The 113,721-nt window shown below is 40.3% G+C and overlaps 5 protein-coding genes across 13 annotated transcripts; 3 read left to right on the top strand and 2 right to left on the bottom strand.

The window, feature by feature from the left end:
- Positions 1–1,852: 1,852 nt before the first annotated feature.
- ZP2 (zona pellucida glycoprotein 2) lies at positions 1,853–7,598 on the top strand. The gene is made up of 18 exons (XM_058849970.1): positions 1,853–1,893; positions 1,969–2,042; positions 2,193–2,276; positions 2,352–2,446; positions 3,249–3,407; positions 3,671–3,715; positions 3,976–4,140; positions 4,599–4,695; positions 4,778–4,959; positions 5,354–5,483; positions 5,634–5,815; positions 5,895–5,986; positions 6,073–6,197; positions 6,454–6,643; positions 6,895–7,030; positions 7,105–7,201; positions 7,284–7,370; positions 7,456–7,598. Exons 1-18 carry the CDS (start codon positions 1,853–1,855, stop codon positions 7,596–7,598), a joined length of 2,124 nt encoding a protein of 707 aa, XP_058705953.1.
- Positions 7,599–11,253: 3,655 nt separating this feature from the next.
- On the bottom strand, positions 11,254–16,734 carry LDAF1 (lipid droplet assembly factor 1). 2 transcript variants are annotated; one of them, XM_058850050.1, is made up of 5 exons: positions 16,450–16,734; positions 14,842–14,976; positions 13,784–13,952; positions 13,252–13,390; positions 11,254–12,099 (listed from the first exon to the last, which is right to left on the bottom strand). In XM_058850050.1, exons 2-5 carry the CDS (start codon positions 14,911–14,913, stop codon positions 12,009–12,011), a joined length of 471 nt encoding a protein of 156 aa, XP_058706033.1. In that variant the 5' UTR covers positions 14,914–14,976; positions 16,450–16,734; the 3' UTR covers positions 11,254–12,008. The 2 variants fall into 2 exon arrangements, with proteins under 2 accessions (XP_058706033.1, XP_058706032.1); XM_058850049.1 differs by lacking the exon at positions 16,450–16,734 and adding an exon at positions 16,178–16,329.
- Positions 16,735–20,999: 4,265 nt separating this feature from the next.
- Positions 21,000–70,839, top strand: DNAH3 (dynein axonemal heavy chain 3). The gene is made up of 59 exons (XM_058849969.1): positions 21,000–21,101; positions 21,890–22,083; positions 22,971–23,151; positions 23,664–23,853; positions 24,336–24,531; positions 25,429–25,554; positions 26,258–26,453; positions 27,729–27,908; positions 28,290–28,426; positions 28,582–28,687; positions 29,223–29,401; positions 29,682–29,866; positions 31,181–31,304; positions 31,912–32,068; positions 33,830–33,974; positions 34,255–34,466; positions 34,724–34,815; positions 35,240–35,354; positions 35,855–35,971; positions 36,145–36,324; positions 37,412–37,548; positions 38,205–38,406; positions 38,991–39,083; positions 39,389–39,499; positions 40,177–40,291; positions 40,681–40,879; positions 41,867–41,975; positions 42,309–42,422; positions 43,505–43,681; positions 44,720–44,811; positions 45,223–45,442; positions 46,257–46,391; positions 46,735–46,846; positions 47,387–47,628; positions 48,220–48,320; positions 48,399–48,504; positions 49,559–49,688; positions 49,892–50,128; positions 50,516–50,619; positions 51,604–51,898; positions 52,348–52,527; positions 53,553–53,676; positions 53,768–53,924; positions 54,370–54,513; positions 55,037–55,703; positions 55,814–55,979; positions 56,313–56,529; positions 57,477–57,659; positions 58,582–58,780; positions 59,680–61,821; positions 62,758–62,983; positions 63,351–63,595; positions 64,924–65,040; positions 65,821–65,975; positions 66,633–66,800; positions 67,150–67,292; positions 67,850–68,054; positions 69,321–69,458; positions 69,642–70,839. The coding sequence occupies exons 1-59, from the start codon at positions 21,000–21,002 to the stop codon at positions 69,993–69,995; spliced, it is 12,075 nt and encodes a 4,024-aa protein (XP_058705952.1). The 3' UTR covers positions 69,996–70,839.
- Positions 70,840–76,118: 5,279 nt separating this feature from the next.
- Positions 76,119–87,463, bottom strand: LYRM1 (LYR motif containing 1). The gene is made up of 4 exons (XM_058849526.1): positions 87,340–87,463; positions 79,869–80,027; positions 78,782–78,874; positions 76,119–77,193 (listed from the first exon to the last, which is right to left on the bottom strand). Exons 2-4 carry the CDS (start codon positions 80,025–80,027, stop codon positions 77,077–77,079), a joined length of 369 nt encoding a protein of 122 aa, XP_058705509.1. The 5' UTR covers positions 87,340–87,463; the 3' UTR covers positions 76,119–77,076.
- Positions 87,446–112,752, top strand: DCUN1D3 (defective in cullin neddylation 1 domain containing 3). 8 transcript variants are annotated; one of them, XM_058849523.1, is made up of 6 exons: positions 87,446–87,577; positions 90,875–90,986; positions 97,202–97,261; positions 98,062–98,137; positions 102,848–103,379; positions 105,280–112,752. In XM_058849523.1, exons 5-6 carry the CDS (start codon positions 102,949–102,951, stop codon positions 105,761–105,763), a joined length of 915 nt encoding a protein of 304 aa, XP_058705506.1. In that variant the 5' UTR covers positions 87,446–87,577; positions 90,875–90,986; positions 97,202–97,261; positions 98,062–98,137; positions 102,848–102,948; the 3' UTR covers positions 105,764–112,752. The 8 variants fall into 8 exon arrangements, with proteins under 8 accessions (XP_058705506.1, XP_058705503.1, XP_058705502.1 ...); XM_058849520.1 differs by having other exon boundaries at positions 90,875–91,020; XM_058849519.1 differs by having other exon boundaries at positions 90,875–91,024.
- Positions 112,753–113,721: the final 969 nt, after the last annotated feature.

Raw genomic sequence — 113,721 nt, 5'->3', positions numbered from 1 at the left:
GTATGAGAGAGGAAACATGATACACTCATGAAAAGTGATTTGGTAGAAGAATAGTCCTTTTAATTTTCAAGATCCTTGGTTTTTAGTACATAATTACCTTAATTTGCTTTTCTCTTAATTAATCCAGAACACAAAGTGTTGATCTCAGAATGATTTTTATTATTATCATCTGAAAAATATTGATTTTTAACTTACCCTGTATAATGCTAAATGGGAAATTATTGTTCCAAGTTTTAATTAGAGGTAAAGAAAAACCCATGTCAGTTGGGGAGAAGCTTCAGGATTTTGCAAGCTTTATTATTATTTCCGTCATAAAAGTGGGCATCACAAAAAAGAAAGAAGAAAGAAAAGACCAAACAAAATCTTCATCTGTTTCTAAACTCCTGGTACTTGTTCATCTTTGTCCCATCCAAAAACCAACTTGAAATGCAATAAATGATTCAACATCAAATGAGCTGAATTTCTCAGCCTGAATGGAGATTATTCTTTTGAGACTAAGCTCAAAATTGTGATCTTTTTAAACTCCTTGGATAGTTAGAATGAAACTTTTCTTCTTGTGTTTGAAAAGAACTTCAGAACCATTCTACTTCCAATTGAAATGTCTTACCAGGCTCAAGAGAAACTCTGTTGTGATGGTACATGGTGTTATAAACTACTGAATTATTTAAACAGCAGCTTTGATTTGTTATTGGATTTTACTGTGTATATGGATTTTACTCTTAATTTGAGAACGGTCTCAAATAAAATTTTGCCAGTTAAACAAACTATTTAGATTGAAAGGCTGCAGTATCACCAGTTAGGTTGTTGAAGGTAACTTGGAGCATAAATCTGCACAGTGATGTTGTTGTGCCATCTGTTTTGTATGAGGTATTATCCAGCAAAACATTTCCTCACTGCAACTTTTATAAGCACCAAATGTGGTATGGTAAAGGCCATGCAAGGAGAGGCAAGGAAGTCTTTGCTTGCCTAATGAGATCTTTGGAACTAATGGGCTTAGAGAAGAATGAAATTAGTCACACTGGGTAATCCTGGCTACACAATTCGGAGATGATGACAACATTTAAAACAACAATAAGAGCTTATTTCTTCACTTCTTAGGGAGGCAAAACTTCTGTGCCCCAGGACACACTGCTGCTGGATGTCCTCTTGAGCAGCCAGTTCCCGCAGCCAGGCTGAGCCTGACCCACATCAGGCTGAGGATCACCTATGCCAGGCTCTGTGTGACCCACACCAGTGCTGCCTGACACCCACCTGGTGTGATTGTTGCTCTGCTGTGGGTCCAAGGACATCCCTTGCAGAGCCTGCACACAATAGGGCTGGGAGCAGAGACGTTATCTGTTGTATCACAGGGCCTTTGGCAATTTTTGCTGTGAGTACTCAAGTCAAATAGGAGTCTTGACCTGGCATTCAGCCTCTTAGTTAAAACATTTTCCTTGGTTTTGGGGATCTTTTCCCCCATGATATCTTCACCAGAGCTTCAAATAGTCCCAAGGAAAGCAATACTGAGCTCATTGGTGTCTCAAATGCTGTCATGCTGGCACAGAAAACTCCATTAAAAAAAATAACTGCCAAAACAGACATGCGTTTTTCTATAAAATATCTAGCATGGGAATAAAGGGAATACATTATCAGAGTAAGAAAAGAATGCCTTCAAAATGGAAGGCAACAACAACCCCTGCTAAACACTTATTATTACCTTAAAGTCTCCTGTGAGCTGCCCCACTCAAGGAGCAGCAGGTGCAAGTGCTCTGTTCCCTGGGCAGCAGAGAGGTGGCACCTGTGTGAGCCAGACCCAGGGTGTATATAATCCTCCCTGGGCAGCCAAAGACCAAGCTTGTGGTCTCCTGAAGAGATGGGGTTTGAGCAGCAGTGCTGGAGCATCTCAAGGATGTGGTGAGTGTGGTTTGGGATGCAAGGGTGGGGTTTCTTTCCTTACTGCTCTCTCATTTGATTATCTTCTCTTTACAGGTTGCTGCTCCTGTTTGGGTTTTTGCTGTGCTTAGCCCCTTGTGCTGATGGCCTGGGGGATCAGGATGTCTTGGGTAATGTGTCCTGGGCTGGCTGTGGTGGGGCTTTGGGTTTGCTTGGAGCTGCTTCCCCTCTGCCTTGGCACAGAAGGGGCTCTGAAGGGTGGTGGCTGGGGGGCTTGCAGGGTGTGTGTGCTGGAGCTCATGGTGGTCTTCCCTCTGCAGAGAATGTGACCTGTCATAGGGATAGGATGGAAGCTGAGTTTTCCAGAGAGCTTAGCAACTACACCTGGCACCTGCATGTTATTGGTATGTATTGCTGCTGCCCTGACCCCTCCTGCTGAAACCTGTCTGCTGCAGAGCTAATCTTCCCCATCCTCCTAGATGTGAGTGGTGAGGAGATCGTGTCCTGTGACTACACTGTGGATTATGAGAGGCTGATACTCAGTGTCCCATTTGTGAACTGCACCAGCCTGCAGGTAAAAAAGGGATCTGCATCCTGGGAAGCTGCTGTAATGGAGTGTGGAGATTTTTAATTTTTTTCCCCTGGACAGGACTGGGCTTAATAGGGTTTCTATTACTAACTATCTTCAAGACTGGATATTTATACTTCTGGTAATCTAAAACTCTTGTAGAAGAACACTTCATGCCAAAAGTCGAAAAAGAAAAGCAAACCCAAAGATACTGAAATTCATATTCTTTCAACTATGCATTAAATCCCTCAGAGTCTGCTGTAAAGGTTGTGTTCTCCTTGAGAACTTGAACGACTTGATGGGTTTTTTTGTAGGGAGATGGACCAGGTTGAAGAGTTTCAGAGCAGTAATCTATTTAAATGTGTTTTGACAGACAATTAACAGCATATGCTGATCATAGCTTGATTGAGGTAGAGTAGTAAGTGGGAGACCAAAACTAGATGTTTTACTAGTATCTGCTGCTTTTAGGTATTTGAACTACCACAAGACTCTGTTCTGTTGTTTATTAATTTAGGTTTTTTTTGACTGTTGACTCTGGAACTAAAACCCGCTACTTCTTGGGGTTTTCTTTACTTCTGCAGTTATCTTTGGATCTTCTGCTCTTCAACCTAACCCTGTGCCCCCCTGCCTTCCTAAAGAGCTCGCCCTTTTCCTTTGGGCTTTTAAAACAAAAAGTCATCTTGTCCTTCCACTGGTACAAACACCTAAATGAACTCTGAAGTTAGAGTTCAGTCCCACTGCCTTTTAGCTGCCCCCATTCAGTAGTGAGTACTGCTGCCTCTTTCTAATGTGTGTCTCTTGTCTGTAGCATGGTCAGCACCAGCTCTGGTTGAGGCTGATGGTGAATGAAACAATGGGAGAGGAGACTAATATCACCTACAGCACTCACTGTGATAGTATTCATGTGGATGAAGTCATTACTCCTGTGTTTGCTGGTGTAACAAACTGCACAAAAGACTTCATGGCAGTAAGTATAGGAGTGGGAGTGCGATAGATCCTGGTGAGGCTTGCAAGGCAGGGTGGCTGTCTCCTGGAATTGTGTGTCTGGAATCTGCAGAAAGCTGAGGGAAGCTCCAGTGAGCTGCAAGGAGGTCTCTTGGCTGCATGTTCATTTTGGCTTGGCTGCTGGCTCTTTGGAGAGCTGGTTTGCAAATGGTCATTAATGATGCATCCAGTCTGGCTCCAGTCCTATTCCAGTTCCTGCAGTCTAATTCTCATGCTGTGTTTCAGGTTACCTTCCCAGGACTCATGTCAAGTCTCAGTGATGAGCATATGGTATGTTTCTTCCACCTTGTGAAGGGAGCTGGAGGGGAAGTGCCTGGGGTTCTGGCATAAACTGAGTCTGACATCTCCAAGTTCAGGCAGGGACTTCTCTGATGAACTTATATCTTGTTGGGAAGCCTAGTTCTGCCCTGTCAATATAGGGAGCTTGAATGTAAAGCCTGGGAGATGGCAACCCTGCAGGGTGAAAATCTAATGCCTTGATGCTTCTGTGCCTTCTGTGCCCCCTTAAGCAGGGGTTTTTTGCTTTGCAGGTTCCAGCAGCTCCAGTGTCCTGGAATCTGTCAGTTGATGATGGAACCAGAATACATCAGCTGAGCCTTGGGCAAGCAACACAGCAAGGCTATAACTTTCTAGTTGATGGCCACAACCTGATCTTTCAGGCGGCCTTTGCTGCCGCTGGAGTTGTGTCCTACAAGGTATGTGAGTGGAGAACCAGCACTGAGAATTTACCCAGCCCCTGTTGGGCCAGCACTGTCTGTAGACCTGGGGAATCCGTTTTCAGGCCAGGGCCAGAGCTGATGTCAAGATGATGCACGGCTGGGCTGGTGTGTGCAAAGCTGTTTGGCTTTGCACAGCTGTCACTTAACTGCCCAGCACAAGGACATGGGGAGGCACAGTGTGTACCTCAGACAGCAGCACAGTGAGTGGGACTCTCCAGAAGCAGAATTCTAGCTGCAGCCAGTCCTGGGAGCATCTGACTGGTAGTCTCATGATTACCAGATGTTTTTAGAAAGGGTAAGGTGGGAAGGAACTGTTTTTGCAAATATGAGTATCAGCAAAACTGAACCTGATGCAGTACATGACCCTCTGGGGCTGGTCTTATGATGGATCAGGAGCTGAGCACTGTCTAACAGAGCTCCATCTTCTTTGTCAGCACAATGATAAGGTGCTCTACACTGTGGCACTCAAGCTCATGTATGGCCCTCCTGAGCGCAGACTGACTGTGGAGTCAAGAATGCTTTGTGCTCCAGGTAATGCATGGAAAGAGCCAGAACCCGCCCTGCTCTTGCCCCAGGGAAATTGATGTTACATTTATCTAAGATGTTTTTGCAGGTCCAGCAATCTGTAATGCAACACACATGACTGTTGCCATCCCAGCATTTCCAGGGATCCTTATGGATGTGGATGTAGAGAATAAGACCATCCCCATGGATCAACTTCATGAAAATGGAATCACCCTGGACACACAGAGAGGGGTCAGGCTGTATATTAGCAGGGGAGTCCTGAAGTCCAGGGTGAGTTCTGATCCTTGAGTCACAAGTGTTGGTGTGATCGCATCTCCTTGGTGTTTAGAGACCTAGAGCACAGTAGCTTTGACCTTGATTAAGCATCTGTCAAGTCAGTCATGCCCTGACTGAGGGCAGATGTGATTAAGATGAATACAAACTGACGTTGTAATAGGCATCATCATGCAAGGTAACTTGGGTTTTCTGGAGTCTTTTGGTAAAAACAGATGGAGGTGAAAATATTCTTCTTAAAGGGAGTAGGAATTTGGCATGCCTGGGGCAGTGCAAATGAGCTTCCCTGTGCTCCTCAGGCTTGGCTTATTTGTTAATCAGCTTTAACAGGTTCATGTGTTAAAATGAGCTCTTACAGTCACACTTCAAGAGAGTAACTCTTGTCCTTTAGCTACCTGGGGAGAGCTGCTCAGGACTTCAGTACTACATGTCTTCTTTGAAACTGGCCTTTCACTTCCACGGGGAGACTGTGGCAATGGTGATGCACCCCGAGTGCCCCTGTGAGCGGCACACACCAATAGGTGAGTGACTGACTCCTGCAGCTCGCCAGCTCCTGTGCTGCTCAGATGGGATCCCTCTGCACAGCTCATGTTAGTTCATATCACCAACAGCTCCTGGCAGACAGAGCTGTCACTGACTCACATGACAACTTCTGTGAACCTCTGTTACAGCTGCTGTATGCACCCAGGATGGGTACATGGATTTTGAAATCCTTGCTGAGAGCACCACACCACTGCTGGATTTGGATACACTCAGGCTTAGGGATCCTGTGTGCCGGCCAGCCTACAAGTCCCCCCTGAATGACAGGGTTGGGTTTCATGTCCCACTCAATGGGTGTGGGACCAGGCATTGGGTGAGTGTGTGGCTGGGGTTGGTGGGGATGGCACTCAGGCTTTGGGAATGCCCTCACTAATGCTGTTATTTATCCACAGTTTGATGGGGAGCGGATTCATTATGAGAATGAGGTGAGGGCATTATGGACAGACCTTCCCCTGGGCAGGATCTCAAGGGACAGTGAACTCAGGTGGGTCTGGAAACCTTCTTTAGGCCATCCAGTACTGTATTACCCACACATCAATATGTGACTTACCTGCTCCTTCCTGGTTGTAGGTTAACAGTCAAGTGCTCCTTCAGCAATGGTGATGCCTCTCTCACTGTAAAAGTAGATAACCTTTCTCCTCCGCCTTCTTCAGTGAATCATGGTTCCCTCTCCTTGGTTCTTCTAAGCTACCCAGGTAAAGCTGGCTCTGGGCTCAGTTGGCTGGGAAGTATCTGAAGCTTGTGGAGGGGAGGGTGGATGAGTGAACTGCTCTGGTACATGGACTTCTCCTGGAGTGCTTCCTTCCTGCTCATCCACACTGCTTGAAGCAGATGCCTCAAATCTGTGGCCCTTGGACAGACAGCAGTTCTGTCCAAGCAGCTGCTGTTGAAGAGCTTGAGACTCCCTTTGCACCCTGAGTTATTTAACATCAATGGCTTTGGCCCTTGCAGAGGACTCGTACAGGCAGCCGTACCGTGAGGATCAGTATCCAATAGTGAGGTACCTGCGGCAGCCCATCTTCCTGGAAGTTCAGGTCCTGAACCGCAATGATCCCAACCTCCACTTGGTGCTGGATGACTGCTGGGCAACAGCCTCACAAGATCCAAGATCACTACCCCAGTGGAATATTGTTGTAGATGGGTGAGTGCCCTGCTGTACAAATGAAAGCCCCTTTTACAGTGGGTGGGAGGAGTCCCTAATTTTCCCCTGCTCCCTCTTTACTAAGAGAGTCTTAAGTGTCAGTGCCTTCCAAATTCTGCCCTGGGATGCTGGAATTTGCAGGAAGAAGGCAGCACCTCAACCTTGAACTTTAATCTGTTTAAAGGAGTCAACACCAACAACCCAAACCTTCTCTACCCTGATGTTCTGACTTGGTTTTTATTTATTGGCAGCTGTGAGTATGACCTAGACAGCTACAGGACTGTGTTTCACCCTGTGGGACGTGGTGTCAGCCATGCTAACTATCGCCAAAGGCTGGAAGTGAAGACTTTTGCCTTTGTCTCTGGTGACAAAGCCCTTCCTGGTCTGGTAGGTGACACTGGACTTGGAGATGTAATTGTTTTAAAATGAATGGATGTCTCATTCTTCTCATTCTGTGGCAGGTGTACTTCCACTGCAGTGTTCTCATCTGCCACCGTTTTCACCCGGACTCCCCACTGTGCATACCAAGATGCCCAAGGCCATCTAGAAGCAAGCGAGGTAGTGTCTGAGTGGATTTTAGGTTGCACTGGTCCAAAATAACCCACTGCCCTGGGGTTCAGCTGTGCTGTTTCTGTTGTAGAAAGTGGGATGGCAGCTGTGAACTCTGCTGTGGTGAGCCTGGGGGGCCCTGTCCTCTTTGTACCAGAAGAATGGTCTGCAGCCCAAGGTACCGGGGAGCCAGTGTGGTGCTGGGGGGTGTTGGGCTTAGTGTCTGTCTCCTCAAACAAACTGCCCTTCCCCTTGCTTTGCAGGGAGCACTCTCCTGAACAAGGAGGCATGGGCTGGCATTGCAATGACTGCTGTTGGTGTTCTCTCCCTGGCCACAATGCTACTATTTTTGGCTTTTCCTAAATTCCTAAAGAGAAGAGCATACATGGTAAATGTGGTATGTTAGTGTGTACTTCCAAATAAACTTGGAGTAGTCACTTGGTGAATTATGTTTGTCATGTATTCTCTCTCCTGCATCTAGTTATGCAAACCAACACTGCTCATCCTCTGAGTGTCTCTTTATTGTAGATTAGTCATTAACAATGACTATAATACTTAATTTCCTGAGCATCTTTATTTTGAAACTGACTACTGCTATGTTAAATGCCTGTTGGACTTTGCAGCCAATTTCCTTTCTCGAATTGCTTATCATTGTTCACAATTGTGATTCCATTTAACTGAGTTTTTAAAAATCCCTGTTGTGCCAGTACCTGCAGTATGAGTAGCTCTTTCAGCTGCTCTTGTAAACATGAACCCTACACCCTACCTGGAAATGGAAACTTGGCTTTATTGAAATTGTTTAGCAACACCCCATACTTGTGTTAAAACTTGACAGTAAAGTCCTTATGAGAAGCAGATCATTACAAAAGGCCTCTGAAGGAAACACAGTGATGCCTCCCTTTTCTGTGTATAGCAGGCTAGGACACTAGAAAAACCAAAGTGGAATAGACTTCCTGGTGCCAGAGCTGATCTTCTGATGGCTGGAGGTTCCACTGGATACTTTAATAGAGGGGCATCAGGAGTTTGCAACTTGGGTTCTCAAACTGGAGCAGGAAAAAAGGTGTGAGTACAGCTCAAGCTGTCTTGTCTGCAATACTGACAGCACTGTCTGTAGGTGTAACACTGCCCACCTGGGCTGAGGCAGTCTTTCATGCAGTTCTTATTCTGTACACCTTGCCTTGCATAGTCAAGGAAATGAGACATAAAATATAACTGCCTGTGACAGTGAAAGTGCTTTGTTGTAGTAGGAGTGTAACAGCCTTAGGTTAAATGCTGTCTAGCAACCCTGTGTGAGCAGGGAGAGTGATCATCACAGTCCAGCTCTGTGGTCTCTGAGTAGGGTTTCAGATCAAGTCAGTGGCCAGACCCTGATGCTTGTCAAACAGGCTGTGCATAAACAATACAGGCTCTGGGCTTGTCTGCCACAGCCCCTGCTTTACTTAGGCATTATTAATGAGCTATTATTAATGCAATTTCAGGCTGCATTTTCTAAGTATTAATATGTATTTCATGCAAAGAGAGCATGGAGCAGAGACCATGATTAACATGATCATTAGACCTTATACTATTATTTAATCAAAATTATAACAATATAAACACAGTGAAACTGAATCTCACACAGGAGCCACTTAATTACAAGTCAGTTACTGTCATTAGCCTGAGAGACCTTAGGGTTGGAAGGATTACTTAAGCTACTGTCCAGCAAATGACCTGCTGTACTTAAGTCTTGTTGACTTAGCACTTGGCTGGAATATGAAGTATTTCTGAAAAAGCCTGGTAAGTGGTCCTTGATGAAGAGGGTTTATGTATTTGGCAGCGTGTTGTACTTAACTGTATGGGCTGTTTGGCTCTTCTGACCCAAATAAAGCTAATCTTAATATTCCTTCTCTCCATCCTTTTTGTTCTGAAGTGTGGGGAAAAGATCTTCGTGCATGTTCAGGTACAGAAGTTCCTTGTTTCTCATTGATGGAGTTTTAACCTTTGCTCTAGGATGGTTGGAGTTTGCTAAACAATGTTTAAGTGACATGTAAACATGCTAGTTAACACTCCAATAAGCTAAAACATTTCTCGTGTATCTTGCATACATGGATCTGCAGACTTGCACTGGTGAAGGTATTTTAAACTTGGGTACTTTCAGTATGGGAAGCAGTGAGAGCTTTACTTTTGCTCTTTGACTTCTGTATTTTGTACTATTTTTACTGCCTGAGGAGGTGAGACAAAGAGCTTGCACATCCATCTAGGTCAAGGAAAAGGTTGTTCTTCCCTAGTTTCTGCTCTGGCTGATAATGTCTGCCTAGGGAAAGACTTCAGATGTGGCATGTCAGAGGAAATCTGTCCCTGGTTTCTGGGAGGGTTAACTACATATGTATAACTACATAATGCAGGGGTGATTTGAATGAAGACTCATGTAATTAATTTAAATCAAAGAAAACAGGATTGTGTTTCTTATTTTGTATATCATTTGCTCTAGAGCCCAGCCACATCTATTCCTTTTCTCTTTCTCTGTGTGCTGCTGCCCCTCTGTCCCTGTGTTAAAGTGTGTTATCTGGAAAGTTTAAGATCATTTTACAAGTAAAAAAGATTCCTTTCCTGCATTCACCCAGAGGTCCCTCTCTTCTGACAGAAGGTGAGGTGGGGATAATGGTGCTGCAAGAAAAGGCAGAGGAATTAGTCAGGGAACCTGCTGCAGGTGGAGGCAGCATTGGTCCTGCAGCTTGAGCTCAAGCAGCTGCTTCAGGAACTATACTACAGCTGGTTGCTCCAAATCTCCTTCAACATGGGATGTCTGGGGTCCCCTAGGATGTAGGGCCATGAGTGTGGCTGCCTATTAAGGTATGTTTATCCCTAAAGTGAGGGGCAGTGAACCAGATCTGTGAGAGCTGAGTAGGCTGAGGAGCTGGTTGGGAATGGTGCCATGGAGTGGGCATCTCCTGCCAGTTTCTTGTGGGGTTGGTGCTGTTCTGCAGAAAGCTGAGAGAGCAGCTGAGAAAAAGGGGACTTGGCAGCATCTCCCCAGCCTGTCTTGTTAAGGACTTTTTAGCTCTACTGCAGTCTTTAATAATTCAAGGACAAAAACAACCTCTGCCCTCCTTTTAAGGGATGCCTTACTGTCTCCAGTAGAACACCTACTCTATGCTGACCTAGTTTTTTTCAGCATCTTTGAACTGAAAACCTTCCTCTAGTGATGGCACTGCACAAAAAGCAGCTTTTGGTGAAAGGACGCAGTGAGAAGCCTCGCAATGACAGGCTGATAACCATGCAAAGGTCAGGGCAGCAGGAATGAAACTGTTCCAAGTTTACCTGCAAGTAACTGAGAACTCACAGTTTTAGCTCCTGCTACGTGCTGATGACAGAATGAATTATATAATGAAAAATCAATTTAAAATGCAGAAGGCAAGGGTTCATGTTGGGTCAGACTCTGAGTGGGACTGGATTAACTTATTTTAGTGTCTGCTGATTTTATTAAGCAATGCCTCTTCAGCAGATGAAGGCATAAGGGAAACTGAGGGAAAAGATTCAGCCATGTGTTCATAGATGAGCTGTGCTATAAAGATATTAAGTGTTGTAACTTTAGGCAGGTCTAAGGGCTTTATTGCCCTGTCTTTGGAGGTGCCTCCTGGAAAGCTCTCGCAGGCACCCTTGCCTGAGGGCAGGCTGGTTATGTGGCTTTATAATGTTTGCTGAATTAATGTACCATTAAAATGAAGGGCTCCTAAATCTTCTGGAGATTATTTTACAGCTGAAGTGTGGGGCCATCTTAGCCTAAGGGCTGAAACTATTACCACCATTACTGTGTGAAGCACATGACAGCTCAGGTAGGCTCTGTGTCCATGTTTTAGGTAAGCAGCAGGTAGGTTCATACAAAACTAAATAAAACTAATTTAGATATCTGCATTTCCTTTACAGGCATGAGAAAGGGAGTAATCTGCAGTCTGTGGCTCAGCAGTGTTGGCCATAAAAAATACTTCATTCTAGGAGAAACTCAGCTCTAAATGTAGCCTTCCTAAAATGAGATGTGAAAAAAAAATTTTACTACAGAATAGAACAGACGAAGAAGACAATCTAGTTAAACAAACAGCACTTTATTTAACTAATATACTTAGGTACTTTCTTAATGCTTAAAAATATAATAGCATTTGCAAAAATAAGAAGTTTAAATAACATACACGAAGATACAACTGAGAAGTAAACCAGGAAATTTAAATACCTAAATAAGACCTAAGCATAGGCCTGATATGATGAGGCAATGACAAGAAGGAAAATATCACTTTGGAATAACACAATATCTAAAGGGAGATAAAAGCTTAGACAATGCCATATGAAAAAACTACTTTTCCCTGTATAATGAACATAACGCACTCATATAGTGTACTCATACTATTTTAACAAAGGTTGTTAAGGCTAACAAGTATTTTTCCACACTCAAAACATGTTTCTACTGTTCTGAACTTTGATACTTCCATACGAAAATGACCACTGCTGTGTACTGGAGAGAATACATTCAGAACTCCACTGTCTGAGAAGTCAAATAGCTCCCTCCCCTTTCAGTCCACCTACTTGCTATTGACTTAACAGTACAAACTATTATTACATCCCTTTGCCAAAATCTGTGGAACATTCCATCATGCACATACACTTAATACTGTACTGCTGCTTCTCGGTTATTCTTAAGGTCCCTTTTACAGTGCCAGTGTAAGATGTATATTGATTTTTGTTTCCAGGAGTATACAATGGTTGAATGCTTGATGAGTAGACAATTACACAGCGAAGGCTGGTCTTGTACAGCTAAGTGCCTATGAAGTGGTGAGAAACCTACTTATTCACTCTTTCCAGTATTGGCAGAAAGATCCAAGACAGGCTGCTTCTGTGGTAAACTTCCATTAACATCTTGCTTCTTTATCTGACCCCTGTGTATATGAGAAAAGAATGGTTTTATTGTCTGTTCTTCCCTAAGACTGTCTTAACCTTTTGCTCAGAAAAGCTGAGCAAAGTGAGATGTCCCAGACAGGTTTACATCTGCTGCTGGTCTACCTAAGCTTCTCTCAAAAGACAGTGGAACATAAAAATATGTTTTTATCTGTTTTAACATCAAAGCTGTAGCTCAACAGGGCTGGTGGCTAGGTTGGACTGTGCATTTGCATATGCTATGGAAAATGGAAGTCTTCTAGAACTGGTGGGTGGTGTTGTGGGCCTGGCAGCATGCCCTGGAGCTGGGCTTTGCACCATGCTTTTGTCACTCTGCTGCCATCTCAGGCAGCTTTGTGTGTCCTCAAGAGCTGTGCAAACACAGCTGTGCTGAAGGAGCAAACTGAGGGAGCCTAGAAGAGAGCAGCTGTGATTTTTCTTGCTCTTCCCTATGCCTCAGTGCTTACTGTGGTTCTTTCCCTGGCAGGTATTTCAGGGGGCCACAGGTGGCACTCCAGCACAGCCTGCTGCTGCCGCCTCCTGCTCTCAGCTGCCTGGTTGAGGCAATGCTGACTGAAATAGGCTTCCAGCCCAGAGTCCTGAGAGGCACAACTGCCAGCTTGCATGGTGCAGCATCCTCCAAAACCTGTTATTTCTATTTTGACCACACTGTCCTTTTAAAGTGGTCCTCTGACTATCCCAAATCTACAACTACTTTTGCTCCCCTACTGTACCAATGCAGGTAAGCAGAGACAGCTGGGTCATTATGCAGGAAAAACTGAAAAGGGTTCATCTTCTACACAAAATTCTACTTGGCAGTGGATTTTAATGACATTTAAAGTGACACAGTGGAGTGAGACAATATTTTACTGCCTGATATCTTGTTAGCACATTCACATTTAAAGACCATTTGTATTTCCTCTGTCCCAAATAGGAAAAAGGGCATGACTTAACAGTCATTAGAATACATACTGATGACCAGATCTGTATTCTGTTTTAAGCCATGAGGGTAGCCCAAGATTCAAAGCATTCAAGAAATATTGTTAAATTAAGTAACAGTAGCTTCTTTAGGGAAAAAAAAAATGGGACAATGAATGCAATATCACAGTTGCAGAGTTTGAAATCCAAGCATGGATCAAGACATCCACACTTACCTTGATGCACACCAGTAGTTGAGCAGAGTTGAAAGTGCAACATAAGAAACACTCAGCACTCCAGAAACTCCCACGGACAGGGCTCCCAGGCCACACAGCACACACAGAAGAGCTATGCCACCTATGGCTATGACAACACCTAATAAAACATCACTTTGTTATTTAAACAAGTCTATGTGCAAATAGAAGAGCTGACATTCTACCATAACCCCAATTTCAAACAATTTGGGAAAACCACCTTTCTCACTCATCTGGCTAACATCCATAAAAGCTATGCATGCTCAAGATAACTGGTTTAGGCATATCCTGCTGTCTGAGATTAGAAAGGAAAATAGGATTTCCCCTGTATAGACTGCACTTAATTAGATTACTATTCTTGTATTAAGAGTTTTACTACTGCTAAGACCTGAGCACTACACACACAAATCTTCAATTGCTAGGACACAGACTTTCAGAAGGAAGAATTAAAAAGGAAAAAGATAACATGCCTTAAAAGGGAATAGGTAAGTATACCCATGAATTCATACAGTACCTTCCATGACTATCACACCAATACAGGCCATTACAGCTGTTGTAACAACAAAAACCAGGAAAAATCCAACAGGAACAGCTGACACTGCAATAAACATCAGCAGTGATAAGGCAACAAAAGGATGGTCATCTAAATATTGGCCAACACGAGAATTCATAAAGGCAACGACCTGCAGATGAAAGAAAAATGTTTTAGATTTTTTTTAAATCTCATCACAGATACCTTTCACAGATCACTGCTACTGTAGTGAACTTACAGGTATGATAGATCTTTTGTTAGTTTGCAGCTGGAATAGGGAGTACCTCTTGGCTTGTTGTTTCAAAAGCATGGGGACTTGCTGCAAATTTAGGTAATTTCAGAGCAAATGTAATTCTACCACCAACAGACATGTTTTTCTTGGACTTCCCAGTTCTATTCTTGCACAAATTATAAAATATAACAAGCCCACAAAAAAAGCAACCAATCTGCAAGCAAGTAAAAAAAATAAATCAGTCTAGCTGCAGCTTACACTGGGGTCTCAGCAACCATTTTTTTTGAACTAGACACCTCTTTTGGTTGATTTAAAAAATCTGGAACATTTCAAAATGCTCAACTTTTCTCTTATCCACGGCTTAGTAATATCTGGAACCCGCTAATTTATTTGACCTAAGTACAGTGCAGGTATGTATATATCAAAATGTTCTTAAGAATTTAATAATATTACTAGTTAAAAAATATTTTTAAAGAGGAAGTCATAGCTATACACTAGAATTTTATTGCAGTAGTTTCCCTTCTCTTAAGGGAAATGTATTGTAGTTTTACAACACATTACATTTTTACAATACAACCATTTCACTAAAATGTCACTCTATCTCAAAGGGTTATGCCATTAAAACACAAAAATGCAGAACAGGCATCGCTCTTTCTTGACTGAAGGTGTGGGAGGACAGGCCTTCCCATAGGCCTCACAGTATTCACTTAAAAAATAGGAAGTGCATTTAAATAAATCAGGGTGTGATATCCTGATAGTTACAAAAGGAGTAGCTTTATAGATACATAGAATTACAATCCAGACCCACATTTGCGTTGCTGTGGATGGTCTGCATCATGGAGTGCCAATGCTTCTGTAGCTCCTGCATTTCTTTAGACATGTTATCAATCCTCAGCCACAACGTCTTCTGAACAGCCAGTTCTCACTCAGCCATCCAATTTCCCTTAAAATGAAGGTACAATTAGTAACAGGCTCATACAGATGCTTTTTGAAAAAATATTTCCTTTGTATAAAGAGAGAATGCAGGGTTCAGATAAAGTGCTACACAGTCTAAAACATAACTTTCACAGAAGTACATCTAACGTAGAGGGCTTGTCTCTGCAAGCTCTTCTGAAACTCCCAGAGCCAAGCAGCAAGATACAGGTAACTCTCACCTTCTTCCTTTATAACATTAGTCCAGTGCTTACCCATCAGGGTATTCACTCACCAGTAAAAACATCACTTCTAACCACCTGCATGGTCAATTTGTTGCTATGGGTGCTGGAAACCGGTAATACACGGATGAGACTTATTTCTGCGTGTCCTTTTGCTCAGCATCGAGAGCATACCCCACACAGTTTCAAAACTCGACTAAGGCAAAATGCTTCCAGATGCTCTGAACATATTTAACTGTGCCAGTTTCAAGGAAACCTCAGCTCAGCAGTCTCCCAGAAAATTTCCAGCTGTTGTTGCAAGGGTCCCTTACAAGGGGCAGGTTAGAGGATACATTTTCCTGTTTGTAACCCCGAGGAACCAGGGCGCCAGTGTCCCTGCTGAGCCCCCTGCCCACACTGCGGGCCCTGCTGGGCCCTCGGCATGGTCACACACAGCGGCCGTGGTCACACACAGCGGGCATGGTCACACACAGCGGCCATGGACACACACAGCGGCCATGGTCACACACAGCGGCCATGGTCACACACAGCGGCCATGGTCACACACAGCGGCCATGGACACACACAGCGGCCATGGTCACACACAGCGGCCATGGACACACACAGCGGCCATGGTCACACACAGCGGCCATGGACACACACAGCGGCCATGGTCACACACAGCGGGCGAGCCCTCGCTGCCGGCAGCGCTGGGCAGGAGCCGCCCGCGGGGCGCGCCCGAGGCCGGGCGTTACCTCCGCCACCGCCCGCGGCCTGCACCGGGCACCCAGAACCGCGGCCAGGGCACAGAAATCACCCCCTAATCCCCGCTCCAGCCACCCCCACGAATCAGCGCCGCGGGCGGACAGCGAGTCCCAGGCGTGTGTCCCCCGGAGGTAAGGGGGGGACACGGCCCCGCTCCGCTGGGCTGCCGGGCCGCGGCCCTCCCGCCGAGCCGAGCGGTGCCGGAGCCCGGGCTGGCGGAGCCGGCCCCGGGAATGTCCCGCTCACCTGCGGCTGCCGCCCGCCGGGCCGTGGCCCCGCTCGGCCGCTCGCCCCCGGCTGCCGGGCCTGCCGGGGCTGGGGGAGCGCCGCCGGCCTCCCGCCGCCGCCTCCTCCCCGTGGGGGCCGGGCGGGGGCCGGGCAGGGCCCGCCTGTGGCGGCGCAGCGCGGCCGTGGGCGTGCAGCGCCCGGGCCGGGCTTCAGAGGCCGCCGGGGCTTGGCGGCCGTCGCTGATGCTCCTCGGGTCCCCCTCGCTGTCCTGCCCTTCACCCCGGCCCTACCTCAGCCGCTCGGTCCGGGCACCCTCATGAGTGTCCTAGAGGTTTGTGTTGTTTGAGGACATGCAGCCTGGAGCTTTTTGGAATGGAGGACGGGAAATGAGGGTATCTGCGCTCCGTGCCGCTGTGGAGGCGTGCGGAGGCTCGTTCGGCACCGCTGCGGTGCCAGCAGTCGCTCCGTGGGTGTGTGTAATGCCACGGTCCGCAGGCTGGCTGGGAGTGTTCAGTCACGCCGAGAGGAGCGGTGGAACAGCCGCTGTGGAACACCTCACCTGGCTCAACCACCTTCCCCCGGCCGGGATTTTGTTCCCACACGTTCCCACCTTGTCCTGCTGCCTCCAGGTGTTTTGATGCCCACGTGGCAAACCTGTTCGGGGAGACGTGCCCTGTGCGGAGGGATTGCTTTAAGAGTTTAGCTGGGTTTTCAGCAAAAGCAATGCTCCTACAGTGTCTCAGCATGTGGCTGGGACTGTTCTCAGCAGTGATGCTCGCTGAGGTGTGTCGCACCATGGTTTGGCCTGGCTGCTCTCCACAGCCATCACGATGGTGTAAACATGCAAGCGTGAGGCTTCAGTAAATTCCCAGCTTCTGCTACACGGAATTTTTCATGCTGTAAGTTGCAATAAAAAATGAATTAAATATTAATATTTCTCGTGACTGCTTTAATTGGTGCCACCTATGAGAATATTACAAAACTGAATGTTAATGGTTTCATGATTATTTTTTAAAAGGCAACAAAATAAATATCATGTTTAATTTGGAAATGCAAAAAGAGGTTTTATGAAGTATGTGGGGTTAGGCTTATCAGACTGTTGGAGCTCTGTGTCCTTGAGGTACTGATTTCAATGATCTCTGCAGATACCAGGATTTGTGTAGACAGAGTAAGATTTGCATATTAACACATATTTGGACTGGGGTCTAAAAGTGTAGCACGAGAAACCTGCAAGAAGAGGATGGTCAGGGCAAATATATTTTTCTTGAACTCTTAATGTGTTAATTTCAAATTATATAAGTGCATAGTGGATTGATATTCCTGGTACACTAGAGTATATCATAATAAATTTGTTAGTTTGTGAACTTTTTTAAAAAAGTGAGCACAGGGAAAACTAACTGGCAAAATTATAGTCTGACATAACTCAGTGATAATGGCACTATAAGTAAAGTTTAATGGAGCTGAGTTTAAAGCATACTGGAGATTTTAAATTTCTTACTGTTTTCAAGCTTGCTATAGCTGCAGTTTTGAAGATAGTCTTATACTTCTTGGTAAATTATTTTCTTGCTATGCATAATTATCTCTTCTGCTAAAAATTCATATATAATCTTCCTCTATACAAAACAACTGGTTTTAATGTTTTTCAAGCAGCAGAGATAAGTTATTCAACTTTGAAGGGCATGCATATATAAGCATCCAAGTTGATGTGCACAGAGGAACAGTAGTTACTCTTAACTACTGCTTAATTGAGCTTGTCTTCATGCCAGTGTCAGCTCCAATTAGCAGGAAAATACTCATGTTGCAAACCAGCACTGAAATATTTGGAGGGTTATGGCACACATTAGCCAAGCACCAGCAGTGCTGGTTCTGTACCCTGCATTGCTGGCCTGTGTTTAAAGAACAATGGCCAACAACAATGTTCCACTTGTAGGTGGTGTAAGAGCAAGACCTAAGGAAAACTGCTGTTAACTGAGGGGTATCAGCCATTCCCACAGCTCACAGAAAACTGGATGAAAAATAGCAAAGGTGATGGGAAAGGGTTTAAAATTGAACTCGTGCTGGCAAAACATGTACAAGGCCCTCTTGAGGGTAGCTATTAAGAGACTGTGCTAGATTTCATGTGGGATGGTTGTAATTCCCATTTGTGGAGGAATGTGATGGAAGACTCAGAATGTAGTGATGACTGAGTGGGAGGCAAATGCATACAGGCTTAGATGAATTGAGACTATCCCACCTGCTGTGTTCAGATCTCCAGGGAGTTTGACTCTGGTGGAAAAGCGTTAGAGGTGTTTGGATTCAAAATTTTGAATCTTGAATTTATTTCTTTTTTCAATTCTTCTTAAGAAAATTTGGGTTTATAGAGCCTTTACTGCTCTGTGAGCTCTGTGCAGTGCTTTCATGCAAAAGTTAGAATATCTCAGGTATCTCAGGACTACATTTTTCATAACTTTCAGAGGTAAAAGGAGCCTGTACAGTTCCTTATTGGTTCCACAACTGAATCTCCCTGACCACAGTTTGGCACAACAATGAAAGGGGCTGCTTCCTCTCTGCTGGGGGAGGAGAGGGAGGAGGGAATTCTGTCTCCAAGCACCAGCTATGCTGTAACTGGGGCAACCAAGCTGAGGACTGAAAGGCAGAGTGTCAGAGAAGTTCACCAAGCTGTGACAGGCAGAGGGACTGGTAACAAGGCACCTGCAGGTAGTACCTGCCCTTACCCTGCTCACCTGTTCATCCTGTGGACATGTGAGGCAAGCAGGGTGTCTTTCTCTTTTCCCATTCTTTTTGACATGGGCTTACTCTTTTTGGAAATTAATGTGTGGTTCTTCTGTAAACCACAGCTGGGGGGGCCCAGAGTTCCTGGGACATAAATCGGAAGAAAAGAGGCAGTGGGGAGGAAATGGGTGTTGGAGAAATTGGAAAGGGCAGGGTTTAAGAAAGTCTTGCTTGAAGGATATCTGGGGGGAGTTAGAAAGATTAAGGTGAAAAGTGAGATTGAGAAGAATGGTGAAAAAAACAGCATGGAGGTTTGGAGGAAGAGAGAGCTTACTGTTGTAAACAAGGAATGTGAGAGCTGATTTTTCTTCTTACTGTCAGCTGGGATAGAAGCTGATTGACACCTTGTGTAGTACCTGAAACAAATCTCTCATTCTTTTTCAGTGCATGTAACAATAAGGATGTTCACACTGAGGGGGAAGACCAAAAAATTCTAAGCAAACAAAAAAGCCCAAGCAAAATAAAGCCGACACAGAGCCCGAGTCTCCTGAGGGTAAGTTCCTTCTGTGAAAGTGACTGTGAAAGTGACTGTGAAAGATCGATAACTGTCAAAACTTCAGATGAAATTGGCCTTTACTGGTGGTTAGTGATTTCATATTGGAAGAACACTTATTAAAGGACACATGTTCTTGTTAAATATTCTTTGGACTTAATCCTTTATAATGTACCTTTTATTAAAGATTTCTTTGTTCAAATATAAGGTGTTTGAAAGGTTAGTTGGCATGTAAGTCAGGAGTTGTTTTAGGATGAATGATGGCTTTTTTAATGACTCTTGTACCTTTAAGAATGAATGAATGGATGTCCTAATAAACTGTATCATTTATTAATTTTTAAAGTACCCTAAGGCCCAATCCTTTAGTCATTAATCAAGAGGAATTCATGCTCTCTTTAATGAGTTATGTCTGGCAGTGAAAATGTCTTTATTTCTGTGTGTGGGCAGGCATGCTGGGGAATACAAAGGAGGTAAATCAAATCAGCCTTTCTCAAATTTTATTTTTAAATGGGCTCTACTTTGATAAGTGAGGAGGGCACAATTTTGTCTGCTAGAAAACTGGGTTCCAGCAGCCTTGATTTTCAGTGATACATCAGAAAGCAAAACCCATGTGCTAAAAGTGTGTTAAATTATGTAAAAAAAAAAGAGTGTATCTTATTCAAACATAATTGTACTGGGAATAACTTCCTCTTTCACAGTGATTTAAATCACTGGTGTTCAGATACAGCACACTTCAATCTCCTTTTTCTCATAGTGTCACTATATATTCAGGAAATTGTTCCTTGTGAATGTCCTAAACAAGTTTGATTTAGGAAGCTCAGAACAGACTATGGGTGAGGTTTTGGCCTATACTAAGGAAGGCTGCTGTTCAAAAGCATTTTAAAACACTGTGAGGCTTAGTAATTCTGAAAAAATATCTCGAGAGAGCTTTGTATGGAGTCCTGGAAGGCCATCTCGAAGTATTGTCACCTTGAGGACGTGAAACATAATCCTAAAACATATCAGATATCTTGACAATTGTAGTACAACACTTTGCAGTGTACTTGTGAATAATTTGTTCTTCCTGCAGCATCCTGGTAATAGCTTCTTCTATAATTAGCTCCTTCTAGACATGAAAAAAAATCTAGAGAATTTTTTTCCCCTCCCCAGTAATACAGGTTAAGTTCACACAACTTGGACTGTTTCACTGTCAATTTTGCAGTATGGTAGGATTTAATATTGTAATATCCAGAGTTTATACCATTACAAACTCCACGTGGAATTTTTAGTGTAACTTAAAATATTTAACTAATTTTAAGTGGTCTTTGGGAATATAAAAATAATTATTTTTTTAACTGGCATTTACTGATGTTTAGAAGTTTTATAAAATGACTGCAAAAAACATGTTTTGCTGAGGAACCCACTACAAAGAATTGCTCTTTCCTTAAAATTTGAAAAGTTTCAATTTTAATTTTCGATTAAAACTGAAGGACTCTGTTCCTTCTTCATGAATCTTTTTTGAAACAGAGTATTTCATAAATATCTTTGAAGTTGCTTTTCATTTCTGTCTAGTCATAAAACAATTCCATGTGCAATATGAGTCGTCCAAAACAGTCACTGAAACGTAAATTCCTACGTACACCTGCACGTGCACCTGCTTCTGCTTCTGCTTCAGATGCACCTTCAGACTTGTATGAGGTATGTGCTGTCTCCCTGCTGTCAGGGTGTGCACACATTCCATGTGCTGGCAAATTCCCATCCTTTGCAATGGGGTTTAGTGGGGTGGGACTGGGTCAAAGGTTGAATTTGATGGCCTTGGAGGTCTTTTCCAGCCTTAATGATCCAATGATTCCAAGAATAACCATGATTATATCTCATGTACTTGTATCTCTGAGGGTGTTTTTGAGACATGCATCTCATGTGCCTGTGAGCTACCTCAGTAAAGTTTAGACATCAGGACTGATGAAAAGTCCATCAATAGATACCAAGTCACCTGAGAAAACATGGAATGAACAGACAGAAGAAATATATTACAAATGCTTACTGATGTGAGAGAAAAGAGCTGAATTGGTTAACCTGTACTATTCTTCAACTATTACAAAGACTGAGTGTTAAAAGTAGGCAGGTCATTAATGAAGGCCCTAGGAAAAGGAATTTTCTAAATCTAAGCAAATATAAGGAGAAGAAAAGAAGTAAGATAGAGATGTGGGGGAGTAGAAAGAACTAGATAATGTACTGTCTTATTTATAAAAATAATTTCTTGATTATACAAAAAAAATGCCTGAGTACAACTGAAGTGTTCTGTAAAATTATCCTTATGCATGTGGAGAGCATAGTGATCTAAAAATAGATCAGTGATCAAATGTATGTCTGACCTATGCATTTGCTTTTCATACTAATTGATGTTTAACCCTCTTCTAGCTCTAAGAAAGCTTTTTAAATTACTGTGCTCTATAAAACGTTTTCTTTTGTTTTTCCAACTGCAGCTTCTCCTTCAGAAAACCCGTTATCCTCCTTTGATGCAGGAATCATCATGGACTTTGGCAGCTCCATTCAAAGAACAGCATCACTACCGAAACCCCAGTGACTCCATAGCTAATAACTACACTCTTACTGCACGGGATTTAAAACTGAAAAATATTAAAAAATTGAAGTCCTTTTCAATGATAGAGATATCACAGTCTTCACTGTGTATCCATATTTGAATGTGTATATAAGTTTAGGTTTGCTTGTTCTATGCACTGTTATCTTTAATTATTTATCTGCTAAAGCATTATCCGTGGCAAACATCACGTATCCCTAAAAAACAGAGGCTTATCACTTCAGAGTCAGTGTAGACAAATTTGCCAGTGCTTGCATAACTTCAATAAATGAAAGGCCAGTTTCAAATTTACTAGTTAGGTTCATCCCCCCAAATAATCACATGCAGTGCTTCTCTGTGTCATTGTATTTTTTTCTTATTTCATTATGTGATTAATTATCTTAGCTCTGTTTTTCACCAATATGAAATAATATCTTATTTGAAAAACACCTGTATGTGATTTTTCTTAACTGACATTTAAAGCTGCAAGGAAAAAGCGGCGATGGAGTTCTGACAGGTAATGTACTACAATGTTTTATTATTACAGTAAGTCTGGTTTGAGTTGTGATTTAAATTTTTTTTTTTTTTTAACTGAATGCTGTGTTAAGCATCCAAGCATGAAATGCTAAGACCTTACAAATATGTGCATCAAGACTGGCTTTTGTGTCATAAGATTTTAGTAAGATAATCACATGAAAATACATGGAGATCTTGGGCAACTTAAATAACTGTCCTAGTAGGTCTGACTCTGATAGAGCTGCTCATAAAATACTGTCTGAGTGACCCCAGGCAGTTGTAAGGTTTGCATGATTGCATCCTTTATGTTAAAAGTAGTATATTGTATTTTGCAATTTTAATGAGAGTTTCCATAGATCATACTTGTCCTCAGTGTAGCACAAGTGGTTTATATAATCCTTGTCATCTGTCCTCAAACATTACTGCTTCTTGATTTGCTAAACTTGTATTCTTTTTTTTTTTTACAAAAGTAATTTGTTAAAGAGTTTGAATCGCATTTCACTGAGTGTACCTGCTCATACACCAGAACTGCATGTCATAAATTATACAGACAACCAGCCACTGACCCCAGAAGAACAATTTGCTCTCATGGATTTACACGAGAAGGAGATAAGTAAGCGAGAAAAACCACCTTCAAGTGATGATCTAGAGGTATTTATATAATTTCTTTTTAAGGTGAAAGTAGCAGCATTAATCATCTGCAAGATATCTGGAAACTGTTTGCTAAAAGGTATCTGAGAAAAGCAGGCAGTACATGAGGATTAGGAGATGTAAATACTCAATATAGCAAACTGCTGTCTAATAATTGTCAGCTCCTTTTTCATTTGTTTGTAGCTACTCTGATTTTTGTTGTAAAGGATTTGCAAGTTAAGTGTCTTCCCAAATTCTTAACATCTCATGTTGTTCTCTAATACTTTTCTGATCTGTAATTTAATATGCTGAACTGAGTTCTAGTGGTCTATGTGCTTGCAACAGCACAGGTTGAAGTCTTGTAAAGACGTCAGTGCTTCAGAAGGAGCATGGATACCCAAAATCCATTATATTCAAACACCTTTCAATTACAGAAAAGGCTCAAGTGATAGAAAAGCTAAAAATACTTGGTAGTAATAAATCATCTGTCACAAAATTCATACAGTAAGTGTAATTTTTTAAACATTTTTTAGCGCTACTATCACTACATATATAATGGAGTGCGAGAAGACATGCTGACACCTCAGGATAAAGAAGTGGTGAATAAAATTTTAAAACATATTCCAACTGACATTCTTCCTAGCCTAGAGCTGGAGAAATTCCTGGCATGTTTAAGAGAGGAGATTAAGACAGACTATTGTGTCGGCCTCATGAAATCCATTGGTAAGACTCAAAATCTCTGAGCAGTTCCAACTATGTAGACATTTACTGCAGTTTGGAAGCAAATCTCCTATTCTTAGCATCTGTGGAGAATTCCTTTGGGGTCAGTAGAGCTACAGTAGATCTCTGAGAGAAAATAACCTGTGATCATGCTATATAGCATTGAAATATTTCAACAAATATCTAGTTATGAAAGCTTACATCCCATCAGGTGGAGAGATGGAATGAAAAATTGTTTCTTCTGCCTCCCATTTCTAGAGTCAGGACCAATTTTATCTCTTTTATTTTCCCCTTAAATGATTTTAGAATCAAATTTGTAATTTTGTTATTGTGTTGTATTTTAAGCTAAAAACATACAACTAACTATATGACTATACTAGTTTTAAATGTGCAGAATTCTACTGTTTCCTGAACTATGAAGTAGTTTTGAATGTAGGTTTCGGCTATCCATGCAGTCTAACCATGATATATATGATTTATTGTAGTTGATTATGTCCTGTTGGATCCAGCTGAGAGGAAGAGACTGTCTATTGGAAGCACCCCACGCCCCTTTCCCCGGAGAGTTGTCTGTGCACCAGTCCCATGGCACAGCTCTTATAAAGAAACAAAAAGTTGGAATGAAAACAATCTGTTCATAGTGAATTCATTGATGCCCACTTTGCAAGAGCTCTGGCTTTCTCAGTAAGATGGCTTGGTCATAGGATCTTAATAAAATTTAGCATACTTTTATTTAATTATTTGGTTGGAGAGTGCATTTGCTGACTTCTCTACATATGCTACAGAGATCCTGGGGGAGCTACTAGAAAGTGGCAAAACATGTTCTGTTTTCTAAATAATTATTTTTTCTGAGCCTCTAAGAATTTCAGCATAAAATGATTGTTTCCTGCAATCACTGAATGAACATGTGTTACATGCTGTGAAAAGATCATCCCCTTTGTTAAAAGGTGCTATGCCTAAATTAAGATTCAGTGCTCAAGTATATGGTGATTTGGAATTCTCATCCTGGTTGCTGAAATGAACAAAATTAACACTTAAAACTGAATAACTTTCAAATGTTTGTAGTTGAAATTTTCCCTGGGGACATTTGAAAATTGAGATGTGTAATCTTAGGAGGTTAAATATGGTAATTAGTAATTCTAAGAGCTGTTTTTGCATTTAAGAAGCGTTTGCAGGAATTTAGGTTAAGTTGTATGTGATATATGCTATGCTGCTGAAATTTCTTTTTTTCCCCCCACAGAGTAGTCAGGATAGCTACTTATTAATATGGAATAGAAGCAGTAGGTGTCATTCTATATTCACTAATGAATCTAGGAAAAGGACAAGACAATTTTAGCAAAGAATTAAGAGTTTTAAATACAGCAAGTACAACTAAACGTTGTGAAACCCTTGATCTTTGTAGACAGAAAAACCCAATCAGAAATGCACTTGCTGGACAGCTTAGTGATGGAGTGATATTTATAAATGAAATTACATGTTTGGTGTTTAGAATACACTTGAGGCCTTCTTGACTATATTTCATGGATGGTTTTTTTTAAGCTGTATTCCATAAAGGATCTCCTCTGTCTTTCCCTTCCCTAGGTTCAGCCATCTCCGGTTTGTTCGCACTGCAGAGGTGCTTGGTGGGGATCTGCCACTGCTGCCTGCAGAGTTTGAGGACATCATTCAAAGGCACTGTTTGGAAGCTCGAGATATCCTTCAGAACAAGTCAGTGCCAGCTGTGGTAGCTGTAGATAAATAGAGTATCTCAGGGTCTGACTTACAAAGACCTGTTTTTAGATCTTAGACTGAGATGACACCAGTCCCAGCCACAGGCTGCCAAAAAAAGAGGTGAATAGCCCTCAAAGGAATAAACATCAGGATACTGTCAGAGCCTATGGAAGTGCAAGAGTGCTTGTACAAGAATAAATGGTAATAAACTATGAATAAATGGAGGTGAATTCAGAAGGTTTCTAACCATGAGAGGAGTGGAGTCTATATCTGTAAAAATGCTGATGGAATTTTTTATTTTATTACAGAAATCAGTCAATTTAGGAAAGAATATATGAGGCACATGATAGAAACTGTTTGCAGTCTGCTGCCTGAGATTCTTCCAAACTTGTCTCTCATTTAATACTAATAATTGAATATTGTTCCATAACCAATAAAACAATATAATTTACTACTGCTTTGTCTATTACTATTAATTTAAACTAATCATAGTGGTCCATTTTAACAAGCATTCTTAGCTTTAAAACAAATGTTTCCTCTAAGTTCTGGAAGGTATATGTATCAATTCTCTTCTAGCCCTTTGTATTTTACTCTTTCTTTGGGTAATTTCTGAGTTGAGACTTCATTGCAAGGAGCAAAGTAAGACGAACAAGCCTTTAAAAACTTATTATTTCTTTGTCTCCATATTATTTCTTTGTAGATGGATCCCAGCTTGTGCATCTGTTTTCATTGATCAGAGAAATATGTGGCTTCATTTTGCTCCTGAAAGGGACTCTGATTCCTCTGAGAAAGTTGAAAGCTATTTTAATTCTGTGGCAGCTCTAATGTCATTACAATTACGTGAGATGGTTATTAACTCCTTAGAAGATTTTCTTGCATTTTTTATGATCCACAAGGTATGTGCTGTCAGGTATATGTACAGTTTTCTGTCTTACATGGAGATGATTCATACAGCCATAAAATTGAATGCTCTTTGAAGGCTAAAATGTCCCAAATGACTCTTGCCTCCATAAAAAATGGCTATATCCTTCAAAGATTTATGTATACTCAGTGGATTTTTTGCATGGTCAAGAACCTCTGACTTGAATGATCACTTGGCAGGTCTGGGGTAACAAGTAACAGTTTATAGCAGATTTCAGCTGAGTCTTGAGTGAGTGTTCATTTATTGTAGTTTAGTTTAGTTTATTTTTAGTTCAATTTTTCTTGGTCTTAACCAGTTACTGTATTTCTCTGAAAGCACAGAAATAATCTCCTTTGAAGACAAAAGTGTGCACAGTCACATGTAATCTTTTGCAGAGGTGGTTTATGTATGTGGTGTCCCTGTCTATACCCAATGAGTGCCCTGTATTATTTCAAGTAATGCACAGATTTATAACAATAACCATTTTACTGTGGGAGATTTTACCACTCTTTTAACTACCATAAAGTTGCTTCTCTGATTAATTAATTTTTTGAATTTAGGATCCCAGGACCTACCATCATAAGACAAAATGAATAAATGTGGTGGGTTAAATAATGCATTGCAGAGGATCAATTGAATCAATTACTTGATGCAGTTTCCTATCAGACCTTGCACTAAGCCTTGCCACTAAGCTTCGCATCTGGATGATGATTTTATGGCTGATGGTTGGGTTTTAAATTTTTTTTTTTTTTTCAGTATTGTCTTGTAGATTGGTTGTGTGGGCTTTTTATTTGTTTTGGTTTGTTGCTTGTTTTGTTCTTTTTTAACTTATTATAGCATTAACATTACAAATCTAGCCATGGATTAGGACTGCATTATTGTAAAGGCAATTTGGGGGTAGTGCAGTTCTTACTGACCACACAGTTAAAGGCAATTAAAACTAGATTCTGGAATTTATTTCTGATAGATATTATAGATTACTTTTCTTTTAGAAATTTTGTTTCTATGATAATTAGTGCTTTATTTCTGTTACTTAAGAGAAAAAGCAATTAGGCTTAAACCCAGTTTCTTAATTCTAGCTTTTATAGATTCATTAAGTAGTCAGCACCATAAGATCTCGTTTGAAACATCAGGTTCTGTATAAATATCAGGGAAGATGATTGCATTGGTGTTGTATAGTAAGGATATTTGGGGAGTCTGAGCAGTTTAAAAATTCTTATTCCTGTAGCTCATTTCCCTGTTCTGTAATTTTTTCCTTCTTTCCCATAAGAATGGAAATGATTTTAAAGAACCGTATCAAGGAACTCAGTTCTTCCTATCTCAGATACTCATAGTCAAACTCCGTGTGAAAGAGCCTGATATTATCTTTGAGCCACCTTTGGGAGCATGTTGGGATTTAATCAGTCATTGCTTCCAGAAGATCCTGCAGAGTGCCGAGGAGCTCCCAAAGGTACTGGATAAGTTATAGCCACATACAAAATACAATATTAATGAAAGCTCTCTATAAGGTAAAAAGTTACGAATGAGGCTCAAGACTGACAAATAGAAGATAAAGATGAGGATTGGGAACCGTGAACTGTGCAAAATTTTTGATTATAGAAGATATTTTTTAGATTCAAGTTATATTGAAGCACTTGCTTGATTTTCATATAGTTTTCACAAGCAAACTATGTGAATAACCAGGTGTTAATTATGGATCAGAGCCTTTATGCACTGCAATGTTTTTACCAAATAATAATTTTTTTTAAACATGGTATGTGAATGGGTAATAGAATACCTTTTTTTTTCCACTATTCTGTGTTGTTACAGTATTTGTAATGGTTTCCTTTAGGTAGAGAAACTTCTATTTCCGGAATTACGAAGAGGTGATCTCACTCTTAATACAGTCAAACCACATGAGTCATTGTTTTTAGAGTATATAAACAAACTTGAAAAGATCTTTGAAAGCAACATACTTGGCCCAAAGAAGTAAGTTTTGGCTGGTAACTCCATTGCCCTTCCAAACCCTCAGTTTCATAACACTCCATTTGACTAAATAGACAATTTGAGTGTATTTGTTTCTTTCTATAGAGAAAATTTGCATGAGAAACTTATGTTTGTTTTTGTGATCTTCTGTGTTTAAGGTATTTAAATGTGTATGTGAAATACAGCAATCTTTTGAACAATAGTTCACGGCAAGATGTGGCAAAATTTTTGGATAAAGGTCCTTCTTTAGATGCTTTAACTGAGGTAATGTGTTCCTGACAACTGCTAAAACATCACACATGACTTCCTAATTTATGCCTAAAAACAAATCACTTCTTTTTACATTTGGGAATACTAGGGAATACTCAATTTACATATCCCCTTACTGTAGGGCTACTGTGCAAATGTAGGAGGAGGTTTCTTTATGACCTTCTTCTATGAGTTGTTCTTTCTTAGCATAAAGGCTGCATAGAGTATTTGGTCAATCTGCAGCTTGCTTGTCTTTTGACTGTCTTGTCCTCAGTCAGCCCTGTCTACTGTTCTCTTTGCATCCTGGGTCAGCATATGGCTAAATGCTTCCTTAGACAGCTTGGAGTCTTCCCTACTATGGCAAATTGCTGTGCAAAGCTTTCAGCCCTGGAATCTGTGGATAAGAGCAGGTCTCAGGAAAGATAAAAATTAATTTTCTTTCTTCTGTTTGGAATAAATGATCAAGTTTGTTGGATGGAAACAGTTCTGTCAGATTTTTCAGCTATAGACTTTTAGGGAAAATAACAGATGTATTATATGCTGTTTTTAGAAGATTGACAGCTTCACAGACCTGAAAAGAGAGATTGCTTCTATGGATGTCACCATTCCTCTGGCCATGTTCTGTCTGGATGCTTTACAACTGCATGAGGAACTCTGCAGTCGGACCCAAAATCTCAAAGACACATTGATTGAATTTGAAGTGATGGAAAACAGACGGTTAAATCAAAGGTATCTGTTGTTTGCATGGATGATTCTTGCTGACTGCTTGGATTGATGCTGTATATATGTGGATGAGATACCTTTATTCATCTGCTGGGTATTTTAGTGCTGACCAGACAAATGCAAGATGGGCAGCCTGGCTGAACAGGGAGCTTTGGCTAGAACTCACACAGAAAAAAAAATCCATTTATGAAGAAATTTAATGTTTTTGTTTCAAGGACAAAATCATTTTACCAGATCTCTCTTTATTTACAATCCCAGTGACATGTCTATTATATTTTTGTTGAAGAATTTGTGAGGAGTTTAACTTTATTGCAAAGAGAATGAGTGAGGTGCCTCAGAACACTGTACAGTTAGTGGAATATGATGCATTCTTGAAGAAATCCAGTGAAGTTACTATTGTTAAACTGCAGAAGGACCTTGTCAAAGCAGCCAATAGACTACAAATCCTCATGGACTATGCTGATCTCTCTGGTATGTCTAACTACAGAATATAAAATTTCCATATGAGAATATTTAAATATAGATAATGGACTCTTCATGCCTAAATGTTGCATCTTCTAGGGTGCTAATGGAAAGTTCCAAAAGAGACAGAAAGGAAATAAAAATAATTCAATAGAGGCCAAAATGTACCAGTGCAGCAAGGAATGGCAGAGGAATGGCACACAGCACAGACAGGGCTTTTTAACATGTTTTAGGTATTATCAGGTCAATGTTATGTAATCTGACCAAAGGATGTTATACCTCTATGTTATTAAATACAAATTCTCCACATAAAAGCTATCCAAAAAACTACGTGCCAAAGGCTCTATGACAGCATGCAGAAAGTGTGAGAACTTGCATCTCTGCAGCTGAGGATTATATCAGAACAGGCCTTTAGTTGTTCTGCTGTCATGGTTTGCTGTCCTCAGTTAATATAAAGGCTTTTCTCTAAGACTGAAGATACATCTGTAGAAGTTACTTTTAGTTTCCATTTTTATTCAAAGCAAAAATGTAATTCACAGATGCAGTCTGTTATTTGCTGCACCTAAAAAGGAGGGGAAGTTAAAGGAATGCAAACCTATTTTAGTATGAGAATGATACTGTTTGCTTAAGCAGAATGCACGCTTGGATCAGACAGTGATAGAAATAACAAGGCTATGTCATGTTTATTAGACTTAATTTACGATAAAAATTAGTATGCCTATGGAAGCCAGGACAATTTTCTGTTACTTTTTGGACTGGAGTGTTTGCAATTGCAGTATTTCATAATTACATTTTCTCTATAGCTGACTTTATAAGCATGTGTCCTACATTAGTTATAATGACCTAAGTGCACTGAACAAACAGACACATATGGAGATGTATCCTCATCTTGTAGTTGTGATGCTCTAGCTTTTGTGAATAATTCAGCACTTACATATTGAGGACTGGAAATGTTTTAAACATTTATCCATCTTTCTTTAGGTATGATGCTCATTTAGTTAGGAGTGGTCTCTCTGTGTGTAGTTGAAAGGAACTGATATTCTGGAATAACTGTTCTTACTAACTGTCTCTGCATAGCTAACATCTTATTTAGAGAATTTCACATTCTTAACTTGATTTTACAGTTTTGCTGTTAATCAGACTTGTTTTAGGGAAGAGTTTTTTTGCAGTAAAGATAATCCAGCCACCAGTTTCTTTGCTTATTCCCAAACATAGTTCAACTATTTTGCTTGTCAGTAGCAATTGCATTATATAATAACCATTCTATTAAATCATTGACTAAAAGGTATTTTTTTAAAGGTGACTATATTTTTTTTATTTTAGATGATGACATAAACCTGAACAGCACAGTTTTCCATTGGCCTGATGAGATTAAGAAAATATTTAATAGCAGTAAAGATGTGTTGACTAACATGAGGATTCAGGTGGAGAGGGAATTGATGGAAAGGTATGGTGTCAAATAATTTTTTTTCACTGGGTATTTTTAAAGAAAAGAAACATCTCAGTATGTGTAGAAGGGAGATAATATCAAAGAAGGAAAACTTAGAAGGAACCTGAGAAAGTAAGGAATAAATCTAGCTTGTAGCATTATGGAGATTTAAAAAAATACTATTGATGAGGATGGATTTGAGTATTGGTATACTTAAATAGATCTGAAAGGAGCAATGGAGGATTGGTCCACAATATTCATAATTTTATTTTGTTATATTCTTTAGTACAGCAGTACACATAGTTTTGTTGCATTGTTTTCACTCTTCCTTTATTTTCTCCAAGTAGTAGAGGTAGCAAATGTAAGTAAAGTAAGTCAATTGTGAGGTTTGAAAATAAGCCTTGAATTCTAATCCTGTGAATTCTAATCCTGCACAGTATTGATATAAGTATTGATATAATACCATTGATATAGTATTGATTAGCGAGCTTTCACTGGCATCTGTGTTTACACTAATCCTGAGATCAGATTTAATGTGACAGTGCCTGTTGTAATTAATAAAATAATTGGAACCTGAAAAGGAATTAAACACAACATCATATTACCTTAGCTATCTTTACTTCAGGTGTTCTAAGTTTAAGGAAACTCTTGAAGGTTATCATAAAGAAGTAGAAAGCTACAAAAAGCGGGGGGATATCGTGACCGCAGAAGAATTGAAGAAGAATGTTGAAAATTTTCAAGTGTTGAATAAGAATATAGATAATGCACTAATAGAATTTGAGGTTAGTATATATTAATCGAATATGAAATGGGTTGGAATGTACTGGATGAGAAAAAGTTTGGTTCCTGCTCCGATTTTTTTTTCAGGGTTCTGGCCATATATTGTTAAGATGGCTTTAAAATTTCCAAATTCACAAAGATGTGGCAAATATCTTCTTGACCCTGTATGTTGATTTGTCCCAACTACTGAGTTGAAGAGCAAATTTTGTGAAGAAAAAAAAAATTCAGGGAGTTTTAAAACCTGAAATAATGATGGTTCCAAGGAGTCAGAAGTATCAAGATGCTATCCACAGAAAACAATTCTTCTGGCAGAGTTGGCAGAGGCAGAATATTAGGGAGCTGGCATTTTCCCTGAATCATGGTTTGTGCACTGGAGCTGTGTTTTCAGTCCCTCTGCTTATTCTCTAATTAAACCCAAATGTTTTTCAACTGTTTGTATAATTTCCATTTAACACTGATTGGCATTAAATATACATTTTAACACATAACACGAATTTCAAATACTAAGAAACTGAAGTCCAAGATTTCTAGATTGTATTCAGGGCTCCCAATCCAATTTACTGTATCATCCTAAATTGAACAGTTTGTCTTAGCTGTGACTCTGCTGGGTAATGAGATCTCAGAGGCATTGTGAGACTTAATTAATCTTCTAAATCACGGTGAGACAATGAGATTTCTCCATATATGGAGACATAAAGGTCAAGATTTTAATTAAGTCCCACTCAAAAGAAAATATGGAACCAATTAATTGAGTCTAGAATTTAAATGAATTGGTAGTCCTACACATCAACACTATCAATCTGATTTAAAGGCATCTAGTATATTTAATTAGTGTAAATTAACAGCACTGATATGCTGCTATAGGTAGATCAGAACAACTGATTAAGTCTAAGTTTCTTAATACATGATCACCATGAGAGGTGTATCCACGCAATTTAAAAGGCATGACAATTAGCTCAGTGAATACATGAATTTAAATATTTAAATATTTACCTTGGAATATGGATCTTTATATTTTTTCTGCTGGCAGCTCATATTGAATGATTACAAGTTTTATGAAAGGCCAGCTTGCATTATAAAACCACAGACTCAGGACTCAATCTGAATTGAGTGTATGCATTTCAGAAAGCATTTCTCTATGCTTCACCTCCCTACCTGTAAAATGAAGAAGACAATACTTTTTAAAAATCTAAACCTTTGCACATTGATTTTTAGTGTAAAATCTTTTTGACAGAGACAATGTCTTACCATGAATAAACACAGCAATTAACACCTGTTTTGATGGGTGCTCCCAGATAATTCTCTAAAAGAAAAAAACCCAACAAACTAATCACAAATTAAAAAAAAATCCTACAAGCCTCTCTAACTGGGGAGCTTACATTCAGATTTCACAGTCTGTGAGGCTTCTTTTTCACTTAATTCCATGGTACACTTAATTATTCACTTAATTCTTATTCTAAAATGGATTTGTATTTTTAAATTTATTTGAGTAGTAAAAAATACCCACAAATGCTGGGTTCATCATTGAACTTGATCTTGGAATGGTTTTTGCTGGAAAACACCTCTATGATTCCATGAAAGAACCAGGGGAATTTTCAAGAACAGCATTACATTGTGCACCTAAAATCCACAAGCCTATATCAACAGATCTGTCTGGCTCTAAGACATGTAAAATAATTGTGTTGAATATTGTCTGTTTAAAAGTTTAAACAACAATAGGAATTTTTGATGGGAATAATATACTTTTCTTTTTCCCCTTAAAGGGCATTAATTATGAAGAAGATTTGCTTGGGCAGGAGAAGACTCAGTTTCCTCTCTTGCAATCTATAATTGCAACCAAAGAACCCTTTGAGCAGCTTTGGGTAACAGCATATACTTTCCATACCAAATCTGAGGAATGGATGAATGGTAAGGCTTTGATGTTCATTTGATGAAACATGTTATTTGCAGTTAGTTAAGAAGAAGCTGAGAGGGTTGATTAGTTGTGAGAAAATAATTTTAAGGAATAAGTGCTGTTAAGCAGTATGAAATAGAATTACTGACTTGGATTTTGTGTTAAGATAATTTTTTGTAACACAATTGATTTCCAGTTAGAGGACAGTGATTAAAAATAGCTGTAATTAAACCACCCTTGGAATCGCCTTGTGCTGATGTGCCTGCTGTGGTTTTTTTATGCTGTTGTATTCAGGACCTCTTCAGCAGTTGAATTCTGATGAAATTAGTGAAGAGGTTGGAAATATGTGGAGGACCATGTACAAGCTCAGTAAGAGCTTCCCAGATGTGCCGGTGCCCAGGCGCATGGCAGAATCCATGAAATTCAAGCTTGATAAATTTAAACAGCATCTTCCTGTCCTGTCAATTGCCTGCAATCGTGGAATGAAGGAGAGACACTGGGAGCAGGTACTTTAAACTTTGCTTTAACTGTGCAAATACTCTGCCACAGAAACTGGCAGTCCAAGATCTTTTTTCCTGTGACATGATAGATCCAGTTTTGAAATGAACACTTCAGGCAGTGGCATTTTAAAATTAATAATTAATGGAAGAAGAGCAAATTAGGGTGTTGTGCTAATACTTCATTAGAGTTTGTTGCTTGCTATTTGAAAGTATTTTACAAAAATGGGTCTTGATAATAGATTTATTTCTTACTTTATTTTCAGATTAGTAAAATTGTAGGGTGTGAGATCAAACCGGATAAAAGCACTAACCTTAAATACATATTGGACTGTGGACTCTCCAAATTTATTGAACAGTAAGAAATTTAATCTAGTCTCATTTTTTGGACATTGTATTTCATAGCTCAGATACCAAATTTTAGTTCTTTTGGGGTTTTGTGTGCTGTTAGAACATGCTGTAAAATCAGCTATATTTGTCAAGGTGTGAACTCTGAGTTGTTCTTGTAACACAGAGGTATAAAAATCCACTTATATTCCTAAATCACTTAATTTGCTCATTCAGAATTTTCTGTTTGTATTTGTCTTCCAATTAATATCAATATCTCTAACTTGGTGAGGCTGAAAGTGGAGAAATATTTCTTGAAGAATAGTCTGTGATATTATTAACAAATTATTATGCAAGGTAGTCTGATATGCAACTCTACCTACAACTGCTTTTTTTTTTTTGCTCTTCAGTTATGTTACAAGATCATTTCAAAGATATGTTTCATTTCAATTTAGAATAGAACCTGTTGGAGCAGCTGCAAGTAAGGAGTATTCCTTAGAGAAATCAATAGAGAAAATGAAATTGGAGTGGGTCAATGTGCACTTTGGTTTGGCGAAATACAGGGATACTGTAAGTAAACACCAAATCAATATATATATATCTGAAAATAATTACTTTGGTTCTGATTACCAATTGAGAAATATTAGAGGGATATTGCTGCTGATCCATTGTGGTGCAATTGAAAGTTGTATCTTAGCCCACAGCTGGGCAAATGTCTCCATTATTATAACTCTTTTTATGTGGATTTTAATATCTGGACAGCTTGTGATCTCACATACTCATCCTAACAAATCTGTAAACTTGAGGACTTCCCCAGGATTGTATAGAAAGCTGGGCAGTAGCGAAATTTTAACTTGCCCAGAAGAGACAAAAGTCACAGTGTGGAAGATTGAATCAGAAGGCACCAGCTCCCCGTCACAAAACAGTCGGTCTCTGGACCTGAAACGGGGTTTACAGAGGAGATTCCATTTGGTATCTTCACATCACAGAGAAGGGGGATACAGGAAGCTGAATGAGTGGTGAAATAAAGTGACTGCCATTTGACTTACCAAAGTGTCATGTGTTTATAGGACACCAGCATCCTGTCAGCAGTGGATGACATCCAGCTATTGCTGGATGATCACATTGTAAAGACTCAGACAGTGTGTGGCTCTCCCTTCATCAAACCAATAGAAGCTGAATGTGTGGTAAGGAAAAGCCAGATCATTGCATGTCACAGAATATGCTTTCCCCAAGTGCTTCAAGGTGTTTTGACATGATAAGATACTAGAGAATGGTTAACTAAGAACACATATTCATATTTTTTTATTTTTTTGCTTAACTGCTTATTTTGGTTAACTACCAAATGTTTTTATTGCAGGCTTGGAGAGATAAGCTGTGTTTAATGCAAGATATTATAGATAGCTGGTTAAAATGTCAGGCAACATGGTTGTATTTGGAACCAATTTTTAGTTCGGAAGATATTATAGCTCAAATGCCTGAAGAGGGCAGAAAGTTTAAGATTGTGGATTCATACTGGAAAAACATTATGACAGAAGTGGTAAGTACTAACATTTCATAAATTGTGCAATTTTATGCACATCTGGTAACATGAATATTAATATCATGCACATACACGGTTCTTTTCTGCAGTTGGGTGTTTGTATCGATGAAGTGGAAAATCCTTTACTAAAGTCCAACAAATTCTAGTCTTGCAGTAAAATTGTAGATTACATCATTATTGTATTGAGATTTCTGTAAAGGCTGGGTGTTGAAAAGTGAATTATAGCTTAAGGAACATGAATTCTAAATGTTCTAGCTTTCTTATAGCTAAATGGTCAGAATTAGGTAGAAATATAAATGATTTGTGCTTTCAGGATCTGCTTACAACTCCACTGACAAGGTACAAAGCCTTGTCTGGATACAGTGAGAGTTAGAGGGTGTACACACTTTTGGAGCAACTGAGTGGATTTTTTATTCATGTGATTGTTCTCTAATATGTGTTGGCATGGCTATTCAAAAATCTAGTGAATATGGACTGTCACGTGGTAGTGTGTCATGTTAAGATAATGGGGATAGGAAGTGCAATTTGGTAACCTGTTCAATTCCCTGTAAGTAGGAAGCTGAGTAAGAGGCCAGACAGTGGTGGTGTGAACTGAGATGTTTGTCAAAAATGCTGTGAGTGTGTGGTTGTGTGATAAAGATGTTGAAATAATCAATGTAACTAAATAGGAGTTGAGACCTGTCCAACTGTCTGTGAATGATGAGGCCTGTACTGAAATAGAACCCTCTGAAGAAGAATATTATTAGAAAGAAATAACAGGGAATAATTGTTATGTGCTGTGTTTCTGACAGAAGTTACTTGTGAGTGGAAAACAATGTAGCATAGTCAAGAAATAGGAGCAAGTGCCAAAGATCTTGTTGATATTTCCTTCATTAATGTCTATAAAGTTCAAGTTGGTAAAATTGACAGTCTGAAGAGCAAAGCTATCAAATAATGCAAACATATTTAATACCATAAAAGCACACTACAGAAAAGAATTACAGCTTTTTAGTCTCCTGCAATATATGTGATTGATGCTAACAACTTTAATGTAAAACTTATTGCAATTTTTAGCAGTTTCTGCTATGTGTTTGTTTTTACAAAGGTGAAAGACACAAAGGTACTTGTAGCAACTGAACAACCCAAGATGTTAGACAGACTTCAGGAAGCAAATACTCTCTTAGAGGACATTCAAAAGGGGCTGAATACTTACTTGGAGTCAAAAAGGTTATTTTTCCCAAGGTAAATTAATTAAACAGGCCTAAGTTAGAAACAAGAAGCCATAAGCTCTTTCAGACCATTTCTACTGAACTTAAAAATCTCATTTTATAAACATATGTGGGACATAGTCACATGCAGCAAAAAGTGAAAAGCTGTTCTCATCTCCAGACATAACTTGTTTTCCTCAGTTGTGAAATGCCAGAACAGGTGGGGATGGGGAGGCACAATCTGTCTGTCACAATGTAAACTTTGATTGGGAAAGGCATTATTACTTGCAGGGTATTTTTGAAGGAGCTTTCTACCTTCCCACGGCTGATATGCAATTATGTTGCTGCCCCACCCTCTTCAGAGGTGTGTGATCTGTGGAAGTTTTACATCATCATGAGGAGCAGGATTCAGGGTTTTTGTATTTAATGGCTGGCTGGAGCCATCTGGTCTTTCCTGCCTGAGTCTGAGAACCCTTATTCTTCCTTTTTATAAAAAGGTGGTCACATTGAAATTCTGAAAAAACAGATGTGATGGGTTTTATAATGTTAAAAATTGCTTAAGGAAAGGGATTTGAGATGATAATTTCCTCTCTGATACACTAGTATCTTAAGCAACAATAAAACCAATTGTATGAGTAGATTATTAATGGCAATTTTCATGATTGGAAAGTAATTGTATTTTTCTGGCAGATTCTTTTTCCTGTCTAATGACGAGCTGCTTGAAATACTGTCTGAAACAAAGGATCCACTTCGAGTACAACCACATTTAAAGAAGTGTTTTGAAGGAATTGCTAAACTGGAGTTCACGGAAGATCTGGAGATCATAGGCATGATCAGTTCAGAGAAAGAAATAGTTCCTTTCATAGATAAAATCTATCCAATGAAAGCAAATGTAATTTTTTAATATTTTACTATATTAAAGTAGATTAATATATAATACATTGCATAAAGTGCATGTTTTTGAAGGAATTAGGTTTAAACCATTTAGGATCACATCATGAAAGGAGTTTAGGAAATGAGAGTGCAGACTGGTGTTCTAGAATAAAAAGGATTTCCTACAAAAAGGAGTAAGACATACCAATTTTGCAGTAAATTCCTCTGAAAGGTGGGGCATGTTGTGAGTTAGATATTCTTTTCCCTTAATTCTGCAGAAACAAAGCATGCCCTGGGTTAAAATGAGCAGGCTTAGCTGACCATGCAATCTGTGTTTTTTGTTTATACTTATATGAAACATATCCAGCTGTTTCTTGAGCTGGGCTGTCCTTAGAGTGAGTTTAATATACCTGCCTTCAGACACCATAAAATACAGTATTACCAGTCAGATTTTGAGTAATTTCTACTGTTATTCCTTTTATATACAACACCTAGATCCAAAGAAAGCATATTTAAGTCTAACACATTTCAAATAATTTGTCATTGAAGAAGAATACAATCAAGAAATGTGTATTGACTCTTAACTGTTTTCCTTTCTTGAAGGGCATGGTAGAAAAATGGCTTCTGCAAGTAGAAGAAATGATGTTGGCCAGTGTAAAACAAGTTCTTCAAGGCGGCATAAAAGGATATAGCCAGGTAATTATTCCTGAACTATGGTATATGTTAGATTTCACAAACAAATATACATTAATATGTTGCTCAAATTCTTAACAAGGAAAACATGTTTGAAGCTAAGTGGAATCCAGCTTTTCTTGTTCAATAGTACTAATCTACAGTTTTAATTCTGAAGTTTCATGAAGAAGGAGTATTAAAGCTTTAGATGGTGATTCTCATTTATTTGCAGCATGAGACAAAAGACACTTGAGGAAAGTAATTGTTATCAGCACCACAATCTAGTGTGTTTATATGACTTGTGTTTGAAATTGATCTTTTTGTTTAAGGTTCCTCGAAAAGAGTGGGTACTTCAATGGCCTGGACAGGCAGTTATTTGTGTTTCATCCATTTACTGGACAGAAGAAGTGTCTGAGGCTATAAGGAAAAAAGCTTTACAAGTAAGATTTTCTTCTAACTTTCTATTTCTAGGCACTGACCTCTGATTAATTAATAAAAAGCTCCTTCACAAAGAAGATCCTCAATCAACAACATATTGCAATTTACTCATGCAGTGCTTTAGTTTGTTTTTCCTTTTGCATTGGGTCTCAGCAGAGGTTTGTTTCCATTTACTTTGGTGTGTATCAGGAGAAATCCTACTGAAGGAAATTTTATTGCTTCATTTATGAGTGTAAAGCACCAAACTAAAAGTGGCAGACCACTGCTAAACACTATGTATTTTTTATTTCTAATTCCTGTCTCTACATGGAAAGCCTCAGAGAAAAGTGCAGGCATAAATCTTTCTGTACAGTGCAGTGACCACAGAATCACTGAGGTTGGAAAAGACCTCTGAGCCTATCGAGTCCAACTGAAGACCCAACACCACGTTGTCAACCAGACCCTGGCACTGAGTGCCATATCCAGTCTCCTTAAACACCTCCAGGGACAGTGACTCCACCACCTCCCTGGGAAGCCCCTTCCAATGTCTAATCACTCTTTCTATGCAGAAATTCTTCCTAATATTCAATGTAAACTTCCCTGGTGCAGCTTAAGACCATGTGCCCTTGTACTGTCACTTGTTACCTGGGAACTGCTGGCTACAGCATCACATTAATGCTTGTGTTTGTTTCTGTGACAGGATTTCTTGGAGAAGAGCAACCTACAGATCAAGGACATAGTTGAGTTAGTGAGAGGAAAGCTGTCCAGTGGAGCCCGGCTGACCCTTGGAGCTCTCATTGTCATCGATGTGCACGGTGCTGTGCAGCTCCTGCTACCCCTGTGCCATCTGGGGCAGTGCTGCTGTCATTAGCTGCATGGACTATGGGAGAGAGGCACCTAAAATGTTTTCTCTAACTTGAATCAACCTTTACAGAGTTATTGCTCAGTTCTTTGGGCAAATGAGGATTGCTCAGTTCTGCACAAGGGTCTCCCATCTATTTAGAACAGAAACTGTAATCTAGTTACAATTCAGCTGATTCCCTATGCAAAACAATTGCAAATTCCTCTCTAACATGAAAACCAGCCTCTAAACGTTGAATTGCTTTTACATAGCTCTAAGTAAATGTTACTTTAAAGTGCTTTTAAGTAAACTACCACAGTAGAAGAGTAGATTTTTTTAAACAATCTGTGTCTTACTCTGCAGCTCGTGATGTGGTCTCAAAATTGGTTGAAGACAAAGTCACGGATCTGAATGACTTCCAGTGGATTTCTCAGCTGAGATACTACTGGGCAGAGAATGATGTGATAGTGAGAATGATCACAACAGAAATGAAATATGGTTATGAGTATCTGGGCAATTCACAACGTCTGGTTATAACCCCACTGACAGATCGATGTTACAGGTAAAGACATATTGTCTGTGAATAATGTTTTCTTTTTTTGGATTGATCTGTACTTACTTGCAGTTGTTCTAGTTAATAATAGGAGGAACCTCAGCAGCTAACATTTTCCTGTAGATTTTTTGCAAATATGGTAAAAATATTTACAATATATAGGCTTCTACACCAGGAGGGTAATAGATTCTACTGTATTCAAGAAGGTGCTTCTGAAAGGAGGTGGCAGCAAATGGTATTGGTACTGCAAAGAATTCTACAGTAGCACTGGTCAATTAATTTATCTGAAGTATGACACACAGTTTGGGTATGCCTGCCTGTAAGATAAATGAGGTAATTATAGAGCCCTTCACAGATACAGTTAGCTTCCTTCTTGCTTGCAAGAGGTTGTAATAGAAACACTTCAATCCTCAAGGTTGAAATATTCAAAGGCATTTGGTATTTCAATTCTGGCGAGCCCTCAAGACAGGAGTGAAAGCCTTTCAATGAGGATTTTGTAAAATAATCAGATCACTCCAGTGTTAACAGGGATCTCATTTTAGTAAGATGTTCACTTGAAAAGCAATGTGATTCCCAGGTTTTTGTAACAACCTTTATGCTTTCTCATCAATTTCTAAAGATTGGCTGAATTTATAAAGCCAGCTTCAAGCTCTTGCCAGTTCAAGTGCCACTTGAGGGAAATGTGTGCTTTTGCAGACTCTACCATCTTGCTCATGACACTGTTCATTTTCTTGTGTGATTGAGGGTATACAAGGTGGATGCATGTAATAAAAGCCTTGATATTCCTTTTAGGCCAAGTGACCAAATGTGACCTTCCACAATTAGGAATCACTTATGAGACAATACTGGGTTTTTAGGGCAAGCTGCAAAATCAGTAGATTGTAGTAGTAAATTGTTTTCAGGAGAGCCTGTATAGGAAAATGCTTATCAATCCGTTCAGAAACAATCTGATGTTAAAGATTGCTATTTCTAATGCCTGTGTTCTTGGTAATGTAGGACATTAATGGGTGCCTTGAAATTAAATCTTGGTGGTGCTCCAGAAGGGCCTGCTGGAACTGGCAAAACAGAAACAACTAAAGATCTAGCAAAAGCAATAGCTAAACAGGTACCAAACCACCCCCCCCCCTTTTTTTTTTTTACTTTCCACTGTTTATGTTTGGATATGTAGATATTTCTTAAAATGCAATTCTTAAGCAAGTGCTGCTTGTTTTGTAGCTATTCATTTACAGTTGCTCAAAGGTCTTTCCTAGCCTAATGATTCTGTTCTTTATTCATGGGAATAGTTGGTAACAAACTCACATTTGGGACTGTGTCTATATGACATCCTGGTTTTCTAATCCAAAATAACAACAGTAATCCCTTCCCATTTTAGACGCTAAGAATTTTATAGTGGACTTTATGGTAATACTGAGACAAGTTCTCTGTGTTTTTGTTGTAGTGTGTTGTCTTTAACTGCTCCGATGGCCTCGATTACAAGGCAATGGGCAAGTTCTTTAAGGGGCTGGCACAAGCTGGGGCGTGGGCCTGCTTTGACGAGTTCAATAGAATTGAGGTAATGTTTTAACTCAGACAAATAAAATGAGAAAGCTTTAATTTAAGACACAAGAAGTTTTAGATTTAGACATGACAGCATTATTGCCAATTTTCTGCTTTTACCTGTGGTGAGGCCTCTTTGTTTTGATAGTGACACAGACATAGGCACTCAGCTGCCTTCTCTAGAAGTACGAGCCTACCTGTGCTGTGTTGAGGAAGTGTTGTGTTCTGGGTCAATTGAGCTGAAAAAAAAATGTTCCTTTACAATTTTTTCTTGTGTCACTCATTTGTTGGGAAAGAAAAGTTCTTGTATTCTTCTTGAGAAATCGAGCTACAGCTGTGGAGTTGCATGTGTCTGTGTTCAGCACAGGACAGACAAATGCCAGTGGAAGGATTTGTGTAATGACTAGAGCTGAGTGTCACTAACTGAGTGACCTGATTATCAAGCTGTGTAAACAGACACATCTAATTCTCCCCTTGATCTTACTCTGGTCTTTTTGCTTTTGTTTAATTTGGTCACTAATGACTTTGGATAAGTTTTATTGTTACTTTGATAAAATTTTATTTCAGTACATACTAGTAAATGTGGAAATTTAATGAAATTCTATTTTGTATTAGTATCTTTAACTCCTTAATTTTTCCATTTTTCTGCTGTAGCTTGTTTTCTTGTGAATTCAAACATTATCATTTCTTTTCCAATATTCTGTTTATACTTTAAAACAATTAGCAGCCGTACCTATTGTTTACCCTCAATTTTGGCCATTGAGTGAATCAGTTTTTCTGTAGAGCCTAAACTCTTTCTGTGTCTGAGTTGAAGGGAAAGTGCTTTTAGAGGCCTCCAGAGGGAGTTCCTGTCCAACTAACTTAGATGTCTGCATTCAGACACACGGTATTTCCCTGAGGAGGCTTTTAGAAGCCTCTGTTGATCAGTCTCTGTTGGCTGAGTAGAGAATAGTGGCACTGACTTTCAGGGGATCCCTTCAATAGGCAGCTAATGCATAGGCTAAGGGTGATTTTTCCCTGGAGGAACACAAATACAGCCATCAAAACATGTAAACAAAACCATGTCTTATGTTTTCCAATCTGTTCTGTCTGTATTAGGTTGAGGTATTATCTGTAGTTGCCCAGCAAATACTCAGCATCCAGCAAGCTATAATTCGTAAACTCAAAACATTCATCTTTGAAGGGACGGAGATCTCTCTTAATCCCACATGTGCTGTATTTATTACGATGAATCCTGGCTATGCTGGAAGGGCAGAGTTGCCTGATAATCTGAAGGTAAGTCTGAAATCCTGCTTTCTTGGAAAAATTAACCTGAATTTGCAGGTTCTAGTCTACAGTAATAAAAAAGTCATCAGTGAAATAATAAACTGATGTGTAATGGTTGCTTAAGGGAGAAAAACACAATCACTCTGAACATTCCCTCTCTTGCTGCTTCTGCTGAGCATGACCCCATGTGCTCTGGAATATCCCTGGGTCAGCTGTCCTGGCTGTGTCCCCTCCCAGCTCCTTGTGTACCCATTCTCCTGGCCGGTGTGTGGGGTGAGGAGCAGAAAAGTCCTTGACTCTGTGTGAGCCCGGCTCAGCAATAACTAAAACATCCCTGAATTATCAACACTTCCAGCACAAATCCAAAACACAGCTCAGGCCAGCTCCTGTGAAACAATTTAAGTCTACCCCAGCCAAAACCAGCACAACTGATAATCTATTCAAGTGTATCCCGCTGTGCTTTTCGTGAAGCTTTAGTAAATAGTTAAGGTTGTACAAAATGCACAGAAGAAAGGTCTCAGTCTAATCATATTGATAGCAGTTTACAGCATTAACTGTGTTCTCTCTAATTGGAAATTCTCTGGGTTTACAATGGCTTGGTGATCCAAATCCCAATTTAAATTTATTATAACTTTGAGACACTTCTGTAACTTCTGCTGAGACACTACGAAGACTGATATGGTCCTGGTTCTTTTTCTAACATTGCCACAATTCTTTGCATGATCTTTTACAAGGCATTAGCCATGCCATGTGCTTGTTTGTCTGTTATGAAAGTGAGGTGAATGTCACTTCCCTTTTTCTCTATTCATAGTTCTTTAGAACTGACTCTTTCTAAGCATTTGTTACTGCAGTGCTTAGCACAGACCTCTTGAACCTCTTGATAAGATCAGAATAGAATAGAATTATAAAGAAGTCTCATAGATTTCAGATGATTCATGAATTCTTTGCATTCGTGAATTTATGGAGAGGTGCTACTCTTACAAAATAGGCACAATTTATTACAATATTCCATAGGCAAAAGCTGGCATCTTACTTTTTTTCTTACAGGCACTGTTCAGAACAGTTGCCATGATGGTCCCAGATTATGCCTTGATTGGGGAAATTTCACTTTATTCAATGGGATTTCTGGACTCTAAGAGGTAAGACATGCTGAATTTTTTACCTCTGTCGAGTGTGATATACCTCATTCCTCTATAAGGTATATATGTGTGTGTGAGGCATATATGGACAGCTGTCTGTGTTTTGTTTCTCTAGAAAGTACTTTTTCCTGCTTTCTTGTCAATCCTCACTTACCACCCCATGTTGCCAGATGTGCACTTCTGCACAGAATCATTTAGAAAATGTACCAAAATATCAAACAGATTTCCTAGATGATGCACACGTTCTCTAGTATGGCATAATCTACAGTCTTGCTTCCCAGGTGTCTTGGGCCATCTTGTCAGCTGCTGTGTCTTAGAATCACTGCAGATACTTTGTATACACAGGAAAGTAAATTATTTTCCTTGCATGCTGAGATATTTTCACTCTACATAATATTTTACTATCCACAGTCTTGCCCAGAAAATTGTTGCCACTTACCGTTTGTGCTCAGAGCAGTTGTCATCTCAGCACCACTATGATTACGGAATGCGTGCAGTGAAATCTGTCCTGACAGCAGCAGGGAACCTAAAACTGAAGTACCCAACTGAAAATGAAAGCGTGTTGTTGCTTCGGGCTTTGCTGGATGTTAATTTGGCCAAGTTCTTGTCCCAGGATGTGCCACTGTTTCAGGTAAGATATCAGACCAGTGTGTTTCAGGTTTTCTGATGATGAGCTCCATTGTAAGAACTCAGAGAAACAGGTCATTATCTTAATTTAGAACAGTTTGATCTAGATGATGCCATAGTGTACAGTTATTTCAGTCCATGGATCTGGAGGAACTCTTTGGCTCCGTTAGGATTATTTTGCAAAGCAAACTTTCAGTGGTGCTTTAAAGTTATTCTACAAAACGTTTTAGATGGTATCTTGTTAAAAATCGTCTTGTGCTGTTTCATTAGTGGAAATCATTCTTTGAAGTTTGTATTCTGGCTTTGTGCTCCAAAAGAGATGTGGATAATTAAGTTAAGGTCACTTAGAAACTTGAGTTCAGAATAAAAATGGCAAAGTTTCTGTTTGCATGCTGCTTTAATAGAAAATAAAGACCATGTTAAGCTACAAAACAATCAATATTGAAGACTAAAAGCTAGGATACAAGCACAGCCAGAGTCCCTGTTCTGAAATTTTGGAACACATACCCTTCTATTTAATCACTGAAATTCTTTCAACTGCTTTCACATCATTTTGTGTAATCCTGATGGGGGCAAATTTGTAAACATTAAGCTTCTTTTTACAATAGCAGTGTGTTTATGAGAACTGCAGGCACAGATTTCTATTTCATGTATATAGAATACTTCCGTGGCTACGATTTGCCTAAAAGTTAGTTTTGTCCAGCTGAGAACATTTGGTTTTAAGCTCCTGTTATCTATGTGAATATTGTTTTACTTGGGAATTTTCTCTTTTTGTAGCCTGTGTTTAAATAGTGTTCTATTTTTTCTTTCCTTAACAGGGTATCATATCTGACCTGTTTCCTGGAGTGGTTCTTCCTACACCAGACTATGACCTATTTATCAAGGCACTAACTGAAAATATTGAAAAATTGAATCTTCAACCAGTGCCATGGTTCATTGGAAAAATTATTCAGGTTTATTTTCACATACTTCTGGGGAAGAAAAGCACAAGAGCAGAAATACTCTTCATTCACTGTCTGTGTCATGATGAATAGCTAGTAGTTTCCTTACCAATTAATGGACTATTACAAATGTCATGATTTTAATGAGTAAAAATCATGGAATAAAAGCCTGCTTTGGTCATAGTGATTTTGTAATTCAGGCAGCCTGTGAAGGAGCTAATGTGTGCAGCCAGCAGAGTGCAGAGATTTGGTTGTGTCACATCTGAATGCAGGAGAGTGACTGCTATTTTCATTCACATAACATGTAACACTTGCTTTTGTGCCATGTTAAGGAGTGGTTCTCCTTCACTGGCAGGTGTACGAAATGATGCTGGTGCGCCATGGTTTCATGATTGTGGGAGATCCTATGAGTGGGAAGACCAGTTCATACAAAGTGCTGGCTGGAGCCCTGGCTGATTTGTGTGCAGGTAACATTGTTCAGCCACAAGCTTCTCATTAAATGAAATCAATTCTATGACTGTTATTTTTCCTTTGCTGAGATATGCCCAGGCTGTTAATTGTCTTTATATTCTTCTTTCTTGACTGTAGAATTTCTATTAATTGAGTTATTTTTGTCTGGAATGTTTGTCTGATAGTATTTTTGTCTACATCTACAGGAACAGGAAGCCATACTAATGGCTATGTTTATACTTTTCTGAATTTTGTTAGGCATTTTATTTGTGCATAATACTCTTGAAACAATATTGTAAGTAGCTCCCATAAATACATGAAATCTATGCTGCTCTGCTTTTTCTTTTTTTCACTGTTTTTTTACAGCAGACTTCTTGCTTGCCTTGTACAAGTAAGGGAATTTCTTATTTACTGCTACCTAGATGCCAATTATTTGGGGTTTTTTGCTTTGAGCTAGAGTAGCTCAAGATCAGGATCCTCAGATATCATCTTGTTCAGCTGTTGAATAAAACTAACCTATAAAATTCTCAAACTCATGTATTTGCCTTTTTACTCAGCGAATGCCATGGATGAATTTGCTGTTGAATACAAAGTTATTAATCCCAAAGCCATTACTATGGGGCAGTTGTATGGCAGTTTTGATCCTGTAAGTCATGAGTGGTCAGATGGAATTCTTGCAAAGGCCTTCAGGGAACAAGCATCTTCTACCACAGATGATCGCAAGTGGATTATTTTTGATGGCCCTGTGGATGCAGTTTGGATAGAGAACATGAACACTGTGCTGGATGATAATAAAAAGGTAGCCTAATATTTGCCTGTAGCCTTGTCCTTGAATAAACTTACTTAATTTTAGTTGTAGCAATATTGTTACTACATTAGTCAAAGGAGGTGTGAAATTCAGAAAAGGCTGATGTGCCTAAAAGCACTGTTTTATTTCCCCAGTTGTATGAGTGGGTTTAGATGGTATTAGATAATATTAACCCATTACTTCTCCCTAGAAGCCTTGTGTTGTTCCTTCTTTATTGAAATGATGTTGATCATTGAGACTTTTTTATTGACCTTTTTAGGAAGATGGAGTGCATGGACTCAGTTCTGTGACTGAAAACTGAACTTGCTTAAGTTACGTCGAGAATAAATAAATTTTTAAAAAGCTGAAGGTCATAACTCTTTTTTCTTGCAGAGTTATTTAAAGTTCTGTGTCTCTGCAAGCTTTACAGTAAGACAGGGAAAAGTTGAGACAAGGTCATAACGTATCATGTATTGGAAGGATACAAATGAATTAGGAGTGACACTAAGTGAAATGTTCAGTGATTTTATGACAGACATTGCTTTGACTGTATGATCAGCACTGACATGACTAGACCATGTTTATGTGATGCTCTTCTTCCAGTTATGCTTAATGAGTGGTGAAATAATTCAGATGAGCTCAAAAATGAGTTTAATCTTTGAGCCGGCGGACTTAGAGCAGGCATCTCCAGCAACTGTCAGCAGGTAATGTGAGCGCATTCAAGTTTGAACTGCCCCACCTTGCACATGTATTCCTCTACCATAGGTGTTTGATCTTCCCAGGTGTGGTATGATCTATATGGACCCACAACAGTTAGGCTGGAAGCCACTGAAGGATTCCTACATAAAAACTCTGCCTCCAAACCTGCAGGAAGAACACCTAGAGCTGGTACGAGACTTCATTTTTGCACAGGTCTAATTTAAGATTAATTTAAGTTAATCTAAGATTAACTATAAGGTGACATTCACAGTTTGCCCACTGGAAGGCAGGCATGCAGAATCAAAACTTTTTTATTATTACCATTACAGTTTAGTCTTCAAAGTCTTTTTCACCTCATTGCTTGTATCAAGGAGAGTTCTTTGTGCTGTGTGTTGTACTATGTTTTCTGTAGATGCAAATAAAAATAGGTGTTGATGAGAATCAGCTTTTAATGAAAATTTAAAATTGCTATTATTGGGCATTAAAATCTAGAACATAATTGGAATGATATTAAGATTGCAGCTATAGAAAATTTACATGATTTGAGAAGACTCCCTTTGAGTTTTTGCAGGAAATTAGAATCAAATTCCAAAGAAGTACCAGGACTAGAAGATCTCTTTCTTTATAGTTTTCTTAGTTCATCAGAGTAAAGCAATTATTCCTTAACCAACAGATAGCCTGACCTTTTAGTGCATCTCCTTGAGTACTAGTCCCTGGGAAGAGGGTAGGTCATGATACTGTCCTGTTTTCCAGTTTGAGATGCCACCAGCCATGGTGAGTATTTACCCACATGCTGTGGCACTCCTGCAGGCACCAGTCAGCCCCAGCATGCTGGAATTCCTGCTGGGGCACAGGATCTGGGCTGGGCCCTCTGTAGGGGGCCTCTTTTTAAGGGAGGATGAAACCCTTACCTTTGTTTCTGTTGGAATAATTTTGTTGTTGCCTAAGCAAGACAGGAGTCTCTCTAGGCTGAGCTTCTGCTCTGCTGTCTGGATTAGCAACTGGGTAACAGAATTCCCACTGAAAACTTCTCTGTGCTAAAAGCAACTCGTTTTCACCATCAGAGAGTGATGGTGTGACTTCGTAAACGTTTCAGTACTGCCTCACACGGGCCCTTTCCTGATCCCTCTGCCAAGCTGGACAGTTTCTGATGCCTTATGTTTGATTGAGAGTGAATTAAGGAACAGTGGGGAATGTGGAGAGTCCTGCATTGTCACACAGCTGTTTCCTTTTCTCCTGGTAGGTCAATAACTTATTTATGTGGCTAGTTGAGCCCTGTTTGGATTTTATTGACCATCATTGCAAAGTCATTGTAAAAACATCCTCTATTCACCTGAGTTACAGCTTGATGAAACTCTATTCTTCTCTCCTTGGTAAGTACCCTAAGCTGCCTGGTTTTTATTTCAGTTTTTCTTTTTTTTTCCTGCCATGTTCCAGGACAAAATGTAGGTTATAAGATGCAAGGAAAAACCAAAGGAATTCCTTAATGTTGAGAATACTTTTGAAAAAACACATTTTGAATTGGGATTTATGGCTATTACTGGCATTTAACTAAAATTCAAAATATGTGTTTTAGATGAAATAAAGGAATCCGATGAAGAGGACAGTGAAACTATGTCTCCTCATCAAATCACCTCGTGGCTGCAGGCCCTTTTCCTTTTTGCTTTGGTGTGGACAATTGGAGGGATCATCGATGCAGACAGCAGAAGAAAATTTGATTCATTTTATCGCAACTTGCTCAATGGAATGAATGAGGAAAACCCACGCCCTAAAAATGTGAAGCTTAACAAAAACAATATCTTCCCAGAAAAAGGTGCTTCTTCATAACTGTGCCTGCTTGGCTCTTTATAAAGCAGTAAGAAAGCTTGGCACTTAGTGTGCCTGGCAGATGTTGAGTCTGCAGCAGAGCCACCATCTGCCAAGCCTTGGGCTGCACAGTTGGGTGCCCTTTCCTGGCTCTTTTAACCAGGAGTAGCATATGCCTCCTGTTGTACTCAAACACTGTGGCTGAATCTGACCTAAAATAATATGGTGATGATAATGGCAGTGGGGGATGTGACTGGGGGGGGTGGGGGTGTATTTTGTGTACTAGAAAGCTTCCATTATTTCACAGTTTTGGAAATCTCACACTAAAATTGCTGAAGTTTATTTTTATCATTTAATCAATGGGTTTTCCTATGTTGTGTTTTTCAATTAACAGGGAGTGTTTATGACTTCTATTATAACAAGCATGGCCACGGGCAGTGGAACATGTGGACAGACTACATCACAAAAGAAGAGCAAGTTATCGCCCCAGGGGCTAAGGTGCACATTGGTATCTTTACTATGGAAAATAATTATTTGACTAAATAATTAGGAGGTATAAGTAACTCTATTAGGCTGTTTGATGATTGCTTTGCAACATTTCATTAGTCCCTGTGAGCTCCCTTTCATGCTTTGGACTCAATTCTAGTACCACTAGCTCTGAAGCTCAGCACTGCAGGTGCACATGGAGCCCTGAGGTTGCCTGGTGGTTAAAATTTGGGTTCTGCTTTGTTCTCTAACAGCATTTGATATTGGGGAAACCATGGTGGGAAAAAGCCAAAGCCTGAATTTCCATGCCTTCATTTCTGTTTTCAGGGGTTGATCTCTTGATATTGGAGTATGAGTTAGAGAAAGCAAGCAAAAAGACTTACTTGGGGATGTGGGGAGCATTACTGAGAGTGCTGGATCCCTTCCATTTCCAAATAAGGGCACTCAGATTTTGATGGCAGCTGTGAACTGAAGAGAAGCACAAGAGAGATCTGCAGATGAAATTTCAAGATAACTTAAGCTTTTTCAACTTTTTATTCCACCGTAGTTGCAATTGTCTTGTCTGTTAAGTACACGAGAGATGTAAGACTACATTTCATTCTGCTGCTGAAAATCTTTTCTCGATATCAAATCCACAGCTGCTAACTATAAGTAAAAAATGAGGAAGAGAAAAAAATTTCCTTACCAGTGTCCCTTTCTCTTTGCCCAGTAACAGAGCTCGGCCATCCTGATCTCTGTAGTCCTCCAGGCTTTATATAATGTCTGTGAACCATAATATAGGTAATACTGGTTGTGCTATTGACTGTATAAGCCCTGAACAAGAAGTGGGGCCATAGTATTTACTAGAACCTGGTTATAGCTTAGGTTTTCAGACAATAGAAATCTTTTTAAATGCATTTGTGCTACAGGATTCCTGTAGTTGCTTGCAAATATTCATGTTGATTAAGGTATTAAATGTTTGATTTTCATGCTTTGTTTTACTTTCCTATATAACAGGTATCTGAGCTTATCATTCCAACAATGGAAACTGCCAGACAAATGTTTTTTCTTAAAACATATGTGGAGCATAATGTCCCTTTGCTTTTTGTGGGTCCCACTGGCACAGGAAAAACAGCTATAACAAACAACTTCCTACTAAAACTTCCAAAGGAAAAATACATCCCAAGTTTCATCAACTTCTCTGCAAGAACCTCTGCTAACCAGACTCAGGATATTATTATGTCTAAGCTGGACAGAAGAAGAAAAGGATTATTTGGACCTCCAGCAGGGAAAGAAGCTATAATTTTTGTGGGTAAGACATATTTTTTTCATTTTTAAAAAATAATTTCTGTTTTGGCTTTAGGCAAAGAGACTAGTAAATTTGGATTGCCTTAGTGCTTTTTTCAGGCATTCAGAGAATTCTAGAACCTCCTGAGTTGGAAGGAACCCACAGGGATCACCAAAGGATTAGCATTGCTCTTGCTGAGAGATCTAAGTGGTGGTTGTCTTCAGAATAGTTCTTAGAGTTGCAGTGGGACATGGCATGAAATGAAACAAAATCACCAGCCACACTAAGTTAATCCATCACCCCTAATTATGCCTGTGAGGTGTAATGGTATTTGATTTTGTTTAGTTCAATGGGAAGCAGGAATAACAACACATAGTCTTTTTCTACCTCTAGTTCAGTTATTTTTCCTTCTTAGAAGAAAACTGAATTCCTAAACACTGAGGATTTTTATTCAATGTTTGTGTTCTCCACAGATGACCTAAATATGCCTGAAAAGGAAGTGTATGGAGCCCAGCCAGCTATTGAGCTTCTCAGGCAATGGATTGATCATGGGCACTGGTATGACAGGAAAGATGCATCCCACATCAGTATCATAGATGTCCTGCTTGTCACAGCTATGGGTCCCCCTGGGGGAGGCAGGAATGACATTACAGGTAGGAAATACATTACTGTGGCAGGTGGTTATCTAGCTGACTGAAGTTAAGGGGTGGGTTCAGGTTTGCTGATGGCAAATTCTACATTTATCTGTGACTGGTATATCTACAGGTGCATTCACTGAGTGGGTCATTCCAAGTACAGGTCTGTTATGTTCAAGTTCAAATCTATACCTTTACCAGAAGGAGTTTAATCAACATTAGAAAATGTGTTTAGTGTTGATTAAATTGTGATTGTCAAAATTTATTCTAAAATTAGCAATGGAGGATATTTCAGTTTTCTGTTCTTGGAAAAGGGAGGGAATACATCTGCTTGCCACGTCTCTGGCAAGTCATTTCTGAAGTTGTATCTCCTGCTGCTAAGGTAGGCTGCCTGCATTTATTTACAAGAATGTTGCCTGCAAGTCCATGATTCCTGTCACAGCACCATAAAGGAGGTTATATTTTCTAATGAAAAAATTATGTAAATAAAAGCCCTAATGTAGCTGCAGCTACATTATTATAGACTATATACAGCTGCATTGTTATAAGGCACTTCACTCTGCTTTGCTTCTTATAAACACCGTGATACAGAAATGACTGTATGTGTTCTAAAGAGGCTTTATGAAAATAACCCTTCTGATATAGCTAAATTTCTAAAATATACTCATGTATAGACTGATTCTTTTTTAGTGAAAGCCAATAACAAGATACTTGACTTTGTAAAGTTTTTACTGTGTCATATAATCAAGAAGGCTGAGGTGAGCTGAAATTATAAATTGGGTAGTAGTGGCCTTTTAATGGAGATTCATGTTTTACATATTCAAAACAGTTGTTTTAAGTTAAATACTGATAGAAAATGTAAACCGGTTTATATTTCTTTTGCTTCACTGCTTGGGAAAAAATCTGCCAGAAACAAAATAATGAAGCTGGTGCCAGATTCAAATGTTCTTTTAGTGACAGGCAAACCTAGAAGATGCTAGCTGAAAGGTGGAAAAAATATTTGAAGATTCAAATCTCTCTGCATCCTTCTGTGTGTCTTATAGGACGCTTCACACGGCACTTGAATATTGTCTCTATCTGTTCTTTCAATGATGACATTTTAAGCAAGATTTTTACTGCAGTTACTGACTGGCACTTTGGCAAAGGCTTTGATGCTTCATTTTTGAGGTAATGGGATCTATTTCCTGTAGCACCTTTGTTGTCTTTTCCCTGTGATTTAACTGCAGAAGTTATAATTGTATTTCTTTTCCTTCTTAAGGCTGGGTAAGATGATGGTCCAAGCGACATCGGTGCTTTATAAATTGGCAGTGGATAATTTTCTTCCAACTCCCTCAAAATCCCACTATGTCTTTAATCTGCGGGATTTTTCCAGGGTTATTAAAGGAGTTCTGCTCTGTCCACACACTCATTTGCAAGTAAGTTGTAGTTTAATTACGCTGATGTAGGAGAGAGCAGTGAAAAAATTAAATTATTTTTTTAATACATAAACTGTGATTTCAATAGATTTACAGGGTTTAAGATCAGAAAAGTCCCTGAATTCCTTGTTATGTGTTTTCTGTCTGTCTCTGAGGGAGAGAGCTGTCATTTTGTTAATACGATTTGATTTGATGTAGTAGAGAAAAATACTTTGACGCGAGAGTCCCAGTTTGTGTTGGCAGGAAGGACAAGATGGTAACTAGGTGAGGAATCCAGTTAAGTTAGCAGATGCTGGGCCATGTGCTGAATGGCTTGGGATCGAAAGATTCCCACTGAGTTTAGTACAAGGTATAGCAGGGTCCAGATGGACATTTCTAACCTTTTCTTTTTGAATAAATCCTGCCTGAGCTATATTTACCTATTTTTTTGTATTTACATTTTCAGGATGGAGATAAACTGATCAGACTTTGGGTTCATGAGGTTTACAGAGTTTTCTATGATCGCTTGGTTGATGAGGATGACAAGAATGTTTTCTTTCAGATGGTACAAGAGACAACATTAAATAGCTTCAAACAGAACTTTAATAAGGTATTTTTGGGTAATGTGCTGGGACCAAGGTGATGCATTTTCAGAAATACTTAAACATTGAGATTAAGTCATTATTGGAGACATTTGGCAATATTTTGACCAGTGAATTTAAAAAATATGGATAATCTTCTGTTCAGCATCAAGTATTCATATCAGAATATTCAGAACTTCTGAGGGATTCTGCGTTGATACAAAGGACCAACAGGAATGGAATAAATATCTTGCACAGCATTTATCTGTGCTTTTACCCAAGATAATTATTTGGATGATCCAATGAGTGTGGTGGGTACCTTTCTGAGAAGCCTTTTTAGAACTAGTCCTATATTTGACAGCAGTATCTCTCTGTGAGGTGTGTATATGTAGAAACCTGCAGTATTATTTTCCAGACCAAGGCTGAAACTAGAACAGTGAAAAACAGTGCTTTCTGCAGTACTAATGCTGTGTAGATAAGGATTATTGCGATGTTAAGGAAAATAATCCTCTAATAGCTAGAATAATCTGTTGATTCTTGTCTTTTTCCTAGGTACTGAGTCATCTTTCACCTACTGGAATAGTCACTGATGATAATATTCGTGGCCTGTTCTTTGGAGACTATTTAAAGCCAAGCAGTTCTGTCAAAATTTATGACGAAATCACAGACTTAAAGCAGCTGACAAGTGTGATGGAATTCTACCTTGAGGAATACAATAATATCAGCAAGGCCCCCATGTCCCTGGTCATGTTCCAGTTTGCTATTGAGCACATCTCGAGGATATGCAGGGTACTGAAACAGGATAATGGACACCTGTTGTTGGTGGGCGTTGGTGGGAGTGGCCGGCAAAGCGCGACCAAGCTTGCCACCTTCATGAATTCCTTTGAGCTCTTCCAGATAGAAATTACCAAGTCCTATGGCATCAGTGAATGGAAAGATGATATTAAACAAGTCATGCTGAAAACAGGTGTTGGTAACAACAATATGTCCTTTTTGTTCTGCGATAATCAAATAAAGGATGAATCATTTGTAGAAGATATCAACATGCTTTTAAATACTGGGGATGTGCCTAATATCTTTGCAGCAGATGAGAAAGCTGAAATTGTTGAGAAAATGCAAAGTGCAGCAAGGATGGAGAACAGGAAGATTGAAGCCACGCCCCTTGCTATGTACAGTTATTTTATTGAAAGGGTGAAGAAAAATTTGCATATTGTCTTAGGTCTGTATACAAAGCATTATTTCTTATAATGTTTTTATTTAGATTTATTTGTTTTTCTGCTTCCTAACTGCCAAGAAACTTGGCTAACGATCATGTTTTTATTTTTGTAGCCATGAGTCCTATTGGAGACGCATTTCGGAATCGATTACGGATGTTCCCTTCACTGATAAACTGCTGCACCATTGATTGGTTCCAAACCTGGCCTACAGATGCTTTGGAAATGGTTGCTCACAAGTTTTTAGAGGATATTGAGCTCAAAGATGACATTAGAAAAGAGTATGAATTTATCTCTTAAGAAACATATGAAGCAAAAGTTTGTTCCCCTGCCCCTCGTGCACCCAGTGTATTTGATCTGTCCTTATGCATGGACAAAGCTAAGCCAACTCTGGGATTTCAGTGCAAGTCAAAGATACCAAGACATATGTATCTGATGTTTCTGAAAATCAGACCACTCTTTGAGAGGAGTCCAAAATATTCCTAATAACGGGAAAAAATACATTTCTGCCTTCTCTAACACTCATACGACTTTATAAACTTAAGAGTGATTTTTTGACAGTAGCAAAAAAGACAGACTGTATTTTCAAAGTAACGTGGAAAATTTTTCTCTAGGGTTGTGTCAGTGTGCCAATATTTCCAAGAAAGTGTGAGAGAACTCTCTGATGGCTACTACGCTACGCTGCGCAGACACAACTACGTGACACCAACTTCCTACGTGGAACTGATTCTCACCTTCAAGACCCTGCTGAACAGAAAAAGGGAAGAAGTTGACATGATGAGGACCCGTTATCTTGTGGGACTTGAAAAGCTTGAATTTGCATCTTCACAAGTAAGTTTCAGATGAAAATGCTGAATATGTGCCAAATGCATACTTCAGTGTGGGGTCTGTATGGCTGAAACTTATAAAAATAAAACTTATTAATTTGTTCTTTACTATATTCATGATGCTATTGATGGTTTTCTATAGGAAGCCAGCAGGAAAAGTTAGATTTCTGCTTAGTGAGTTGAAGAAACTGTGATCTCTATGTTTGGATTATAACTCTTAATAGAAAACAAAGTTAAAATGAAGGTACTCATTAAATGTTGAAGGAGTAAACATTATGAATGTCATTATTTTCTCAAAACCTTATATGGACAAGCCACCTCAGCATTCTAGTACCTATTACCCTTTCCAAAATAGGGGAGAAATTGAAAAACCTTGCAAGACAATACTGAACATTAATTCCTGAGTAGATTCCAAGTAGAAAATTGATCAGGTTCCAGATAAATAATTCCTTTTTCAACCCATGTGATCCAGGGATTGGTCCTTCCAAGATACAAACTAAAGGGGCTTTGAGATACTTGCTGGATGAAGAAGATCCAATTTGCAGCTGTTGCTGTCACTAATTCTGTGTTCCATTCCAGGTTTCTTTTGGATTTTGTTTTCTACCTGTGCACTAAAGGATTATTTGGATTTTCATTATCTGAAATTGACTGAAGAAAAAAATAGAATTAATCAATATATTTCTTATTATTGACATTAATGAATATTAAAAACACGAGTATATTTCATAGATGATGATAAATATACCTTTAAAATCTAATCAGTTAAATGAAACATCTTTTAGTAAAAATAAACTAGAGAACTATTAATTCTTTAGGTTAAATGTTCTTTTTTTAGTGTATTACTATAGGGTCTTCCAATCTTTATTCCTAAGACATCAAGATATGAAATGAATGCAGTGTTTGACTTCTCTTGATGCAGACTTTTTCTTGATTTCCTGTTGTATTCATCAGGTTGCAGACATGCAGAAGGAACTGACTGACCTTCAGCCTGAGCTGATTAAAACGTCTGCAGAAACAGATAAAATGATGGTCAAGATTGAAAAGGAAACAGTTGAAGTAGATGCAAAAAAGGCAATAGTGTCAGCAGATGAAAAAGAGGCCAATGATGCAGCTGCTGTTGCTCAGGGTATTAAGGTAGAGCACAAGGGCTTGAGCCTGGAGCATGATGGGTTCCAAGTAAAATGGGAGCTGTGATGATGTGATGATGTGTTAATGGGGTGAGCCAAGCTCTTAAAGTAATGAAATTGCAGATGATGAATGACATGCTCCTAATATAAACACAGTAAATTTAGGCTGTTTGGACTCTGACTGCGTCTCACCATCCTGCATAACTTCCCTTCTAGTTCATGTTCCAAAAGTTGCACAGCTTTTATTTCTCTACTAATATATTCTCATTTTCAACAGATTGAATAATGAGTTTATACTGCTTCCAGGCCCAAAGACAGTTAATGTAGAGTTAGCTGAGGTAATTTGGCATATGCTGCATGTAGTCCTATTAGGCATAACTTTAGAGGTAGTGCCATAGCCAGACGTCTGTGACACAGAATTTCCTGTGGGAAGACTCAAGATTCCACAATACTTTTTCTGTAACTATCTGGAAATGTCAGTGATATTTAATATGGATAATTGCTGAGATCAGAGTATATGATAAAGAATTTAAGCTACACAGTATCCATTTTTCGTCTGATCAGCACTGTAAGATTTAACTGTGCTAATTTACTGTAAGATTTAACTGTAAGAACAACTGTATCTAATCTTTATTTTAATTCTCATTGCTAAACCAGAGAGACTTTGATCTTGAAAGCTTGTCTGACATTTTCAACTATCACTTCAGCTTATGGAAGTTACTAATATATCTACAAACCTTCCCTCTTTAAACTGTACAGTCAAATTGTGAAATTAGTTTTTTCTCCTAGAAACACAATGTTGTGAAGAGTCTATTTAAGGGCTGCTGAAGAAGAGAGAAGGTTCTGTGAGGCTGTGCTGTAGTGGGATGGTCAGGCTGCAGCCTGGTATTGCAAGAAGGTTTACAGCTTTCTGCCCCATGTCTTAACAGGATGAATGTGAAGCAGACCTTGCAGAGGCTCTGCCAGCTCTGGCTGCAGCAGAGGCAGCTCTTAACACCCTGAATCCTTCCGACATCACTCTTGTGAAATCCATGCAGAATCCACCTGGTCCTGTCAAACTCGTCATGGAGAGTATCTGTATCATGAGGTCAATTAAACCAGAGAGGAAACCTGACCCCAGTGGCAGCGGTAATGGCACAGCTTTTGTTATCCCTGCCCCAGGAATGTGTGGGTGCTGCTGTGGTGTGCTGCTGAGGTGCTTCTGGCATGAATGCAGCTGTGTGCACTGGGGGTGCAATTTGCTGGCAGTGACAGGTACACTGAGTAGTGAAGAGCTGCTTTTACCATGCTAACATACTGCCCTTGCCTGACATTGTTGTACGAGATTTGTAAATATGATCCCAGTCACCAGCACAGGCTTCTCTTCAACTTGCTTTGACCCAACCTTGAGATTTGCATTGCCTTGAGGAACTCAGGGTTCTGGAGGTGTGCTGTGCACCATCTACCTGTGTTTCCCCTTCTAATCCCTGCTTCCAAACTATCCATTATGCTGGGGGAGGGAATTCTAGTACCTCTGCTACAGATTATTCTAGCAAGATTTTTCTTGTGTGGTTTAATATTGTTATTGTGGGATTGCACAGGATTTACAAGGTAGGAAAGCAACCTTTTTCTTTCACTTTTTTCCTACCTTATACCTATACAGTTCAGCCCTTCATAATTAAAAATAAGAATTATATAAATGCCTTTCATCCAAAATGGTCTTATCTAGATTAAGACAGAATACTTCCACAGTTATTAATTTATCTAATAGACAATGCTAAGAAAGACTGTATAGTAATTTGTTTCCCTGAATGTGCTTGGTTGATTTAGAATTAACATGCAGTTAATAAATATATTTGTTAGTGATGCTGAATATTCTGTATGAATTCATTTAGGTAATGATTTTCCCAAACTATTTAATAGTCTTTGCATAGTAAAATTCCATTGCAATGTTATTGATATTAATTCTCACTGCTGTCTTTCAAATTATTCTTTTCAGTTTGAACATGCATGTATTGAACCTGATTTTACTCTTATTTGCAATATAGGGAAAATGATTGAAGACTTCTGGGGGCCAGCTAAAAAACTTCTTTCAGATATTAAGTTCCTTGACAGATTAAAGTCATTTGACAAGGATAAAATTCCTCCTGCTATAATGAAGAAAATTAGAGAGAAGTTTATGAATCATCCAGATTTTCAGCCAGAGGTCGTAAAGAACGTCTCATCTGCCTGTGAAGGCCTTTGCAAGTGGGTGCGAGCCATGGAGGTCTATGACCGTGTTCAGAAAGTGGTGGCCCCAAAGCGCGAGCGTTTGCAAGAGGCTGAAGCAATACTGGATGTTCAAATGCAGAAGCTGCAAGTGAAGCAAGCAGAACTTAAGGAGGTTGTTGATCGCCTTCAAGCTTTGCAAGATGAGTTTGACGAAATGAATAACCGGAAGAGAGACTTAGAGAATAATATTGAACGTTGTTCACAAAAGCTGGTGAGAGCTGAACAGCTGATCAGTGGCCTGGGTGGAGAGAAGGAGAGGTGGACAGAAGCTGCACGGTTATTAGGAATTCAGTACATAGACCTAGTAGGGGATGTGTTGTTGTCATCAGGAACTGTGGCTTATTTGGGAGCCTTTACTGTCGATTATCGCCTAAAATGTCAAAAGCAGTGGCAGGATCTGTGCATTGAAAAGAACATTCCATGCTCCAGTGATTTTAGCTTGAGTAATACATTAGGGGATCCAGTGAAAATCCGTGCATGGCAGATTGCTGGATTGCCAGTTGATTCTTTTTCCATTGACAATGGTGTAATTGTTTCTAACTCAAGAAGATGGGCTTTAATGATAGATCCTCAAAGGCAAGCTAACAAGTGGATAAAAAACATGGAGAAAACTAACAAGCTGGCAGTTATCAAATTATCTGACACACATTATGTGAGGACATTAGAAACTGCTCTTCAGCTTGGAACACCAGTCTTGCTAGAAAATATTGGTGAAGAATTAGATGCTTTCTTAGAACCTATTTTATTAAAGCAAACATTCAAACAGCAAGGAGTAGAATACATGAAATTAGGGGAAAATATAATTGAATATTCAAGAGATTTTAGGTTTTACATGACAACCCATTTAAGAAATCCTCATTATTATCCTGAAGTGGCTGTGAAAGTTTGTCTACTCAATTTCATGATTACACCTTTGGGTCTTCAAGACCAGCTTCTTGGAATTGTAGCTGCAAAGGAAAAGCCTGAGCTAGAAGAAAAGAAAAACCAACTCATTGTAGAAAGTGCAGCCAATAAGAAACAACTAAAGGAAATAGAAGATAAAATCCTGGAGGTCCTTTCTCATTCAGAAGGCAACATCTTAGAAGATGAAACAGCAATTAATATTTTGTCTTCATCCAAAGAGTTATCTGCAGAAATCTCTGAAAAGCAAAAAATTGCCTCCGTAACTGAGAAGGAAATAGATTCTACTCGAATGGGGTATAAGCCAGTTGCTGTTCATTCAGCTGTTGTCTTCTTCTGCATCTCTGATCTGGCCAACATTGAACCTATGTACCAGTATTCGCTGATTTGGTTCATTAACTTGTATGTTCAATCTATTGCTAAAAGCAGAAAGAGTGGACGTCTATACGAGAGAATTAAAAGTATAACTGACCACTTCACAGTAAGCATCTATAATAATGTCTGTCGTTCACTGTTTGAAAAGGACAAGCTGTTATTCTCCTTCCTTCTAACAGTCGGCATTATGAAGGGAAAAGGCAAGATAGATGATGCGGTTTGGCGTTTCCTACTGACGGGAGGTGTTGCTCTTGATAATCCTCACCCCAATCCAGCTCCAGACTGGCTGTCTAACAAATCATGGGCTGAGCTCGTGCGTGCATCTTGCCTGACAAACCTCCAGGGACTAATGGAACACGTAAGAGACAATTCTTCCGAGTGGAAGCCAATCTATGACTCTGTCAGACCCCATGAAGAAGCCTTCCCAGACACCTGGAGCTCACTGATGGGGTTAGATCGCATGGTTATTCTCAGGTGTCTGCGACCTGACAAAATTATCCCAGCAGTGCAGATCTTCATTGTGGAAAACATGGGAAGAACGTTTATTGAACCACCTACATTTGATCTTGGAAGAAGCTACAGTGATTCAAATTGTTGTGCCCCTTTGATTTTTATATTATCACCTGGTGCTGATCCTATGGCAGGTGAGATTGGTATTAAAAAATTTTTTTTCATCTGGTTAAATGTCACTGAGTCTGAATAAACCATTAATAATGTAGGCCCCCTCATTTATCTTTAAAATGTCTGTAAAGTACAATACAGCAATGATGGAATATCAAACATTGGCATCTGCCCATATGCAAACAATGATAGTAAAATTGTTAGAGGGTGGAATAAAAGCAGTGGTGATGAAATGTCTTGGTCTCTGAGCAGCAATTTGGGGAGCTAACAGATTGTAGCATCCAGACCAGTTTATAATTTGTACTTGCATTACAATTCTTTCAGTGGGTGTTGGAGGTTTGCCCCAGTCTTTATTGCAACCGCTCCTCCAGTAAGTTTCCTCCCTCTCAGTTATTAATTAAATGGTTTATAGGCCACACTTAAAAACACATTTGTTAAATGTCCTTTAAAGTATAACCACACAGATTATTTTTAAATCTGGTTTTCTGCCAATAGAATTGTGACATGGAGCCATACCATAAGGATGTATTTCCAGAAAGTACTGATTTTGATAGCAAAGCTGGCTATTTTTAGCCAGATCTAAAGATCCAATTTGAAGTTCAACCCCCATAAACAATTGTACCTATGCAATAAAGGCTGCTGTGCAGCCTGGAACTGAACACTTGGGGCCAAAGAAGAGGTCAGCCATTTAGCCTGGATAGTTTTGGGGTTGGATTCTTTTAAAATTAATATCTTATATCCCTAAATTTTAGTATATGCCTCAGAGACACAGTGACTGACACAGTATATGATATCACTTCTGGGTTGTTGAGGTGTTTTTTTGGTTCTTTTGTTTTTAATTGAGTAAAATATTTGTTGAATTTTCTCCTTTAATTACATTATAAAAATGATGAATATAACATATTCTACTTTCTAATAGACTTTGTCTTTGTTTGCATGTATAAAACTTGCCATCATAGGTTTGCTAAAATTTGCTGATGATGTGAGCATGGGAAGTTCAAGCATTCAAACAGTTTCACTTGGCCAGGGCCAGGGCCCAATAGCAGAAAAAATGATTTACCAGGCTATTACTGATGGAACCTGGGTAGTGTTACAAAACTGCCATCTTGCAACCAGCTGGATGCCTGCCTTGGAAAAAATCTGTGAGGAAGTCATAGTGCCTGAGAATACCAATGAGAAGTTCAGGTAGGGTTTTAGTATTTTGCAGTTTTTAATGTGAGTATTTCCTGTTTGCTGAAGACACTACTAAAAAGAAATTAAAATAACTTCTGTAAGAATGCCTAAGTATGATATTCATATAATTTATGTGCAGTGATAAAGATCCATAATTAAGAGGTCATCTTTTCTACCTGCCCAATATAATCTACTTTATGCCTGCATTTTAGACCAAATTTAGATGTTAGCTTAATAGTTAAGCAAGTAGTAAAATTTAGTATTCTAATCATCAAGATGCAGGATTATATTATTGATTTTTTTATTATTATTATTATTACTACTACTTCTCTTCCTATATATGAATTTTTAATAATGTGCTTTTCAAACTTCTTTTTAGGTTGTGGTTAACTAGTTATCCATCAGAAAAGTTTCCTGTTAGTATCCTGCAGAATGGCATCAAAATGACAAATGAGCCTCCTAAAGGCGTTAGAGTGAACCTCCTTCGCTCATACCTGAATGATCCCATCTCCGACCCTGTGTTTTTTAAAAGCTGCCAAAAGCCAAAAATGTGGCAAAAACTGCTTTTTGGCCTTTGTTTTTTCCATGCTGTTGTGCAGGAAAGGAGAAACTTTGGCCCACTTGGTAAGTTTTAGATTATTTTGCCTCATTTAGAAAAAAATTTGTGCTTTCAAAATGCATTGCTGGAGTCTGTTAAAAGGCAGCACTGTTAACAGTATTACAAGACTGCAATCTGCATTGCACACAACATCATAAAGTCTAAAAGCTGTTATTTGCAGGGATTCTTATTCAGCCAAAGCTACTTTTGATGCTACTAAAAGTATTACCCTGGGGAAGACTAGAAAATACTATTTTTCCTAATAAATATATTATACAGTAGTTACATGAAATTATAGCTTACTAAATTATTCCTTATTACTGTAGTTCTTACTAATAATCAAGTTCAGATCTGCTTTAAATTCTTGTAATTAAAAATATGCCTTCTTCTATTTTGATTTTGTTACTTATGTGCATACTTTGTTTTATCAAACCTAGTGCATGTATTTACTTGATGTGAAAAAAATCTGTGGAGCTGCAGAGTGTTGTTTATAACATAGCAATGAAAAGATATGTATTCATAAGTTTTCTTCTTCAGCTTTTTCTGTAATCTTCAAATATGTAGAAAACCATATAGAATTTCTGTATAGCATAGAAATGTATGGACTTAGAGATTCCATTTTTATAACTATATAAAGTTTATGTTCTGTACTTGTGTAAATGAAGTTCTCGGTCTTCCATTCCAGCTGAGTCTATCTTCCTCATAACAGGTTGCTGTTAGGAAATGTTATATTTTGACTGAAATCCACTGTCATTAATAGTCAGCTGTTTAAATAAACACTAAAATTCCAGTATGAAAACACTCATTTATTGCTTTAGAGTGAAAACTGAATTTTCTAGAGATCATTTTCTAACATAATGTCTACTGATAACATGGCCACCTATCTGGGTGAAGAAGGATAGTTGCATCAATAGCCCTATTTTTGATTTGCACTAGGGATTTAGGCTTTCTGAAAGATTCTTTTATGTGGAGTATGTTCCTATTTGTTTGTCTGCTTGCTTGCTTTCTTGTTTTGTTTTACTTTTACTGTGAATGTCATCTGCAAACAGTGTTAATAGATGGACAGATTAAAAATTGTAATCAATAAATGAATTAAAACTCCTGTTCTTATTGTGTCCCGATAGCAACAGATTAGCTTAAAGTACAAGCAGGTAAAATAAAATTTTCAGGATATTGTGATGCCAAAGTTCCTATGTTTAATAAATAGCCTGGTATAGTCCAGGCTTCTTTTAGATTATCTGGCAGTTGTATCTTCAGCTCTGTAGCAGCAGTGTAGTACCAACACCACCATTTCCTGAGCCCAGCTGTCAGTACATTGCACCACTGCCCTGTGTATGTTTTCTAAATTGAACAGGTTGGAATATTCCCTATGAATTCAATGAGTCTGACCTCAGAATCAGTATGCAACAGATCCAGATGTTTCTGAACGAGTATGAAGAAATCCCATTTGAAGCTCTGACCTATCTAACAGGTACTGACATTACATCCCCTCACATGTGTTCATTGACATTGCTGGGCACTTTCAGCTGATAAATTGGTGAGTTCTTGACAAACTGAGTGGATTCCACACCAGTTTGTTTTACTGGCCTTCCACATCCACTGTGGATGTCATTGGATGGATGTTGGAGCTGGACTGTAATTGGAGTTGGATCCCAAACCCTCAGATGTCATTGTTGTTTTAACCTGTATATGGCTACAATTACTGATGGCCCAGCAAACCTCCTGGTCTTTGCTTCATAACATCAGATAAAAACATTGATGGCCTCTGGTTCACCTTCACTGATCAATGTGAGCCTGACAGAGGAAGCTTTGGCACTTCACCAGAGGATGTGATAATACTCAGGGGTTTAAAGCAGGAGGTGTTGGTGTGTGTAAATAACTCAGCTGCTGTGGCTATTCTGTTCTCTTTCTTTGGGGAGATAAGCTGCTTTTTATTCAGCCTTGTCATTCTTGATTTTTGTTAATGTTATGATTAGCTCTATGAAAAAGAATTTTGGGACATGAGTAGCAGTTACTCAGACCAGCTCATAGTGCTCCTTAAACCTCCCATCATTAAGACACATGCATTTGGCCCATAGATGTTCAAGTGTCTAACTTCTATTGAATCAATTGAAGTATAAAACCTAAAAACTTTGGAAGATCTGGAGCTTTGGAGCTCCAGATTACTAGAGTTTCACATTATTGCAAAACAATTTTTATTTGTTCATTAACTTTCATGTTTTTTGTCCTGGTTTTCTCTGTCTTTTTCCAGGGGAGTGTAACTATGGAGGCAGAGTGACAGATGATAAAGACAGGCGTCTTCTCCTGTCCCTTCTTTCCACAGTCTACAATAAGGACATAGAGCAGGAGAAGTACATGCTTTCAGCTGGAAGTGACTACTACATACCACCACATGGCCCATATGAGGTGAGGAGACAAGTGTAAATTCTTCTGACTTATTGGGGAAGAACTTACCTACACTGTGCTTGTCTAATGCTGAATGAGCAAACAGAAAATATACTCCATAAGATCATAAAGCCATGCCAGAATGTATCTTGTGTATGAAATATGAATCTGGCACTAAGAATCCCAGTGGGGGTGTAGAGATCATCCAATACTCGTGCATTTGTTGATGCAGAGAGCCACCCTTGAAAGCAGCAATCAGGAGGAAGAGGTGGAATGGCAGGTGTATACTCAATTTCCACCTTCTTTTTATTTCCTAACAGCTGCATAGAGACAATGAATGTGCTCAAATCCCACCTATGTGTGTAGCCCACAGTTGTAGGGATGACATCCAGCATCCTACCCCTTCTGTGATTCCTACCAACACTCCTTGGATATTTCTAATGTACTTTCCTTTCTCTTGCCACTTACACAAGGGTGATAATAACTCCTCTGTGAGTTTTTGAATCACTCAGAACTTTCATATTTATCTTTGTGGAGAGTCAGTCAGTTCCTGGATGTGTTTAACAGGGAACTACCAACTTGAATTGTAAATGGGAAGGTTCTGTTCCAGTTGGATTTACTGACCATCTATAAATATCACTTTGCATGATGTCTGATGTCTGAATGCTTGTTTTACAGTCTTACATTGAATACATACGAAGTTTGCCAATTACAACACACCCTGAAGTGTTTGGACTTCATGAAAATGCAGACATCACCAAGGATAATCAGGAGACCAACCAGCTTTTCCATGCAGTGCTCCTGACTTTGCCTAGAGAAGCAGGGGGAGCTGGCAAGTCCCCTCAGGTAACAGGGGAAGAAAGATCAATTTGCACTCCAGAAAGGTGCCCTTTCCTGGCATGTCCTAGATCTCAGAGTAATCCAAAACCTCTCATCTCATGACTGTAGCATTGGGAGTAGATGTGAATGTCCCTGTAGAGAAGCAGATGGATTTGGCATAGCATCTTTAAGGATGGACGATACCTTCATGAGTTTGCATTCAAACAGATTAATACCACATGTCCTGGCAGCTCTGGCCAAATCCATGCCCCTTTGAGATACAGATAAATAACCTTTCAAGTCTCTCAGATTTGACCTCCTGTATTTTATACTCAAGTGGATTTTTCTGTTACTCACTACAAACTTGTGACTTCAGGAAGTTGTTGAAGATTTGGCACAGGACATCCTATCCAAACTACCAAGTAGCTTTGATATGGAAGAAGTGATGAAGGCATACCCAGTACTGTATGAAGAGTCCATGAATACTGTTCTTAGGCAAGAACTAATTAGATTTAACAGGTATGGCTCAGTGTTTTGTGTAGTACTTCTAAAACTGAAATATACTTGTGTTCATTGGTGCTAGCTGCTCACAAGCCTTAAACAAGCCTTTTACAATGCATTTTTCTTAACATGTTAGATTCTGCTTTGGATGAATCTTTTAAAAAGACTTGAAAGCTGCAGCTGAGTACCTGAATATAGCAATAGTACCTGTATTCTTGGATTATGAATCAGATTTGAGTTCTGTTGAGGTAGAACAGCCTACTTTAGTCTTTGTTAGCAATACCCAGGCCCAAATATTCACTCATTGTCATGGTGTGCTACAAGCTTTAAAGCTCTTGTCACTTGATTTCCCTTGTCTAGAAGGAAAATTTTCACTGCCTTTTATTCTGTGTGTGTGTTTTTAATTTGTTTGCTTTTCTAAAGTTAAGTAAAGAGTTTTGATAACTACAGGTGAGATAAGGAATTTCTGACAGGATGTTTACCACCTCTGTCAACTCTTCATTCAAGTTGGACTGAGGGGTATTTAGCCAGGTAGTAAGAAGTAAATAATGACAATTGCTTTGTTTTCTCTGAAGGCTTACAGAAGTTGTTCGGAAGAGCCTCATTAATATAGGCAAAGCCATTAAAGGCCAAGTGTTGATGTCTTCTGAGCTTGAAGATGTTTTTAACAGCATGCTAATGGGAAAAGTGCCATCAATGTGGGCTGCCAAATCCTATCCATCACTGAAGCCTCTGGGAAGCTATGTGTCCGATCTCCTCTGTCGTTTGGAGTTCTTCCAGGTCTGCTAAACTGAGACTGAAGGGTCTGGGGAGTTGTAGTTGAAAGCTGGCTGGAAAGAGTGTGTCAGTGCTGCTTGCTCAGCAGTCCCTGGGTAGCTCCAGACTGCGAGCTTCTCTCACACACTCATGGCCAAATACGCTCTGCATTAGCAGCACTGCAGTTAGCTGGGCAATTGCTCAGGGTGAGCTGGGAGCAAGATCCCTTGGTGCTAATCCAGTGCTGCATTTGGTAGTTTCCATCTTTCTATTTCTACAAGATTCATTTTAGTTTGAATTGATGTCTTAATGACTTCCTTGCTGAAAGGACACTGAGCTGGGTGTGAGAATGCTTTAGAACCATTGCATAACAGGCACTATGGAATTCTATATACGTGTCTGTAAATAGCTTTCAGGTTTCATAAAATGTGACACCACTTTCACATGCTTTTTGAACAGGCTATTTTATTTTTAACTTACCATTCCATTATTTCCATTGCACTTTTACCACTCTTAAAACTACTTAAAATTTTGGGTGTACCTTAAATAGTGAGCTACTGAGATGTAGTGAAATCCCATAGAAGTCAGGAGAGGAGAAAGCTAGGAAGAAGCGTCTGAGATTTATGTAAATGGCAGAATTTCCTGTTTGCTGGATCAGAGCATTATATGGGCTTCTTTTGACTCTAATAACTTTGTATTGTAGTGTGAAGACATTCTGCTCTTGTTTTGCTTTTTCCTACTGCATTGTGTGGACAAGGCCTAAGATCTCCTTGTCTGGCATCTTTGTACAGGAATGATTTCCTCTACTAAGATCTGATGTGTAGGTGGCAGTGAGTGCTCTCACAGTGAAGAGACATTGATCAGTGAAGAATATAAAAGAATTTGGCCTTTTTTTTTTGGTTTTTTTTTGTTTGGAGATTGGTGTTTACAAGACTAAAAGAAAGTATTTTGATAAAACTGTCAAAATTCAATCACTTTTCTTGTTTTTGGAGGCCATTGTCTAACTTAACAAAAATGTGCTTATGCTATTTTATGAAATTTTTCTCAGTAGCACTGAATTCTGGTTGTTTCAGAATGAGTGATTATTTTTGTTGTCATCCTAAACTGTGATTTATTGTCTCTGAAAAACAGAAAATTGATGGAAAGATGCAGATGGTCCCATCAAGGCTTAGATCTCTTTGCGCTGTTTGAGTTCACCTGAAAAGACATCCCTTTTCTGGTGAATTGGCACAGTGAAGCCACAAATATATTGGATTGTTTTTTACATTTGTTTTCTCTCTCCTTATTCAGGATTGGGTTGACAAGGGGCCACCCACAGTCTTTTGGCTCTCAGGATTCTTCTTCACTCAGTCTTTTTTGACCGGTGTTTTACAAAACTTTGCCAGAAAATACACCATCCCAATTGACCACATTGGATTTGAGTTTGAGGTAAGAAAATTGCAGAAGAATTTTATTTTTCTTGAGCAGCTTGAGACATGTTCTGGGGCAGCAAGAAATAGAGTTTTCAGATGAAAAGGTATTTTATTTAAAGGAAAAATTTCAGACTGTCACTTAGAGGATTTAGTATACTCCAGATAAAAATAAAATCAAGCAATGGTTTAATCATTCTAGGTGATGAAACAGGAGCACACAATGGAGAAAATGCCAGAAGATGGGGCTTACGTGAGAGGCCTTTTTTTGGAAGGTGCACGATGGGATAGAGAATCCTTGGTAATTGGAGAATCACTACCAAAAATCCTTTATGATCCTCTGCCCATAATATGGCTGAAACCTGGAGAAAGTTCCAAGTTTCTTCATCTGAACATCTATTCATGCCCTGTATACAAGACAAGTGAAAGAAGAGGTGTCTTATCCACCACTGGGCACTCAACCAACTATGTTCTGTCGATTGATCTCCCTTCAGACAAGCCCCAGAAACACTGGATAAATCGAGGTGTGGCAGCCCTGTGCCAGCTGGATGACTGAGAAGGTGCAATATTGAGATTGTAAAGATCTGCTTTACTCCTCAATGGCTGCATGGCTGTTTTTTTAAATGAAATTGGGCCTAAAGAGTTTTGATGCTGATTTTACTGGGAATCTAATTCACAATTCTTGCAAAAAGATTTTGGATTTGCCTATCATTTCTGTGTCCCAGGAGTATGTAGGACAAGGAGGGAGGAGATGAGAATATTTTGTTGTCAACATATGAAACCAATCCTCCAATCCTCAGATAGAATGAGCTACCAAAACTGTATTATAAAACTGTAGTAATTCCCCTCAGAATTTCCATGGAAAACTTCTCAACAGCACATGTATGGGGAGCTGCCATTTCTCAGAACAGTATGCTTGTGCCATATAACTCTTTTTTTTCAATATTGAATATTCAATGTTCAGTATTCAATATTCAATATTTACCTACATATTCCTGGTACCTGATACATGGAGCAGTTTTCTTTCTCTATAGTCTCACTTTATTTCCTGCCAACAGCCCAGTCCCACACACAGCCACTCACTCACCCCCCCCACTATCTCATGGGGTGAGATAAAGACAGTTTAATAGGGAAAGCAAAAGCCATGCACACAAATAAAGCAAAACAATTAATTCCCTGCTTCCCATGGGCAGCCAGGTGTTCAGCCATTCCCAGGAGAGCAGGGGCCCATCACATGTAATGGTGAGTGGGGAAGACAAACACCATCACTCCAAATATCCCCCTCTTCCTCCTTCTTTCCCCCACTGCACACACTGATCATGATGTCACATGGTCTGCAATGTCCCTTTGCTCATTTGGGGTCACCTGTCCTGGTTGTGTCTTCCACCCTCCCACGCACCCTGATTTCCTCCCCAGCCTGGCAGTATGAAAAGCAGAAAAGGCCTTGGCTCTGTGCAATCCCTGCTCAGCAATAACAAAAACATTTCTGTATTATCAACCCCGTGTCCAGCACAATCCCAAACACAGCCAGTGTGAGGAAAATTGACTCTACCCCAACTAAATCCAGCACACTTCCTCATCTTGCTCTCTTGGACTAATAACTGCCTAAAATTTTGTACTTGTTTAAGCCCTTTCATCAGAGAAGCTCAAAGTAGCTTGCAAACATTAATTAAAAATAAAATAGCCTGAACATCTTCAAAGAGCTGTGCAGTCATTAACTAATCCCCACAGCATGCCAAGAAGGTACTAAAGATGCATCATTAGTCTTCTTGTGTACACAGTACAAGAGAAGCACAAAGATCAAGGCAAACATTTAAAAAAACATGCACTACACAGACATTCACTAATTTGAGGTCTTGTATTTTTTTTCATTGCCCAAATTGCAGCATTTTAATGACTTGCTGGAGGCCTCATGAAGTCAGAGATTCAGCCATCATTTGGCAATTCCCAGTGTCCTGCTCCGAGCATTAAGGAAGGCTGTTCCAACTCCTTAAAAGACACGGTTCTTGTCATAGGAATTTGTTGTGTTGTGTTGTGCTTAGGTGAAAACAGTTCATTATTGTTTTATTAACAACTGGTTTGTTTTATGCAGATATTCATAAAATAGTGACTGTTAAGAATGGTACTGCAAGGTCAGGCAGAAGTGTTGGGGGTGTGTTGTGCAGTGCTGCTGTGCAGGAAGATGCTCAGGTAAACAGCAGCTTCATGTACCACACCTGACACCTCATTAACAGTCCAGCACGCAGGCACTTGGTGCATCATTGCTACGTGGTGAGTAGAACAAAGATGTCAGGCCAGGACACCCAAAGGATGTTTGTTTTAATAAAAGGGACAGAGATGTGCAGGTGTTTCAAATTACTGAGAGGAAGAAACTACTCTTAATAAATTAGACTAAATGCTATTTGGCACCTATACCAAAATAAAACTTGTTTATGAATGTTACAGCACACTCATCCAAACAGACAACAATTTTTAAGAAGAGAATCATGTTTCAGTAGATCTGTAAATATATTAAAATAGGTCCTTGATAAAATTATTTTCTTAGACTTCATAAGAGAGATACTTTGTAGTTTTCATATAATTAAAATTAACAGAAATTTACTATACATTAAAAAAAATTGTGGTGATTACTGTATTTTTGAATGTCTGCATCTAATTGTTGTTTAATTGCATCAGCAATTCAGATCACTAATTAGGTCACTGTGGCATCAGAGATAACAAACCAGTCATGAACTTCCTGGTATGGAAGCTGTGTGTGCAGGCTGAAGGGGCAGGAACTGGCTGTTAAATCCTTTCCAATGGATTCATCAGCTCAGTCACTGCTCTCAGAAGGATCTTTCTGCTCGGACATAGCTTCTGTATCAAAGCACTGGTGACACCTCACCTGCTGAAAGGGAGGCTGGGCCAACAATTAACACTAAAATGAATTAACACTAAAATTTGTCAGTCCTCTTACAGATAATTCTGGTCTTGCAAGCAGTCCTCTAAATTAAACCATTTTTAAAAAGTCAAATTCACTACCTAAATGATATTTTATGGAGCTCAATAACTTTTAAACTGTTAGAAATCTGTGTAATAGCTTGCCGTGTGGGTTTCGTTAATCCCTTTTTGTGAACAAACAGTAACTGATAGTTTATTAAATTACATAATTGTGGTTCTTGTGAATTGTATATTGTGAATATACAATGACTTTGCTACAACATGTGTGCAATGTCCTGGTTACTGTGTTGATTTTCGAAATGCTTCCTGTGTGCTGATATTTAGATTTGATATGAAGGCATCTCCAGGAATGTAATTAAAGATGTATTTTAAGCTTTTGTAGACATGATAAAAATATATATCGATAAGAGAGAACTCTGTAAGAGAGGGTTTGTGCATCCCCTTCACCAGGGATCAGGCATGGCTGACTTGCTTTAGCTGATTACTGCAGTACATGATTTCCTAGGCTGCCTTCCCTAGTACAGCAAAACTAATAGAATTTATTGTCAAGGGATATCTGTCTTAGAGATATTTTTCTATGGTTCTTTGAAATGAGCTTCCCAACCTTATTTCCTTAACATTGTCTAGACCTTCCTGGAGAATGATAAACTGGCTAAACATTAGAATTCACAACATTTCTTGGCTGAGATGCATTTAGAAAAAAGAAAAAGGCAGTTCAGCTGCTAGTTGGACATGATAGAAATGTGAAAAATTTTTGGACAAACTAAGTACCTTGTAATAGTAGTATTAGAATCCTTGGATTGACAGGTTTAGAATTTTAATTTCTTAATTAGAAACACTCATTAAATAAGCCACAAAACCCACTTGTAATTACTTCAAATTGCAAATTTACAGCCTTGGTAATAACTCAAGGCAGATGGAAAAAAGTGCATTATGGAGCAAGAGGTATTTTTTCCCTTAGCAGAGAAAGATTTCCAGCTAGGGATCCTATAAGAGAGACAGGGTTTGTACATATTCTTAGGAGACTGAAACCTTCCTCTTATCTGTACAAAATTTATTTTTAGAAAGGATTGGATTTTAACAGTTGGGCTTTAACACTGAGATTTAACACTGTTGGGCTGTTAAAGGGAAAATTACACAGTGAAAAAGCAGAAGACAATACAAAGACCCCAAATTCTTCCACTTATAGCTAGAACATTGTGCCTAATAGGATTAGAGTTACTAGTGAAAGTTGCAGGTCTCTGCTCTAATTAGCATTCTTGAAAATGAATGTATAGGTATGATCAAATAAGTGACCTTTCTGTCTGTGGATAAAAGATGGATGTTGCTGGTACCATTTCTTATGGATACATAGGAGGGCCCAGGAAAGTGATGTCCAGCTTGCCTTATTTTCTTCACATCTGAAAGGTATTACAAGAAGCAGCTTGTTTTAGTAGGAAGATGGATCAGGTAACCTAATCTTATCTTGACCTGTTTTGGTGCTGTGATGCTGCCCTGGGAATTGTTTGGGGCACTGCTGCAGCAAAAGGAGCATTTCCTCACCCCCAGACAACATGAGAGGGACATTCAGTAAGGAATGGTGCCACGTCCATCTTAAAAAGTTGTGTGCTTAGTCATTAGTGCACAGCTTCATAAATTACAGCCTTAGTAATGATGGATTTAGGGACAGAACTCCCAGAAAGGAGGTGTTACTTAGGTATTCAAGGCCAGATACTTGTGTCAACAAATTCTTACTGCCTTGCCTACCAGTTGGCTTGCAGGAGAGTTCATGCAACTGACTCAGGACTTTTATTTCTGAAGAATATAAAGTTAATGTCAACATTTTCTTCTAAATCACCTTCAATCTCCTGACTCGGGTGATAAATTGGAAAATGACAGTATTTACTGGAAGGGGAGTAAGAGAAGGTTCAGCAAGTACAGGACAGAGTGTACACTGACTGGGTGAATCCAGTGCATTACAAATTCTGCAGAAAGCAGAGGCATTTTAGGACAACCTGGTTTTTGCAAGTAAAATTAATGTGTAGGGATGACATATTGCATAATCATTGGGATACTTCTTGACAGAAGTTATAAGGCCTTGGCATCTAATACAAGAGTACCAGTTGAGATGTCTGCCTACCTGCTGGACTGAACTACAGATGAATTTTTTTAATGAAACTCCCTCAAAATGGTAGTTTGCCAGTTTGACCTCCAAAGACAAAGGACTGTAGTTAGATTCTCCTTTCCATACTGACTTAAACTATGAAAGAAAGGATTTGCTCTCCAGACTTGAAAAAGCTGATCAAATCCTTCCTTTAGCTGAACAGCCTGAAGTTCTAACAAATTTCAGTATTTGCCTTCTGGTGATGGAGAGTAATGAGGATGAAGCATCAGTTAATAATTTTTCAAACACTTTGAAGAATTATTAGGCTGTCTAGCATTTTAAGACATCTCAAATAATGTGATGCTGTTACTTGCTGCTTTCTCAGTTAAGCAAGTGGATTCTCATTTGAGTTACTTGAGAATATTTGAATCTTTTTAAAATTGCTTCTTTGTATTTTCTTTCAGAAGTAAACTCCTGTTATTTCAATTTGGTGTAAATCTTCTGTAATTTTAGGGCTGTTCTTTTGAAATAATGTACATCTTACAGTATGTGCTTAGGAAAGAGTTGTGACTATAACACAGACAGTAAATTTAGACTGCTCATTTCCATGGCTGTTTATTCACCTGATGCGTCAGAGCATCAGTACCTTCATTAGTCACATAAACTTCAGCAATTCAAAAGATTCAAATGATAGTTTAATGACAAAGAGTGAGCTTAAGCTTCCATTCAAACCCCTTGCCTCTGCACATTTTGGTTGGGCTCAGTTGACACATCCGTACACTGGTGTATCAGAATTAGGATAGGAAGCCTGTATTTAGACTTCTTTCAGTGAAGAATTAAGCAGTATGTGCAATCATGTTAAATTTTTTGGGTTTGTTTTGGTTTTTTTTCTTTTTTAATGCAATCCCCCTTTTCCTAGGCTAAAGGAGTTTTTTTTTGTGTCTTCCTGGCAGCAGTAAATTTGCAAAGCTTCCACGGACGAAACAATGGCATTTACTCCCCACATGAGGCATTCCCAGAAAATAATTATATGGGAATAGAGACCTTTGTGGACTGGAGCCATAAAGGGTAGTGAGAAATTGGGCCAGCCAGTACCTGTCATGCTGATTCACTCTTCTTATTGTTTTCTTATACTTTCTATTCTGCTTGTATTCTTTTTCACTCTTAAAAGTGCATTATTGGCAGAGGGACTGTCAGTCTGTTCTGCACAGGACCAGTTCTAACTTACTTTTCAGGTAGACAGCAATATTTCTTTGTCATTGTTTATTAGAGCTTGGAGATTTTCGAATGACTTGGTGAGCTCAGAAATGAGATTCCATTTATTTCTCCCACTTCAAAAGGAAATCATACACACATGCATGTTTCAAATTTGATTTTTTTTTTTGCCACTATTAATGTTCTTGGAGTGCTGTGGACTGTGCTTAGGTAGCGTCCAGTACAATGTGGTTCTTGTCCAAGCTTGGTCTCATTGGTATTTCTAGCATAAAGGATGGAAGACACTCCTGTCTTCCCTGAACAGTCAACAGTCAACAGCCTGGGAAAGTCAGATGACTGCAAAGGAGCCAAAACAATTGATAGCCCATAAAACAAAAATTAATTTAATTTTACTTCTATTCATGAGGCACCTGGGAAACAGAAATACCCCTCAAACTTAGAGGAGACCTGTAGATACTATCTTTTATTAAAGCTGGGCTTTTATTAAAGATGGGGTCCATAACATAAGAGTTAAAACCTAACACTAAATTAAAATAATTGTTGAAAAAGCCAGTGTGCTGATTATGCTGAAAAGCTGACCATGCAAAAACATAGTGAGGACACCAAAGCATCCTAAGCTTGTTCCCATAGTGACAGCCTGAAGGCAGAGTTTTCAGCCAGTCCATACATGGGAACCTGAGGAACCCAACACTGGAATGTTTTACTCAGAATTGTGTAATAGCATTCCAAACTTTGCATTTCACATCCACACCCTCTCCAAAGGAAGGGAGAAAAAAGCTGACATAGAGACTCTAGGCCACTCCTCTGCAGTCTGCAAAAAGGAAAAGGAGTAGCAGCACTTCTGCCACTTTTCTGTCTCTTTCCTACTGTCCAGAAACAAAACATCCCCATAAGGGCACTATGAAACTGGAACTCCCTCCAGGGACAGCAGAGAGCAGAGAGAAAGGACAGCAGGTACTTGGTGCAGTGACTGTATTCCCACTGGCAGGCAGAAGCTCTGGAGGATCTGTGTCTGCTTGACTGTCCCAGACTTCCTTGACTTTGGCTGACCTTACACAAGGCACTGTCTTGAGTCAAAACTGAGCACAGAGAACCCCAAACCACCAGAGAACGCTGTTACAGATAAACAGAGCTTGAAATCCTGCTGCAGTTTGTCCTGCTGTCAAAGTAATCTTTATATCACACTTCACTCCTTAAAAAGTGTAACTTTTATTGACAAGTCAGTGGTTGAAATGTAATAAATACTAAACCAACCTTATCCACAATGGATCAATTGGCTTTTTTGCCTCAGGAAATGTGTGAACAAGTGACCACACCATCACAGTTGTGCACACAAATCACCTGGATTGCAGTTCACAGTTTAAAGGACATGATTACACATCACAGCTTAAACGGTGGCTTATGAAACTTCATCATGGGATTTCAGATATATTGGCTTAGAAATCTTCCTTAACTTTTCCTGGTGTCGCAATGTACGGCCTTGTTTATGGGCAAGGCCCATAGGAGGCAGATGGATCTGGAAAAGAAAATCCCACCAGTTAGGTGCATATTGGGAAGAAAAATACAAAGTTCACTCAGTTTCAAGTAATTTCTTCATACATTGGAGAGGGTAACTATGGTCTCAAGCCAGGTTATTAGATTTCTAGGAGGAGGACTCTCTGAGGAGTGATTAGTGGTATAACTTTCAGGCCCTAATTGTTCTGTTTATTAAAATAATATATATTTTAGACCTTAATAAAATCCTATATATGCTAGGCCTTAGTAACTTTGTTTTGCAGTTTGGTATCAGGCTGCAGTGATACTTGATGGAATAGGATTGCTGACAATATTCCAGAACAGTAAGAAGTAGAAACCCTAAAAATTCTTGAGTAGCTGTCTTGAATCACTATGTGATTTATTCATACCTACTTAACAAGTCATAAAATAACCCCAAACTGTATGTATTAAAAGCCTGCCTTCTTACTGTCATGATTATATATATGGCACATTAAAATGCACAATCAATGTCATTGACTCTATAAGCAGAAGGAGCAATAGGTGACAGACTCTTCCTTTGATTGACAAGGTCTTTATATTTCATAAGACTGTTAGTGGGAATCGTGCAGCTGTAACCCCCCTAAATGACTGAAAAATGTAGGTGGTAGCAGTCAGGTGTTACTGTTGCTGAGGCTGTCATCCTGTAAGATGGGTGTTTAGGTGCAAATAGTAGTAAAAGCACTGACTAAAGCAGCAGTAGAGATTTCTAGAAACTGAAAAATAATAATCATCCAGTTTGTCTGAGAGAGCAGATCTTTTGGGATTTTGAAACCACTGCAGAGAACACATTTTAGGCCCATTTCTAGGAACATTGTTTGCCAGCTGTGCATTGTTATTCTGTATACTGAAGCAGATGGTAACAGTGACCATAGTCTAGGCAAGCATCTGATAAAATTACAATTTAATTTTGACCATGCCTGCCTTGATAAGGGAACTATAGATGTGAAATCATAAACTCATCAACAGGAGTTGAGAGGATGTCTCTATGGGAGGCAGCATAAAGTATTACTGACAGAATACTTTACATTGACTGGGCAATGAGGAAAATTTATTGAATGATGCACTAGAAGACTTTGCTGCAACTTCCAGCATTTCAGTAATCTTGGACATGTTCTTCTGTAGGAAGAAGGGAAAAGAAGCAGCAACATAGACAGGTATTTCATAAGGCCTGATTTGTGACCAGGAGAACAGTTAACAGTAATGTAGGCTATAAAAATTATTGTTCCTATGGCAGATGTAATTCGTATTATTATTCTCTCATTCTCTTCTACTATTTTATTCCATTACCATGTTTTTCTATATTCTTTGGTTGGCTAAATATTCAGAGGCCTTGGGAATTTAGTTCATGTAACTCCATTTAGGCTTTGACTCCTTATTTTGAGAAGAAATCCTCCAATTTACGGTGAAAAATAAAGAACATCTCAATGTACATTTGGGTCTGCTTTAGCACACATTTAAATGCCAGCTCATCTAAAAATGCAGTGCAATGAGAGTGATGGAAACTGATGGTTTTGTTGTATGGAGAAAGCTCAGTGGGTATCAGTGAAGACTTTGTGATTGGTACTTACAGGTCTGGGGTAGGGGATGTTATAGTGAAGTCCAATTTCTATTCTTGCCTCACATTCTTCTATGCACTGCTTAATCAGTTTGGGATCTGTTACCTATGATGATCAGACAAACAAGGGTTTTTATATGAGTACAGTAATTAGCAGTTGGAAGCTCATGTGTAAATGATGCACAGCACGTGGCTTTCCTTAGCTTATTTTGGCAAACCCAAGGATACAATGATTGTATTTTTCACATCCATAAATGGTAACATTGGTATTTTCCTCGGCTCAGTAGTTCTGGGCTTGATGGTGCTGAATGTTCAGGCCTAGAGGCTGTCAGGACTGAGGCTACAGAAGGAGTTTTATACCCAAACATGCTATTTTCTCTGTAAAAAGACAATAAACATATAAACTACTACTACATCTATGAAAAAAACCACACTCATCTGTTCCTCACTCTGCAAGGTCACCAGTGGATAAAGGAAAGACACTGCATGGTCTACATTCTGTTATCATCCTATCCAGAAACTCTCTTTGAAGTCAGAAATGTGGTGTGAATTATGACTTAAATTCATTTTTTTAATTTTGCATTACTTCAGTTTTGTCCCAGATCAATATGGGATATAAATAAGTGTTGTGATCTTGAATTACAAGAAGGGCCTTTGATTACCACGGTTTGAAATTTCTTCCTTAAGAAAAAAATTAAAGTGCTTCTTTTAAAAGAAGTGCCAATGATTGCTGCTTTGAAAAGAAAAAAAGAAGCTGCTGAGCTCTGTTTGCCATTACATGGTAATGATACACTTAGCTAACTTTGTAAAGATCAAAAGCTGCTTCAATTACACAAGCAGTATCTTTGGAATTTAATTTTTTCTTGGCTCTTTTTTTACTGAAAAAAGACCTTTTAGACTTCTACAGTAATTAATGAAGAGCTGAAATTGTTTGAGTTTTCTCAGGGATGATATTTAAACTGTAACCCAAATACACCAGCATTTAAGGTGAATGAAATTTTGGGAACTCAACCCTTTTATTCCTATATTAGCATCCAACCACAGAGTGCAAAGAGCAAGAGAAGAGTAATTCAGAAATTCAATACTGTGAGGACACTTACATTTTTGTTTTTTCGGAATAACGTTCTGGCTTCATTTCTAATGTACTCTTTCTCTCTCATGGTTTCCTCTATCCGTCCTGATGCCGACTGCCAGTTTTTGGCTATCTGCAAAACCTTGCGGTAAAGGCCAAGAACTTCTTGTCGCGTTGATGGTGTCATCTATAAAGACAAGACAAACCCCCAACATATGCATGAACATTTGAGTTACCAAAAGGCCAGCAAGCAGGACATTTTTTCACACCATTCAATTAGTTTAAAAATATTTCCGCCATCCAAAGATATGCTGAGCTATATGAAAAAACCCTGAAATAGCTGTAAACAGTAATTAGCTGTTGGAAGCTGAAGACTCAGTCCAGCAAAGTATTTATACAGATATTTAAATCTATCTCCATTCAAACAGCTTGAGCTCTTGCTCAAAGTTAAGCGCTTGGTTTAGTGCTTTGCTGAATCAAGCCTGGTACAAGAATGCCTTGGGTTCTGTTTCACTTATGTTTTGCAACAGACATTGGGCAAGTCACCGAAACTCTAAGCATCCCCCTTCCTGAGACACTGTTGTACCAATGCTGACCCTATCTTTGCAAATCTGTGAATGAAATACATGATAAAACCGCCACAATATTGCTGAAAACTTGTATAGGCTGCAGGGGCTGAGAGGCTTATTTGTGATACCATGACAGTAGGCAGTAATGATTCAGCTGGAGTTTGATGTGATGAAAAGGTGATGAAAGCTATTTTATCTAAGCACTCAGGAGAGGCAGACTAACTGTGGATTTAGGAAAGTCCTGAATGTCTTGTTTTTCATAGAGCTGTGTACCTGCTGAGCCCACTGAATCAACCTTCAGGTGTGATAAATATATTTGTCAGTAGAAAGAATGAAATCTTATTCTTGCTTTATGTAAATGAGTATTTTATCATATAAGTGGTTACACGATTTCATTACAGACCACAAATTTCCCTGAGACAAATCCACTTCTGGATAACAACATTTCTGCCATGGATTAAATTAACAGAAAAAATGACTTCTGCTTAAGGGGCACTGCAGCTGTCAAAGGCTGTCCCAAAGGAAGGTGCAGCAGCACTGCCAAGTAAGTACATGGGTGCAATGAGGAACAAGTGTCAGGGGCAGGATATTATCTGACTATCAGGATCCATTTGCCAGCCTGAAGCTCTAATTACTGTGGGTGAATCTACCCTGAAATCAGACCTGTGTGCTGGGAATGGACAGTTTGGAGCAGAGTAATTGAGACAACCTGACCTTCCCTCTGGAGGGAGTGCTCTCTTGGCCATGAGGAAAAGCTGCTTCCTAATGCAGCACCCAAACTACTGTGGGAAGTTTGGCAGTGTGCTATGGCTCAAATGCCTGCAGTCTGTGGCAGTTCCTGGGATTCTGGGTTGCAGAAGAGGGGCTTGAGCCAAAGGCTTCTCAGGCTACAATGTTCTTGATCTGCTGCCTCCAGCACAGTGGCTGACCAGAATCAGCCTCCTGTGACTCCTGACATTCACACCCTCTTTCCTTCACCAAAGCTGCAATTACAGATGCTAACCTGAACACAGGATTTGGCTCATGGTTCTTTTTCATAAGAAATCCTGAACTATAAATTCCTAGACTTAACTGTTGCTGTTATCTAAAGACCTTTTGTGGTTTCAAGAACTGTTTTTCCGTGATTCTTAAAAGCGAACATTTTTGTTTTGCTATTTGTATTTTAATGTGTTTAACCAATCATATCTTCTTCCCCCAGACTGAAAATTATTCTTCCTACACAGCACAAAGTACTTCTAGTAAATGTTTATGGTATTTCTAGGAAATAAATTCCAAAATAATATAACTAGGTAGTCCCAGCTCATCAAACACTTTGGAGTAAGTGCTTCACTTCATCCACTCTAGGGCTCCATTTCAGGCAGTGAAATCAGTCAGACATGAAGGCACAGATGTACATGTATCTGAAAAATCACTGTTTCCCCCTGCTAGGTGGACATTTTGTACAGAAAAGAGACAGTTCAATTACAAGGGTTAACCTAGCACAGAGTCCCAAATTCTGGCCTCACCTAGGGCCTCTCCTGACTTCCCCCCTCTGCTTTTATCTGAAGGTGTCGCCTCTGAGAAGCTGATAACAGCTTAGGTTTTCATGTAATCTATAAAGAAAACAAAAGGAACAATGCCGGGGATAAAAATATTTAAAATACAGGTTTCAATTCTGATCCACGCATCAGACAATTTCCAAGGTGACAGCTTGGGACAGAACATGCCCTGTGTTCAGAGCTGACTATATACCTGCTGCACTTGGATTTTAAACATCCCAAGAATCTGTTTATAAAGATTTTATTGAAAAGTCTAGAACTAACAATTATTTTCCCCACTAGTTGCTTCCACTCCCCCACCTACAACTCACTCTTTTGTTCTTTAGCTTGTCTGTGCTGGAATTGCTACAGAACAGTGTAGCCCCTCATCTAGGCATGGGCTGCACTTCTGCATTCTTGCTCTCCTTCCCACATATGCTGGATGATGTAAAAGACATTAAGCAGCTATTCATGTATGCTCAGCAACCAGCTGCTCCCAGGGCTCATTTAGTTAACAATTCTTAACATTACAGACGTGCTCATAAGCTATTTCTGCAAAGATACATAAATGAAGGTATGAGTAGCCCTTTACAGATCGAGGACTTCTGTCTATGACAGGAAAGGATGAGAGCAAATAATACAAAATTCAAAGCCTGGGTCAGATTCTGATCTGAGTGGGAGTATAAATAGGGAGTAATTCCACTGAGAGCAAAATTACTTCCAACTTAAAATGTTGTAAATGAGATTGGAATTTTTCCTTTAGTATAAACAGAGCCCACACTGACAGAAATGTAAGTGATGGTACAAGTCATGTACCAGGAGTAATTTCATCAAGTGACACTACTTGTATTAGTTTTGTGGGTGTGCAAAATGATTCTGAGTGGGATAGAAAGGAAGATAAGGGAGGCTTTCATGTCCTTGTAGTTACTCATCTTTCAACTTACATCTTTGGCATTTAAATCATAATTATATTTCACATCTCTGGAATGCTAAGTGGATGTTACACCACTTTCCCACTAACACCCATCTTGTGGTAGTCACACCCATTGTTTAACTTCTACCACCCTTCATTTTACTGCAGCATGCAGCCCACAGAGGTTAACCACAGACCTTTCAGTCAAGAAGTATAGGGCTATTGTATTAGCCGAGCAAATTTCGGGTGTTTACTGCCACAAGGCAAACCAGCAGAGGTCAGAGGTTGGTGTGTCTGCACGGTTGTGTCAGTGGGGAAAAGCAGGAGGTCGCAGTTTGGAGCCCACTGTCAGAGCCCAGGCTTTGGAGGGAAGCCAGGCATTGTCTCCCAAAGAAGCCCTGCTGGGTGCTGGGGCAGAGCCCGACAGCGCAGGGTTGTAACGCTCCCCTGGTCTCCATGCAACCCCCTCTTATCAAATCGCACATCACATACCTGAAACATCCCACTGTATCCAAACTCCAAAGGAGATTTGAGCAGTTAATGACTTACTGCATGGTGAACATGCAAACATTTTTCACTGTTAATTAAAAAAAATAGTCCCTTAGACTATAAAATGCAGTAGGCTTTTCTTTCTGGAAACAAATACACATTCCTTTGGATTGTTAGATGATTGACCCAAAAGTTCAATAATCTGAATAATCTATGAAACACCAGTCTTATTTTGCTATTTGCAGGCTTGTCTAGAATTTAAACTTAAAGTTCATATAAAAACAATAAAAGGAATCTGCCAATGGCACTGTACAATGTCCCCAACAGGACAGTGTCAGCTAGGACAGAAGACACTCTGCACCAAGACTGACTACAGATCCAGGAGCAGCTAAACCACAGGTGCTTCCCAGCAGGGGATACCTGGCTGGGAACACATGTCCAGCACACGCCTCCTCTGCGCAGCTCCTCTGGTGAAGTTGTAGGTCTATTTTATTTCATCCTTTCTTCTAAAGTCAAGCCTTAGCTACTCACTTTAAGCATAAAATCTGCCAGCAGTGAGTACATAGAGAATTTTAGAAAACAGAGGGTGAAAGGAAGAGCCAATGGGGGAAAAAAGGCTATTTTAAAGCAACTGATCTCTTCTTTCACATCCCAGCTAACTGGGGCATGAGTTAGTAACACACACCTAGTGCTGGTGCTGAAACTGGATTTGCTCAGGGGAGGTGGGGAACAAAACCCTGCATGAAATAATTTGAAAAGGCAGCTTTGAATTTCTCAGACGTAAAATGTTTTATTTAGGAGCAACACAACTTCTATTTAACAGCTGGTTTGCTACTGGCAAGGAGTCTAAAGACATAGTGACAAACTGCTGGGCTGACTGCCTTCCAAATTAAGCTGCAATCACATCTCTGTTACTGAAGTAAATGATGTCATTCAAGACCACGGTGTATCAACACTGCAGTAGGGAACACCACTGTGTTCCATACTATGTGCCTGTAAAGTAATCCAGCCTGTATGCTGTATGTATAGCTCCTACTTTCAAATGCACTCTGGCTAATGTTTATTTAAAGAAATGCAGAAAAAAGTCATATACCTGTTTTTTTTTTTAAGGAGCTAAACAATGCCACTTAAGTAAAAAATGACCTGCAGTCTCTCCTGCTGCTAATGCAGCAGATAATCAATCATTCCTTTCAGAGCTCTCCACAGCAATGAGAGGTCAGTAATCCATATTCATCTTTCATGCAACTCTGCCAAAATGAGTCTGTGGTTCCTAATGCAGCAGTGGATTTGGACTTTCTTTGAGGGACAACAACTGAGACAATGAGTTCCTGTGGCACAGGGGGCAGAGAAGGGGTCACAGATTCCTGTGATAGCTGGGTAGGTCACATGCCTTCCAGCAATATTAAGTTTCAAAATCTAGCTTCCACAAAAGTAATTTTGTCCTCTTTTACTCAAATCAATGACTCAGTGGCCTGTGACAGTACCCTGCAAACACCAGCCACACGTGGCTGCAGTATCTACTGGCAAAGTGAAAACTTTGTTTGATTTTCATTCATGAATGAACATTCATAACCTTTTTTAAGATTCAGACAAAACCAGATCCTACCGAAACCTCCATCACAGCTAAAGTATTCCATCTTCACGTGGTGAAAAATAAATAGAATGAAAGATCATGCTCTTCCATGATGGTCTTACATCCTCATTTCTACCAGTGACAGAAGCCTGTATATTTCTAGACATTCTCATCAATTTGATTCAAAGATTTATTTCTCACTCTTTCCATTGACAAGCTGAAATCATAAATGCATGCAGATTTGGTGAAAAAGAATGAAGTTACTGAACCAAGATATTCCATAACAGTATCTAAAAGCAGGGTGACTTTCACAGGGTTTAGGATTTTGTCATGCTGGTGTCTTTCTGCAGGCAAATGAAATGATCTGAAACCTCAATCAACACCTCTGAACCAGACTCCCTAAATCATTGTACTCACACTGTTCAGCAGCTGGGATGGGAACTCTGCTGTTCTATCTGTGCCTCAGATTTCTGACTGAACTTGGATCTCTTTTAAGCTTGCTCTTGCATATGGAGCAGTCTTTTGAACAGAAAAAGCAAACTGCATGCAAAGAGAATATAATTAAATAGTAAAACAAGGACATGGATTTATCGCCGTTTCCTATGTCAGTTCAAATAAGCCAATTCACACAAAATTATGGTTCTACAACATTATTTTCACTTGAATAAATGAAAGTGGAAACCCTTATTGATCACTGGGTTTTCATTCTCTTAGTCTGAGGTGGTCGAGGCATTATCTGGTTTTAGCAGGACATACAGACTTGCCCTGGAAGTTTATGTTTGTGTATTCCTGTGCTTGCAGGGGCCTCAGGAAGAATGGAAATGCTGACTTAGACTGTGGGAAGGGGGAAGGGAAACAAAAAAAAATTGTTTTACTTATTTCTTAGCTTTCTCACGAAAATCACAGAGTGGCCAGGTAAACTGTAAAGCAATATGAACTTGTCTCTAGTCTTGTCCAGCTCTGTTGTTCACACTTTCATACCATTTTCTCCTCCTGTGTGTTTAGTTTCCTATTACTTACAAGCAGGGAAAGATTTTAATGCAGAGTGAGAAATTTAGCAGAGAAAATGAATTCTCAGCTATCCTTGGATGGCCTTGCTTATATAATAAAAAAGCATACAGAAATATAACAACATGGACACAAGCTCCAGTATAGATTTATGCACCTTATTCATACCTTGGCTTCCAGCCAAATGCAACTGAATGCATGGATAGAAATATTTCCCAGCATTGGAAAAGCTCCCAAGCTCAAGAACAGGTATAAATATTAATGCTGGCAGAGACAAAATCCTCTCTGACTATTTTCTTACTTTATTCTGTGGGTCACTCAATGACAGACATGATTTTTAGTTGCTATTTGAGAGCCATAGCAAGGTTGTGGGCATGGAGGGCAGTGGAACACAGACTCAGGCGAGTTAGGAAAGACCTCTGAGCCCATTGAGTCCAGTCTGTGACCAAACATCCCCTTGTCAACCAGACCATGTCGTCTTTCCTTAACACCTCCAGGGCTGGTGACTCCACCAGCAAACAGGGCAGCCCATTCCCATGTCTGATCACCCTTTCTGTGATGTTCTTCCTCATGTCCAACTTAAACCTCCCTTGGTGCAGCTTCAGATGCTGCCTTCTCATCCTATGGGCACTGAGAGCTGTGGGCTTGGAGTGCTGTGGGTCAATGAGCGCTGTGGGTCCCAGAGCGCTGTGTGTCAATGAGCGCTGTGGGTCCCAGAGCGCTGTGGGTCCCAGAGCGCTGTGGGTCACAGAGCGCTGTGGGTCACAGACCGCTATGGGTCACAGAGCGCTGTGGGTCCCAGAGCGCTGTGGGTCCCAGAGCGCTGTGGGTCACAGATCGCTGTGGGTCACAGATCGCTGTGGGTCCCAGAGCGCTGTGGGTCCCAGACCGCTGTGGGTCCCAGACCGCTGTGGGTCACAGACCGCTGTGGGTCCCAGAGCGCTGTGGGTCCCAGAGCGCTGTGGGTCACAGAGTGCTGTGGGTCCCAGATCGCTGTGGGTCCCAGAGTGCTGTGGGTCCCAGATCGCTGTGGGTCACAGATGCTGTGGGTCCCAGATCGCTGTGGGTCCCAGAGTGCTGTGGGTCAATGAGCGCTGTGGGTCACAGATCGCTGTGGGTCCCAGATCGCTGTGGGTCCCAGAGCGCTGTGGGTCCCAGAGCGCTGCCCATACCGGGTCCCCACGGTCGCTGCCACTGTCAAGATGGCGCTGCGGCCCCCCTTGACCTGCAGCCGCGCGGCCACTAGGGGGCGCTGCCGGCGGGGGCGTGCTTGCGCCCCCTGGTGGCCGGGGCGCCCTTGCCCCCGTAGCCGGGCGGAACCAACGCGCGAAGCAGACTGGGGGGGGTCAGCCCACCGCACGCGCCTCCGGCCTCTTCCCTCCCTCGCCCTTCCTGCGTGTACGCCCGCCTTCCCCCCCTCCCCGCTTTACCTTGGTGCAGTCGTGCCGCGGCCCCGCCCCGCCGGGTGCCCCCGCTCCGGTGGGCGCGGGAGGCGCGAGCCGCCGTCCTCCCTGCCCTCACCGTGCGCGCGGCGTCGCGCGCACCGCCCCTCGCACCGCCCCTCGCACGCCACGCCACGGCACGTCACGGGACGTCACGGCGCGTCCGCCAGCTGAGCGCTCGCCCGGAAGTGATGCGGTGGAGGCAGAGCCGCTCGGCGCCGCGGAGGTGAGTGAATTGGACCGAAGCTCTTCCCGTCCGCCCGGGCTGCGGGGGGAGCGGCGGCGGGGGCGGCGCGGGGCTCGGCGCGGCTCGGCACGGCCCGGGCGACGGTGCGGGCGGTGGGGTTCGTCCGTGGCCGCCGCGCTGCTCCTCAGCCCCGCCAGGGCCGGTTATGCTCGGGGGGCCCCGCGCCGCCGCCTCCCCCTCACGTCAGGGCCCCCCGAGCCGCAGCCCTGCAGCCCCGGGACAGCCCGCTGCGAGCGGCCGGACAGCCGCTGCCGGACAGGCGCTGCCCCGGTGCCGCCGGCGGTCCCGGCCGGGCGCTGCTCCGGGCGGTGCCGGTGGGGTCCGGTGCCGCCGGGCCGTGCCCACTCACACTCATCCCTGTGCCCCGAACGACGGTGCTGCCTCTCCCCGGGGTTTGGTTCTGCTGTTATTTTCCGTTCCGCTGTGTGCCGTCTGCGGGCTCCTAAAACGTCCCTTACGGTGGTCGCTGCGGGCGGCCCCGCAGCCCCCCAGGGCCGGGGAGAGCGGCTGCTTTGTTCGGGTGCGCTTCGTGCCCAGCCTTCTCACGTGTCACGCTTGAACGGGAACGTTCGTAGTGTTTTCAGAAGAAAGAGAAATAAACTGTAAAGTGATTTATTTCCAAGGTAGTTCTCGCTATCTGAACATGCCCCCTTCGCACAGCCAGTATTTTTTCCTGCTTCAGCTCTCCCTCCCTCCCCTGAGCGTGTTTACCCTTCCTGTACAAGCTGCAATCTGCATTAATCACTCTCTGGGGCTGTGGTGGTACTAATAAGCTACTCATAACAACTTAAATTATAACTTGCATAATCAGTGTTTCGAGCAAATACTGGTTGGAAGAATATGCCTATCCTATCAGTGCTGTGGTTGCTGGAAAGAATAATTGATTATCTTTTAAATAGTTAACACTGCTGATATGCTGCCCTTCAAAATGTTACATTGATAACTGAACAGGCTGATGCCAAGTGTCAGAATACAGCATTGATCCACAGCTGGTAACTTTTTTTGAATGGTAGTGTCTGTCACATAATTTAAAGGGGTAATGAGTCGAGTGCTCTGAAAAAAAGGGGCATAGCTGTACAAACAGAAAGCACAGAACTGTCTGACCTTTTTGAAAATTACAGGCCTCACTGGCATGGTCTGTATTTTTTTGAGAGAACAGTTGACCAAAAAACATTATCTAAACAAATTCTTACACATTTAAAAACCTTTCTTAAACAGGTAGTGTGTAGCTACAGTATTCGTGTTTTATTTGGGCTACAGCAATGGGAAGAGAGAGTGTCTGAGTACTTGTATGCATCTGAACACTGCTGCATGTTGCCCTGGTGAAAGGTAATCCTCAGAAAAGGAAACACAAGTCCCTTAGTTAAGATAGCATGTGAAAGTAAAGAGATCTGACCTCATGTTCTTGTCAGTTCTGTAGTCTGTCTTCAAAGTCTCCCCTACACAGGTATGTTGTGGTGGTCTGTGGAAAACATTCACTTTTACATGACAGGCAGCTTATAGTCTGAAGCAAAGGTTTTCTGCACATCAGCAGAAAAAGGAGAGCTTGTGATCTGTATTGAATTAGTTCACATTTGCAGAGTGCAACTGACTTTACAAACTTACTGCAAGAACTGGCTCTTGTAATGATTTCTAAAACTCTGATTATTTCCTAATAGCAAATTGTATGTAGGCATGAATACTGTAATTCTTAAAAAAAAAAGTAATACAACTAATGACAGGGGAACTTACAGCTTTGGTACTACTTGGCTGCTTTCTTTGTGAGACTGACAGCCTGCAGTATAAGTTGTAATCAGCTCATGTAATCAGAATCTTCAAGGCTGTGTTAAGTGCCTTTTCTGCCCAGATTCTTGCTTTATTTTAAAGTTGAATGTTGTTGTGTTCATAGCAAATTTTCAATGATTTTGTCAGTAGTTCTTATAATTTGTTGATCTTGGAAATTCATTAATAATTACATCTTGCTTCCATTTAGCATGAACTATGTTGAAAAAAGACAATCAGATCAAGGAGTGTCTTTGAGAGAAAACTAAGAACAGCTCTTTTGGAAGATTCTCATTGAAATTAATTGAAGAAGTATATATTGAGCAAGGAGGGCTGCCAGACAGTTTGACAGACTTCTAAGATGTATTCTGATAAATTTGTGAGTGGATAAGTTAGAGTCTTGGTTCTGCTGCTTGCTTTGGTTCAGCTTAAGGAACAGGAAGAAATCCTCTGTGTTGAGTATGTACACAGGGGCAGTGGAGTATAAAGTAGATGGAAAGGGGATGGAAGGAGGGGACAGATACAGCTTCTATACTTGCATTTCCTCATGGCAGAAAGGAATGCATGGAGGGCTTGGATACAGAGATGCATGGCTGCAGGTTTGAAGGAATGAGAGTGCCCCAGCACTGCTCAGATCTGTCCCACACTGAAGCACTTGATTTTCTTTATTGGTTCTAGGGAAATGTTGGTAAATTTAATTTAGAGCCTTGGAACACTATAAAATACATCCTGATGGGCAGTTTGTAAGAACTTGCAAATTGCAGAAACAGTATTGTTCCATTAGGCACATGGGTCTGTATGTGAATGTAACAGGAAAACTCTGCTCTGAGTAAGAAGAGACTATAAAAATAGAAGCATAGGATGTTAGAAAAACAGTCCTTTCTTTCATCCTCAGAAATACAGAAGGACCTGAATATTGGTAGCCAGAATTCTTGGAAGGCTGAAAGAACAATCTGTAAACACTCGAGGGACTTGGTAGTCACAGAAAGATAAGGGGAAACCCCCTTAACAGTTTCATCAGAATTCCCTGGCTGGGCTCCTTCTCTTTGGCTGCTTCTCCCTAGGGGTCTGCATCTTATCTTGCTGGCTTCCTTTCCTCTATTTGCCTCTGACTAATAGGCTTTGTCTTCTGGTTACTGGAAGTCTAATAAGTTCTTTTGTCTCTTACCCCTTCCTCCTTTTTAAAAATACTAGATTAATGGCTGTAATGTTTTGCAGGCTATGTGCATTGGTGACATGGATTAATTGTGTACTTGACTCTTAAGTTACCCAGCAGTAATGACATAGTAACTTGACTTGAAACAATGGTAATTTCGTGGCAAATGTTCAAGGCAAATGTTGCCTTCTGGTAAAGTGCCAACTTTAATTTACCCCCTGTAAACATGTGACACAGGTAAACTGTCTGTGCAGATTTACTCCGTGTCTTCTGTACTGTAAGTCGCCTCGAGTGTGTCTTTTGAAACAGTCAGTGATTTTTCTCCTCCCCCCTTTCCTTTTGACTCTCGCTTGAGTCAGGTAATTACAGATCTGGGTCGAAACCTTCCCAGGGAGTGATCAGGAAATCCAAGACTTGTAGACGTGCTCCCATTGCTCACTGGCACCTTGGCTTCCCCCTTCCCTGTGGATGGTTTGTGGATCTACTCGGCTCTTGGTGATGAGATGTGGGTGAGCAAATGGGAGAGCCCCAGGCAGGTGGGGGTTGGCAAACCAAGGGGAGCTCTGATTTCTCCTGCACAAATGCCAGTGTTCTTTGTGGTCACATGAGGAGGTTCTTTCTTCTTGTCACATGTGGCTTTGGTGTGATAATGTGGTGATGCTTTTACATTCTGATCTCAGTGCTGACCATAACAAAGTAAATAGGGAACCAAAGCCTCTTGCCTAAAATATAATCTGAGAATTGACCCATTTATGTCCCCATTTTATCCATGTGTCATGGGGGGCAGCTCTCCAGTCCAATGATCTGCATATTAGAGGAAGAAGAAAATCTGGATTTTAGTTAAAGGTTATTAATTGCAATGTTTTGCTGCTAGAAGAATGACAGTTAGGGGACTACTTAGATGTAAGTATTAAAGAACTGTTTTACAGAAGTAGGAAAACTGTAGAGAAACCAACAAAAGCATAGGTGGTGAGACAGGATTCCAGTAAAGAGAATAAGCTAGTATAATCTTCTGGTGTCTCAGAAAGAATGGTTATAAATGCTGTTCTGTCTACAGCATCTGTTTTGTGAAAGACAAAACTTACTTTGCAAAATGTGAGAATGCTGTTCCTGACCTCCTGTCACAGTTTGTTATTCCCACAAAGTCAGACTGCCAGAGACAGTCATAGTTGTTTGTTGTCTCACTTTTCCTGTTTAGTGAACATAAGTGGGTTTTTTTGAACCAAAAGGATTATGTGCTCCTAAAATATACCAGTCTTATTTTTGCATCCATGTAGTAGCAGAAAGTGACAGCTCTTAGTTTTTTCTTTGAATTTTTTTGGTGTGATGCTTTTCCTCCTGCAACTTTGGAATTTGTGATGCAGTCAGTCTTACTCTTTTGTTTTAAAATGGAAAAGGAGGGAGAAAATCATCTTAGCGCCTATGATTATGGGAGGCATGTGTAGCTTAGTAATAGACTCAAATGCCCTAGCTCTTGGTTTTGGTCATACGCTGACTGTTCAATATTTTCATTGCTAACAAGTCTGTACAGAAAGCCTCGAGTATTCTGGATCAGCCTATAAATGGGTGGCCTGGAGTTCCTAAGGTCTGATGTATTCCAGCTTCTAGCAGTTACCTGTGCTTGGAGTTAGTGATTATGTCTCATGAAGCACAGGATAGATACCGACATACCTGGTCTCTTGTGGACATCTCACAGGATGTCAAGAGAAATCAAGATTATGTGAAAATCTATGAAAAAAAAAATGTGCGTTGCTTGAAGCTGCCAGCAGATTCCTCAGGGAGAGGTGAGTCTTTTACAACTGATGACCAAGTTCAAGTATTCAAAGGAGCTCTTTTGAAGTTACTGATACAGTTAGCATCAAAATACTGCAGTATCCTTAGTAGAGTGGGAAATGTTGTATTTCAGTGTTGTTCACTGAAATAGGGAAGTTGCAAATCAAATCGGGGAGAGAATCAGGGCTTCTGCAGGTGGCTGCATGTATTTTCTGCTTTAGAAACTGCTAAAAATCAGTTTAAAAATCCAAGCATATGCTCTTAAGGCACTTTCATATGTCAGTGCTTTCACTTAGAACAATTTGTTGTACATAACTTAGATATGATTCTGGTATTTATGTGGTCAGCTGGTACTGAGGGTCCTACACAACTGTGTGCAATGAATGATTGTTTTGGCTGGCAGCCTGTAAACTGTGTTACACTCATGGAGATGGCCAGTGAGCCTTCTGTAAACTCTTTATGAGCATCTGCTGACAGCAAGGATCTTGTGAGGTCGTCTGGCTCTTATCTTTAAACTTGTCCCTTCAATGTTAGGTGCTGTGTGGGTCACTGTTCTTACAGCTGCTTTCTGCTGGAGAAGGGAGACTGTTAGCCAGAGCTGCTGGAAAGACTTCTTTTTTTTTTGTTTGACTGCTGTCTTTTCTTCATTGCTGAGAACAGTAAGAAATATGACATTATTCACTTACCACAATTAGTTTAAAGCATATCTTATTATTACAGGAGTCACTTGATATATACCTGAATTATATTCTGCTGAATGTAATCGTTGAAGGCACCTCAGGCACTTCCAAGGTGAAGTCTGATAGCTGAACTCAGTGTAGAAGAAAATCTGTACACACTTAGCTCAGTTTAAAAGTAAATGTTTTTCTTTCCATTGCCAAGTAGATTGTAGACCGAGGTGGTTTTTCAAAGTTATTCTGGTTTGGCTGCAGAGAGTTGCAATTTTCCATAGGTTAATTTGCAGGATGGATTGAGCCAGGGTAAGGTAAATATTTGCAGCACAGCTACTTTCAGATGCTTTCAGTGGAATGCATCTCTGTCAGGTACCCAGGGGCCGTGATTTCTTTTGGTCCCATAATCTGCAGTTTCGCTGTAGAGATGTGAACTGGTTGTGTCAGCACAGGGTAGCTCTTCCCCTGGCATGAGCTGCTTTAATTATTCATAATACATACTGAGGTGTTAAAGGTCTGTCACACTGTGCAGAAGTTACAGTGTACCTTGGAAAAATACTGAAGGATTTTTCTTTTACAACCCTTTGCACATGAAGAAGGAAATAAAACAAACTCTCATTAGATTATTTGCTTTTTTGTACATGCTGGACCTTGTATGGCCTTTGACAAGGATCTTGAGGGAGAAGAGGAATATTGGTAGTTTTTAAATGTATGGAGATAAATTCCTCAGTGACTGAACCTTTGTTTTTTGAAGGTGGTTGAATTATGTGCAGCAAAATAAACGAGTTTGTTCATATCTGCGTATGTATGAGGTAGGGAATTGGATGGAATCTGATTTGGGTTCTGGTTTCAGCTTTACTAAAAACTGATGGCATGATCTTGAGCAGCCCTGTTGTTTGGCTGTCTTGATTTCGCCTCTGCCTATTGTCTTGCTCATAGCTTAAATAGACTTCTCAAAACAAGTACTGCTGCTGCATGAATTAGTTCATTAATTTATTTACATTACAAAAGCACCTGAAGGCACCCTTCTAAAATAATATTCTGTTTAGCTAACCGGACTTGGGTTTGTTCTTTGAAAATACAATAATCCTAACAAATCATTCCACCCACCTAATATAAGTAAGATGAAGCACATAATAGGAAACAATTGAAAACTTTTTAATGGGGCCAAATGGAAAAACAATGAGAAGTAATCACTAAGTAAGGTATTGCGTGGTTAGAGAATGTAAAGGGAAGGGAGGAATTCAAGGATGATGCATTTGTGTCTGCTAAAAAAAAAGCTACTTAAGGAATGTATCTTCCATAAGAAAAAGTAGTAACATGCTTTAGTCTTCCTCTGCCAATCATTTTTCACATTATTACTCATATTTCCTTAAGTTAGCCTTACACAATTAGCTGCACACAGTGAACTACAGATCTGAAACATCTGTTCAACTTTTTCTTGAGACTACTTGTTGAACTTTGAACATGAAATGTGGTGTCATGCTCTGTGAGTGCATGCAGAGTCGGGTGCTCTTCAAGAGTGCAGAATGCAGGTTTCTTCTGCCCAGTCTTGAATGGAAAAATCTCCTTTGATGAGTAAGGTTTGCACTTGGAGTGACAGCACACTAGGTCAAGGCTCAGGTGTTGTAAAGAGACTTTTGCCTGCATCCTGGTGATTAGTGGGGAGTGTTCCTCTAGGAAGAGATGTGGTGATAGTTCTGATTCTTGGCCCTGAGACCTGGCCCAGCATTATGGACTGTAAATATGGTGAAGTTATTATTGATTTTTTTTTTTTTTTTTTTTAATTTTTGTGCCTGGCCTTCCCTCCCAAAGTAAAGCCTTCCCAGTATGACCTTTGTCAGAGAAGTCCACGTCTCATTTGAGAAAGTATTCAGGCTTCCAACATAGCTGTCGCCTGGCTTGGTTTTCCCCTAGACTGCCATGTAGCCTTCTGCCAAGCGGCAGCCAGAGCTCTGTGTGGTGCCTTTTCAGGTGTCTGTATAACTAGCTTCTACTCTGTGCAGGCATGTTCTGCAGAGACATAGTAATAGTTTGATCACATTTCTAAAGCTGTTTTGTTTCCAAAGCTCGAAGGTAATCAGAAATAGTTTTGTTATCCTGGTTTGCAACAGATTGGTAAAGTTCTCATGTATCTGCCCACAAAACCATTACAGTCTGTAATTCATTGATAGGTTCTCCAACTGCAGGAAGCCTCACAAACTAATAATTCATTTTAACTAATTGCTGCATGACTTTCCTGCTTTTAGACTTCCTCTTGAGTAACTTTGCATAAACGTATTTGTACAGCAGTGGTGTGGAGCAGATCAGTGTGACAGACAGGTGCTAGCACAGAGCTTGGTTGGGGATGTGGTGAGGTGTGATCTGGGCTCCTGAGAGCCCATAATGTGCCATTGTGCTGCACTCAGAGGGCTTCTGCTGAAAAAGTTTCATAGCAAGTTCAGACTTGAAATAAGCAGTTTCCATAACATGCTGGCTTTGACTGAGGTTTGGTTTATGCTGTAACATTTGTGCACCAAGTGCTTGGTGCTGTAGTGTAGAACTCTGAACTGCACAGTGAAAGCTTCCAGGTGTAGAGCTGATCCTCTCAATTTCTGCCTGCTGAAGAGGGAAACAAGACCATTAATCCTTCACTGATTCCCCACAGGGAATCTTACCTCTTGGCTGCTCTTACCTCTGGGAAAGCTGCTGCAGGTGTGGAGGGCCTGCAGTCATCCTCCTGCCCAGTGCTTGGGAGAGCGAAGGCCCAGGGGCTTAGACACAGGTACAAAAAGAGACAGGTGAGCAAAACAAAGGCCTCCATCATCCCAAGGGTCCACACTATTTACTTAGTTATTTCCCGTGGGTTGCTGAGGGGTTGCTAATGAGCAGTGCAGGGTGTTGTCTGAGTTACTGTCCTGTAACAGCAGCACAGGGCAAGGGGTGTTGGTGACCACAGCCTGCAGCTACACCTTGCAGTTCTGGCCCAGGGACTGAACCAAAACCTCTGCCACCAACATTCTGATGCTTCTCTCCACCCCTGCTGCACTCACTGTACATGAATTAGGATTAAGTCAGTGCATTGCTGTGCTATGACAACCTTTTAGATAGAGCCTTGAAGAGCTTGATCTGTTAACTGCTAACTCATACTAACTTTTTGTTCCATATCCTGTAATTGTGTTGTCAAAGGTTGCACATGCTACTACATTAAAATTTTTAAAAAGGTTAGATGGACAACTTGGAAGAACAGAAATATAAAGGACGGGGAAGAATTGTAGCTGGAGGTTCTAACATGTTCAAATTTCTGGCTCCAGTCAGTGTGCGTGTGTGTATAGGTCAGCCAACATGGAAATTACTTCAAACAACCTGAAAAAGTTTGGCTTTTGCTGGGTAGGGCTGATTTCCATCAGATTCAGCTTCTTTTGAACTTGAAATAAGTGTTTGCTTCCAGTACATGCAGTAAGCCAACTGGAAATGTAGATTTGGTGGATCATGGGATCATAGATCTTTTCCAAAGAAATACAAATATGTTTGAAAAGTAGTTTATTGCAAAAAGTTGCCATGACAATGATTTTTCAAAATGTGAACTGTAAGATGTTTTAACAGGTTCCTGGGAAATGAGGCTGCACCAGCACCCTGTGTTCTTCCCTGGTGATTTATAAAGGGAATTATTTAGATGCAGGAGGCCAAGACAAATTAACATAGATGTGCCAGATGTTACTTTGTCTTAAATTCTTGAAATTCATGGGATGCTATGGTCAGATAGGAAGAAATTCAAGCTAGTACTTCCACCGTGAGGGAGTCAGACACTTGTCTGCTCCCCTGCACATTAAGCTGCCTGGTGGCTGTGCACCCACTGGAGTGTCTGCTAAAAGAGCTGTGAAGCCATGGAGGAGGGAAAAAGGGTGGTTAGTTGTGTGGAAGATGAGGTTTGGGAGCAGAGTATATAAACCCAGTGTGAAGTAGACTTTTTGGTCTCCATCTCAACAGTGAATGCCTAAAAATGATTCCGTGTATATTTTTTCTCTGTGTCTGTATATGAGTGAAAGTATCACTCCAGAGTTTCCAGGCATTTTGAAATGTTTGGGGCTTTTAAGCTCTATCTACAGCTTTGGTCTGAACTAGGTTTTAAGTGTCAGACAAATTTTCCTAATCCACATATAGGATTCAGGTTTGGGGCGAACTCATGTGAAGATTGGCATGTGTGACAAGACCTTATTTCATGATTGTCTCTCTACATTCACCCCCCTCTTTCTGCTGAAGGAAGCTCTGAACAAGCTAATGCTCCTGCTTGTTTCCTAAGAAGTAAATCTCATGTAAAAGGTAAGTATGCAGCAAGGCAGCTTTTGATCACCTGTCTGCTTCCTAGATGCACTAAGAGCTGTAAAAACGAGATGTTTTAATGTTTCTGTTAGTATGGTAGAGCAGGGGAGCCTTGCCAGAGATTTCTTGTTTGTTGTGTTTTTCTGCTAGATCAGATACAGAGGTGTGTTGACTAGGGGATGCAGTTGCAGCTCTTGCTATACAAACCAGACATACCTTCGTCTGTCTTCTTCTCTTCAGAGGTTCCTAGTCATACAGCAGCTGTGAATTTAAGAGAAGCAAAGTTGAGCCAGCTCGCCTGAACATGGGAAAACAAACATGGAAAAGAATGTGCTAGAGAATGAAAAAAGAGAATTACTCTCCAGACCCAAATTATGCTTTGCTAGGTAGCAGCTGTCTGGCATTCACAGATTAAACAGTGCTCAGCTAACATGCAGTGACAGTGATAGCATGTCCTCTGCTTTGCTTTGAGTGCATGAAATGAGGAATTAACTCTCCCATGCTGAAAGCCATGAAAGTATCCGGAAGTGTGTATTTACTCCTAACAAACGTTTGAATTTGTCTGTTGTTTTCGGTACCTGTTCTTAGGTTTATATGACAATGCAGAGTTAATGGTGTTAATGCTACTCTGTAAGTCAAAAAAGTGAAGTAGTTTTTTATAAAATGACTCTTTGAACAAATGGAGTTTGGCTCTGAAGGGTTTTATTAAATACACAGTTGTTTCTCAATGATTTGGTGCCCTGCATGGTTTTCATAGCCTCTTCTAAATGTAAAGATTTGTGTGGTCTTTTGTCTTCCAGCATTCTATGTGGAACCCAGGGAGCTTAAAGGAAGCTGTGAAGCTACTGGAATGATTCCCTGTGTAGCTGAAACTATGTAAGTATTAGATGTTTACTTACAAGATCACTTGTCCAGCACAATTGTTAGAGCAGCAATTGTTTCTGCTTCAGCAGTGGCAGTGATTCTCTCCTGCCTCACCAATGGGAAGCTCTGTGTATCTGTTCAGTTGGAAGCAGGCAGGGCATCCATGATACTGTTCCCTACTCTCAGCTGTTTTTAAAGTCATGTATCCCTGTCCATTAAAAGGTAGATAATGCTTAGTGAAATTCTGTAAAATTCTTAGACTATGCTCAAGTGTTTGTGAAAAGCTGAGGCTGGGTTGAGGCTTAGTTGAGCTCTAGTTACATTGTCTTTGCCTTAGCTGGTGAAGTGGTACTTGAAAAGGGATTTAATGCCTGGCTGAGCTGTCTCCCCTTTTGTTATGAGATTTCCTAAATTTGTCTTTGAGATCTTCTTGAATGTATGGAAAGTTTTTTCCTCTACTCTCTTGATACTTTCTGTGTTTTGAAACTCATTATAAATACCTTCTGATGCAACACTTTATTAAACAGCATAATGCTTGTTTTGCTTGTTAGTCTCTGGACATATCCAATAATTTCTATTACTACAATAACATCAGTCATTATAGAAAAATACAGGGTTACTTAAATATCTCCTTTGCATCTTCTCTCTTCCTGCCAGCTCCCCCCCGCCCCCACTTCATTGCTGCTGTTTTCAATTGTGCCACGGTGTGCTTGTATGATTGAGAGCTACTACTGAGTCACTTTGTTTTGTTCCCTTCAAATTTTGGGTTATGTGTGATCTGGTCACTTGAAAATGGAGGAAGAATGCTGCAAATTCCTTACAGCACTTTGAAAAAAGTCCTGCACAAAACCCCCACCAAATCAAAAAGCCCCATCAAGCATTAGCCAAGGCCTTTGTAATCTTCTCTACGTTTTCATTTAATGTGTGGGGCCATATGGCTTTGCACATCCTTTGTTCTTAGAGGGTGACTTTCCTTTAGCTGGTTGTATTCACCAGCACTCATCTTCCTGTGTTCCCAGCTGCCGACTCCTTTCTAGAAAGGTGCAGAAAATGTCATTGTGGATCTCTGCTTTGTGAGAGGAAGATGGCCTCATGGGCATCTTGGTGATTCATATGTACTGGAGATCATTGCTCAATACTTTTCTGAGTAATAGACTTCTTTGGGAGCACTGCATCCTGCAGCGCTGAGCACATTCCAACCTTAGCCCTGAATTTTGATCCTTTTTAGTAGAATGGCAAAAGTAGTGGTCACTGCTGCCTTTTATGTCTTGCTTTTATGCTGTACAAGCCTCTTAGTAATTTTGCTCTTGGGAACTGATCCTTTTGGGAACTGATGCTTTGCCACTAATCCAGCATAACCTTTGGGTACACGAGAACTTTCTACTCGTAGTTCTTGATCCAGCTGGGAGAAATCTCTCTGCAGGTCCTTGTGCTCTGGGATACTGGCTTTGCTCTGCAGCCAAATGCACAGCTCTGTTCACCTTCCTGAGGGTGCTCTCTCCCACTCCTTGAGCTCTGGCTTCACTGCAGCTCCTGATGCCGCAATTAGATCCTCTCTCCAGCCTTCCTTAACAAAAAGGCCGGCTTCTCCCACTTGTTTCTATCTCCTTCCAAGGCTCTTGTTCCTTTCATGCCTTGAAACCTGAGTCACGTAGGAAGCGGAGGTGACTAGTTAGTGAAGTGGATCCAGCTCAGCGAAGGCAATTTACAAAAGGGTAACTGATGAAGTGCCAAAAGACTTCTCTCTTACAAAACCAGATACATGCACAAGCTGCCAGCGGATGCAGTCTGGATTTTTTTTTTTTTTTCCAAGCTGGTTTTGCTATTTTTGGGGTAGAATGCTTCTAAGGATCTGGCACATGGCATCAAGTTTCATGTAGAAGAAAAGTGAGGAATTGCAGCAACTGTACACCAGTATCTTCTAGTGTTTGTTCATAAGAAGTAGGATTGTGCTCTGAAAAGCTCCTTGGCAGGGAGGAGGAAAGAAGAACTCTGTTACTGCAGGGAAGAGCAGTGCCCAGGCAGTGGCTGTTCAGGAGCAGCATTCAGCTGTTTGTAAGGCAAGTAGGAGTACAGAAAATGTGTTTGTTAGAGGGGTACGATGTGAGGGAGGTGGATAACTTGTCCTCCAGGGCTTGATGCTACTGGGCTTGGTTTTTTTTGGAAACTTCTGGTGAGACACCTCCTTACATACAGGTGTCTAATAATGCTGGCAGATCCTCCCTCTGTGTATTATAGTGCTCTTTTTGTGACAGCAAATGACTTTAAAACCCATCAGTTTCATCACATTGGTGATGTCACTTTGGAAACCTGAACATTAGATTGTTATCATCATTAATACAAGCTGTTGCTTAGGAAGCATGACAGCATGAGTCACTTTTATTAGGAAGACTATGGACACAGTATGTCAGTCTTGCAAACTTCCTTTTTTAAAAAAAAAAACTTCAAATTGGGATTCCTCAAGTGAATTGGATTAATATGTCAATTACGATGTGTGTGATTAGACTAGTTTAGAGGAAAGTACTTATTCACTAATAGGCAGCTGTTCTTAAGCTTCCTCCACAGGGAAAAGATGTTCCAAATCATCAATAGCTAATAACTGCTGTTACATCTTTGAGCAGAAAGTTTTCTATGCTACCTAAACTCTGCTTTAAACTCTAACACTGGTCTGTACTCAGGATTTTTTATTCTGTTCTTTTAGCTTCATTCTTCTCTCCCTTAAGAAAAATTTGTCCAGTCTAGTGCTAGCTGCCTCTGAGAAACTGATGGAAGGACAAGAACTAGTGTAGATTGAGCATTTGAATTTGGATTAATTTAAAGATGGGGGGAGAAAGGAAAGATGGTATGTGGGAGTTAATCACGAAGCTTTTACACTGCCTACTAATATCCTGTTTGTTTTGGTGTAATGAAATAATGACTGGTGTACACTGTAGAGGATGATGTTGCTCAGGCACCTGGCAGCACAGAAATCAGTGCCAGGCTGTGCTTCGCAACTCACAGAGCTGTGAAGTACTAAGGACCATTGAAATTGTCTCATGGATCATTTATATTGACAAGCATATTTTTATAAATCCTTTCTAATACAAATTGTTGAGAATTTCTTGAATACATTAAATCAAACTTTGCTTGCCTATAAAAATGATGCTGCAAAGTTAATCTTTAAAGCATTGTGATGAACGAATATATAATACCTTTGTTCCTTTGGCTGCTTAAAAAATAGTTATTTGCTAGTTAGTTTCATGTGTGGGTTATGTGCTTAAGAAAAAGGACTTGGGAGGGAAAGGGAAGCCAGGTAGTCAAAACCAGCATATCTTGACTGTTGTAGTTCCACTGGCAAAATATTTTGCTCATGAAGCTGCACACGTGCTGTTTTGTCCAAACAGTTATAATGGCTGAGAGAAGATTTATTTTTGTAATCCTAATATCTGAGAATTCATCTGTACTTGTTGCTGCTGTTGGTTTACAGCTTAAAAGAGGCCTTCAGTCTCAGTAAAGCTTTGCCCAAGAAAGAATACAGTAAAACTGACATGACAGCTGTTGAATTTCTTAATTTTAAATTTTTTATCTCTCTTCTTGCTTGTTCTAATTCTAAACTGGAAGCTGTACACACAGTCAAGGCAGACACAATTTTTATGTCTGAAGCTTTTGCCTAACTGACAACCGAGGTGAAATGCAAACAAGTGGGTAAAGGAGGACTATGATAAGCAATTGCTTTCTTGGAGCTGACATTTCTGAGAAACAGACTGTCCTTGGTGTGGCTGATAGGGCAGTGTCAGAGTGTTAGCTTGGTTCTAACAGTGAAAATTGGAGAACCCTTTCCTGTGGGTAGAATATGTTTTCCAAATATGCAAGGCTTTGTGATTTATAAAAAGAGAGTGTGGTGAAATAATTTTGGCATTTTAATTTTTATTTAAAAAAACCACCCTCTGAACTGGAATTACTACTTCTTATCTGCATGTGTGTCTGTCTGAAGAAGTTTCATTAAGAAGGCCCCCTCCCCTGTCTGTCTCCTTACCTGAAGGGAGGAGCCCACTTGAAACAATGAACAATTTCTGAATACCCTCTTGCATAAGAAGTGTTACCTTCTTTCTGTAAACACAGTCTGTGTATGATTTAAGTACAAAATCTAGATTCCAAACTGTTTAAAAACAAATACACAACTTTCACTCTTTCCTCCTCCCCAAAACCAGCCTCCTTCCCAAACCCAGCCCCTTCCTCCCCTCCTCCCTGAGAAGCCCCTTTGCTGATTTGCTGAAGGTACAGTCTAGATCCAATGCTTAGGTCTCTGCCAGGTTGTGCCATCAGTGTCCCTGTCCTCCTTTCCCTGCTTTGTTCCAGTGTCTGTTATATATATGTGGGTATGCTTTTAAAAACCATTTCCCTTAAGATATTTCTGGGTTAGAGTAGTCTGTCATGATGAAGCCTGTACATGAATCAACCTCTTTGTAACCTATGCTGCAGTAAGAATTTTAGGAATTTCCTTTATTAGGACCCGTTAGTATAGTGTAGCCACTGAGTGAGCTGCACTGATTTCTAGGTAAAACAGCCTGAAATTGCCTGAAATTTATGGCATTTTCCAGCCTTGTGTACACTGCTCCTTTTCAGTATGCAAAGCTTAGATATCCTGGAGTCGGTTACTTAATGGCAAATGTTATCCCACATTTAATACTTCAGATATTCTATATGGAGAGACAGTAGTTTGACTCTGAAACTGTTTTTCAGGTTAGCTGAGTGCTGCTAATGGCATGGTGAGATGTGTTGAAGAGCAGCTGCGAGGGTGTCCAAGGGCAGGGGGACCACGCTAGGAGCTGGGCTTGAACATCATGGGCCAGTGTGTCACCAAGTGCAAGAACCCTTCTTCTACGCTTGGCAGCAAAAATGGGGAAAGAGAATCTGGCAGCAAGTCCCACAGCAAGAGAAGTGCAGTCCACAAAGATGACCATGGCTCTGCTTGCGGGAAGGCTTCAGGAGACATTCTTGTGAATGGGACAAAGAAAACAGATGCTGCTGTAGAGTCCAGTCAGCCTCCGACGTTTTCTGGAGATACAAAGAAAGACTCTGTTTGCAGTGCAGAGGAATCTTCTCTTCAAAGGATTGGGGAGTTATTCAGGCGGTATAAGGACGAGCGGGAAGATGCCATACTGGAAGAAGGAATGGAACGATTTTGCAATGACCTCTGTGTTGATCCCACTGAATTTAAAGTACTAGTTTTGGCTTGGAAATTCCAGGCTGCTACCATGTGCAAATTTACAAGGTTAGTTCTTGTAGAACTTGTAATTATTTTCATATGTTAAAGTATATCCTGTCAGCAGTATGTTGGACAGACAGCCTCATTAGCTTCACTTACTTATTTCTTCTAACACTTGCATTTTGATCAAATTAATTCCTACCACTGCAGAAGGTAAGCTTTGTATTGTCTTCTTTTCCCCTTCCCCTCACGCTGGATTTCAGAAGATGTGGTTTTGGCCATTATGCTGCTAGTGATGAACAATGTAGTGAGATTCTGTAGATATTAATTTATTCTTGATTTACCAAAAGCAATTTACTGTACCCAGCATTATCTTGGTGATGAGATTGGACAGTGAAATTAATTTTTCCTTTAAAGTAGTGTGAGATTCTTTAGTAATTGCTACTAACTCTGTTAACAGTCTGTGAAAGAATGAAAGAATTGTTCCTGTCCAACCAGTGTTACAGTTAATGTCTTTTTCCAAGAGTAATCCTGTTAAAGCATAGAGAGGGAAGGAAATGTGTGGCTTTTGACACCAGTAGCTGTTTCATACTAGCTGACAAATGATTGCTATTCAACATGCTGTGTGCCCTTCTGGACAAGGGGCTCAGTCAGCAGGCTGACAGCATGTGTGATGCTACAGGAAACAATAGAATGGCTAAAACTCCCCCCACAAAGCCAACAGGCAAGCCCAAACTGCAGCAGTCTACCCCAGCTTGATTAGCAATGTCCAGGTAAGAGCAAGTGAAGACTGTCTACAAGGACTTGCAGGAAGAGAAGGAATTTTTTATTTTTTTGGTCTATCTAGATTGGTTTGAGTAATGCTGCCTATTTTTACTGAGCTTATAACTTTCAAAATTACTTTGGTGTTCAGAGCCTTGACCCAAGCCTCTGCTGTGCACTGAACAGCACCTTCAGAGTCTTTGTGGCTGTGGGTGTGTGTCAAAAGGATGAGTTACTCTGGAATGCAAATACGGATTTACTGGAGGCTGACGGCACAGGTATTTGCTAAGATGGTAAAGGAATTGTAAGTAGTGTCTGTGATTCTGCACAACTACCATAAGTATTATTAACATGGTTTTAATTTCCTTGGAGAGGACAAATCTAATGGTGACAGATTATATTTGTTGACAGGCATGCTCCAGGGTACAGGTGCTGATGGACTTCTTCCATCATGGTCTGTTCTCCGGAGTGCTGCTCCATCTCTTGTCTTCCCTCCAGCCTATCCTGTGTCAGCCTGCTGGCTCTCCTGGCTGGCTGTAACACCTGCTGCCAAGCATCAGAGAAACTGGAGCTCAAGGTGTCCCACTTGGCCACTTGGTATAGGGCTGGTTCTCAGAGCAGTGTCCATACATTGTGCTGCAGCCCCTGGGATGCTGTGCTCCTTTCCATGCTTTCGTCAGGTGCCTTGCTGACTGACACCAGTGCCTCCCCTTTGCTTTTGCAGGCTGGAAGAGTGACCAAAAACCATAGCAAAAGCAGAACTGAACTGCTCTGTCCCTTGCAAACAGCTCACCTAGAGCATGGGCATTCAGACATGGGCAATATTGAAACAAGTTGGGGTAAATATGTTAGTTTCAAACATTTGGAATTTCTTCTATGGTAAATTAGATTCACTTTTTAACGTGAAAGGCATTCCAGGACGTGGAGGTGTCCAGAAAAGCCAGAGAGCAGAATCTTCAAATGCTAGCAGTGCCCCAGCAGACCTGGGGGTTGTGTGTGATTCCCAAGGCCTTAAGGAATGCCTTGGAACTTTGCAGTAGCTTTTGTTGCCAAAATCTTTGCTGCTGGTGCTGAGTGAGGGTATACCTTGTCTTGTCCAGATGATCCTCTTCGGTTCGATGTAGCTGAACGGAGACGGGGACGTGTTTGGCGCGCGAGGTCGGTGGGATGGGCTCACTTTAATTTCTCTTCTCTTGCTTGACAGGAAGGAGTTTTTTGAAGGCTGCAAGGCAATAAACGCAGACAGCATTGATGGCATTTGTGCAAGGTTCCCCAGCCTCCTAAACGAAGCCAAGCAGGAGGATAAATTCAAGGATCTCTATCGTTTCACCTTCCAGTTTGGCCTGGACTCTGAAGAGGGACAGAGGTCGCTACATCGGGAAATAGCCATTGCCCTTTGGAAATTAGTCTTCACCCAAAACAAGCCCCCTATTTTGGACCAGTGGTTACACTTCCTAATCAAGAACCCCTCAGGAATCAAGGGAATCTCCCGGGACACATGGAACATGTTTCTAAATTTTACTCAGGTGATTGGACCGGACCTTAGCAACTACAGCGAGGACGAGGCCTGGCCGAGTCTCTTTGATACCTTTGTGGAGTGGGAAATGGAGCGAAGGAAAAAGGAAGAGGAAACCAAATGTATTCTGTCTTCGGACACAGAGGGCCTGTGTGTGGACGAACAGACTTAGCGGTGGTGAAGCAGCAGTGACAAAAGCAACTTGTTGCCCTTCACGAAATGTAAACTCTGGATGTTTCTGGAAATTACCGAGGCTCCAGATTTTTCTACTTTACACCTTTTTCTGCCTTGTCTTTGAAAGGGCTCTAAAATGCTGTATCATGTTTTAGGCACTTTCTTAATTTTGGTTATTCCTTTTACTCTTGCCCTGAAATATTTGACCCTGGCTACAAGTTAAGCTTTTCTTTTTTTTTTTTCTTTTTTTTTTTTTTTTTTTTTTTTTTTTGACTTCAGATTAGTATAAATAAGTCTGATACTTCTTGCACAATGTAGATCTTTTTAGTTAGGTTAAATTAACATTGCTAAATTATACAGTGCCAGATTAAGTTTTTCATACTACATCTGTCAGGGCAGGTCTGTACTGTGTGTAGTGCTGTTTACATTGTTGAAATTTTAGGCTGTAATAATTTTAAGGTTTTATACCAAGATGAACAGCAGTGTTAACTATAAATGCATTAATCCTGGGTAATAAGGCTCTAAAAACCAACATAAGCAACAGCTTTTTGTAATACGGCTAATTCCCATTTTGAGCTAACTCCTAGTGAATGAGTCCAGATCATTCCTTTTTTGGACTTTCAAACTAAATGTTGGGATTGTTTTATAAAATTACTGTACCTGTCAGTCAACTGAGTGGTAGATGACGATTTGTATCTAAATCTCTTTACACATTCACGTAATAAAAGAGCAGTACTACCTCAGTTTTATTGAAAGTGGACTTGTTGATGGACTTCCATTTTCTCTGGAAGTTGTATTTTTGTGGTTATATGAGAATATTTTTACTTGACTAAAAGAACCAAAGGTTCTGCTTCTTAAGTTTGCTAAACATTGACAGAAGCAACACACAAATCCTAAGTCTTCAAGGAAAACTGTGGTATAATTCTGCTTTAATTTGTTTGATTTATACCTAAAGTATTACCTTACTTGTCTGGCAAGCACAGTACTTCTATGTAAGGAACTATCTTTTGCATTAATATTGACGAACCAATTTTTTAAAGCATATGTTTAATTGCTAAATTGCAGTTAATACTCCACACTTTCGGGAGCAACAATATTGGCATCTGATTACAAAGTGAATTCTTAATGTGTTCTTAATGACAACAGTGTAGATGAGTCATTTTTAGACTGATTTGATAATATTTGGATAGAAGTCAATTTATTATTTTACAATGCCTGTATTGGGACTATTTGCCTGTTGAAATTGTTGTGACTTAAAGGGAGTTTTATTAACACTGGTTGAAACTTTTTTGGTTATTGATGCTACCTTTTTTAATTTTAGTATGTCAACTTTTTTACACCTTTTGGTAAAAGGATTGATTGCCAAGGCTTTCTGTATAGCCAAGTGCTGGCTTAATGAATTTGATATACTTCTGTTACACACCTTTTATTTTCAGAGATGCATTTCAGGATCATAAACCAACTTCAGCTGGAAAACAAAACAAAACAAAAAAAAGCCTGGACAGTCATCCATAGCATCTAATGGCTTTTGTGATATAAGGGTTTTAAAGCTAAAGGGAAACAGGTTTTAAGTGGTGAGCTTGTCACCAGTTCCAGGGTGTCATGCTTTGCACATCTGCTGTGCCCCACAGCGGTTAGGAGAGAGAGGAGTAGGATCTGCTTGAATTCTGGGACTGGCTTTGCTGGTGTGCAGCCCTGCAATAGCTTGACTTGGAGGTCATAAATCACTAACGAAATGTGGGTAATGCAAACTGTTTAAAAACAAACCCACAAGCCACAGATAGCATCTCTTTCATCTAATAAAAGGAGAATTTGGTCCATGCTGCTCTTGCTGGAAGACAAGCTGTGGAAAACAAATGTGTTTTTTTTAGACGGAGCTGAATCTATCCCTTTGCAGGAGAGCCCTGAAGTTGCTGTTTCATGGGTAAATACACCCAAAGCTTTGTCCTTGCTTCTCTAACTTTCTGTGGCACAAAAGTGTTTGGCAGCAAAACCTTACTCTGATTTTGTGAGCAAAGCAGGCCAAAGCACTCGTGCTAGAATCGTTGAATTTATGGTGAGACTTTTGCTGATGCTGTTATTTTTAAAAGACTAAAATAAATTCCCCAACAGAGGCTGCTTTGGTAGGAAAAGTTCCAAATGGAGACTGATTTGATAGTAAATGAAGACTGTATTTGTAAGTTTGAAACTCTACATTCATTCAGCTATTAAATGCTTTGTTCATCACTTATTTTTTAATCCCCTAAAGGAAATTAGAAATGTCCAGAGTGTGAAGAGTAACTATTGAAATGGGTAGCCAGTGCATAACCAGCTCATGGCAGCTTCTGATTTACACTCCAGCATGCAGCAGCTGCAAACGATGAGGGATAGAGCTCTTTAAGGAAGGTGTTTATCTTGTGGTTGGAATGTGGACAGCAGTGAGGAAGCCAACCTGTAGTGCATCAGATGTAATACAGCTTCTTTTTAAAGGCAGAGGTGATCACACAGGAAGGGAAAATCTGGTTTCCTGTTGGGGAAAGGACATGCCATCACCAGTGGCTGAGGTCCCACGTGTTCAGTTTGGGGGACAGCCCTGCTCTTGTTCTGCCACTTCCAGCCAGACAGGAGCAACTCCACCCACTGGGTTGGGTATTTGCAAAAGCTGCCAAATTATCTATCTAGCAAAGTATCACTTATTTTTAGCCTAATTTAATTACCATTTGCAGAATGCAAACCAGACCTGAGTCAGTTTTAAAGTCCTGAAGCAGGAGCTGAAGGTGCAGCTCTTCAGTAGTGCTGGCAGTGAGTGGGGCTGTCAGATCTCTTGGATTGCCTGGTGATTCTGTAGTCCCAAACGAGACTGCCCAGACTCTGTTAATGCTGGGGTGAGGGAGCAGGGTTTGTGTGTCTCTGACAAGCCTTTAATAATATTGGAACCTCTGAAAATATGCTTGTTTAATGGTTAAACTGTGAATATCTGTGGAACAGGCCAAATACATTCACTTTTCATTTTTATATAATTTAATTCTTCATTGTGCGGGACACAGGATTGTAAGTGAGCAATGATGCTGATGAAATCCTTGAAACCATTGCAACTGTTTATTTTTTTTAAAAAATTTAGATTATGCATTAGGAAACTTTATGCATGTAGTCAATCTGCTGCAACTTGGGATAAATAACTATAGATAACTATATAGATAGTTGGAGTAATATACTGGAAAACTGGTCTGAATCCACAGTCTATGGCATTTTACTGCCTTCTCTTATATGCAAAGAAATACAACTCCTGTAAGCTTTAGCCCCTAGTAATAAAACACTGACAACCTATACCATATTATAGCTTGCAACACCTTTAAGATTTGGCTTCCAGATCATCTGGAGGCTTAATTGTGCTGATTTTCACTTGTATGGGTGCATTTCTGAGGTCAAAGCCTGTCTATTGATTCGAGTAAGGATTTGAAAGATCCTGCCCATAGCTGGCCATAAACATGACCAAGGCAATGAGTTGGAATTGAACACCAAATTGTGAGTTTGTTTGCTGCTGGTGCTATTCTACATGGAGAATTACAGCTTTTTAGTACTGTGCAATCCTAGTAAAAGGACCACAGGTCTGGCAGGTGGCCCAGAAGCAGCTGTGGCAGTTGGGACTGTGAGAGCTGCTCCCCCGGGCTGGCCCAGCACATCTCCTGCATCAGCTCTGAGCCAGGACAGTTCTCAGCCAAGCGCAGTTCAGAGCATGAAGTGAGCTCAGGCTGCTCTGCTGAGGACAGAGAGGCTCAGGTTGGTGGCAGAGGGTGCAGCCCCTCCTCTTGTGGACAGTGCTGGAGGGCAGCAGCAGCTTTACTGGGTGACTTTTATTTGGCTCTCTGTGTGTCCATCAGAGCCTGAAGAACCCGTGGATCCAGGACTAGCCTGTCACCCGTGGTTCCCAGGCCTACGCACTGACCAGTGACCTTAGACTTTTTGTGACACTGTCAACATAAGCCTTGTTTCCAAAAATAGCCCAACAAAGTTAAAGAAACACCATGTAGTTAATAGCCACCTCAGTTGTGATACCGTTTGTTGGCTGAGGTTACATCATTCCCATTCTTTGGTAAATAATAGTCATTGTGAGTTTCTGGGTCTTGCAGCCTTGTGTTCTGCAGTGTGATCCTTTTTTAGAAGGTCCTCAGTAAATTGGGCACCCAGTTCTTCCCTTGAGCCCACTCTGCTCAAATTATGTGCATGTAAATTTAGCCTTTCATATTAAAAAGGAAGATGCTTAACCTGAAACTCAAAATTCTTCAGGGTAGTGCTTCAATATGGAGAAAAACATTTTTTCAACTAAGTATTAAAGCAAAGTGTCTGCTTAAATTTTGTTGTGTGCAAACAAGCCCACCAGTGTTAACATTTTCTCTCTGGACTATTGAAGATTGAACCTTTGGTTTTATTGTGTGAAAATTTGGTTTTATTGAAGTGAAATTAATGAGATTGTAGGACAAAGAAGGCTGTAACTCCTTCACCATGAAGTACGTAGGTATCTCTACCTCTTGTTCTTAGACTTGAATAGTTTAAGGCTACCATCCTTTGGTCCCAGGATTTTATGCCTGGATGAGTAATCTATTTTTTTTAATTGACCCAAGTTAAGTATTATCTATTTGCCATAGTTTTTGGTATCCTGTGTTTAACCTGTATGCAAAGGACCCTTTGGAAGGGGGCTGGGTCAAGCTGCAAACCAGAGTTGGTCCTCCTGGGTGCTACTTTTGGAGTGCAATAGAGCGACCGAGCAGAGCTGCGTGGCCTGTGGCTCAGAGCTTCTGCCACCACACATCCTCCTCCCTGGTCAGGCTGCCTGTACTGATAGTGAGTTGAAGATGGAGCAGCTGCTCCCCAAGAGGGAGCCATCAGCCTTTTCATTTGCCCTTGAAAAGCTTTAGGAACCCACCTGATGCAGTGCCATGAGTGTATTTTTCTTTTAATCAGAAATACTGTGTTTTGTTCCATGTTGGACTGGACTTGCAACCACCCAGCAAAGATGGGACCTGCAAAAGTGCAAAGGCTACATGCATCCTTTTTGTCCCTGAGGTCAGAATCCTGCTTGGGATAAAACCCTTGTGCTTCTTGAGTAAAGCTGGAGTGTTCTCAAGAGAACTGGAGATGCCAGAGTGGCTTTGGTGCTCAGCTGTGTTCATTAATGCATTGGGGGGCGTTCTAGCAACACTTCTGTGTCCTTCCTTTCCTCCCCCAAAGCAAACTGCAACACAGCTGTCACAACAAATCCCCCATGGTGTGATGTGGCAGCAGTTGCTGCTGCTGCAGGATTCTTCCAGTGTGAGGGCTGGTTTTGGGGTGTGACCTCTTGCACTATCAGGACAGGCACGTATTTCAAGAGAACAGGGGGATGTGAGACAATAGCTAAAAAGAGCATGTACGTTCTTGTCCTAACAGCTTGCCTTAAATCACTGACATTGCAGCGGTTCCTTGCTACTATTGCAATCCTCAGTCTTTGAAAATCCAACAGGTTCTGTAGGTAATACTGTTTTTTGTTTAATTTTTAATAAGTTTCTATCTTTGCATAATTGCACTCTTCAGATAAGCCCTTTTTGGATATTGTGTCATTTCTCACACAGGAAAAAGAAGTCCATCTCCAGTGTTTGTGCTGTAAAGTGTTTCTTTCCCCCCCCCCCCTGTAAATTATATCTGGACTAAAGGTTGCCTACTGTTGAAGCAGTGTGTTTACTTGAATGTTGCCATTTTATGCAGTTACAACTGCTGACTCTTGCTCTTCTCTGGGCCTGTGAGAGTGAAGATTGTGTGACCAGAGGTGGCAAACCTGCACAGAGGATCGGTGGAGCTGAAGGCTGGCTGCTGCTCCCATGTGTGTTACACATTAGAGCACTTCACAGATTAGTGCTCCATATTTGGAAGTTGTGACTTTTTAAGTCATGCTAAACAAAGTTTTTTAAAAATACACTTGCTTTCTTATCTGTAAGTTTGAAATAGTCTTTAAAAAAGAGATGGGCTGGCAGGAGGGGTGGAGGGCCTCGTGCTGTAAGTTGTTGAGTAACTCAAGTGCCAGGAGCCGTGGATGGGACTGGCAGGATTCTGTCCTGAGCCAGCGCTGTTGGGGTTTGCACTGGCTGGTCTTGAGGGCATGAAGCAACCACAAGGCCTTGATGGGCTGTGGGGAGAAGGGTCAGCCTGGGAGTGCTGGTTGGTGCAGCCTTGTTTCTTTCCTGTGGATCTTGAGGCCCCAGTTCAGCCTCAAGTCCCTCTCTGTGGAAGGAATGTGTGTTGGTAGTGCTTGCTCCCAGAGAAGTACCGCGGTGTAGGACGCAATGGGATTGTGGCTTTGGTGAGCACAGCTCCCCGATGGCTCCTCAGTAAACCAGCACGGGTGGGCAGGGTCCCATCTGCTGTTCTTTGTGCCCAGGGGTGTTTTGCCTTTTCAGACTCACCCAGGAGATAACCCTGTATGAGCCAGTTTGCTCACTCTGGGAAATGATGAATGTGTTGCATGTCACGGAGCAGCCCCGTGGTTCCTCTTTGGGACAGCAGTATCAGAAGTGCTGTGTAAATGTAATGCTTGAAAACAGCTGGAGTAAATTCTGTTTCATGTAGGAGCTTTATTTCAAGGGGATGCAGCCAAATTTGAAACCTGATCTAGAGGAAAATTGGGAAAATTTCAGGGCAATGCATCTACTGAATCCCAATCTACTGAATTGGTTTGTAGTTTTACAGTTACTTTTCTTCAGATTTTTTCACCATTGATGTCTGGAACAGAATGGAAACAGCATCTTATGGAATGTGCAATCTAAGGCACAATGCAAGTAGGGATTGAAAAGAAGGTTGTCTTTACTTGATAGCAATCCTGAGTGCAATGTTTTTGTTGTATCCCTTTTGGAAGAAGAGCATTAAGTACAGTCTGAGGTTTTTCTTTTCTTATAAGCAAAGCATTGGTTTGTCCATTACTGACTTCTTGTGAATTTTGTGCCAGATGTATATTAAATATTTTGGTGCTTTTTCTAATCCAAGCTGCCATTCATTTACCTGTGAGATTATTGTACTTCTGTATATTTAAATGACCAACCCCTTAAAGAAAAAACAAAATGAAAAATATCCTTTAGTCACAATGTATCCTGACTACTGTAGCTTGTAAATGTTCCAAAGCTTCTGGGTTTCCTGTATTCCAGTAAGGTCTGAGGGGAGGGGAGCAGCTACAGAAATCTCACCCACTGGAAAGGGAACTCGCACGCTGTTCTGTGCGTTACTGAACAAATGAGTAACATTTGTGGTGTTTACATAACGACACGTTGGTGTTCACTTTTTTGTGCTCAAGCTTTGTACAAATGTCTTATTTAAAGCTGAAGTCCTTTTTACATTTTTCAATTAAAAAGGGACAAATTACTTATTTTTCCATGCCTATGAATAGGACTCTTGCTAGTTTTATTTGTCATGTGAGTTTCTCAAGCAGGACTCCTGGATGCTCACTAAATCCCACCTAGTCCTGGCAGGGAGGTGACCACATCATTTTTAAGTGTGTGGAAGGAAAACTAGCTGTTTTTTTTCAGCTTTGCAGTGCTAGTGTCTGCCACAAGGAGATGCTGGATGTGAACAGCCTGAACAGGAGGGAATCTTAGAGAGGGACGAGTGCTGGGGTCAGTCTGCCCTTCACCCCCTGCCCTGAGCTGCCTGAGCTCCCAGTGTCTGCTGGACTGGCTCAGCAGCAGGGACTGTTTCCCTTTCACTTTCTGTAGTAGCACTGATGTTATTGCTTATGCCAGCTTGCAATAGCTGCAGCCAAAGAAATGCCAGGCTCACTTGGAGTGGCCAAAGTACCTTTGTGTGAGAAAAATGGCTGTATTCATCTTGCTGAGTAATAGATTTAATTTTCAGGTGGCTTTCAGTAGTCATTAATGACACTGACATGAGCATCTCCTGCCTGCTCACTGCTGCCTCTGGGCTTGTGCTGAACTTTCCTTTCTTCTGCTTTCCTGT

The sequence above is a fragment of the Poecile atricapillus genome, chromosome 14 (genome assembly GCF_030490865.1).
Source record: "Poecile atricapillus isolate bPoeAtr1 chromosome 14, bPoeAtr1.hap1, whole genome shotgun sequence".
In the NCBI taxonomy this organism is placed as follows: domain Eukaryota; kingdom Metazoa; phylum Chordata; class Aves; order Passeriformes; family Paridae; genus Poecile; species Poecile atricapillus.
This window is presented reverse-complemented; position numbering and strand designations above follow the sequence as displayed.

Coding starts and splice junctions, on each gene's coding strand:
- ZP2 (XM_058849970.1), top strand. CDS start 1,853: ATGGGGTTTGAGCAGCAGTGCTGGAGCATCTCAAGGATGTG. Junction 4,960..5,353: donor GGGGAGTCCTGAAGTCCAGG/GTGAGTTCTGAT, acceptor CTTGTCCTTTAG/CTACCTGGGGAGAGCTGCTC. Junction 5,987..6,072: donor TCAAGGGACAGTGAACTCAG/GTGGGTCTGGAA, acceptor TCCTGGTTGTAG/GTTAACAGTCAAGTGCTCCT.
- LDAF1 (XM_058850050.1), bottom strand. CDS start 14,913: ATGTCTAAAGAAATGCAGGAGCTACAGAAGCATTGGCACTCCATGATG. Junction 13,391..13,783: donor TGGTGTGATAGTCATGGAAG/GTACTGTATGAA, acceptor ATGTTTTATTAG/GTGTTGTCATAGCCATAGGT. Junction 12,100..13,251: donor AACTACTGGTGTGCATCAAG/GTAAGTGTGGAT, acceptor TCATATACACAG/GGGTCAGATAAAGAAGCAAG.
- DNAH3 (XM_058849969.1), top strand. CDS start 21,000: ATGAGTCGTCCAAAACAGTCACTGAAACGTAAATTCCTACGTACACCT. Junction 45,443..46,256: donor AGGATGTGCCACTGTTTCAG/GTAAGATATCAG, acceptor TTTCCTTAACAG/GGTATCATATCTGACCTGTT. Junction 67,293..67,849: donor GAACTAATTAGATTTAACAG/GTATGGCTCAGT, acceptor TTTTCTCTGAAG/GCTTACAGAAGTTGTTCGGA.
- LYRM1 (XM_058849526.1), bottom strand. CDS start 80,027: ATGACACCATCAACGCGACAAGAAGTTCTTGGCCTTTACCGCAAGGTT. Junction 78,875..79,868: donor TATTCCGAAAAAACAAAAAT/GTAAGTGTCCTC, acceptor TGATCATCATAG/GTAACAGATCCCAAACTGAT. Junction 77,194..78,781: donor ACATCCCCTACCCCAGACCT/GTAAGTACCAAT, acceptor TTTCTTTTCCAG/ATCCATCTGCCTCCTATGGG.
- DCUN1D3 (XM_058849523.1), top strand. CDS start 102,949: ATGGGCCAGTGTGTCACCAAGTGCAAGAACCCTTCTTCTACGCTTGGC. Junction 103,380..105,279: donor ACCATGTGCAAATTTACAAG/GTTAGTTCTTGT, acceptor CTTGCTTGACAG/GAAGGAGTTTTTTGAAGGCT.